Below are 144,179 nucleotides of genomic sequence, written 5' to 3'. Positions count from 1 at the left end.
AACTGGTGTGGCGTATTAACATCGCCACTGGGGAGACAAAGGCGGCCGGCCGTGAGTGGTGAGGGAGGGACAGTGGTGAGGGAGGAAGAGTGGTGAGGGAGGGAGAGTGCTGAGGGAGGGAGAGTGCTGAGGGAGGGAGAGTGGTGAGGGAGGGACTCACCCTCAAAACGAGTAACTGGTGTGGCGTATTAACATCGCCACTGGGGAGACAAAGGCGGCCCGCCGTGAGTGGTGAGGGAGGGACAGTGGTGAGGGAGGAAGAGTGGTGAGGGAGGGAGAGTGCTGAGGGAGGGAGAGTGCTGAGGGAGGGAGAGTGGTGAGGGAGGGACTCAGCCTCAAAACGAGTAACTGGTGTGGCGTATTAACATCGCCACTGGGGAGACAAAGGCGGCCGGCCGTGGTGGATACAAGTCCCGGGCGAAGCCGGGTAGTACAGCTAGTAGAGGTGTAATGTTCTTGAAGGAGACGGAGACTTCTTAGAGGCCACACGCTTTTATTCACCAAATACTTGCTACACCTAACACAAGGGGTATATGGTCCCCTTACCCGTTATCCTGATGAGCTACAGACTCCGGACTTGCTGGCTATCTTCCCTGCTAGCCTAGCGTCCTCCGGCTGGGACCTCTGGTCGCTCGAGACCTTCGCCCTCACAAGGGCGGGAAGGCTGGAAGGGTTCTATCCAGGACCTATCTCCCCTGATCACTGGTTACTCTGAGCTCCAGCCCTGACAAGGGCTGGAGGGCTTGGTCCAGGGTCCTAGCTGTCTTCAGCCGACTTGGGTCTTCATGTAGCAGAATTTCCCCGGAGCTCTCAGCGCTCCGGCTTTTATACCTGTTCGTGGCCGGGTTAACCAATCCCCGGCCACCTCTTGGACCCCTCCGATTGGTTATTCCCAATCTGGCGTTTGGATCCTACTTCACCCCATTTGACCCTACTGTTTGATTGAGTGGGAAAACCTTTGAGCGGGAAAACCTTGTTTACCAAATGCTCCCTCACAGCTTGCGAATAGCGAGTAGTTATCACCACTACATCACCCCCCCCCCTCTGTACAGGAAGCAGCCGTCTCGCAACAGTAACAACAACAACCCACAATAATTTACCCCAACCCGCTTGTACAAATGAACACTGTGGGACCTGCACGCCCGCACCCCGCACGGAATGCCAGGGCCCTGAGAGGAGGGGCGGTGTGTATGCGTCGGATCAGGTCTCACGAGAACCTGGGACACTTCGAGCGAGTCCGTGTGGCAGGTCCATCGGAAGAGTTCAGCGTTCCCTGCGGAGGGCCGGGAGGGGCCAGACGGTGGGCGTCTGGCACATCCCGAGAGGCTGGGGATCGAGCCCGTGAGCCGTCCTCCTGCAGGCCAGGCGGTCGGGCAGCGCCCTGATCCTCCGGTGAGGCCACCCTCGGTGGACTCACACCTGCAACATCCGAAGGAGCGGCAGGAGAGTGCGGAGCAACCCCAGGATCAAGAGAACTCTCCCCCGGCATGCCGGACACATCACGCGAACGGCCCCTGCGAGATGAAGATATGTGAGTGCGCGGTGCGACATAGGGTTTCAGGCGCGAAGGGTGAACTTACCACGAGCGCCGTCCGCACGCGACCCTAACACACTGGTCCCGAACGACCCGAACAATGTCCACCGGACCTCGCCAGGGTCTTAGCAACTTAGACGACGTTGACAGTGGTACCTGGGGACAGTGCAGCCACGCCTTATCCCCTATGGACCATTTGTGTACCGAAACCCGGCGATCATACAGACGCTCATTTGCCCGTTTCCTCACCCCGGAATTTTCCTGCGCGGCCACCCACGCCTCGACCAACTTCCGAATGTTAAATTGAACGTGGTCGGACAGTTTTGAGCGTGACGCAGCAGCCTTGACCCGCAATTGCGCCTCCATGGGGGGGTCTACTTCCCTGCCGTACATTAAGTAGAAGGGCGAATAGCCCGTGGCCGCATGAGGTGCCAAACGATATGCGGCCAGAACCCCAGGTATACGCAGGTCCCAATCCAACTGTGCCTCATCCACCTGATGGCACAACATCGAAGTAATAGTACGGTGCAGACGCTCGACCATACCATCGGTCTGCGGATGGTAGGGGGACGTTCGCACCTTCTGCGTACCCAGAAGGTCACAGACCTCCCGCAGAAGGTTAGACGAGAAGTTTTTTCCCTGATCGGTCAGCAGCCGTTCCGGGGCGCCCTTATCCAGAACATAGCCCTGGAGGAACGCCTCCGCAATGGCCGCCGCCGACTGGTTGGGGAGGGGCCAGGCCATAGGCTAACGGGTGAAATACTCAACCCCAACCAGTAGGTACTTATTACCCTGAGCGGTGACAGGAAAAGGACCCAGAATGTCAAGTGCCACCAGCTCGTTGACCCAGGACACCCGAATCGACTGAAGGGGCGGGCAGGCCGCCCTAGCCGGGTGTTTCCGCCGCGCACACTGCGTACAACTATTTAAGTGGTCGGCGCCATCGCAGTGTGGCGAGCGTTTTGTGAATGCCCAAATGCAGGATGCGTTCGTACGCCGCCCACACGGCCCTGCCCCGCAGAGCGGTGGGGACGACGATTTTATAGTGCCGCGAGCTGGCGTCCCATGACATGAGGAGACCATTACGCAACACAACAGTTCCAATACCCTCCTGGCAATTTCCAGCACGCTCAGCACGACGGCGTAACCTAAGGAGGGAAACGTCCTCCATCTGAAACCGTCTCCATTCATCCAGGGGCAGGTCGAGCAGCGAGTCGCGAGCGACCAACTCCTGCGAGTCAACAATGGGGGCAGGCTCCTCGTCGACCACCCCTGCCGCTGCCGCAATGGGAGAAGCCGATGTAGACACCGTGGCCAACTTGCATCTCCCAGAACCCATAAAACACGCACAACCATCACTCAGAGGAAGGCGCGATAGGCCATCAGCGTTTGAATGTCGCGTGCCCTTCCGGTAGGTTACCGTGAACGTGTAGTCCTGTAAGACCTCGAGCCATCGTGACAACTGGCCAGATGGCTGGTCTATTTTTAGAGCATACTGCAATGCCGCATGATCGGAACAAACTGTAAAATACCTGCCATACAAGTACGGACGATATTGTTGTATAAACACGACAATAGCGAGCAGTTCCCGGCGAGTAACGCAATAACGTTGTTCCGCCGGAGACAGCACCCTACTCCCGTAGGCAACGACGCGTTCGACCCCGTCCACGACCTGCGAGAGCACTGCTCCAATGCCGGTATTGCTGGCGTCAGTGTCCAGGATAAAAGGCAATGTGAAATCAGGGTAGCACAAGGGAGGGGCCCTGACGAGGGCATCGCGAAGCGCCTTGAACGCCCCGTCCTCTGGATCCCCCCAATGGAACTTGGCCCCCTTAGCTGTTAAAGCATGGAGAGGTTTCGCGATTGTTGCAAACCCCTCAACAAACCGGCGGTAATAGGACGCGAAGCCTATAAAGCTGTGGACTTCCCCTACAGACGTGGGTGTTGGCCACGTCCTTACACAATCAGTTTTGGTGGGGTCGGTGGCTATGCCCTTACGACTGACAATGTGTCCGAGGTACCGCACAGATTCCCGCAGTAGGAAACACTTCTGAGGCTTGAATTTTAGGTTAGCGGTCCGCATCCTAACAAACACAGCGCTCAATCTCTCCAAATGTTCCTCAAACGTGCGGCTGAAAATAATTACGTCATCCTGAGTCCCACTGCAGCCCAGCGAGGTCCAGCTTCATCAATCTCTAGAACGTCGCCGGAGCCGAGTGCAATCCCATGGGTAACCGATTAAATTGATAAAGGCCCTGTGGCGTACGGAACGCGGTCTTCAGTTTAGATGCCTCATCCAAGGGCAGTTGCCAAAATCCAGACAAAAGGTCCAAGGTGGAAAAGTACCGCGCCCCCGCCAAGGCATCGAGTGACTCATCCATGCGAGGAAGCGGATACGCGTCCGCCAGCAAAATTTTGTTAAGTTTCTGAAAAGCCACACAAAATCTCAAACTGCCATCATGCTTCTTCACGAGCACAATCGGTGCACCCCATGGGCTGTTGGAGGGAGCCACAATGTCCGCGGCAAGCATGTCGTTCACTGCCAACCGGACATGTTCTTTCTCTGTCGGGCTCAACCGAAATGGATTTTGCCGAATGGGAGTGGAATCACCTGTATAAATGTGGTGTTTCAATAGATTAGTACACCCGACATCAAATTTGTGCTTACTAAAAACATCGGGGAATTCACGGAGTAACATACGCAATTTAAATCGCTGGGACTCGGAAAGATTTTCAGCCCCTGAACAGAGAGAATCCATCCCACCCTCATCGGTATCAGACTGCTTCCCGGACCCTGACGTATCATCTACATGAGCCACGATGCAGTCAATGTGGAGTGGCAACGATGCATGGGCAATCACAGCCCCCTGGTGCATGACCTTTGTCCGCAACCCTGCATTCAACACCTGAATGAAGGGTTGTCCCTCAGCATGCACAAGTGTTTGTGCTCCCACCAGCTCCAACCCCCGTACGGCCGTATTGGAAGGCACCAGCAAAATACCAGATATAGTTTCCCCCCCGAGCGGTTTCCGTAACCGAAGCGGAATTAACATTTGCGCGCCCGGCGGAATTCGCACGGTCTGGGACGTCATAGCCGGAACAGTCGCACAAGTCGTGCGTAGCCCGATGGGCGAAGGCAGGAACGACATCCGGTGGCCCGAAGGGAGCTCAATGCAGCCCTTGTCGATTAAAATTTTAATGGGCATTTTGCCAAGGAAGTCCATACCCAATAAACAGGGAACGGCAAGGGTCTCAGAAACCAAAATGGGACCCGTTCATTTAATATCGCCAATACAAATTTGTGCCGTTATTTGCCTAATAATTCCCAAGGAACCGCCATTCGCTGCAAAGCAAGGGACGGAAACTGGTGCGAGCGCCTGACACTTCTGGGGCAGCACATTGTATATGAGGTCCGAAATTATAGTAGCTGAAGCGCCCGTATCAACCAACAATCGAAAATCAACCCCCTCGATGGCGCCGATAATAACCGAAGAGTCCGTAGCCGCGGCGACAACCCTGTGGGCCAACTCTGACCACTGAACTGGTCGGAGTGGCTGCCGAACGTCAACCCCATCTCGGCTCTGACCACTCAAGCCAACGCGACGGAGTGGTGCACGGAAACGCGGTGTATGAGATGAGGGCAGGGACCGGATGCGTGAGGTGTCGTGACATGCCTGCGGTTCTTGTGGAGCAGCAGGCGAGCGGGCTGACGATGGCGGGTGACCCGGAGCACGGCGTCGAGGAGCTGTGCAGCCCGATGCCAGGTGACCCTGTCGGCCGCAATTGTAGCATGTGACACGGCCCCATGCCCGCGGGGAGTCGTGTCTCCGCCGGGGCTCCCCCTGGTGAGGCCGGTCGGCTGCTCTCCAGCTTGCGGCATGCTGCGATGCGAAGGCCTGGTTGTCCAGGACCTCGTCTTCACGCACAGCCACGCGCGTAGCACACGCCGCCACCTGCCCGTCTCGCTGGAGGAGCAGCTCCGTATGTAAATACTGGGCAGCGCCCAGTGAGGAGAGATTCGCCTCGTCCTTGACGTGAACGGCGATCCGCAACTCCCAAGCCAGCAGCAGCATCTTCTCCAGCACAATGGAGTCAAGGCCACATCGTCCATTCGAGGATAGGCCGCTTGAGCCAGCGCCATCAGCGCACTCTGGTAGGTGAGGGGTGTCTCGTCAGCCTCCCTCCTCCGACTCGCGAAGCGATGCCTGGTTTCTGATGGAAGCCCGTACACTAAGGCCATCCGATCGAGGGCATCTTGTAGCGTGGAGCGAGCCTTCCGTGGGATGAGGAGGAACGTGGCCAGAGCGACGTCGTCCAGTGCTGAAGGCAAGGCTCGGAGAGCGATGTCCGCAGTCCACCCTGCTGTCTCCGCATTTGCCACAAATCGTCGGGCAAACGCTGCCCAGTCTCCACCTTTAACCGTGAAAACTTGTAGAGACGGCAAGCGCTGTTGCAGTCCAGGAATATAGTCTCCCCCCGAGGCGAGCTGCAGCCCGAGTGTGGCGTTTGTAGCGCCGTCAAATGATAAAATGTCCTGCAGCAGCGGCGGCCCCATCTCTGCAGACGTGACAGCCTTGCGTAGGAGACCTTCAGGACCGGAAGTGACGCGTGACCCCTGGTCCACGTGACTTCCGGGGCAGCTGACATTATTTCCTGTGGAAGTGTTGAAATCCCCGGCGGAAGTGACGTCGCTCCCGGCTGCAGCACTTCCGGCGGGAGTGACGTATCCCCGGGTGGAGATGACGTCAACACTCTGCGCGGGAATCCCGTGTTTTTCGGCGGACTCGGCCCCCAATCTCTGGCCTGGTCCTCCCCTCGCCACCCCCGCTCCTCCCAGCGTGAGCTCATCGAGGATGGAGGCAGCGGCGTGCAGGAGATCGGCCAGCCGAGCGTGGGCCGACTGGATCGCCCATCCCGGCGATGGTGGAGTCCCTGATGGGCCCGGAGAATGCGAGCCAGGCGCTGGGGACCCGTCCCCCGGAAATGGCGCTCCCGCCTCTTGATCAGCGTCGGCATCGACCTCCTTGTCTGAGGCCCTGGTGAGTGCCTTCTGTCTGGTCTCCATGTAGGCGAAGTTCTTGGCCGCTTCTGACACCAATGTAATGCTCTTGAAGGAGACGGAGACTTCTTAGAGGCCACACGCTTTTATTCCACAAATCTTGCTACACCTAACACAAGGGGTATATGGTCCCCTTACCCGTTATCCTGACGAGCTACAGACTCCGTACTTGCCGGCTATCTTCCCCGTAGCCTAGCGTCCTCCGGCTGGGACCTAGGGGAGGCACACTGACCCGCCGCTGGCCCGGCGGGTCCCCGACCTCTGGTCGCTCGAGACCTTCGCCCTCACAAGGGCAGGAAGGCTGGGAGCCAGGGTCCTATCCAGGACCCATCTCCCCTGACCACTGGTTACTCTGAGCCCCAGCCCTGACAAGGGCTGGAGGGCTTGGTCCAGGGTCCGTGTAGCAGAACTTCCCTAGCTGTCTTCAGCCGACTTGGGTCGTCCGGAGCTCTCAGCACTCCGGCTTTTATACCTGTTCGTGGCCGGGTTAACCAATCCCCGGCCACCTCTTGGACCCCTCCGATTGGTTATTCCCAATCTGGCGTTTGGATCTTACTTCACCCCATTTGACCCTACTGTTTGATTGAGCGGGAAAACCTTTGAGCGGGATAACCTTGTTTACCAAATGCTCCCTCACAGCTTGCGAATAGCGAGTAGTTATCACCACTACAGAGGCATAGATGTGGTGACTACGCTTCTGCGCTCTTGCGCAAAGTGGAGGGGGGGGGATGACAGAGTCAACGTACATTATGCATGTGCATTATGCGAGATCTCCGTATATATAATGGTTGTAGCATCTCTTGTAATCTCTCATTTACTTGATACAGCTATCGTGCTGTGACGGTTCCACCTGAAGACGGAAGCTTGTGTTGCCTCCGAAATGTCGTGATTTTTATTTTTATTTTTATTTTACTTTTATTAATTTTATTTTTTTACCTACGTGACTTTACCGAAAAAACCCTAAGAATATGAATCCTTGCAGTCACGAAAGCTTCAAATCTATAAGTACGGCATAAGTTCGCTGTGCGACGGCGGGGGGAGGCCGAGACGCCCCTCGCTTTCCACAGCGTGCTCATGGCCCTGGCGCAAGCTGCCTACCCGATAATGGATGCGAACAGCTTGGATTCCTTGATCCTTGAGCGGTTGTTGGGACTGGTGCGGGACCTCAAAGTCACTATTCCAGCCACCGCGGATGACGGACTGTCTTCACTACAAATCGCGCGGTGCCTACAAACTCACCTTAACATGTAACGGCGGGTGGAGGTGGTGGTGTGCACTGGATCGCTCGCAAAAATGGAGGCATTGTTGTATATGTCGGGTCTTGAAAAATTTATAAAACAAGAATACAATTTTGCTGAAAATAAAAAATGTGTAATTATTCAGATTTATGCTAATGTGTGTAATGATGCACTATTTAATGCTACCTAAGGAGGTGTAATTGTATTAAGTTATGCAGATGTATGCGATTATGCTAATGTGGGCAGTTATGAAAATTCGGCTCAGCCTCGTTGTCTCGGGTAGTATCTATCGGGATGATACAATGAATTGTATAAAGTTATATAAGTGTGATGTAATTATGCTGATTAAGCTCGGCTTCGTTGTCTAGGGTTGTATTATGAATCAGGATAATACAATTATTCTCGCTTTAACATTTACTGATTATGTATTAGTGTTTTTTTGTCAGGTCTCCAAATTAAAATCTAACCGCAGGATACAGTTCTCATAATTAAGATTATTATGCATGAACTCAGGAAGGCATCACTCAGACACTTCTGTGTTAAGCAAATTTAATCTCTAAACAAAAACATAACACTCTAATATGGGAACTCTTATGCTTTGAATTGTCAACACAGTACTCTTGGAGATGTTCTCCTCATTGACCCGTACATTTAACACTCAATGATCACGTTTGTTAAATTGGGCAACAGAACAATCGGTTAATTCCTCAACGTAAAAGCGAGCATACACGGCGATAGGAAAACGTCCTTCAAAATAAATGTGACGATATTCATACGAACGGCAATAAAGAAACATGTCCCAAAGGCAAAAGTAGACCTCAATGAATTCATTGGTACGATTATGAAATTAACCAAATGTCTTGGAACAATGGTGTGCGGCAGTGTGCCTGTTTCAGCAAATGCTTATCAATTGGCTAAAGCTTCAATCAATTCGCGAGCAAGATTCTGTGATCAAAAGTAAGATTTCAACACAATAGTCTCCCTGTGAGTGTGTGGATTCGTAACTTAGGTTTCTAAACTTTTAGTTTCATCAATTCATTCATTGGTACAGTTATGCAATTAACAAAAAGAACAACTAAAATACTTCTAAACGACCGTATCCACGTAACTCAATGGGCAGCAATGTTCTTCATGATCAGCTAATAGTTGACGCACTCTTATAAAACTGGTCAACAAAAACTAATTCTGGCCTGGACTTTTGCAGCTGTTTTAGACTAATTTCAGGGTGCTGATTCCAAATCTGATCTCAAATTTGCTCTATTACATCTCATTTTCAATTAACTCTGTCACTTAAGATTGCAAGTTGTTGCGAGTCAGTGACTGATTTAGTGTTAAAATATGGTGCTGTATTTTTAGGATAGTGTGTTTATAATATCATTGTATGTAGAAATCCACATTTATTTAATATTTTTCTTCTGCAAGGGCGTGATCTAAAAATGGCTACAACATCCGAAAATGCAGTAATGACCCAGATATCTTCTGCTACATCTGTGGCAGCTTCACTTTGCAGGATCAAAGGCGCAACATCAATACCTTTGTCAAGAAGGTTTATCTTGCCTACTTTAAAGTACGACTTAAAAACCAAGACAAAAATTGGGCTCCTCACAAAGTGTGTAAAACCTGTGTTGAAACTTTGCGATAATGGTCTAAAGGAAATAATGCTAAGCTGAAGTTCGGTGTGCCAATGGTTTGGAGAGAACCTACAAACCATTTGGAAAACTGCTACTTCTGCTTTGTTAATGTAAAAGGTTTCAATAAGAAAAACAAACAACACTTACAATACCCAGATATCACATCTGCCAGTCGATCAGGTGAGGAGTATGAGGAAATACCTGTGCCTGTATTTACTGAGCTACCAGATATTGATGTTGAATCCCTCAGTTTACTTGCTTCTACAGATGATGATGATGCTCAGATCGAATATACGCCATCTGATGCAGATTGTGATAACATATCTCTGTTTAGTTAGCCTGAATTGAAGGATCTTGTAAGAGATTTGTATTTGCCAAAGCAGTCTGCTGAATTGTTGGCTTCCAGGCTGCAAGAGAAAGGACTACTCATACCTGGCACTAGTGTCTCCTTTTATCGTAACAGAGAAGCAGCACTGCGAAAGTACTTCCATTCAGATGGTCAACTTGTTTATTGAAATGATGTTGAAGGGCTTCTTCTCAATATGGGACTGCCCGCATATGATTCAAGTGAATGACTTTTTTTGACAGTAGTAAAAGGAGTTTGAAATGTGTGTTACTTCACAACAGAAATATGTATGGTTTCATCCCAATAGGACACTCTGTAAAAATGAATGAAGAGTAAGCCAACATCAAGATTCTAGATTTGAAGCTTTCGTGACTGCAAGGAATCATCTTCTTAGGTTTTTTCGGTAAAGTCACGTAGAAAGTAAAATAAAATAAAAACAAAAATCACGACGTTTCGGAGGCAACACAAGTCTCCGTCATCAGGTGGGACCGTCACAGCCAGATTAGCTGTATCAAGTGAGGCAATGATTCAAGATGTAATCCCTTAAAAGCGAGTTGAGGGGGGAGGGAGAGGGAGGGGGGAGCTCATCAGACTATGGTAGCCAATGAAAGGAACGTAACAGTACTCTCTTCATTGTTCAGCCAGCATTGGTATAAACATGGGCATTTTCGTTCTTTTGTCTATCATGTGTATCAGACCCCCCCCTCCCCCTCTCTGTCCATTGTGTTGGCGTGTGCAGTAATTGGCCGCTTGCGCACAAGCGCTTCCACGTCCGTCGCCCACCCTTTTGGCCTCGCCCCCCCGCCCCCCCTCCCTCCCGATACGTTCCATTCATTGGCTACCATAGTCTGATGAGCTCCCTCTAAGTTTGTACTCATCATCATTTTCGTTCTTTTGTCTATCATGTGTATTAGACCTCCCCTCCTCCTCTCTGCCCAATTGTGTTGGCGGTTGCAGTGGCTGGCCGCTTGCACACAATCGCTCCATTGTGTTGGCGTGTGCAGTAATTGGCCGCTTGCGCACAAGCGCTTCCACGTCCATCGCCCACCCTTTTGGCCTCGCCCCCCCTCCCTCCCGATACGTTCCTTTCATTGGCTACCATAGTCTGATGAGCTCCCCCCTCCCTCTCCCTCCCCCCTCAACTCGCTTTTAAGGGATTACATCTTGAATCATTGCCTCACTTGATACAGCTAATCTGGCTGTGACGGTCCCACCTGATGACGGAGACTTGTGTTGCCTCCGAAACGTCGTGATTTTTGTTTTTATTTTATTTTACTTTCTACGTGACTTTACCGAAAAAACCTAAGAAGAACATCAAGATTGTTCTGGATATATTGGAATACCATGTTCATTAATGGCTAATTTGTGTTGATTTGAAAATGGTTAATTTTCTGCTGGGTCAGCAAGGAGGTCACACCAAATACCCTTGTTCCCTGTGCTAATGGGACAGTAGGGCTACATTAGAACACTGGGTTAAAAAGAACTGGCCACCAAGAATCAGTTTGACGCCTGGTGACAAGAACATAAAAAATGAGCCTCTGGTTGATAGGAATAACATTGTATTTCCCTCACTGTACATAAAACTTGGGTTAATGAAGCAAATCGTCAAAGCTCTTGATCACACTGGAGACTGCTTCAGCTATATATGTTCAACCTTTTCAAGTCTTAGTGCCGAGAAGAAAAAGGCAGGAAATTTGCTGTTTTTATTGAAAATGCAATATTCCATATCTCAAAAACCTGATGTGATAGACAAAAACTGATGCCAGATTTGGAATCAGCACCCCAAAATTCCCTTAGAACCGTTGGAATACCTTATGCTAGAAAAAGTGTGTTGACCAGTGTAATTAGTCCCGATATAAATTTCGATTTAAAGCTTTCGTGACTGCAGGGATTCATCTTCTTGGTTCTTTCGATAAAGTCACGTAGAAGGGAAGTAATACAATAATAAAAAATAAAACATAATAAAACAATTCTCACGACGTTTCGGCCACAACGCAAGCAGCCGTCCTCAGGTGAAGAAACAGGTCTGTCGGGAAGACAGCGTCTGAATGACACGCCCCAGGCTTGGAGCGTCTATTTAAGCTAGGTTTGAGCGGGAAGGTGCGCCTTAACAAAATAATTTGCATATCAATAGGAAAAAAGCATATTTATGGGAAATGCAGATATGGGATTAGTACTACTTGTGAAGTGCGTATGAGGTGGGAAGGGGGTTTAAAGTCATTATGCCCGTGCATTATGCAGGATAAGCAGAATCAAAGGGAGGGGGTAAGAGTAGCATTAATGAAGTGAGGGAATGTTAATAGTATGTAGCTGCAGTAACTCAACCACCACGTAAACAACTAAAGCAATAACTACATTGTATCATCAGTATACTAAATATATTCTCCAATAAGCTGATCTATTAACAGTAAGTAATACATTATAATTCTATGTCGCAAAAATATAATATGCTTCCAGCTAAACTTTATTCTCTTACATCACACGGGTCTACCCCCTGCTATATACTGCCATAGACAAACCCAACATTAAATGATATACTGTATTACTATACACCACCCTATACCTTGTACATTGTAATATTACACTATGTATTATTCTACCCCCCCTACTGTATATCACACTGCTGTATATTCACTATACAATTACGATACTATATATCACTTTATACATTGTATTAAACATTACAATTTTATACTATTTATTATTATACAATCTGCTATGCACTATACCATTGACCGTCGCGTGAAAGATTCTAAGAGGAAGCAACGAAATATGTCAATGGGAGAGTGGTGGTTGGAGGCTTGCAGCAGAGCAAAGAATCCATTCCCTGCGGAGAATACAAGATATACAGTCAATGGCAGTGAGTGGACTGCGGTATGAAGGTCACCGTAAACGTGAACACAATCAGTTAAGATCCGAAATGGTTTATTACGTCCTTCCAATGATTTCTGAGCCAGAATCCATCTTCTCGATTGAAATTGTCTCTGTGTTTGTATATGTGGATCGCCTCATGAACGAATCTCTCATGGTAGCCAGATGGCTTGCAGAGAACCTCTGTCTTGGATAAGTCAATATCATGTGAGCCCACTGAATTGTAACAGTGATCTGCCACGGCTGAGGTGTTTGTCCTACCGTGTTTCAAGTCTGCTTTATGTTCACGGATGCAGTCAGAGATATGTCGTTTGGTTTCTCCAATGTAACTGCTACCACAGAGGCAACCTAGTTTGTAGACGCCAGGGCACTGTATGTCTGGAACCACGTCTTTTACAGACGGGACCAGATCACGGATTTTATGTACTGTGTTGAATCGGACCTGGATCTTGTGTTTTATCAGGATTTTGGAGATCTGTTTTGTGACCCCAGCAATGTAGGGTAAGGTGATGATTTTGAAAGGCTCCTCAACAGGATCCTTCTTGATGGTAGGAGTGATGGCTTTGCGGATTGTATAGTCGGAGTAACCATTAGCCTTAATAGCTTGGTGTACGTGGTTGAGTTCACTGGCAATGTGTTCCTGGTTGGAGATGCATTGGGCTCTATGGTATATCGGTTCGGGTTGTAGATAGTGTGAACCATGTTGTATGGAACAACGGTTGGCCACGAGGTAATAGCCAGTGGTCAGCGCTGGGTCACCATATGATCGCCGCAGCGGCAGCTTCGTCGGCTGTTGTTGCACGGTAGAAGGTGTGGAGGTACGGATATTGATTGATACTGGTGCATCCGCAACCATGATTTCGGAAATTATTTTATTATATCCTCCCACCCTCTACGTGTTCGCTGCGTCCCGTTACGGTTCCGTGTTTCGCAGCAAATGGGGGGTCTCTGGGCATTATCGGTCAGGTTGCAGCGGAAGTGTGAATTGGTGGCATCCGCATGACAGGGACCGTAGTCGTCACAAGATCTCTTGCTGTACCCTGCCTATTTGGCACGGATTTCCTAGGTAAGATGCCCGTTAAAACAGTCATTGATCAGTGCTGTATTGAGTTAGCATCAAGCTGGCAGATGGCGATCCTGTCCTCCTCTACACAGTTTTTCACAGGTTATGCCACCATCCAAGCCCTAGCGACCAGAACTGATAAAATTCCCTCCGGGATTCAAATGTTAGTTCCCTGCGACTGCGTAAGCAGCTGGGGCGGGAGGCGACCGCTTATCGAATATTATTAGTCCCCTCGATAAAGGTGACTTTGGTAGAAGCGCAGACCTTGGTCGTGAGGGAACAAGAACCTTTTATTCTAAATGCAGGCATAGAAACTTCCGTTGTCCAGGTGGGCACAGTTCTTGCACATGCATCGCCCGCGAGTTGCGGGGGTGGGGAGTTGAATGCGGGGCGAGTGGAGGCAGCCGTAGAACAGAGAGTGGGGCGCAATGACTTATGGGTGGACATGCATTGTTCTGAGAGCCCCGAGTTATCGGATGACCAGCGAGGCAGGCTGAGCGCGCTCCTCTTATAATTTTCAGACGTTTTAAGCAAAGGGAAGTATAACATTGGTCACACATCCCTTTTGCAGCATCATATTAATACGGGGAGTGCTGCCCCATTCACCAAATCCCCTATAGGTTAACCCCCAAGGAGAAAGATCAGGTGTGAGTCGTGGTCGACGAGATGTTGGCCGCTGACATTATCTCCCCATCGAATAGTCCGTGGGGTGCCCCCATAGTACTTGTGAAAAAAACAGGACTGAAGTCTACGGTTGTGCGTTGATTTTCGCAAGCTAAACAAAGTGTCAGTTGCCGACGCGTACCCACTCCCTAGGATGGATGATTCCTTGGATGGTCTTACTGGGCGCGTTTTTTTCCCACTCTCGATTTATTGTCCTGATTATGGAAGCTACAGTTGGATGACGATTCTAGGCCTAAAACGGGATTCCGTACACCACAAGGGTTATTCAAATTTAATCGGCTTTCAATGGGACTCCACTCAGCCCCGGCTACATTCCAATGTCTTATGGAGCTGGTGTTGGCTGGGCTCCAATGAGATGCTCGTCTAATTTCCCTTGATGATGTCATTGTTTTCGGGTGTACTTTTGATGGACACTTAGACAGGTTGCATGCCGTTTTCCTAAAAATGCTTGTGGCAAACCTCAAATTCAAGCCACAAAAATGTAATCTTTTTCAACGATCGGTGCGATACCTCGGCCACGTGGTCAGTGAGCCAGGGATATCGACGGACCCAGAAAAGACTGCTTATGTTCGCATCTGCCTGACGCCTCGATCGGTGGGCGACGTGCGAAGTTTAATTGGGTTCACATCCTATTGTAATAAAAGTCGTGGAAGCGACTTCTAGAATCAGGGTCTTTATTTATCTTTAGTTCACAACACTCCTCATATAAATTCCACTCCTGTCTAACTCCTTCGTGCTGCTAACAGACAGCATGAGAGGGAAAGAGAGAGACTCGTGCTGCCACGTGGCAGGCCTGGACCCCCGCTCCAGCGTGGCCTCACCCTTCGTTCGTTCCAGATTTGACCACGTGTTGCCCATCTCCACCCCTTTTAATACCCAGGTCACGTGGTACCTTTCCACCAGTCCTGGTTAACCTCCATGGAATCTTCCAGAGTCCATTGTACGATCCCAGGACCACGCCCCTGACTCGTCCCCCCATTGGCTGTGGCTAAAGCCAGCAGATCCACTACTCCCAGATGTCACCTTCCCATTACGTCAGGGCCACGCCCCTAGACCCCTCCCCATTGGCTATGGGCCAGGACCGCTAGAGCCAATCATCGTAACGAGGTGTGATCAATCAACCACCCACTTATACCCTCACATTACACTATTATTAACACCTTGTGCCGGGGTTCATTACCATTGCAAAGCCACTCCATGCTCTGTTCTCCAAAGGTCAAAAATTTTGACAGGAAAAAGAGGCCGCGTCCATTGTGCTACGTGACAGCCTAGTGAACGCCCCACCCCTCCATTACCCCAATTTTTCCCTATCCTTCATCCTAGACACGGATGCGAGCAACACTGGGATTGGTGCTTTGTTGTCTTAAGTGGTAAACGACAAGGAGTGTGTGGATAACCTATGGGAGTCGGGTATTGTCTCCAACCAAGCAGCGCTACTGTGTAACGCACCGGGAACTGCTGGCTCTCGTCCATTTCATCCATCCATACCATCGGCAGTTCGTGGTGCGCTCGAACCATGCTGCTTTACAATACGCGTTGCAGGTTGAGCAACCGTCAGGCCAGCTCTCCAGGTGGTTGGAGGTCCTTCAGGACTACTCCTTCAGTGGTGTGTGCAGAAAGGGAACTCGCCACGTTAACGCCGACGCTTTGTCGTGGCTCCCATCGAGCGACCGCTGTTCATGCCTTACGGGGTCGGGCCAGTGTAAGCCCCCTAACGGGGGTTTGACCCCCACTGTTGTGGCGTCTGCGGGCGTTTCCCTTCCCACCACAATGGTACGATGCGATAAAACAATTGGCCTCACCCACGCGGAATACGGTCGACTCCAAATGGAAGATTCCTCCCTGCTCAAATTGAGGTGCCACGTTGGAAAACGAGAGTGGAAAGAGTTGGCGCTGGGAATCCCTGATGTTTATGAAGGGGGGCCTGCTCATGTAGTGGGATGGGGAATTGCACGAGTATAACATTGTGCCCACTAGTTTACGTGGTAGGATTGTTTGGGCCATGTATGCCCGGGTGATGCATCCGGGAGACCGTAAAACGCTTTCTGCCATCCAAGTAATTTTTTTCTGGCCTGGGATGGCGGACGATGTTTATAATATTTTGAAAGGGTGCACTGAGTTCCCGGCGAAGGTAGATCACCCTCCGTTGAAGTCCATCAGTGTGTCTCGTGTGAACGAGTTGGTTGCGCTTATCATTCCCAAACGGTTGGGATGGTCGAAAGGCAACACAGGACCCTGACTTCTATGTTGTGCAAGTTAACGTTGACCAGTCCGACTGGGACTTACACGTGCCGGGTGTTCTGGCTGCTTACAGATTGGCTCCCCACGCTTCCACCGGGTTCTCCCCATTTTTCCTTATGTATGGCAGGGAACAAGACCCCCTATAGACCATCAATTTGACTCGGAGCTGCGTGTTAAAAACATTACTGATCCTATGCGCCTCACTCTTAAACGGCTATCTGAGGCATGGGAAGCGTCCCGGGGTAATTTGGCATTGCGGCAGGCTGTTAACTAGTGGATGCCGGGTGACAGAGCTTGGCTCCGCTGCCCCCAGGTGCCGGTGGGTACGTCACCCAAATTACACAAACCATGGCAGGGCCTGGTGGAGATCGTGGAAGTTTTGAGCCCTCAGTATGTTCGTATCCAGTTCGGTCGCAGACGGTGGTTTGTTTATCCGGCTTGTTCAAAGCCGTTTGTTTCAATGCACGATGCCCCCTCATCTACACTAACCAAGGGCTGGGTGTCTGGCGAGTTCGACGAGCTGGGGCACATGTCCGGTGGGCCCGATCCTCAGGGGAGTTATGTTATTCCGTCCACAGACTCCAAGCAAGTAACACCCCCGGTGCTGCCGATTTTGCCTGCCTCAGATGGACCAGAGAACAGAGCAACTGTCCGCCTCCCATCCTCCGCTCGGCGTTGTAGTCCCCCGGGAGGGGCCGTGCCCGTCAGGCCATTTTCAGGATCCTTCCAGCACCTCCAGGGAGCTCATGCCCTCCTCGCCTGGGGGCCCCGGCTGCAAGGATTCATTCAAAAACTGCCCGGTTCAAGTGACCTCCTTCCACCATACATGTTCCTGTGTCGTTTCGCTGTTTGTCGCACTCCAGGGTCACTAGAGTAATTGGATGAACCTGGCCCTTCTTGCAGAGGTCGAAATCGGGTACCCGATACCCGTACCCTACCCGATATCTGGCTACCCGTACCCTGCCGGGTACAGGTACAGGTACCCGTTTGCGACCCGGGTGCGGCCGGGTACGGGTATGGGTAGCCACACGTGACTCACCCCAACCAATGAGTGAGAAGGCCGTGAGTCACTGGTGAGTAACCGTTTGTTACTCATTTCCCAACGTCTTGTCTCCACCCGCGCCTGCAACATGGCTTCATCCTCCTCCTCTTTGCGTTCGCCGATCGACCCTATTGCCAATCCAATTGACTGGACTTCGTTGGAGTCGGTCAAAAACAGTCTCCAGAAGGCCATCAGGAAGGAGAAGGCAGAGGGCATCGACGCCAGTCTATGCAGGTTCTGCCTTGAGACAACCTCGGGCAAGTCGTCGTCGGATGTTTGGACGAAGTTCGCTTTCGTTCGGCTGACCGACGTGGCGAATGTTGACGGCAATGGTGTAATTTTTGAATGCAACAGCTTCGCTGGCTGTCTTGATTGTCTGGTGGTCTACGCGTACCAGACAAGCAATGTAACAACAACACTCAAGAAGCACATGCGCAGATCGGAAACGTCATCGAGTGCAGTCAGTCAAGCGGGTTCTCTCCGTTCCTTCCTGCACAAGACACCTGCCCGCCTAGGAGACAAGGACAAAGTCAAGATGTCCCTCGCGTTCTTCTGTGCCAAGGACACTCAACCATTCAGCATTGTCGAGGATGCCGGCTTCCACAAACTCATTGCCGACCTGATCGACATTGACGTCAGCCTGATGCGCCCTCCGGATTTGGATGACCTGCTACCTGTTCCGAACACAGTCAAGAATCATGTGGAGCAAGGAGCTGAACGCATTCATGCTGCGATTCGCCAGATCGTTCAGACCCATGTCGATGACAGCCTGCACATGGCGGCCACGACCGACCTGTGGAAGGACACTCTGAAGAAGCGATGCTTTATGTCCGTCACTGTCCACTACATTGACGACTCGTTCCTGCTGCATGCCCGGACGCTGCAATGCAAAGTGTTCTATGCGGAACGGCACACGGCGGTGGCGATCAAGGCGGTGCTGATTCAATGTCTCGAATCCTACCAGATCCTGGACCCGGCAAAATGCTTTGTCGTTTCAGACAATGGCTCCAACATGTCCGCCGAGAACGGTGTTCGCTCGTTCTACGGCTGGGGGCCGTGCGCCGACCACAAGCTGACCACCGTGCTGACCACCGTTCTGTCTAAGACCATGGAGACCATCAACAAGGTTAAATCACTGTCGTTATACCGAGACTACGACTGCCCTGAGGACCTATTCGACCTAATCGACGACTGCAAGGCGTTGGTCGCCTACTTCAAGCAGGCAAACCTGTAGTGTAAGCTGACCAAGACTTTGAAGCAGGAGAATGCCACGCGTTGGAATTCACTGCTGACCTGTCTGAACAGCGTCCTGGAGTCGTACGACGAGGTAGTGACGACGCTGTGTGAGCAGAAACAGCTTCAGAAGATAGGCCACATCAACAAGCAAAACCTGAGGGACCTGGTGGAATTCCTCGAACCGTTCCACATTGCAACGCTCAGGCTAGAGGTGTTAAAGTCGCCCACGATCCACACAGTCATCTACGAGAGGCACGTGTTGTCGCAGCATCTTGCCGTCCGGCAGAGCGACTCGGACGACATTGCGGCCATCAAGATGCTGCTGAATCAGACGCAGGACTCCAAGTGGAATTTGGAGCCCATGGTCATTGTCGCCGCCCTCCTGGACCCCGGCCTGCAGAAGCGACTGGCCAAGTTCGGCGTCACCCCTGGCCAAGAACAAGCAGCGATCAGACAGCTGAAAGCCATGATGATTTTGATCGGGAAATCACAAGCTGACCGTGCAGACGACGAGGACGAGCGTCCGGTGAAGCGTCCCAGGTCCTCACGCACCATCGACCTGACCAAAGCGGCGAGCTCTAGTTGTTACTCTGACGAAGAGGACCGGGGCGCTCAAGCCCATAATGCTGCGTTGAATCTGGAGGATGGGGTCGATCGGGAGCTGGCCGCCTACCGCGAAATCAAACTGTCCAAGGCAGAGAAGAAGTGGCTCGACACGAATGATGGCATTTTGACATCGTGGCGAACGCACAGTACGTCTCTGCACGCGAAGATTGCTGCTCAGCTACCGATGATGGCTCAAGTGGCACGGTCGGTGCTCTGCATTCCTGCTTCCAGCTCTATAGCTGAGTGCAACTTTTCCGCGGTCAGCAACACCTTCTCCAAGCGACGCACAATGCTTTCGCCATCGGCATTTGACCATCTCATGGTCATTCAGTCCAACCTGGACCTGTACTAGAGCTATTCATCCCAAAACAGTCAATAATAAAAGGACTCTGACCATTATTGACTGCCAGACACCGCCTAAGCTAGATCGTGTGCTGGGTAGTCGGCCGGGTCAGTCGGCCGGGTATAGGATTTCATGAAGATAACCGGGTACGGGTATGGATACCCGCTGGAGGCAATGGCTGGGCGGGTACGGGTGTGGGTAAAGAATCAAAACCCGTTTGCGACCTCTGCCTTCTTGTACTCGGGGGTGCAGACACACACAGGTGTCGGGACGTGGGCTTTTTATTGGGAGGGGTAACCGGGCTTATGTACATTGCCGTTTTTTTTGCTCTTTCACTGTGTTGTTGTTAGCTCCCTTCCCCTTTTCTCTCTCCTGCACATTGTATATTCTGTATTTATTCTCGGCCAATGGTTATTTATTGTCGTTATGTTGTTGGAGGCATACTCGTGTTAAGTTGTTATTGTTGACAGCTGAAACGGCTGTATTTTAAGAGGAGGGGGGTGATGTAACGGCATAAATGGGCCGTTCTACGGCGACAGTGGGTGTACTATACACAAGGGCTCACTAGAGGGCAGATTCCGGATGTCACGGTGGTCGGGTCAGGACATGACAGTCAGGGTGAACCCGTGAGAGCACGTGACCGGACGAGGGGGCACGGAGGCCCCTAGAAAGGGGTGAGCGGGTCACGTGATGTGGACCCAGGCTCTTCGTAAAGGATCGAGAAGGGGGATTGATCAGGAGCGGAGCCCAGTCACGCCACAGGAAATATAAGCCTAGCCCCGAGAGGGAGTGTGGCTGTTCAACCCAGGAAAGAAGTCGTCTTCTTCGGTCTTCGCTCTTCAGTCTCCGTACGCGACGACAAGACGGCGTGTCGGCTGATTCTGGTTAAACCATACAGGGATTCCGTTCCAAGTGGTTAGGTGGTTATGAACGGTGGCCACCACCTTATGTAGTTAACCTGTAATGTACATACTCGCTTGGAATGTACATAGTTAACCGTGGAACGTTGAGTAGTGTTTGGTTGTGTTAGAAAATAATTGTGTTGCCTCCCAGTCTTGGTGTGTGCCTGATTAGAACCCACTACATTACGAACGAAACAGTTAGACTTCTCCACAAATCTGGCTGATGCCTGATGAAGCTAGTTGTAATGGCTGGCGAAAAGTCGTACTCAGATTATCAATGTTGTGGCTTGACTCTCCCACACACCGGTGTGCTGTACTAGTGACGAATTGGCAAGTTCTGTTAACATGACAACCGTTACTTGTTGGCTGTCAGGTAGTGGTGGGTTTTAATGACACATTTCTATATTTACACAATCTAACCAAAAATAACTATTATGCATATTGGTCACGAAAGCCTACATGTTATAAAAGCCCGGCACTCCGTTTGTCCATCAACAAAATAATAACAGGCTTTCTGAAGACCTGAATCAAAAAGTTATAGAAGTGGGGGTCAAAAGTTGATTGAAAGGTTTCCAAATGTTGTCGAGACCAATTTATTTATTTATTTTGCAGGCATATATACTTACACACCCTACATACAATATAAGTAGTATCGAGAGACTCTACAGTCATATCTACTGACTCTACAGTCGTCTCTACTGACTACAGTAATATATACTGCCTATTGTAGTACATGCACACTGGGATGGGGGGGAGGAGAAGAGGACATCACACTGTTCAGGATTTATTTCAGCATGATTGTGCAGCAGTAACTGTGCTTGATGTTTTTGCCATTTTTTATGCGAAGAACCTCCCTCCCGTTGCCGATCAGACAGCTTGTTTGTGCTAGGGGCAAGTGCCAGTTGGCGTTTCCATGCATGTGCAGATGCGTGCTTTGTCACTTGCTCAAAGTTATCATTACGGTCAGCGTACATTGTTAGTGTGATTTTATTAGTATGCACTGGACCAAGGGGAAAACAAAAAGCGAGTTTTCGTCAGGGGCTTAGTTTGTTGTATCTGTGTGTTGAGGAGTGGAGTGCTGACATCAGGTCACCTTCGCCTCGGGGGAATGCCGTCAGGGTAAAGTGACGTCATGCCCCCCAGGGTATTTGAGGGGAGACCCGTGACGTGGACGGGGTGTTCGCCGGGAATCGAGAGAGTGAGTGTTAGGGGAGTAGGGGGCTCCTGGATAGAGGGTAGAGAGCCAGGCTAAAGGGCTACTTTACCCGGCTGGCTGAGTAGGATTAACCGTCGGTCAGTGCTGTGGGAAGAGCCCGATAGCCTTGTGGGGTGTAGGGAACTCCCAGTACCCTTCCCCTAGAGAGATTAGTTAAGAACCCTTGTGTTAACTCCTTCCCCCGAGTTAGGCGTAAGCCTTAAATAAACAGTTTGGAGTCAGCCCCTACACGACCGGCTTCAGCGTCCTTTTCTACCATGCAACAACTGGTGTTAGAAGTGGCTTCTGTAAGCGCTGAGATGTCAAAATCAGGTGCGAGATGGAAGACCATGCCTGGCGTACTCAATTGGAGCTGCTCCAGCAGTCAGTGGCTCAGCTCACCGTCGCGCTGGCGGAGGTGGGAGCGCGTACATACGTCGCGGGCGGGGGGACGCACGATCGGCGTGATTTGGCCGACGTCGCGCTTCCCACCGCGACTCCGGCTCCCGCCACTTTCGCTCTGGCTGCGCCGGAGCAGGGCGCCGCCATTTTTTCCGTGACCCTGCCGGCGGGCGCCATTGCTTATGCGCGAGCTCGCCACGGGCCAAGCCAGTGGAGGCGGCTGTGGCCGCCGACGCTGGTCGGGGGGTGGCGCTGCCGCTGCCTGCCAAGGCCGCCGGGGCACCACGTTTGGACGCGGGGGCTGCGGCCGCGTTGACGCTGGCGACCGCCGCTACAGGTGGGTGTGCGTCGGGGGGAGGGGCGGCTCACCTGTGTCGGCTGCACCCTGTCGAGCCATTTGTGGCTACGGGTGGGGACTGGGCGGACTTCCAGGCCCAGTTCGTGGTGGCCTACCAGTCGGTGCACTGGCCGGAGGAGGAGGCCCTATTAGCGCTGCTCACCTGCTTCGACCCTAGGGCCTTGCAGACCTTGTTGGGCATTTCACCAGCGCTAAAGTCCACGCTGCGGTCCCCCTTTGCTCACATGGTTGCGGTCTATGAACCACCATCTGCGGCGCGACTCAAGTTCACGGTGCGCCGGCGGGAGGAGGGGGAGTCTCCTTTTGCTTTTTACTGCTCCCTCCTTGCGCTGGTTCAAGCCGCATACCCTGACATGGAGGGGGCTGCGATGGACTCCCTGGCGTTAGACAGACTGCTGGATCTCACAGAGGAGTTAGAAGTCGCTCTGTCCATCAGGGCAGAGTCCGAGATTACATCGTTGGCCGTCCCCCAGAACATTCAAGTCCAACTGGCGCTGCGGTGTCCTCGGGTGATGGCGCGTGTGCAGGTGCTCCAGCACTGGCGGAGGTGGTGGCAGGCCGGGAAGAAGAGGCTCTCGCGGCAGCGGCTCCTTCCCGTTCGCAAGTCCGGGGGCGGGTCACTTGCTTCCGTTGAGGCCAGCTGGGCCAATTCGAGAGGGGGTTTAACAACGCCCCCGGGGCCTACACCAAGGCCACTCTTCCCGCAGACGTCCCTCCAGTGGCGGGAACTCCCGGGCACCAGGCAAGTCGCGACGCATCCATCGCATGGCCGCTCCCTTCACGTCAGGCATCTCACGGGATTAGGGTCCATCTTCATGGGCCCATCTCTGGGGAGTCTGACTCGTGGGTCGCGGGAGTGCGGTCGACGACTGGCTGGCCCAGATGGACTCGCCAGTGGCAGGCCCTCGTGCATCGCGTGGTGGCCGCTGCTGCCGGGTCCTCGGCCGTGCCGGGGCGCGTGCAGGGGGTCGAGGTACGGATCCTGGAGGATATGGGGGCATCCGCCACCTTGGTGTCCGAGGCCGTTTTTCGATTGCTGCCGCGCAGGGTGGGGCCATTGCAGCCGGTTCAGGGGGCGTGCGTGGTTGCAAACGGTAGCAGCCTGGGTATTTTGGGCCATGTTATGGCATCTGTGGCGATCGGAGAGATCGCCACAGATGCGTTGCTCCAAGGCTTTGGCGGTGCCATGTTTATTGGGCACAGATTTTTTGCCCAGAATGCCCGTTCGGATCCTGGTCGACCAGGGGTGCGTTGAAATGCCATTGGGGAACCAACTGCATTTCCTCCAGTCCCCCTCTGTGATGGCTCCCTTGGCCGTTAGTGTTCGCGCGCTGACCACAAAATCCGTGACGGTCTCACCCGGGTTACAGATCCTGCTTCCCCTGAGGCTGCGCGGCCCGCTGATGTTGGAGTCCCCGGAGACAGGCATCCTCCTGTTTCCCTCTAATTATTTTTCAAGGTTCGACGGGCTGGTGGGTGCTTTCACTGCAGTGGCGGCGGGCCAGGATCTTTTTTTGCAGGTCCTAAATTCGAGGCCCACGCCAATTGCGGTCCCTGTTGGTGCGGTGTTGGCTCATGCCACCCCAGGTCCTCCTTCCGACGTCCGGAGGCCGCCGGGAGGGGTGGTAGCGGGTGTGCTGCCCGCTGGGAGGGCCGAAGCATCGTGGATTGATGCGTTGTGCACCGAAAACACCTCGTTGTCCTCCCAGGAGCGCCAGCAGCTCCGCGACCTCGTTGTCAGGTTCGCCGATGTGTTCAGCCAGGGTAAATTCGATTTGGGACGTACCACTCTTCTTGAAGACCATATTGACACGGGCGACTCTGCCCCTATTCGGCTGAATTCACACCGCTTTAGCCCAGCGGAAAAAGATCATGTCCGCTCCGCAGTTGACGACATGTTGGCGGCGGACATTATCTCCCCTTCCACTAGCCCCTGGGGAGCCCCCATTATGCTAGTCAAGAAACGGGATGGGAGTCTCCGATTCTGCGTCGACTTCCGTAAGTTAAACAAGGTTTCGTTGGCCGATGCGTACCCTTTTCCTCGCATGGACTATTCCCTCGACGCCCTCTCGGGTGCACGGTTCTTTTCAACCCTTAATTTGCTTTCGAGCTTCTGGAAGTTGCCACTGGATGAGGCCTCCAAACCCAAAACCACGTTCCGCACAGCCCAAGGGCTGTTTCAATTCAATCGGCTTCCTATGGGTCTTCATTCAGCCCCAGCCACCTTTCAGTTCCTCATGGAATTGGTCCTGGCAGGGCTGCAGTGGGAGTCTTGCTTAATTTACTTGGACGACGTGAACGTTTTCGGTCGTACGTTTGACGAACACTTTCTGCGGTTGGAGGCAGTGTTCGCCAAAGTGTGCGCCGCAGGCTTGAAATTCAAACCCCAGAAATGCCATCTGCTGCAACCATCGGTGAACTATTTGGGCCACATTGTGAGTGCATCAGGTGTGGCCACGGATCCGGAAAAGACTGCTTGTGTCCGGATGTGGCCGACTCCTACATTTGTCGCTGAGGTGCATAGCTTTGTGGGCTTCGCATCGTACTATCGCCGATTTGTCCGCAATTTTGCGACCATTGCGAAGCCACTGCACGCACTCTCTGCCAAAGGACAGAAATTTCGCTGGGGGGAAGAGGAGGAGGCTGCTTTTGCGGCACTTCGTACAGCCTTGGTCGACGCGCCGCCTCTGGGGTACCCGGATTTCTCCCGGCCATTCCTCCTCGACATCGACGCCAGCGACACGGGCATCGGGGCTGTCCTGGCTCAGGTTGTCGACGGGATGGAACGGGTGGTGGCCTATGGTAGCCGCGTTTTGTCCCCCCTGAGCAGCGGTACTGCGTGACCAGGAGAGAGCTGCTGGCCATTGTCTTCTTCGTCCAATTATACAGGCCATATTTGTACAGTCGCTGGTTTACCGTCCGGACCGACCATGCAGCCCTGCAATATTCCCTCCGAATTGACCAGCCCTCGGGTCAGCTGTCCCGCTGGCTCAAGGTGCTCGAGGAGTACCCCTTTGATGTCATCCATAGGAAGGGGACTCTGCATGGGAATGCGGATGGCCTTTTCAGGCGGGCCCCGGAGGGTGAGTGCGCCTGCACCCTGGGTTCCAACCGCTGTAAGGCCCCAGCGGATACCGCGGTCCAGTTGTTCCCATCGGCCGAAGCGGCACCCGCGCCGGGGGTGGCGTTGCCTGTCGATTTTGACCTGGGGCTCCCCCGGGAGATATGGTCCCAGATGCAGATGGAGGATTCCTCTCTGCTGAGGCTGCGACGCCGTGTTGGGACTAAGGCCCAGAGCTCGGCTCTGTTGGCTGCCCCGGAGATCGCCATTCATGACGGCCTCCTCATGCGTTGGGATGCTCAGTTGGAACGGTATTGCGTGGTGTTGCCCATTGGCTTGCGAGGTGACCTGGGCCATTTACGAAAAACGTATGCACCTCGGCTACCACAAGACCCCGTTGACCCTTAAGCGGGACTACTATTGGCCGGGTGTGGAAGATGTGGTGCTTATTTTGAAGGGTTGCCACGACTGTGCGCGGAGGAAGGCCCCAGTTGGTCAGGATCGGGCCCCGCTGCAGTCCATCCGGGTTTCTCGTGTAAATGAGCTTGTGGCGCTCGATATCTTAGGGCCCTTCCCTGCATCCCAATGGGGACACAAATACCTCCTGGTGGGGGTGGAATACCTCACACGTCGGCCCATGGCGTGGCCCCTGGTGGACTAATCGGCCTCGTCCATCACGGAGGAATTTGCACAAGGGTATATTCTTAATAAGGGGGTGCCAGAATGACTATTAACTGATCAAGGGCGGAATTTTTCTTCACGATTACTCAAGGAGGTCTGTGACCTCCTTGGGAAGAAGAAGGTCTGCACCTCGCCTTACCATCCCCAGTCCGACGGGATGGTAGAACGGTTGAACCGTACGCTCACGTCTATGTTGTGCCATCACGTGAGCACGTCCCAATCGGACTGGGACCTGTTCATCCCAGGGGTACTGGCCGCGTACAGGATGGCCCCACATGCCTTGACAAGGTTCTCCCCATTTTACTTCATGTATGGGAGAGAACCCGAGCCCCCGGTGTTGGTCCAACTGGACCCCGGGGCAGGCAAGAAGGGTTCCTCCATTCCCCTTCCGATGAAGGTCGCGCTTGATCACCTGTGCGAAGCACATCAGGCGGCCTTGGAGAACTCCACCAGCCGCCAGGCGGCCGCTGAGTGCTTGCCTAAACATCAGGCAAGGGGTCGGTCATGGGAGGCGGGGCAGTTGGCGTGGCTGCACTGTCCTCAGATGCCAGTGGGCACCTCCCCTAAATTACATCGTCCGTGGTAGGGCCCAGTTGAGGTGGTTGGTGTCCACCGGCCTCAGTGTGTCCGGATCCGGCTGGGCCGGCGCCACTGGACCGTCCACCCATCGCGGCTCAAGGGGGTCATTCCGCCCGCCTTCCTTAATTCATCCCCAATTCCGGGACGGCCGGCGGTGGCGCGTCCAATGGGCCGGGTCCTGGGGGTCGGGGGGATGTCACTGTTGCCTTGCCCTCCTGTATGCCCCCAGAGCTACCGCCGTTGATGCCGCCGACGGCGGACCCGCCGGGGGAGGTCCTTGTGGAGGCCCAGTCTCCATCCGGACCACCACCGGTTACCAGGATGGACGCCGCAGGGAGCAGTGGGCGGCTGTTGGAGGCACCTGTTGCGCCGCCGCCAAAGGAATCGCCTACGGTGCCTTGCCCTGGCCACGTACCATCTGGCCCGCCACCTCCAGGGGCTGACGCCAAGCGCGGGGACGGCCCAGCAGCGGCACGTGCTCGCGGGGCAGGTGCATACGCTGTCGGTCGTCATCAGGGCCGCTCATAGGGTTTTTTTTTTTACGGGGGTGGGGGGTGATGTTGAGGAGTGGAGTGCTGACGTCAGGTCACACTCGCCTCAGGGGAATGCTGTCAGGGTACTGTGACGTCATGCCCCCCGGGGTATTTGAGTGGAGACCCGTGACGTGGACGGGGTCTTCGCCGGGAATCGAGAGCGTGAGTGTTAGGGGAGTAGGAGGCTCCAGGATAGAGGGTAGAAAGCCACGCTAAAGGGCTACTTTACCCGGCTGGCAGAGTTGGATGAACCCTCGGTCAGTGTTGTGGGAAGAGCCCGATAGCCTGGTGGGGTGTAGGGAACTCCCAGTACCCTTCCCCTGGGGAGATTAGTTAAGAACCCTTATGTTAACCTCTTCCCCCGAGTTAGGCATACGTGACTTTACCGAAAGAACCAAGAAGATGAATCCCTGCAGTCATGAAAGCTTTAAATCGAAATTTAGGCGTAAGCCTTAAATAAACAGTTTGGCGTCAGCCCCTACACGACCGGCTTCAGCGTCATTTTCTACCACGCAACATGTGTACTTTGTTGAAACGTAAACCCAACAGTTTGTCAGTTAAGGATAGGCGTACGCAGACAGGCAGACGAAAAAATCATGTTCATTAAGTATGAAAAGACAACATAATTAGCGTTGTGGAGAAAATATTTCCTTTATATTTCAGTGTTTTCCCTTGCATATACTATATTCGTGATTTCGAAGACAAAAATGAGTTGGGGGATATGGTTCCTAAGCTACAAACAATACCTTGGACTCTATCACATGAACAACAGGAGTCACGTAAATTTTCTGCACAGGTTACTGTCAAACAAACGTTCGACTAGTTAGGACATTCCATATTTGACCATTTTATACCAAATTAGCGGGAAGTACCCGGCTTTGCCCGGGTGAAAAATATATTTCAAAACTCTAAAAAACCTTATATATACATACACAGATACTAAGCTATTGTGAAAGCCCGGTGAGACGTTTGTCCATTTCTCCACCAACAACATTATAAGAGGATTGCACAAGTCCAACAAGTTATAGAAAGTGGGGGGCAAATAGTTGATCTAAAAGGTTTATGAAAATTGTCGACCCACCCCCCCTCAAAAAATATATTTACCCCCACTTAGGTATATATACCTACATTCTCTATATACAAAAGAGTAAGTAGTATCTATTGACTCTGTAGTTGTATCACCTGACTGTACAGTAGTATCTACTGAGGCAGTACTAGCAACTGACTGTTTAGTAGTATTTACTGACTGTAGTAACTACTGACCGAAGTAGTATCTACTGGCCCTACAGTAGTATGTACCGACTCTATAGTAGTAACAACTAACTCTATAGTAGTATGTGCTGACTCTATATTAGTATCCACTGACTATAGTAGTAACTACTAACTCTATAACAGTATCTACTGACTGTATAGTAGTATCTACTGACTATAGCAGTAGTAGCTACTGACCGTAGTAGTATCTACTGACTGTGTAGTAGTATTTACCGACTGTAGCAGTATTTACTGACCGTAGTGGTATATACTGACTGTTTTGGTATCAACTAACTCTATATATCATGATCTACCAACTGGATAGCAGTATCTACTATAAGTACAGCAGTGCATACTGACTGTGGTGGGACCTGCTATGATTACAGCAGTGCATATTGTGGTGGTTCCTGCTTTCACTACAGCAGTGCATACTGACTGTGGTGGTACCTGCTATGACTACAGCAGTGCATATCTACTTTTGGTGGGACCTACTTTCCCTAGACCAGTGCATACTGACTGTGGTGGTACCTGCTATCACTGCAGCAGTGCATACTGACTGTGGTGGTACCTGCTATGATTACAGCAGTGCAAACTGCCATGGTGGTACCTGATATGATTACAGCAGTGCATACTGCTGTGGTGGTACCTGCTATGATTACAGCAGTGCATACTGAGTATGGTGATATCCTACTTTCACTACAGCATTGCATGCTGACTGTGGTGGTATCCTGCTTTCACTACAGCAGTGCAAGCTGACTGTGGTGGTATCCTGCTATGACTACAGCAGTGCATACTGACTGTGGTGGTACCTGCTTCACTACAGCATTGCATGCTGACTGTGGTGGTATCCTGCTATGATTACAGCATTGCATGCTGACCGTGGCAGTATCCTGCTGAGACTACAGCATTGCATGCTGACTGTGGTGGTATCCTGCTATGACTACAGCATTGCATGCCGACTGTGGTGGTATCCTGCTTTCACTATAGCATTGCATGCTGACTGTGGTGGTATCCTTTCACTATAGCATTGCATGCTGAATGTGGTGGTATTCTGCTATGACCACAGCAGTGCCTACTGACTGTGGTGGTATCCTGCTATGACTACAGCATTGCATGCTGACTGTGGTGGTATCCTGCTATGACGACAGCAGTGCATATCTACTTTTGGTGGGACCTACTTTCCCTAGACCAGTGCATACTGACTGTGGTGGTACCTGCTATCACTACAGCAGTGCATACTGACTGTGGTGGTACCTGCTATGATTACAGCAGTGCAAACTGCCATGGTGGTACCTGATATGATTACAGCAGTGCATACTGAGTATGGTGATATCCTGCTTTCACTACAGCATTGCATGCTGACTGTGGTGGTATCCTGCTTTCACTATAGCAGTGCAAGCTGACTGTGGTGGTATCCTGCTATGACTACAGCATTGCATGCTGACTGTGGTGGTATCCTGCTATGATTACAGCTTTGCATGCTGACCGTGGCAGTATCCTACTGAGACTACAGCATTGCATGCTGACTGTGGTGGTATCCTGCTATGACTACAGCATTGCATGCTGACTGTGGTGGTATCCTGCTTTCACTATAGCATTGCATGCTGACTGTGGTGGTATCCTTTCACTATAGCATTGCATGCTGAATGTGGTGGTATTCTGCTATGACCACAGCAGTGCCTACTGACTGTGGTGGTATCCTGCTATGACTACAGCATTGCATGCTGACTGTGGTGGTATCCTGCTATGACGACAGTATTGCATGCAGACTGTGGTGGTATCGTGCTTTCACTACAGCAGTTTATACCGACTATGGTGGTTCCTATGATTACAGCTTACACTACAGTAGTACATGCTGACTCTGTCTATCTTATATATGTGTAATGCTGGACTTCATGCGACAGCTTCTTGCTTTTCCGTTGTCACTTTATTTCGCTAATACCATACAATTCAACATCGTTCCAGCATGCTCTCCGCTCACTCGCCGCGTTCCGCCGGCCTCGCTCGCTCCACTTCTCCATCTACGTCGACTCTCCTCTCCGCTTCCCTGTCACAGTTCAGCCGCCCTCCCGCAGCTTCTCCGCCACACTCCATCCGCTTTCTATCGGCTTCTCCGTCACACTCCAGCCACTTCTGTCGGCTTCTCCATCACACTCCAGCGCTACGCTCTGCGTCCCTCACTCCACTGCTACCCTATACTTCTCTCGCTCCACTGCTACCTTATACTTCTCTCGTTCCACTGCTACATTATAATTCTCTCGCTCCACTGCTACCCTATACTTTCCTTGCTCCACTGCTTCGGCTCCGACCATCTTCATCCACTCCCAGGCGCAAACTCCCCTCAGCTCCCAACACCCCTGTATTTATGCCTGACCCAATTAACTCCCAATTAATTAGTTGGCGACCCCCTCGCCGCCCCTCGCTCCTAGCCCCCGCCGCCACCTGTCTCTTTTTCCATACTTCGCGGCACCAGTCCACGACAACAACAACCACAACCACCAGCCAATCATGGTCCTGTGTCCTTAATTGCCCCTAACCCATCTCTGGCCAACCCCTTCGAGCCCTGGCAACAACGCTCATCCTCATATGCACCTACTGTACTCTACGCGCACGTGCTCACAATCTGCCGTGTGTGGCGCGTGTTTAAACCACTACATATGAAAGAGAAATTTGTGAATGTGTCTGTTCAAGATGTTTAGCATACTTGCCGACATGCAACCAACTTATATTATCATACACTCACTCACACAACTACTGACCCATTCACTCATCATACACTAATTCCCTCATCATACACTCACTCATCATACGCTGACTCACTCATCATTCGCTGACTCACACATCATACACTCACTCACACAACCACTGATCCATTCACTCATCATACACTAATTCACTCATCATGAGGACTCACTCACACATCATACACTTGTAATGTGAGGTTACACCTGGATGATAAATGGGTTACACCTGGATGATGATGGGCTTTGCCGGCCTCAGCCCACAACCAATGAGGAGTCGAGCCAGGGGCGTGGCCCTGATGTAATGCGAAGGTTACACCGGAGGATGATGATTGGCTCTGCTGGCTTCAGCCTGCAACCAATGGGGAGTCGAGTTAGGGGCGTGGCCCTGGGTCCATACAGTGGGCTCTGGAAAGTTCCAGGGATGTGGCTGAGGATTGGCTGCGGGGCATCACGTGGGCCAGGGATTAAACGGGGCGGAGATGGACAGCACGTGGTCAGAGCTTGGAGGAACGAAGGTGGAAGCCACGCTGGTGCCGTGGTCTGGAGCCTGCCACGTGGCGGGCCGTGGCAGTCTCTCTCTCCCTCCCTCTCACACTGCCAACAGCGTGAAGGAGCCATAGAGGAACGGATTTGTGAGAGCTGTGGAATAAACTTAATAAAGAATTTTGAATTCCCGACGTTGTCTCAACGAGGTTTATTACACTCACTCACACAACCAATGACCCATTCATTCATTCATCATACTCACTCATCATACGCTGATTCACTTATCATACACTAATTCACTCATCATACACTCACTCACACATCATACTACTCGCACTACCATGGACTCACTTACACATCATACACTGGGAGTGTCATGCTGCCAGCTATGGCTGCAAGTTTGGTCGTACATGTTATATATATCGTTTGTTAAATGATGACAGTTCCTATGATTACTGTTGTTACATTGTTTTTATAGATTTATTTTGGTGATTTAGAAAACATATGGTTAATCTATCTTATGGTTATTGTTTGACTTTCGTTGTAATACTTTTTTTGTTAAGATTTGCTGGTTTATCCAGGATGTTTCTGTTGCGCGTCGTCGCTTCAAGACGATTCTAAAGAAATCTACAACCTTCGTTTCCCTTGAGCGATTTAAAGAAAAGATTATTGGCGCACTCGGGTTTTATTGTATGAGTTATCTTTTCATTTGTATGTTGTTTTTAAGTTTTCAGACATTTTAAAATATATTTTTCCTGCTAGTAGCAGTATATATCGAATCGAAAGCACAAAGTACTCACCTAACAAAGAGGCCTAGTCCCATGCAGAGCCCCCGGCCGCGCCGAGATTGCCCAGCCGGCCGAGGCTGGGGGCTGGGCCGCTACCCCCCCCCTGCACTACAAAAATCCTGTCTAGGCACTATAATACAGGTAGGAACAATGTTCCACACTGCCCACCAGGGATTATTTGGCTGTCTGTCTGCCTGACTGTCGTGCATAAATAAATATATAACATTAACAGCTCTTTGATTGGTGGAGACCTACTGCCGGGTACGGAGAGGGGAGGTGCCTAAGGGAGGAGGGTCAGGGGAGGGGCCTAAGGATATGGGGGGGGGGGGTGCTCAGGGGAGGGGCCTAAGGGAAGGGGGGGTCAGGGGAGGGGCCTAAGGGAGGGGGGCGATAGTTAAGGGGGCTGTCTGCCTGGCTACCTAAAGTCAAGTTATCTTTTATACAGGTAGGAACAACAGGTTCCACACTGCCCAACAGGGATTTTTTGTCTGTCTGTCTGTCGTGCATATTATTCGCTGCGTTAACTCTCCCATGCCACTCGAGGGCATCTTGGTGCCAGTCCTTTCCCACCCCACCACCTCTGTGCTCTCTCCCTCCCCCGCCGATGCTGCTTCAATCAATGGCGAATAGGCTTCAACGTAAATATTAAGAGTCTTCTATTAAGAGTCTTCAAGGCGGTACGTGACTCCACAGACATTTTCTTTATCACTAAAAGCACCATGAGTATATTGATCAGCTTTTCTCTCGTATCTCTTGACACAGAGTAAGCTGCCTATGCACATATAATATCTTATTGTAAGTTAGGGTACTTGCGAAGCATACTCAGTGTTTTGTATCTCCTGCACTTTTATTATCGATTTCTACCGTTTGCTTATGGAATATTGTATTGATTCCTTAGTCATCGAATCTATAATTTTCTACTTTTTGAGTGCTTGATCAAACTACTTGGCGCATGGGACGCATTTTTACAGACGCATGTTGAAATGTCATTGTTCAGATCATTATAGATACAATATAAACAATATAATAAACGTACATCACTTTGTCAAGCCACTGCTAGATGAAGGCCTAACCACGCCATGTCAGTCATTGAGCTTGTTTTGACCATACTTCACTCCGGTCATTGTGGGTGTGGTGAACATTGGTAATGGTTTTTTTAATAGGCTTTTGTGCATGCAATTATCGTAAAACCCTAAAAAATTCAATGAACATCCCTAACTGGGCATGTGTGCATGCTGGCAATGGCTGCCTGTGGCCATGTTTACGATTAAACTGGAGTCCCCCCCCACTCCCAGCACACTTTCCAGTGATTACATTGTGATTGATTTACAGTCATGATTTCATTATTTCTATTTCATTTTGACCATCTCTATTTTAATTCATAGTCATTTTTTGGTTACTTTACTTTATCCTCAATGCAACATTGCGAAAATGCAATTTGAGTTTTCATTAGGCTTGGGCAAGACACGTCGTGGCTAAAAGGGATAATAGCAAGTGGACAGAACTTGGGATGGAATGTCAACCGAAGGAGAAAACACGCCTGAGAGAATAACCACCAGAGATGAAGCAATGAGATCATCTCATGCGCATGAGGAATGGTGACAATATTGGGGAAAATATTGGGGAACCTTTTCTCCCAGCAGTCGATTGAGCATGGCTGATGATGATGATGAACATTGGCATGTAATGTACATGCATTTTAAATAATCAAATCTCACGTGCATTGTTTATTTGTCAGGAGCAAAATCAATTTCAGTTGATGAATATATTTTACGTGCCTACTCAACGCTTTGGGTAGTTGCTAGATTTGTGGGTAAGACACGAGGTTGCCATTTATTAATTTGAAAAAAATAGGTTTGGCATTTATTAATTATCAATAATTCTGACATGACACATACATCGTGAGTGTGAAAAAGGATAATTGACAGTATTTGATTATTATGCAGGTATAATTGACAGTATTTGAATATTATAGAGGGAGGAACAACAGGTTCCACACTGCCCACCAGGGATTATTTGGCTGTCTGTCGTGCATATTTGTCTGTCATGCACTCTGCGCAGTTCAGTGACTGTGACTGTCTTGGCATATTGCAGTTTGCCTGACTGCAAAAGTTTTCTGGCGCGATCGCCGACGTTCAGTGCAACCATCGGCGGTGTGGAGATAGTGGGGATGTTCGCATCCATCGGCGACGTCTGGCCACAGTACAGCGGCGGGGGCACAATAAAGGACGAGACGCCTGAAGAGCGTGCTGCCCGATTGATGGGCGCGCGTCTCGTTGGCTGCCCGATGTGCCGCGCCCCAGACGCCCGAAGAGTGTGCTGCCCGACTGGAGCGCGCACACGTCGCGAAGGCTGAGAAGCGACGCGTCAGCGTCGAAACTGAGGACGCCATGCTGGCGTCTCTGGCTGAGACCGCTCTCGCTGAGCAGGACCCTAGTGAGGAGATCGTCAGGTTCCTGGCGAAGTCGCAAAATTTTGCGATGGATCCGCGTCTGGCGCTGCTGTACTTCCACCTGTGCGCAAACCATCCCGACGCCTTTGTCTTCAACGATGAGAGCCTGCGTGGGCCTAACGGACCCGCGACGCCTGCCCGCTGCCCCAGGGGCAGAGTTTTGCCACCATGTGGAAGTCGTTCGTCAAGGACCTGAACGCCGGCCAGCTGGTGGACTTGATTTTCAATGTCATCGGCGGCGACAGTTTGCGCCTCGTCATCATCAACGAGGTCAGCATGATGCGGGCTGCCTTCCTCGTGCTGTTGGACCAGCATCTGCGCTCAATGTACAATCCACGCGTGGTTTTCGGGGGCATCTCCATCCTCCTGGTGGGCGACTTCATACAGCTGCCGGTTACATGCGGGCGCGATTTATATCGCGTCATGTACGACGCCGTGTCGTCGGAAGACCTGATGGCGCGCTCCCTATTCGAGCGATTCCATGTATTCGAGATGACTGAGCAGCTCCGGGCCGCTGGCTGTCCGGATCATTGCCGGCGCCTCCAGGGGATGCGGGCGCTACTGCGGCATTACCCGACGGGGACCAGCTGGACGGATGCCGACTGCACCTTCCGCCCCATCACCGACGACATAATCGATGGCCTGACGGAACCGATTACCAAGACCGAGATCGCCGCAGATCCGGCCTGGCTCACGGAATCCATGTGCCTGACGACAAGCAATCGCAATCGGGCCGACATCAATGCTGCACGTGCTGTACACGTCGCCATCGCCACGGGTCGACACATTCTGCGGTGGCGTCGGCGCCTTAAGCGCCACGTTCCTGTCTCGCTGCAGTCACTGCTCTACCAGGAGAAAGACAATCCCGAGCTGTTCGGGTACTTCGTCGCTGGCTGCCCTGCCCAGATCCTCGACAATGGCAATAGCAACGTCGTCTACAATGTCGCGAATGGCACGCCCTGCACGCTGGTATCCGTCGCGTGGGACAATGCGGACGAACGCCGCGCCACCATCGCCGCCATACGTGCTCAAAGCGACAGCGGCGACGATGGCGTCCGCCGTGTCATTGACGTGCCGATGCCGTCTGACCATATCATCGTCTCCGTGCATGGGGTCGATGTGGCCGCATGGCCGCGTCATCTCAACGTCGCCCCGCGCGATGCTGACGGTGGTGTCGGCGCGGTCCACATCCCGATCGGACTGATCAAACGCAAGCCGAAGACGATCCGGATCGGCAAGTCACGGTCGCCTACGAGATGCACGCGGTCGACCTGTCATTCGCAATTACCACATGTAAATGCCAGGGCGCGACGTTTGCGTACATCATCGCCCTGCTGGAGCCAAGTCGCGCCAGCCCGAATCTGTCATTCAAGTTGCTGTACGTGATGTTCAGCCGCGTACGGCAGGCGTGTCGATTTCGTTGTTTTCCTTTGGCGCTCTCGTTCCGGAAGGCGCACCTCAAGACGTTGCGGCCAAATATACATTCGACGAAATGGCGAATGGACATTGCCAAAAACGGCATGTGGCAAAAACCTGCGGGACCACAGGCTCGCAAGCCACTCGTCCCGCGCGGGAAACGGTCGCGGCCGGAGGAGCCAAAGCCGCAAGAGTCTGCTGTGGTGGTGAAGCGGCGGAGGTTCAAACCAAGCCCGCCTCCGCCCGATCCGCTTATCCTGCGCGGAAAACGGTCGTGGCCAGAGGAGCCAGCTCCGACGCCGCAAGAGTCTGCTGTGGCGGTGAAGCGGCGACCAAGCCCGCCTCTGCCCAGCGTCACTCCACGTTGTCCGCCCCCTGTCTCGGTCGAACACGTTGTCTTCATTCCGGGGTACGGAAGGCTGTTCCCGAACTACTTCCGCTGCTTACAACCTGGCCAGTGGTTGAACGACACCATCATCAACCTGTTCGGGCAGTTCTACTGCCTGTCGCGAGCGGCATACGTCCACCTGTTCAACACGTTCCTGTACACAAAGTTCTTGGCGGGCCATCTCGACGACTTGAATTGCGTCTTCGATGGCGTGTCTTCCAGGCCGGTGTGGATCATACCGATCCACGACCAGTCGCACTGGCAGATCTTGGTCATCGTCAACGCCACGTGCCCACCAAGGTCGACTGCCATGCTGTTAGACTCAATGGCTGCGTGCGGGCAGTCGCGCAACGCCAAAAACATCGCGGCCTTCGCCAGCACGGTGGTGGACCGGGTCGTGCGCGCCGAATTGGTGAGCACGCCGGTGGCGATCACCACCGTGGCAATCACCACGGTGCTTGTGCCGCAGCAACCGAACGGCTACGACTGTGGCGTCTACACCCTGCTCAACATCTGGCACCTGGTGCGTCATTACAACATCGTGGCCGTTCAAGGACCAGGTCAGGTGGATTGACGCGCGTGGTACACGCAGGAGGCGGCGTCACAGCACATGCGCGACCTGCTGCAACAGCTACATGAACTTAAAGACCTACACCAATAAATCAACAATCATCATCTGATGCAATAGTAACAGCTACAACTTCCAACACGACTACGGTATCCAACACGGATCGCACGAATGCACTGTCCAACCAAGTTCCTACCTGCCCACTCCGAAGGAACGTGTTTTTAGTATCTTACGACCCTACAATGGTAAGTACACACATTGAGGTGGGGGGGAAGAGAAGAGGACATGACACTGTGATGAATTTACCTCAGCGTTGCGTGCATTTTTTTGCATTTTGAACGCGGAGAAATCCCCCCCATCCGATGCCGCGCGGGTTTCCAGGGGCAACCCCCCTGCAGCTTGGGCGGCAAAAGTAAATAAATAAAGATAAATCGCACAAAAACGCGATTTTAACCACTTTAAAGGTTTAAAGGTGACAGATGGGAAAACGGAATGGCCTATTCCCGCTGTGGGGCTCAGGTCAAACAGCCCGGCAATTTTTTTCCACGTTAACCCCACCGTCCAAGCGCCAAATCCCTTGCGAGCGTACGCAGACAGAGGGACAAAGAATGACATTCATAGGTAAGATGGAATATGTAGCAAAATCTCTATCACGTACTTTACCATCCGGAATGCTTTATTAACCGGCATCTGTAAAACAGCAAAATAAATATTCCTTCAAGTATAAAAAAAAATTCTGGCATCTTGCAGCTTGCTTCACGACGTTGCTGAGTGGTGGCGCTAATAGAGTTGCAATTGCAATAATCTGCAATACACCATTATGATCGTGTTTTGGGCTGCCTAACCTAATTGTTTCACTGTACTTGTGTAATAAAGGACTCTGCAGGCAATGTAGGTCTCCGTTTGTCCTTTATTTGGGTTCTTGTCTCGCACCCCGCAATGTCCGCGTTCTGGACCCGTGCCTCCTCTGTCGTGCGCTCCACACACCTACAGCCACACCGCTGTTCCGTGTGCTCTGCATACTCTGCAGCCACACCGCTGCTCCGTGTGCCCTGCACACTCTGCAGCCACACCGCTGCTCCGTGTGCCCCGCACACGCTCCTGTCTCCTCACTCCCCACTAGCTCCACACACTTCGCTAGCTACTGCTATTCCACGTACACCGCTGGCCGACTGTGCCGGGACTCCGACCACGTGGCAAATGGCGCCACTTCGTCCGCCACCACCCAGCGTGGCTCTCCCCTATTTCCACTCTCCCCGACTCCCAGATCTCTTCCGGCTCTCGCCCTATATCCTCCCTCTCACGTGACCCTGACTCCTCCTTCACGTGCTGCCCCTATCTCCGCCCCTCATCACCCTTCCTCACCCCGACTCCCATTGGAGCCGAGGTGAGCAGTGGTTCCTCCCACTCTCTCCGTCGACCAGGCTCCGTCTCCCAATACCCTGGCCCGTGTGAGTGACACGGAGGCAGCAGCCACCCTGTCCTTGCTCGCATTACACTTGTAATACAGTACTGCACTACTGTACACTAATCTAAACAGCACCATTGCTTCTCTACAATAAACTTAGAATGCTATATAAATGACTGGTGAGTACCTCTATAAAAGAGTAAATTATTTTAATATCATAGTTAAAATGTATGTTTAATTTATTCATTCAAAAATGATTTTTATACTTCAGAAATTTGCTGAAACATTAAGTATACCTTTCAGATAACTGGTAAATTTGATGAACTAGCACCCTCGATTCCCCATGGATGCTGGATAAGAGCTTTTGCTGTATATGCTCAATCAGATCATACATGTGTAAAATTATAACTCAAAATTATCAAGAGACATCGCCAACATTGAACTATTGCATTGAAATATACTGCTTCACATTATAGCACATTTACTTTACGATTTAAAGCTTTCATGACTGCAGGGATTCATCTTCTTGGTTCTTTCGGTAAAGTCATGTAGAAGGGAAGTAATAAAATAATAAAAATAAAACATAATAAAATAATTCTCACGACGTTTCGGCCACAACACAAGCAGCCGTCCTCAGGTGAAGACCAGGTCTGTCAAGGCGACAGCGTCTAAAAGAAAACACCATCACGCTTGGAGCATCTATTTAAGCTGGGTTGGAAGGGGGGGGGAATGCGCATTGACAAAATAATCTGCATATCAAGAGGAATTTAGCATATTTATGGGAAATGCATGAATGCGATTAGTGCTATTTGTAAAATGCTAATCCTGCATAATGCCCATGCATTATGCAGGATTAGCAGCATCAAAAGGAGTTTTGATGTGGTTTCCTTATTCACCAAAGTTCCTGTACCTGACACCATCACAATCATTGAAGACTTGGTTCATCAAGGACTGAATGCTGGGGTACCCACCCCCCCTGGTGAGACACTGCTTAACCAATACATACTTCACCTGGAATGGAACTTTCTACAAGCAAACTGAGGGCACCCCAATGCCCCCCCCCCCCCCTATCTACGGTTGTAGCCAACGTCTTCATGGATAAATTTGAGACTGACGCCATCCAGACTGCCACTCTACGCCCGACCTTATGGAAGAGGTACGTAGATGACACTTTTGTTATCTGGCCACATGGCCGGTCTGCTCTCGACCAATTTCTCGACCACATCAATTCCATACACCCAGCCATCAGATTCACCATGGAAGTCGAAAAAATGGCAAGCTACCCTTTTTGGATGTCCTTATTAAAAGGAGACCTGATGGTTCAATGAGCCACTCTGTCTACAGGAAAGCCACCCATACGGATGCTTACCTAAAACCGGATTCCCACCACCATCCATCCCAGAAGAATTCCCTCATCAAGTCTCTATACCATAGGGCCCAATGCATTTCCGACCAGGAACACATTGCCAGTGAACTCAAACACGTACGCCAAGCTCTTAAAGCTAATGGTTACTCTGACTACACAATCCGCAAAGCCATCACTCCAACCATCAAGAAAGATCCTGTTGAGGAGCCTTTCAAGACCATCACCTTACCCTACATTGCTGGGGTCACAAAAAAGATCTCCAAAATCCTGATTAAACACAAGATCCAGGTCCGATTCAACACCGTACATAAAATCCGTGATCTGGTCCCGTCTGTAAAAGATGTGGTTCCAGACATACAGTACCCTGGCGTTTACAAACTAAGTTGCCTCTGTGGTAGCAGTTACATTGGAGAAACCAAACGACATGTCTCGGACCGCATCCGTGAACATAAAGTAGACTTGAACCACGGTAGGACTAACACCTCAGCTGTGGCAAATCACTGTTACAATTCAGTGGGCTCACATTACATTGACTTCTCCAAGACAAAGGTTCTTTGCAAGCCATCTGGCTACCATGAGAGATTCGTTCATGAGGCGATCCACATATACAAACACAGAGACAATTTCAACCGAGAAGATGGATTCCGGCTTAGCAATCATTGGAAGGACGTAATTAACCATTTCGGATCTTAACGGATTGTGTCCACATTTACCGTGACTTTCAGACCGCGTTCCACTCACTGACATTGACTATATATCTTGTATTCTCCGCAGGGAATGGATTCTTTGCTCCGTTCATGCGACGGTCAATGGTATAGTGCATAGCATATTGTATAATAATAAATAGTATTGAAGTGTAATGTTTAATACAATGTATAAGGTAATATATAGTATCGAAATTGTATAGTGAATATACAGCAGGGTGGTATGCAGTTGGGTAGGTAGAATAATACATAGTGTAATATTACACTATGTATTATTCTAAGACATAGGGTAGTGTATAGTAATACAGTATACAATTTAATACTATGTAGTTTATACTTTAGCGTTTTACGTTGTTGTTTAGTGACTGCAGCTACATACTATTAACATTCCTTCCCTTTATTAATGCTACCCCTATCCCCCTCCCTTTGATGCTGCTAATCCTGCATACTGCATGAGCATTATGCAGGATTAGCATTTCACAAATAGCACTAATCGCATTCCTGCATTTCATATAAATATGCTAAATTCCTCTTGATATGCAGATTATTTTGTCAATGCGCATTTCTTCCCGCCCTTCCAACCCAGCTTAAATAGACGCTCCAAGCGTGATGGTGTTTTCTATTAGACGCTGTCGCCTCGACAGACCTGGTCTTCACCTGAGGACGGCTGCTTGTGTTGTGGCCGAAACGTCGTGAGAATTATTTTATGTTTTATTTTTATTATTTTATTACTTTCCTTCTACGTGACTTTACCGAAAGAACCAAGAAGAAGCACATTTACTGTACACTGATCTCTGAATGGATGCCTACACCTGCATGCATTCGTAGAATGAGAGATGCCAAATGATAGCACGGTTGATATTTGTTTAAAGAGGTTCACAGTTCATAGCTGTCGGCAGCCCTCATGATTACTGCAGCAATATTGACCAAAAATACGCACCATCTGCTTAACAGTAGTCAAAATTTGTCAGAGTCAAAAGATTAGCCACAAATTACCCAACTGGGGTTACACATCAATCATTGCTCCACCCTACTGGCAGACTCATGTCCACGTGCAGGTCGGTACTGAGTTACCTTGTACCACAAAGGGACAGCTGCGACTTGGGCTAGCCGTCGAGCGATTGAGATTAAATGATCCAAGCCGCTTTAAGTTGCTGAAGCATTTCACCTTTGATTAGCAAGATTGGCTACATACAGTGAGAAAGAAATAAAACATTTATGCAAGCGCAAATTATTAATCTAAATATTATTATAACACGTTGAATGCTGTGGAGCTTTTTTGTCTCCAGCTCCTGCTTGCAGATCAACCCAACCTCTAAGTCCACACATGCTGGCCACGCCTACTCTGCATCTTCCAACAAGTCCACCTCAACAAACTGCTTGGTTTCATTTCACTCAGTCCACAGCCTCCTCCAGCTTCACCCTGCCTCTATTGACTACTTGGAGGTTAAACACTTTTAATGGGAAAGGCAAAAATCTGGCTGTCGCTTGTAATGACTGGCGAAACCTTGTACTCAGATTGTAAATGTTGTGGTTTGGCTCTCAAAGACATAGGTGTGCTGTACTAGTGACAAATTGGCATGTTCTGTTTACGTGACAACATTTACAAGTTGGCTGTGTCGGGTGGCGGTGGGTTTTAACGACAAATGTATATATTTACACGATCTAACTCCAAAAACCTCTATTACGGGAAAGGCCTGTTAATTAAATGGAACTTCTTTATCTTAAGCTCAATGATACACATCAACTTGGTCTCCATTTGACTCAATATTACCTAAAAAATCCACCCACACCTCCACATCCACAAATTGCTGGGCATTGCCTCGCTCTGCCTCAGAGTCCACAGCCTCCTCCAGCTTAATGCTGCCTCGATCGACGTGAAGGTCGGATTTTGGAGTAAAATCTTCATGCTCACATTTCACCATCACTTCTTCACTCTTTACCGTCACTTCACTTTTCACCTTTGCTGATTCAAATTTCATTTTCGCTTCTTGACATTTCATCTTCACTCCTGGCCACGTTTCATATTTCAAATGTGTTTCAGGTTCTTGTTTCATGAGGGATGGGCTCATTGCAGCACTTTGACTTCCACACGCCGATTTCAGATTAATTTCCTGATGAATGGTTTGATGCTTGTTTCGATCCCCTAACTGTCGAAAACCCTTCCCATACACAGTGCACTTGAAGGGTGTTTCTCCTGTGTGTATTCTCTGGTGTGTTTTAAGATATGATGAAAGTGCAAACGCCTTCCCACACACAGTGCACTTGAAGGGCGTTTCTCCTGTGTGTATGCTCTGGTGTGTTTTAAGATATGATGAACGTGCAAACGCCTTCCCACACACAGTGCACTTGAAGGGCGTTTCTCCTGTGTGTATGCTCTGGTGTGTTTTAAGATTTGATGAACGTGTAAACGCCTTCCCACACACAGTGCACTTGAAGGGCTTTTCTCCTGTGTGTATTCTCTGGTGTATTTTAAGATGTGATGAATCTGCAAACGCCTTCCTACACACAGTGCACTTGAAGGGTCTTTCTCCTGTGTGTATGCTCTGGTGTGTTTTAAGATGTGATGGACGTGAAAATGCCTTCCCACACACAGTGCACTTGAAGGGTGTGTCTCCTGTGTGTATTCTCTGGTGTATTTTAAGATATGATGATTGTGTAAAGGTCTTCACACACACAGTGCACTTGAAGGGTGTTTCTCCTGTGTGACTTATCTGGTGTATTTTAAGATGTGATGACATTGCAAATGCCTTTCCACACACAGTGCACTTGAAGGGTGTTTCTCCTGTGTGTATTCTCTGGTGTCTTTTAAGACTTGATGAATGTACAAACGCTTTCCCACACATAGTGCAATTGAAGGGTGTTTCTCCTGTGTGTATTATCTGGTGTTTTTTAAGACTTGATGACTCTGAAAACGCCTTCCCACACGCAGTGCACTTGAAGGGTTTCTCTCCCGTGTGTGTTCTCTGGTGGGACTGAAGATTTGATGGATATACAAACGCCTTCCCACACACAGTGCACTTGAATGGTTTCTCTCCCGCTGATTGTCTTCGCTCCATTTGACCAATTCTGTACAGCAATGCGGCAGAGGATCTAGCAGCTGCAGACAGAAAACAGTAAAATCCACACAATGTAAGTCAGCATAGAAGCATAGAAATGTATATATATATAGTCACACGTAATATTCACATATTACATAGACAAGAACACTCAAACATTAACGAGAAAAAAAAACCCAATTCATCACACAGGCTGTTTTAAGGCACTTGCTACTATTTACGATCAGCTCTTGGCCTGACATAGTAGGCAAGTGGTCAGTATAATGCCTGGAGGCCCTAGTATATTTAATATCAATGATAACCCATAACTCTACGTACAGAATTTCGGTTCTATATGGCTACTGAAGAAATGTTAACTATTGCAAAAGTCTGATGAAAATAGCAAATGGTGTTAAAAATGAAACTCTTTGCAATGGGCAGAAACATTCTAAAATGGACAAATTAGTGTTCAATCACAACTTGGAAGTCCGAAGCCAGGCTCAGATTTGCTTGAATGCTCAGATGGACAGATGTAATTTGAGCTTTAAGTGCTGTATTTTCCATGCTTATGAAACGTTCCATGTGTCCGGGACTGTACAAGAGAAGGTTCCAGAAGGCGCGCGTTGTGACGAATGGAAAAAGGTGACCGGAAGGCACTGTAAGCATTATTCAATTAAGGACACACATGTTATAGTAAAGTGGGGGTGGGGGGGGCGAGCGAGTATATAAGGAGGAGCGAGGCCCACGGTCGGGGTGCTTACTCGGGGACTAATTGACGACCAGAGGTGGACGACATTGGGGCCAACTGGAAACCATCGGGGTTGACTGTTCAGTTAACAACTTGGTGGAAACCATGGGGGCTGAAGATAGCCATAGCAATTACGTGTGTGGCAGTCATTACACTTGGACTCTATATACGTTCAGAGAAATAAAGCTCTCCTCCCCTGAAAATGGATGTCTCCAATGAGCTTCTTTACACGTGTGTAGTGACATCGCGGATGTCACTATGGGGTGTCGGCCCTAGAGAGGCACGGCGTGCGATGTACTTACATCGCGGACATCACGTATGAAGCGACATTCGTCGCGGTCACTGGGTAAAGCCGGCTCTCGCGAGGCACGACGTTTCGATGTATTGCCATCGCAGACACCTCGTACATGTGGGTGTAGTACCAGCCCTAGAGGGGCTTGGTGAGCGCTGAGTGGCACCACGCTCGGCATGCAGTGCTGTCTCCTATAGGAGGGGGTGTGAGAGTGCCGGCCATGAATGGGGTTATTAAAGGCCATGGCACTCGAGTTGACCCTGGAAGGCACGTGACAGGTAAGATCACCAGAGGGGCCTAAAGTGGGGGCTAGGGGTGGTGACATGTCAGGACGAGATCCTGCTCGAACAGTGGGGATATAAACCGGGTCCCCAGAGGGACCAGAGTTCATGCGTTGCTGTTGTTATCCTTAAGATCTACATTCTACGTCCGAGAAGAGTCACCAACACATGGACCGGGACCCAAGCCGGGGTCCTGTCCATTGTAACCAATCCCAGTGTGATTAGTGTAGTTAGCCTGGTGGTCCACCACCATAGGCTGTTATCTGCTAAAGGGGCAGTTACCACTTTGTGTTGGTATCAATAAATGTGTTGCCTCCAAAGGGTACGTCTGTGACTCAGTTGAATCCACTACACATGTAATAAAAAACCCTATTGCTTTTACTAAACCTAGGTGTTTAATATGGTCAATATACTTTACAGCAAATAACAACTTTACACTCTCACGCACTGGAACGGTGAAGAAGGTGGTGTTGTGGCAAGAACCATGCCTGGCTGCCTTCATCTGCTCAGTACAGATGCTATAATGCTTCACCAAGTACTTAACCTAGGAACACATCAACTCAGCAGAGGCCTACAATAAGTTAAGCTATCACTTGTCAATCATGTCTGCTGTCAGCAATAATTCAACTCTGAATCTTCTTGGTTCTTTCGGTAAAGTCACGTAGAAGGGGAAGTAATAAAATAATAAAAATAAAACATAATAAAATAATATAAAATAATTCTCACGACGTTTCGGCCACAACGCAAGCAGCCGTCCTCAGGTGAAGAATGAAACACCACCAAGCTTGGAGCGTATATTTAAGCTGGTTTGGAGGGGGGGTGGGAAGAAGAGTGCCTTGACAAACCAGCTTAAATATACGCTCCAAGCTTGGTGGTGTTTCATTCTTCACCTGAGGACGGCTGCTTGCGTTGTAGCCGAAACGTCGTGAGAATTATTTTAAATTATTTTATTATGTTTTATTTTTATTATTTTATTACTTCCCCTTCTACGTGACTTTACCGAAAGAACCAAGAAGATGAATCCCTGCAGTCACGAAAGCTTTAAATCGAAATTCAACTCTGAATGTTGGCTCCATAATGCAGTGGACGAACAAATGTGTCTCCGCTCCCCATTTAGATACACTCTTACATACAGATATGTTTCACATGTGTCATTAACAGATTATATAAAGAAAACAGCCACCATTCACCATTATATGGTAGTAACATCATCACAGTGATCATGCCATGATAGGTGCGAATTGAGGCCATGTAAGTGTGGAGCACTTGCCAGTAGGTCATGGAAATGATCCAGGTGTCAAGGGATGACTGAGATGACTGGCAGATGCACCACCTGTGCTACCCACTGTGCCAACTTGCTGTATTTTAGCCACCCAGCGCTCCATCCATTCATGTGTCACTCCTCTGACCTCACTGTTGCAGGATGAATGCCTCCAACTACCCTGCAACATCCTTCACGGGCCTCCTCCACAGAGGCCGATCTTCACACTCCTGGTACCAGTCATGGGCAAATCCGATCACCTCCACGTCTTACAATCTCTTCTCGAGCCCATTCCCTACCCGTTTAGTCCCTCGCATCTGAACTAACTTACGCTGCTTGAGCACGCAGTTTCTGAGCATGCGGGATTCATGACCAACGATTGCAGCTTCGCCTGCCAAAGAGGCTCACTGATTATATTTTGTACGGATATCTCAGGGATTTGTAAGCTTCGAAAACCATCAAATCTGGTACAATAGAGGATGAATCATAGGCAGGCCAACCTTAATTGTATAAGCCAACACAAATGGTTCTTTAAAGGAGTCCATATTTCACATCCACAGAGAAAGGGGTCATAGCGGTGGGCAAGAAGATTCAGTGATTTATATGGAGCAACGGTCGAAGCAGCTTCCTCACCATGTTAGACATTAAAGAATGCTGCTTGACTAACTTGAATTGAGACTTTATCTGCCAAACCAGAGCTGGTCGTGAACACATTAACCAAATATGGGAGCTCCTCCACCACCTGTAGAACTGCCTGATTACTCATTAAGAGGCGAGCAGGCGGAATGTTGGATGACATGAAATACCCAGGCAGGTGCTGTATTTTTTGGAACATATGTAAGGCTCCTCCTTATAATGAAATTTTTCAGGTACAGAACAAGAGTCCCTAACTCCATCGCATTGAGTAGCCAATACCAGATCATCAGCATACATAACATGGTTGACCAGCAGGAAACAATCTCTTAACTTTCACCAGCCATCGATTAGCCTCTCATTGTAACTGTACCAAATGCATTTTGTAGGGCCATTGTGAGGTTATCAAAACTATGTGTATATTGAAGATGCTATCTTAATGTACACAGTCCACGGGTCATGGAAGGGTTAGGTTCCCGAGAACGATCCGTAACCCGAATTTCCCATGCCGGAAACTGAACAATTTTCCCCCAAAATCAAGACGAAATCCCATAGCCGGAAAGAGTTGTCCAGCCCCTACCCAATTACTCGTACTGTATCGCGCTATAGTTCATTTTCTGTCGCGACCTGTATCGTATTGCTGTACATACGTTCTGCACTTCCGATGATTCTTTCATTTCATCGAATATCTACCCTAACACTACCCATAATTAAACTAATGCAAGAAAAACTTATCCAAATATTTATGAACACCATGAGACATTCTAATATTAATTGTTAAGAGAAAACAGTCACTTCCGAATATTCATTTACCAGGCATAGACTAGGCCGAGACCTCTCCGAGTGCTGTTGGCTGAAACCATAAGCAATCGAAGTGTAATTGTGTTAAATAAAGTACATAACGTAAATAACTTATGAAATAAACTTCAAATCAAAACCATAAAGAAAAACATGGGAAAAACAAGATAGTTCTAAGCACAGAAAACCAAAATTACGGAATGCTACAAAAGAAAAATAATTAGGCAATGCTACAAAACAATTCCATTGACCTTAATCTTTTCCAGTCATTATTGCAATGCAATTAAGGGTGATATTACACTGAAAGTTACGAGACGATGTGACAGATATAGTATACGCACGGTAACAATGTAACAGCATGACTGAGGGTACAAAGCGACTATACACCACCGCCTTGGGGAAGATGCTGCCTGCCTTATGCCTTGCTCCGCGGTATTCATCCACAACCTCACCGCGCTGGACTATTTGCGCTTAAGTAACTAAAGCAAAAATCCCCGCATTTTGATTTTTTTTACATGATTTATGGGAGCATGTCCATGAGGTTGGATTTCCGTAAGTCGGGTCTTCCGCTACCCGGGGACATACCGTAATGTATGTGGCCAGAGGGAATTCCTGTCACACGCCAACTTGAACAGGAAACGGCTCCGAATCCTTGTCACACAGCATTTGCCGGGTCTGCCCAAAATAATAAAAATCCATAACGAATGTGAGCAGAGGGGCAGGGATATCGAAAACAAGGAACAACCCAAAGCCGAAGCCTCTTCATGGTACTTAGGCCTTGACAACATCAAAAAACGTGCCAAGAAAGTCAAAACAGTCATATTCAATACTTAAGCCTTACCGAAACCAAGGGGTTAGATAAACGGCAACCAAAAATACACATCACAATTGAAATAAGTACTGTACAGCATGCCAACTAGACTAAAACAAAACAATTGAAATAAACAAAGATAAACTCTATAGAAAAAAAACATTCCATGAGAATAAATAGGATTCTAATTACTGACTACTCTGCTAACAATGATGACGATGTGTGTGCGCGAGTGGAGAGTGGTAGTACTTCGGTTAGCGTGCTGCGCTATGAACCCAGCGACCCGAGTACAATTTCCACTAATGCCCAAAACCATGACGATTACCTGAATTGGCCCTGGGCCTTCCCAGGTCGACTCAGCCTCAAATAAGTACCTGGTGTGTTGTGTAAACATCGCCACTGGGGAGACAAAGGCGGCCGGAAATGGTTCTGGTAACCTACCCCTTTGTGTGCCGTGCCAACCTTCAAAGGTGCTACTTTCCCTAACAGTCTGTTAAGACTAAATGCTTGCATGGCAAAGGTTGAGGTGCCACCGATTTCCTCGCATTCCTCATCCACCCCGCCCTCCTTCCCAGAAGTCTTCCCAGGAAAGAGTAAATTGTTATTTATTGTTATTTTCTTTGAACCTATCTACGTGACTTTACCGGAAGACCCAATAATATGTAAATTGGTATGCAAAGAGGTTGCCCGAGATAGGTCTAAACCGCAAAAAATAAACCCATGACATTCAAGGGTCTACTGTATGACATTTGCACAGAACTGTCCTGGACTGAAACTACAATTGGGCTTTGCAAGCTTCTTCTCTGCAGGTCTGGCAAGCTGAATATTCATTATCTGGAAATCAATGTGGTCAAACGTTAGCTCTTCGTCCAATCCAGCAGAGATCATCGTTTAGTCAATGTTGTAATAATGTTCTGTATTGCAACCTGTGTAATATCACCACCCTCCCTCAGGACGTTTCTTTTGAAGTCCATTATGCCCGGCACTAAAACTGCTCTTAGACTGTGGGTTGCCCAAGCTGTGCAAATGTCACCAATCACAATATTCAGGGTTCACACTTTGTCACCAGATGGTGCACCAGCCAACCACTGACAGTGTGGTTACTTCCTGGAATATTTAAGGCATAGAAAAAGCAACAAATACATATACACAAACACACACATTAAAATACACAAACCCATGTGTTAGCTATCCAGAACGTTAACACACTCCCAAAACACGCTCTACAAAACCAGCAATACTTATAGAAGCTAAAAATGCAAATAAAAAACAAGGTTCAGTGTTAACTTACACTTGCAGTCAAATAAAATGCATCAACACACATGAGCATATTCCAATGTGCGCACACAGTTACCCACAACAAAGACCCCCAATATAGCCTTAACAATAAGTTCAGGAGTGGGTGTATGGCCAGCACCACACCCGACCGCTTTTGTTTCCCCAGTGGCGATGTTTACACACTGCACCAGGCACTCATTTGAGGCTGAGTCGATCTAGGGAGGCCCAAGTCTGGTTCAGATAGTCACTGGTGTTGGTGGCGGTGAGTGGGAATCGAACTCGTGTTGCCTAGTTCATAGCGCAGCACGCTATAGGTTACATTACCGCACGCAACAACAGCCGCCATTTGCACACGAAGTGAGCTCTACCAGTATGTGTGCAAGGGAACCCGCACCGACCGACTGCAGAAGCTACCGGTCAAACTGCCTCCTCTCCCAGTTCCAGAGAAGGTTTTGCCCACGCATTGCAAATGTCAGCAATCACAATATTCCGGGTTCACCACTCTGGTAAAATGTAGCGGCCACTCTGGTTCGTAAAACAATCAGAGATATATTTAAGTCCATCTTTAAAACTCACCTCTGTAAACTGGTCTTCATCCCCCCTAGTTTTGCCGTTTACTTGAGCGGGTGAGTGATTGGTCACAGAATGGGTGAGTAGTTGACTGAGTAGGCAGTGAGTGGGTCTTCCAGTGAGTGAGTGAGTGATTGAGTTAATGGGTAAATGAAGCTTGAGTTCTGGCTGTTTACCCTGCAGGATGTGTATATTTCGTACTTTTGATACACGGCATAGATTGGTGGGATCCACGGATGAAATGCAGCACTTTACAAATGTAAATTATAATTGTATTATAAATATTACAGGCATATTATACACACCACCATGCACCATATGCTTCCATAAAGATGTTAAAGTACATTTTTCTCGCGTTATTTTTCATGAGTAGGCCATTGTGTACTGGCGTCATGGTTGAAATGTATGATGATACAACTATTTTTATGAAAGAAGAAAAGGCTTTTCGGCAATAAGACAGATGTTAAGATCAGAATCTTTAAAATCAGAATCTGTCTTCTGGAGGAATGTCACAGATATATCCAGTCGAGGCGGCTCAGAAAGTTACAAAAAGAAACATATTTGGCTATGTACGGTGTGAAAGGAGCTCAACTAACATACAAAAAACGATAGGAGTGCAAAATAGATGAAAGGTAAGCAATTCACGAAAAATAAATAGAAATGAATAAAGTACATAGTTCAATTTGCAAAGAGATTCCTATTGCAAGGTAGCATTAAGTCTGCATTAACCACACATTCTTGTGGTATAATTTAACACAAACATCAATCTGTATCAACCACATGATATTTTTTTATTTACAAGGCTATTATTTCCATAGATTTGCTCTTTATTTGACTTGCTATTAAACCATTGGACAATCTGAAAAATCTGCGACGTGCATCTGATTGTCTATGTGAGTCTGTGGGTCTGTGTGCTAGTCTAGGGGTTCCTGCATGACTGATTGTCTGTTAAGTTTCCCAGATTTCACTGCCCAAAAGTTTGGAACCACGTATCGTCTTTTGGCATCTCAATTCTGCCATTTATAACCTCGTTTAAACTGACTAATACTCACTCAAGTTTGAGTGGGAATGTAATTTTACAACAGAACTGCTATTAAGTTGGTTTTGTAAACCTGTAATTTTGGAATGCGTTGATGTCTGCCCGCCAAGTCGCCCTTACAAAATTAGCGTCTAAGCTCAATAGGTGTTACTCGTGAAATTCACTTCTGATTGCGAGTTAGTGGGTGGGTGAGTGCGAGGAAGGTCGAGTAAGGGAGTGTGATTAGGTGACTGTTCTTGTGTGGGCGAGTGAATGGATGAGTGAGTGGGAGAGTGGATGGATGAGTGAGTGAGTGAGCGAGCGAGTTATAGAGTGGGAGGGTGTATAAAGAGATGAGTGAGTGGACGGATGAGTGGGCTAGTGATTGAGCTTAATTATTAAATACTTTGATGTCTGCCGGCTGAGTCGCCCTTGAAAATAAGCTTCTTAGTTCAATGGACTTCACTTGGGAAATAAACTTTTTCTGACTCTGAAATAAACTTCTGGACTGGTATCGTCCAAATATTGCAATGCTGAACAAATGCCTCCAGTTTACTCAATCGGGAATACGCGAATAAGCATCGCCCCTCCCCCCGAGACTGCCAAACCAACTCGGCAGGACGCTCCTGAACTGAAGTAAAGAGACTCGATGTGATAAAGCACTCGAGTGTGCACCACGCTGGCGAAATTTTCACGACATCGCGCGGTATACAGGAGGTCGTGGGTTGGATCCCGACGCTGACGCGTGTTTATTTGAAGTTTGCGTGTCTCTCTTTCTGCGTGGATTTGAAATCCGCTTTTCCCCTCCAATTTTAGAAACATGAGTTTAGAGTATTTGGCTGCTGTAAATGTCCACACAAGCCACTTCGTTGTCGGCAGGTCGCTCCTGAAAGATATATATATCTCAAAATGAGAAATATAAAACATTTTTTTTAAGTAGTCAGCCAGGTGAGGACAAATACAAATAAACAAAACTTAAAGCAAATACAATCAGGCGATGGCAGGAGGCAAGGCCAGCATGGCTAGGCCACACTTTGTAACGTTCCACCCTGGACATCGATTCCACACTCGCTGCTACACTCAATTGATAACCTGAGGAGAACAATAGAAGAAGCGAGGCTGCACCTAAATAAACAAAAACAACCACCACCAAAAACCACGACCACCATCACGACGTGAACTTCTCACCTCGGATCTCGGTTGAGTGGCGAGCAGCGCGAAATCGCGCGGCGGGGGAGATGACATGACGTCACTAGCGAGTTTACCCCTTCCCACTGAATAAATTATGTTAATGAACCAAGCCCTGACATTGAGTGATTGGGCATGGCTACTGAACCGGACACAATGAACTCGCGGCAGATTTAATGCTTATATGCCATTTATTAAGCAGGCCCTTATGGGGAGTGATTGCGCGTGGCTTTGCTTGATTTTTATTCATTTTACTGGTGACATGACGTTACTAGCGAGGTACACACCCCTTGGCGTCTCGCGATGATGACGTCACGTGGAGTGGTAAAGTGAGAGGGCGAGCACCGTGAGGAGTGGGATTAGAGTTTAAGTTTATTTAGATTCCTTTTAAATGTCTTCCTCTGTTGCACAGGTATCCCTTGGGTGGGTAAGATCAGCTACAACAAGAACGTGAGCATTATTGCGTGTGTGTACACTGTGTGTGACACCACTATCCTCATAAGCATCAACATCATCGGAGCCATCATCATCCTAAGTGTAGGGCTTGAGTTAGCGCGCCACGCATCCCCCGCCTCTGTTGCTATGTAGGAAAGCACAGTACAGTGGGGTGAAGTGAGGTAATGCTTGTTGTTGTGGTCTTGGGCGAAGTGGGTCGTTGGGTGTTGAGACACTCACCCTTACTATTCACCACTCACCCTCACCACTCACCCTCAACATCAACACTCACCATCACCACAAATCCTAACCACTCACCCTCACTACTCACCACTCATCCTCACCAATCACACCCTCAACAATCACCACTCACCCTCACCACTCACCATCACTACTCACCCTCACCACTCATCCTCACCAATCACACCCTCACTGCTCACCCTCAACACTCACCCTCACCACTCAACCTCACTAATCACCACTCACAACCGCCACGCACCCTCCCCACTCACACTCAACACTCATCCTCACCAATCAAACCCTCACCAATCACCACTCACCCTCACCACTCACTACTCACCCTCACCACTCACCCTCACCACTCTCCCTCACCATTCTCCCTCACCATTCTCCCTCACCACTCTCCCTCACCATTCACCAGTCACGCTCACTACTCACCATAACCACTCACCACTCACCCTCACTACTCACCCTCACCACTCACCCTCCATCATTCACCCTCAAAACTAACCACTCTCACCACTCAGCACTCACCACTCATGCTCACCACACACCCCTCACCGCTCACCACTCACCATCACCCTGACCACTCACCACTCATCCTCACCAATCACCACTCACTGCTCACCCTCACCACTCACCCTCACCACTCACGCTCACCCTCACCACTCACCCTCACCACTCACTACTCACCCTCACCACTCACCCTCACCATTCACCCTCACCATTCACCAGTCACGCTCACCACTCACGCTCACTACTCACCATAACCACTCACCCTCACTACTCACCCTCACCACTCACCCTCCATCATTCACCCTCAAAACTAACCACTCTCACCACTCAGCACTCACCACTCATGCTCACCACACACCCCTCACCGCTCACCCATCACAACTCACAACTGCCACTCACCCTCACCACTCACCCTCACCGCTCACCACTCACCCTGACCACTCACCACTCATCCTCACCAATCACACCCTCACTGCTCACCCTCATCACTTATGCTCACCCTCACTAATCACCACTCACCCACCCCACTCACCCTTACTACTCACCACTCACCCTCACCATCTCCACTCACCCTCACCACTCACCGTCACAACCACCACTCACCCTCACCACTCAACCTCACCCTCACTACTCACCATTCATCTTGACCAATCACCACTGACCAATCACCACTCACCACTCTCCACTAACCCTCACCACTCAACCTCACCACTCACCCTCAAAACTAACCACTCTCTCACCACTCAGCACTCACCCTCACCACTCATGCTCACCACTCACCCCTCACCGCTCACCACTCACCCATCACAACTCACAACTGCCACTCACCCTCACCACTCATGCTCACCACTCAGCACTCACCGCTCACAACTGCCACTCACCCTCACCACTCACCCTTACAACAACCACTCACCTTCACCGCTCACCACTCACCCTCACCACTTACCACTCACCCTCACCACTCACTACTCACCCTCACCACTCACCCTCACCACTCTCCCTCACCATTCTCCCTCACCACTCTCCCTCACCATTCACCAGTCACGCTCACTACTCACCATAACCACTCACCCTCACTACTCACCCTCACCACTCACCCTCCATCATTCACCCTCAAAACTAACCACTCTCACCACTCAGCACTCACCACTCATGCTCACCACACACCCCTCACCGCTCACCACTCACCATCACCCTGACCACTCACCACTCATCCTCACCAATCACCACTCACTGCTCACCCTCACCACTCACCCTCACCACTCACGCTCACGCTCACCCTCACCACTCACCCTCACCACTCACTACTCACCCTCACCACTCACCCTCACCATTCACCCTCACCACTCTCCCTCACCATTCACCAGTCACGCTCACCACTCACGCTCACTACTCACCATAACCACTCACCCTCACTACTCACCCTCACCACTCACCCTCCATCATTCACCCTCAAAACTAACCACTCTCACCACTCAGCACTCACCACTCATGCTCACCACACACCCCTCACCGCTCACCACTCACCCATCACAACTCACAACTGCCACTCACCCTCACCACTCACCCTCACCGCTCACCACTCACCCTGACCACTCACCACTCATCCTCACCAATCACACCCTCACTGCTCACCCTCATCACTTATGCTCACCCTCACTAATCACCACTCACCCACCCCACTCACCCTTACTACTCACCACTCACCCTCACCATCTCCACTCACCCTCACCACTCACCGTCACAACCACCACTCACCCTCACCACTCAACCTCACCCTCACTACTCACCATTCATCTTGACCAATCACCACTGACCAATCACCACTCACCACTCTCCACTAACCCTCACCACTCAACCTCACCACTCACCCTCAAAACTAACCACTCTCTCACCACTCAGCACTCACCCATCACAACTCACAACTGCCACTCACCCTCACCACTCACGCTCACCACTCAGCACTCACCGCTCACAACTGCCACTCACCCTCACCACTCACCCTTACAACAACCACTCACCTTCACCGCTCACCACTCACCCTGACCACTCACCACTCATCCTCACCAATCACACCCTTACCCTCACTGCTTACCCTCACCACTCACGATCACCACTCACCCCTCTCTAATCACCACTCACAACCGCCACTCACCCTCACCACTCACCCTCACGACTCACCCTCACTACTCACCACTCATCCTCACCAATCACACCCTCAACAATCACCACTCACCGCTCACCACTCACTACTGACCCTCACTACTCACCACTCATCCTCACCAATCACACCCTCACCAATCACCCTCACTGCTCACCCTCACCACTCAACCTCACCACTCACCCCTCACTAATCACCACTCACAACCGCCACTCACCCTCCCCACTCACCCTCACTACTCACCACTCATCCTCACCAATCACACCCTCACCAATCACCACTCACCCTCACCACTTACCCTCACCACTCACTACTCACCCTCACCATTCACCCTCACCACTCTCCCTCACCATTCAACAGTCACGCTCACCACTCACCCTAACCACTCACCACTCACCCTTACTACTCACCCTCACCACTCACCCTCACCACTCACCCTCATCATTCACCCTCAAAACTAACCACTCTCCCCACTCAGCACTCTCCCTCACCATTCTCCCTCACCACTCTCCCTCACCACTCACCAGTCACGCTCACCACTCACGCTCACCACTCACGCTCACTACTCACCCTAACCACTCACCACTCACCCTCAACACTCACCCTCACCGCTCACCACTCACCATCACCCTGACCACTCACCACTCATCCTCACCAATCACCACTCACTGCTCACCCTCACCACTCACCCTCACCACTCACCACTCACGCTCACCCTCACCACTCACCCTCACCACTCACTACTCACCCTCACCACTCACCCTCAACATTCACCCTCACCACTCTCCCTCACCATTCACCAGTCACGCTCACCACTCACGCTCACTACTCACCATAACCACTCACCCTCTCTACTCACCCTCACCACTCACCCTCCATCATTCACCCTCAAAACTAACCACTCTCACCACTCAGCACTCACCACTCATGCTCACCACACACCCCTCACCGCTCACCACTCACCCATCACAACTCACAACTGCCACTCACCCTCACCACTCACCCTCACCGCTCACCACTCACCCTGACCACTCACCACTCATCCTCACCAATCACACCCTCACTGCTCACCCTCATCACTTATGCTCACCCTCACCACTCACCCCTCACTAATCACCACTCACCCACCCCACTCACCCTTACTACTCACCACTCACCCTCACCATCTCCACTCACCCTCACCACTCACCGTCACAACCACCACTCACCCTCACCACTCAACCTCACCCTCACTACTCACCATTCATCTTGACCAATCACCACTGACCAATCACCACTCACCACTCTCCACTAACCCTCACCACTCAACCTCACCACTCACCCTCAAAACTAACCACTCTCTCACCACTCAGCACTCACCCTCACCACTCATGCTCACCACTCACCGCTCACCACTCACCCATCACAACTCACAACTGCCACTCACCCTCACCACTCACGCTCACCACTCAGCACTCACCGCTCACAACTGCCACTCACCCTCACCACTCACCCTTACAACAACCACTCACCTTCACCGCTCACCACTCACCCTGACCACTCATCCTCACCAATCACACCCTTACCCTCACTGCTTACCCTCACCACTCACGATCACCACTCACCCCTCTCTAATCACCACTCACAACCGCCACTCACCCTCACCACTCACCCTCAACACTCACCCTCACAACTCACCCTCACTACTCACCACTCATCCTCACCAATCACACCCTCAACAATCACCACTAACCGCTCACCACTCACTACTGACCCTCACTACTCACCACTCATCCTCACCAATCACACCCTCACCAATCACCCTCACTGCTCACCCTCACCACTCACCCCTCACTAATCACCACTCACAACCGCCACTCACCCTCCCCACTCATCCTCACCAATCATACCCTCACCAATCACCACTCACCCTCACCACTTACCCTCACCACTCACTACTCACCCTCACCATTCACCCTCACCACTCTCCCTCACCATTCAACAGTCACGCTCACCACTCACCCTAACCACTCACCACTCACCCTTACTACTCACCCTCACCACTCACCCTCATCATTCACCCTCAAAACTAACCACTCTCCCCACTTAGCACTCTCCCTCACCATTCTCCCTCACCACTCTCCCTCACCACTCACCAGTCACGCTCACCACTCACGCTCACTACTCACCCTAACCACTCACCACTCACCCTCAACACTCACCCTCACCGCTCACCACTCACCATCACCCTGACCACTCGCCACTCATCCTCACCAATCACCACTCACTGCTCACCCTCACCACTCACCACTCATGCTCACCCTCACCACTCACCCTCACTACTCACCCTCACCACTCACCCTCACCATTCACCCTCACCACTCTCCCTCACCATTCACCAGTCACGCTCACCACTCACGCTCACTACTCACCATAACCACTCACCACTCACCCTCACCACTCACCCTCCATCATTCACCCTCAAAACTAACCACTCTCACCACTCAGCACTCACCACTCATGCTCACCACTCACCCCTCACCGCTCACCACTCACCCATCACAACTCACAACTGCCACTCACCCTCACCACTCACCCTCACCGCTCACCACTCACCCTGACTACTCACCACTCATCCTCACCAATCACACCCTCACTGCTCACCCTCATCACTTATGCTCACCCTCATCACTTATGCTCACCCTCACCACTCACCCCTCACTAATCACCACTCACCCACCCCACTCACCCTCACCATCTCCACTCACCCTCACCACTCATCCTCACCACTCACCGTCACAACCACCACTCACCCTCACCACTCAACCTCACCCTCACTACTCACCATTCATCTTGACCAATCACCACTGACCAATCACCACTCACCACTCTCCACTAACCCTCACCACTCAACCTCACCACTCACCCTCAAAACTAACCACTCTCTCACCACTCAGCACTCACCCTCACCACTCATGCTCACCACTCACCCCTCACCACTCACCCATCACAACTCACAACTGCCACTCACCCTCACCACTCACGCTCACCACTCAGCACTCACCGCTCACAACTGCCACTCACCCTCACCACTCACCCTTACAACAACCACTCACCTTCACCACTCATCCTCACCAATCACACCCTTACCCTCACTGCTTACCCTCACCACTCACGATCACCACTCACCCCTCTCTAATCACCACTCACAACCGCCACTCACCCTCACCACTCACCCTCAACACTCACCCTCACGACTCACCCTCACTACTCACCACTCATCCTCACCAATCACACCCTCAACAATCACCACTCACCGCTCACCACTCACTACTCACCCTCACCACTCACCCTCACCATTCACCCTCACCACTCTCCCTCACCATTCACCAGTCACGCTCACCACTCACGCTCACTACTCACCATAACCACTCACCACTCACCCTCACCACTCACCCTCCATCATTCACCCTCAAAACTAACCACTCTCACCACTCAGCACTCACCACTCATGCTCACCACTCACCCCTCACCGCTCACCACTCACCCATCACAACTCACAACTGCCACTCACCCTCACCACTCACCCTCACCGCTCACCACTCACCCTGACTACTCACCACTCATCCTCACCAATCACACCCTCACTGCTCACCCTCATCACTTATGCTCACCCTCATCACTTATGCTCACCCTCACCACTCACCCCTCACTAATCACCACTCACCCACCCCACTCACCCTCATCATCTCCACTCACCCTCACCACTCATCCTCACCACTCACCGTCACAACCACCACTCACCCTCACCACTCAACCTCACCCTCACTACTCACCATTCATCTTGACCAATCACCACTGACCAATCACCACTCACCACTCTCCACTAACCCTCACCACTCAACCTCACCACTCACCCTCAAAACTAACCACTCTCTCACCACTCAGCACTCACCCTCACCACTCATGCTCACCACTCACCCCTCACCGCTCACCACTCACCCATCACAACTCACAACTGCCACTCACCCTCACCACTCACGCTCACCACTCAGCACTCACCGCTCACAACTGCCACTCACCCTCACCACTCACCCTTACAACAACCACTCACCTTCACCACTCATCCTCACCAATCACACCCTTACCCTCACTGCTTACCCTCACCACTCACGATCACCACTCACCCCTCTCTAATCACCACTCACAACCGCCACTCACCCTCACCACTCACCCTCAACACTCACCCTCACGACTCACCCTCACCACTCATCCTCACCAATCACACCCTCAACAATCACCACTCACCGCTCACCACTCACTACTGACCCTCACTACTCACCACTCATCCTCACCAATCACACCCTCACCAATCACCCTCACTGCTCACCCTCACCACTCAACCTCACCACTCACCCCTCACTAATCACCACTCACAACCGCCACTCACCCTCCCCACTCACCCTCACTACTCACCACTCATCCTCACCAATCACACCCTCACCAATCACCACTCACCCTCACCACTTACCCTCACCACTCACCCTCACCATTCACCCTCACCACTCTCCCTCACCATTCAACAGTCACGCTCACCACTCACCCTAACCACTCACCCTCACTACTCACCCTCACCACTCACCCTCATCATTCACCCTCAAAACTAACCACTCTCCCCACTCAGCACTCTCCCTCACCATTCTCCCTCACCACTCTCCCTCACCACTCACCAGTCACACTCACCACTCACGCTCACTACTCACCCTAACCACTCACCACTCACCCTCAACACTCACACTCACCGCTCACCACTCACCATCACCCTGACCACTCACCACTCATCCTCACCAATCACCACTCACTGCTCACCCTCACCACTCACCCTCACCACTCACTACTCACCCTCACCACTCACCCTCACCATTCACCCTCACCACTCTCCCTCACCATTCACCAGTCACGCTCACCACTCACGCTCACTACTCACCATAACCACTCACCACTCACTACTCACCCTCACCACTCACCCATCACAACTCACAACTGCCACTCACCCTCACCCTGACCACTCACCACTCATCCTCACCAATCATACCCTCACTGCTCACCCTCATCACTTATTCTCACCTTCACCACTCACCCCTCACTAATCACCACTCATCCACCCCACTCACCCTTACTACTCACCACTCACCCTCTCCACTCACCCTCACCACTCACCGTCACAACCACCACTCACCCTCACCACTCAACCTCACCCTCACTACTCACCATTCATCTTGACCAATCACCACTGACCAATCACCACTCACCACTCTCCACTAACCCTCACCACTCAACCTCACCACTCACCCTCAAAACTAACCACTCTCTCACCACTCACCCTCACCACTCATGCTCACCACTCACCCCTCACCGCTCACCACTCACCCATCACAACTCACAACTGCCACTCACCCTCACCACTCACGCTCACCACTCAGCACTCACCGCTCACAACTGCCACTCACCCTCACCACTCACCCTTACAACAACCACTCATCCTCACCAATCACACCGTTACCCTCACTGCTTACCCTCACCACTCACGATCACCACTCACCCCTCTCTAATCACCACTCACAACCGCCACTCACCCTCACCACTCACCCTCAACACTCACCCTCACGACTCACCCTCACTACTCACCACTCATCCTCACCAATCACACCCTCAACAATCACCACTCACCACTCACTACTGACCCTCACTACTCACCACTCATCCTCACCAATCACACCCTCACCAATCACCCTCACTGCTCACCCTCACCACTCAACCTCACCACTCAACCTCACCACTCACCCCTCACTAATCACCACTCACAACCGCCACTCACCCTCCCCACTCACCCTCACTACTCACCACTCATCCTCACCAATCACACCCTCACCAATCACCACTCACCCTCACCATTCACCCTCACCACTCTCCCTCACCATTCAACAGTCACGCTCACCACTCACCCTAACCACTCACCCTCACTACTCACCCTCACCACTCACCCTCATCATTCACCCTCAAAACTAACCACTCTCCCCACTCAGCACTCTCCCTCACCATTCTGCCTCACCACTCTCCCTCACCACTCACCAGTCACACTCACCACTCACGCTCACTACTCACCCTAACCACTCACCACTCACCCTCAACACTCACGCTCACCACTCACCATCACCACTCACTGCTCACCCTCACCACTCACCCTCACCACTCACTACTCACCCTCACCATTCACCCTCACCACTCTCCCTCACCATTCACCAGTCACGCTCACCACTCACGCTCACTACTCACCATAACCACTCACTACTCACCCTCACCACTCACAACTCACAACTGCCACTCACCCTCACCGCTCACCACTCACCCTGACCACTCACCACTCATCCTCACCAATCATACCCTCACTGCTCACCCTCATCACTTATTTTCACCCTCACCACTCACCCCTCACTAATCACCCCTCACTAATCACCACTCATCCACCCCACTCACCCTTACTACTCACCACTCACCCTCACCATCTCCACTCACCCTCACCACTCACCGTCACAACCACCACTCACCCTCACCACTCAACCTCACTACTCACCATTCATCTTGACCAATCACCACTGACCAATCACCACTCACCACTCTCCACTAACCCTCACCACTCAACCTCACCATTCACCCTCAAAACTAACCACTCTCTCACCACTCAGCACTCACCCTTACCACTCATGCTCACCACTCACCCCTCACCGCTCACCACTCACCCATCACAACTCACAACTGCCACTCACCCTCACCACTCACGCTCACTACTCAGCACTCACCGCTCACAACTGCCACTCACCCTCACCACTCACCCTTACAACAACCACTCACCTTCACCGCTCACCACTCATCCTCACCAATCACACCCTTACCCTCACTGCTTACCCTCACCACTCACGATCACCACTCACCCCTCTCTAATCACCACTCACAACCGCCACTCACCCTCACCACTCACCCTCAACACTCACCCTCACTACTCACCACTCATCCTCACCAATCACACCCTCAACAATCACCACTCACCGCTCACCACTCACTACTGACCCTCACTACTCACCACTCATCCTCACCAATCACACCCTCACCAATCACCACTCACCCTCACCACTTACCACTCACCCTCACCACTCACTACTCACCCTCACCACTCACCCTCACCATTCACCCTCACCACTCTCCCTCACCATTCAACAGTCACGCTCACCACTCACCACTCACCCTCACTACTCACCCTCACCACTCACCCTCAAAACTAACCACTCTCCCCACTCAGCACTCACCCTCACCATTCATGCTCACCACTCACCCCTCACCGCTCACCACTCACCCATCACAACTCACAACTGCCACTCACCCTCACCACTCACCCTCACCACTCACCCTGACCACTCACCACTCATCCTCACCAATCACACCCTCACTGCTCACCCTCATCACTTATGCTCACCCTCACCACTCATCCTCACCAATCACACCACTCACCACTTACCCTCACTACTCACCATTCACCCTCACCACTTACCCTCACCACTCACCAGTCACGCTCACCACTCACGCTCACTACTCACCCTAACCACTCACCACTCACCCTCAACACTCACCCTCACCGCTCACCCTCACCCTGACTACTCACCACTCATCCTCACCAATCACCACTCACCCTCACTGCTCACCCTCACCATTCACCACTCAGGCTCACCACTCACAACCGCCACTCACCCTCACCACTCACCCTCAACATCAACACTCACCATCACCACTCACCCTCACCACTCACCCTCACCACTCACCCTCACCACTCACTCTCACCACACCCTCAGCACTCACCCTCCCCACTCACCCTCACCACACACCCTCACCACTCACGCTCACCAGAGAATCGATTCTTCTTGGCGCGGTCGGGTTTAAACTTAATTACACAGTTGTATTTTAAATGTATTTTTCCCCCGGGCAACGCTGGGTATATCGAGTTTATAGCTCAAAGTCCTCGCCTGACACGTGTGGGGTGTCGAGGCCTAGTACCGTGCAGAGCCTCCGGCCTCGCCTAGATTTCCCACCCGCCTCACTTCCCCCACCTCTGGGAAGGTCCGGATCCCTCCACCACGTGACCCGCCAGGCACCCCCTTGGGGCCCCCAGCCTTCGTACAGGCCAACACAGTAGTGACCGTTCTGTCACTACATCACCCCCCCCCTGTATAAACACACAGCCGTCCCCGGCTGTAACACAACTGTGAAACATCGAAAAGGTGTGCCTCCGAACCAGCAACATCAATAAATGACCGGCGACCGATAAGAAATACAATCACGTAATATATACAGAATCGACGAGGGTAAGAGGGAACCGCATAGAAAACGGGGAATTAACAACAAATATACATGAAAACTGGCTAACCCACTTACGCTCCAGCACAGCCCCCCCCCCCGTTAGAATCACGCATGCAATGACAGTCACCCGTTAGCACCCCCCCCGCCTTTCCGACGTGGCGTCACAACCAGTAGCACGCATCGGCCATATCGGGGGGGGGAATTTCCATGTTACCACCCCACCGCCTTTCCGACGCGGCGTCACAACCAGTAGCACACGTCGGGCCATATCGGGGGGGGAATTTCCATGTTACCACCCCACCGCCTTTCCGACGCGGCGTCACAACCAGCAGCACGCGTCGGCCATATCGGTGGGATTTTAACCCAGTCTCTCTCCAAGACTCGCATCGCAGCATATAGCTGTACCGACCGAGCTGAGACGACCCAGTCTCTCTCCAAGACTCGCATCGCAGCATATAGCTGTACCGACCGAGCTGAGATGACCCAGTCTCTCTCCAAGACTCGCATCGCAGCATATAGCTGTACCGACCAAGCTGAGACGACCCATCGTTCACTCACTGCACAACATGCACCCTAACTGAGGGATACAGTCTCAACGTAACAGGACAACTCCACCTGAACCTTACGAATCTCCAGCCCACTGTTTCAACGCGCCTCGGAGGGTCTCAACCTCCGAGCCGTCAGGTCAAGCTGTCAGCCATAGCATGACGGGACCACACTCTCCGAGCCATGTGAGCGCACAGCCCACTAGGCTAGACAAGCCACGGAGTGTCTCGATCTCCGGGCTGTCAGGTCAAGCCGTCAGCCATTGCATGACGGGACCACACTCTCCGAGCCCTGTGAGCGCACAGCCCACTAGGCTAGACATACCACAGAGTGTCTCGATCTCCGGGCTGTCAGGTCAAGCCGTCAGACACAGCATGACGGGACCACACTCTCCGAGCCATGTGAGCGCACAGCCCACTAGGTTAGACAAGCCACGGAGTGTCTCAATCTCCGGGCTGTCAGGTCAAGCCGTCAGACACAGCATGACGGGACCACACTCTCCGGGCCCTGTGAGCGCACAGCCCACTAGGCTAGACATACCACGGAGTGTTTCAATCTCCGGGCTGTCAGGTCAAGCCGTCAGACACAGCATGACGGGACCACACTCTCCGAGCCATGTGAGCACACAGCCCACTAGGCTAGACATACCACGGAGTGTTTCAATCTCTGGGCTGTCAGGTCAAGCCATCAGCCATAGCATGACGGGACCACAACGTTCATGTTAGACACGCAACACTCACTGGGCCATCCTGGTCAGGACCTGCGCCCCAAGATAGGTGACAGCCAGCAGCACAATTCCAAATCCCTGGCAGCATGTCACCATCGCAATTTAACACCATCACAACACATACAATTTGAATTATGATCCCCCACAGAACTGATCCAATGCCGAACAGGTACGCACAATTTGTGACGATACCGAATATTCAATGGTCACAACAATACACCTCACATCCCGTATCCGTACACATCATCTCCGAGACTCGCATTGCAGCATGCAGCTGTACCAACCGAGTGGAGAGAGCAACGCAATTTGACGGCAATTAACGGAAACGCACCCCCGATCCATATAGAACACAAGGAGCATTCCCGCACAAAAGACATCATCTGTGCAACAACGGACAGGAACCAACCAGTGAGTTTGAAACAAACCGAACCTGTCATTTCAAAATCCCCTTCAACATTAACCATGGGACTCAGGGCATTCGAATTTTGAGAGCAAAAAAAAAACTAGACACAAACGTCAAAAATCGCCGAATTGATTAATACAGTATATGCAGTATACGAAGTTCGTACAGTCAATCATTTGGCGCAATGCTCCATCCAGTCCCCACATGGCAACACACACAATCAATACTCCAGACAATCCGTACATAGTAAATAATCACAAGCAAGTACCCAACAGTCCCTACACTGTTAACAATTTCAAGCAAAGCTCCATACGGTCTGTACATTGGCAACAATGACGATCAAAGTTTCTGACAGTTACAAGTGACAATCACGAGCGAACTCCATACAGTATACACAATAACAATGGCGATTTCGCAACAAAACGATGTAACAACACGAGTCGTTAACACGGCAACCTACAGCATATCAACGGAGCTTGGGACACCAACAACGAATTAATCATTAACTACACCCAGAAGATACCGATCTCGACGCCGTATTTAACAACACTGTTACAAGCAGAAACCCGCATGGTCGCCGCGTCACTTTATCACGCACACAACCGGACGAACACGCTCCGCAAACCAGCGAGTTAAAAAAAACACACGCGATCGCAACCCGGCACACGCAAGATGGGTGAAGATATTATTATTTTTATTGGGGCCGTGTGCTTGTCATGTCACGACTCGCCTGGCGACTGTGAATAGCGAAGGGCGGCAAGGTGGAGCACTGGGACGGCCCGAAGAATCTTTCATGGTGAACACGGCCTGCTCTTGCGAACCCATCCACCTCTCGCGCTTGAGCAGAAGACTGGAACTCCCCCTCTGCAGGTGTTGATGTCGGCGGGAGCGGCATTTCGGCAGCAGGAGCGGCGTTTTGGCGGGAACCGCAACCCGAGCAGCCGCCGAGTTGGCGGGAGCTGCGTTTTGGCGGGAACCGCGACCCGACCAGCCCTCGAGTTGGCGGGAGCGGCGTTTTGGCGGGAACCGCAACCCGAGCAGCCGCCGAGTTGGCGGGAGCTGCGTTTTGGCGGGAACCGCGACCCGACCAGCCCTCGAGTTGGCGGGAGCGGCGTTTTGGCGGGAACCACACCCCGACCAGCCGCCGAAACGGCGGGCCCACTGCGTGGCCCGCACGCCCGGGCCTCCCCCGCCAGCCCCCGCAGCGACGATGGTGTCCTCTCCCGGCGGCTCCGTCGCTCCGTTCCCGATGGCGGCGAAGCAGCAGTGCGATGCCAGTCCCGCCGCTCCGCGTGCAGCGCCATCTCTCTCTCTCTGTCACCGGGGCTGCCATCCCCGGGGCTGTCCGAAGGATGGTCGTCACACCGTCCCCGTTGTACGAAGGCGTCCAGGTGAGTTGTATATTTGTTTTTCATGTGCCCATTTTACTTCCCTAGGATAACACCTAGCAATATTTATTTTACCCCACTTCTGACACCAAATGTAGTAGGTTCGAATTAGGTGCACACACACGCAGCTTGGAGGCAACACTATTTATTAAACGGTAAGTAATATAACACTGTACATGAGGTGGTGACCACCTTCCTCAACTCACTAACACTCTGGAACACGACACAGACTGGACCAGGCAGGCAACGGCCTGCCTGGCCCAGGACGACGACTCGGGACTTGACGACCGAAAATGTCTTCACCTTGGAGTACAGTACAACCGCCTCGCTCTGCGTTCACATCACGCTTATATCTGGTTTGGCGTGGCTGGCTCCGCCCCGGCGTGGCTGGCTCTCTTCAGGCCACGCCTCCCTTCCCAGGACACGCCTCACTTCCCCCACCTCTGGGAAGGTCCGGATCCCTCCACCACGTGACCCGCCAGGCACCCCCTTGGGGCCCCCAGCCTTCGTACAGGCCAACACAGTAGTGACCGTTCTGTCACTACACTTGAAATAATTTGCTAAAACATTAAGTATACCTTTCAGATAACCGGTAAATTTGATGAACTGGCATCCTCGATTCCCCATAGATGGTGGATAACAGCTTTTGCTGTATATGCTCTAAATCAGATCATACGTGTTAAAAATTATCACTAAATTATCAAGAGACACATTGCCAAAATTGCACTATTGCATTAAAATATACTGCATCACATTACAGCAGATTTACTGTACTCTGTTCTCTGAATGGATGCCTACACCTGCATGCATTCGTAGAATGAGAGAAACCAAGTGATAGCACGGTTGATATTTGTTTAAAGAGGTTCACAGTTCGTTGTGGGTTTTAACGACAAATTTATATATTTATGCGATCTAACTAAAAAAAACTTTATCATGCGAAAGGCCCATGAATGAAATGGAACTTTTTTTATCCTAAGCTCAATGATAAACATCTACTTGGTCTCCATTTGACTCAGTATTGCCTAAAAAATCCACCCACACCTCCACATCCACAAATTGCTGGGAGTTGCCTCGCTCTGCCTCAGAGTCCACAGTCTCCTCCAGCTTAAAGCTGCCTCGATCGACGTGAAGGTCGGATTTTGGAGTTGAATCTTCATCCTCACATTTTACTAACACTTCTTCACTCTTGACCGTTACTTCACTTTTCACCTTCGCCAATTCAAATTTCATTTTCACTTCTTGACATTTCACCTTCACTCCTGGCCACGTTTCGTATCTCAAATGTTTTTCTGATTCTTGTTTCATGAGGGATGAACTCATTGCAACACTTTGACTTCCACAAGCCGATTTCAGATTAATTTCCTGATTAATGGTTTGATGCTTGTTTCGATCCCCTAACTGTCGAAAACCCTTCCCATACACAGTGCACTTGAAGGGTTCTTCTCCTGTGTGTGTTTGCTGGTGTTTTATAAGATACGATAACCGTGAAAATTCCTTCTCACATGCAGTGCACTTGAATGGCTTCTCTCCTGTGTGTATTCGCTGGTGTATATTAAGATTTGATGAACGTGCAAACGCCTTCCCACACAAAGTGCACTTGAAGGGCGTTTCTCCTGTGTGTATTCTCTGGTGTCTTTTAAGATGTGATGAATGTGCAAATGCCTTCCTACACACAGTGCATTTGAAGGGTCTTTCTCCTGTGTGTGTTCTATGGTGTGTTTTAAGATGTGATGAACGTGCAAACACCTTCCCACACATAGTGCACTTGAAGGGTGTTTCTCCTGTGTGTATTCTTTGGTGTATTTTAAGAAGTGGTGAATGTGCAAATGCCTTCCCACACACAAGGCACTTGAAGGGTCTTTCTCCTGTGTGTATTCTCTGGTGTATTTTAAGATGTGATGAACGTGCAAACACCTTCCCACACACAGTGCACTTGAAGGGTGTTTCTCCTGTGTGTATTCTCTGGTGTATTTTAAGATGTGATGACTCTGCAAATGCCTTCCCACACACAGTGCACTTTAAGGGTTCTTCTCCTGTGTGTGTTTGCTGGTGTTTTTTAAGACATGATGACCATGAAAATTCCTTCTCACATGCAGTGCACTTGAATGGTTTCTCTCCTGTGTGTGTTCTCTGGTGCATTTTAAGATATGATGAACGTGCAAACGCCTTCCCACACACAGTGCACTTGAAGGGCGTTTCGCCTGTGTGTGTTCTCTGGTGTATTTTAAGATATGATGAACGTGCAAACGCCTTCCCACACACAGTGCACTTGAAGGGCGTTTCTCCTGTGTGTATTGTCTGGTGTCTATAAAAATGTGATGAAAGTGCAAACGCCTTCTCACACACAGTGCACTTGAAGGGCATTTCTCCTGTGTGTATTCTCTGGTGTGTTTTAAGATGTGATAAATCTGCAAACGCCTTCCTACACACAGTGCACTTGAAGGGTCTTTCTCCTGTGTGTATTCTCTGGTGTATTTTAAGATGTGATGAACATGCAAACACCTTCCCACATACAGTGCAATTGAAGGGTGTTTCTCCTGTGTGTATTCTCTGGTGTGTTTTAAGATATGATGAACGTGCAAACGCCTTCCCACACACAGTGCACTTGAAGGGCGTTTCTCCTGTGTGTATTCTCTGGTGTGTTTTAAGATGTGATGAACGTGCAAACGCCTTCCCACACACAGTGCACTTGAAGGGCGTTTCTCCTGTGTGTATTCTCTGGTGTGTTTTAAGATGTGATGAATATGCAAACGCCTTCCCACACACAGTGCACTTGAAGGGTCTTTCTCCTGTGTGTATTCTCTGGTGTGTTTTAAGATGCGATGCACGTGCAAACACATTCCCACACACAGTGCACTTGAAGGGTGTTTCTCCTGTGTGTATTCTCTGGTGAGTTTTAAGATTTGGTGAATGTGCAAATGCCTTCCCACACACAGTGCACTTGAAGGGTGTTTCTCCTGTGTGTATTCTCTGGTGTCTTTTAAGATTTGATGACTGTGTAAAGGCCTTCTCACACACAGTGCACATGAAGGGTGTTTCTCCTGTGTGACTTCTCTGGTGTATTATAAGATGTGATGACATTGCAAATGCCTTCCCACACACAGTGCACTTGAAGGGTGTTTCTCCTGTGTGTATTCTCTGGTGTCTTTTAAGATTTGATGATTGTGCAAAGACCTTCACACACACAGTGCACTTGAATGGTTTCTCTCCTGCTGATTGTCTTCGCTCCATCTGACCAATTCTGTACAGCAAAGTGGCAGAGGAACTGGCAGCTGCAGACAGAAAACAGTAATATCCACACATTGTATGTCAGCATAGAAGCATAGAAATGTATATATATAGTCACATGTGATTTTTTTACTTAAAACTTTCGTGACTGCAGGAATTCATATTCTTTGGTTCTTTCGGTAAAGTCACGTAGATATAACAATATAAATAAAGTGAATAAAAATATCACGACGTTTCGATCGCAACTCAAGCGGTTGTCATCAGGCAGAGGAGTTAGCCTCTAAAAGCAAAATGTTCATAAAGGTTTGGGGATATTGCATATATATACAGTCACACATGATATTCACGTATTACATAGACAAGAACACTCAAACATTAACGAGAAATAAAAAAATCACCCCCAATGCAACACACAGGCTGTTTTAAGGCACTATCTACAATTGACGATCAGCTCTTGGCCTAGCATAGCAAGCAAGTGGTCAGTATAATGCCTGGAGGCGCTAGTACAGTAAAACCTTGGATTGCGAGTAACTTGGTCTGCAAGTGTTTTGCAAGATGAGCAAAAATTTTAAATAAAAATTAAGTTTATAAACGAGCGAGGTCTTGCAATACGAGTAGTATGTATACGCTTTGTCTGCCGAGCGTCACGTGATCACAACTGATATACGAGTGGTTTGATATACGAGTGCTTTGGATTACAAACACGTTTCCGGAACGAATTATGCTCGCAATCCAAGGTTTTACTGTATATTTAATATCAATGATAACCGTAAGTCTACCTACAGAATTTCGGTTGTATCTGGCTACTGAAGAAATGTTAACTATTGAAAAGTCTGATAAAAAGAGCAAATGGTGTTAAAAATAAAACTATTCGCATTGGGCAGAAATATTATAAAATGGACAAATTAATGTTCAATTGCAACTTGGAAGTCCGAAGCCAGGCTCAAATTTGCTTGAATACTCGGATGGACAGATGTAATTTCAGGTTCATGTGCTATGTTTTCCATGTTTATGAAACGTTCCATGTGTCGGGGCCTGTACAAAGGAAGGTTCTAAAAGGCGTGCATTGTGATGATTGGAAACAGGTGACCAGAAGGCACTGTAAGAATTATTCAATTCAGGACACACATGTTATAGTAAAGTGGGGGGGGCATTGTCTGATAGGGGCGGGGCCGAGCGAGTATATAAAGTGGAGTGAGGCCCGCGGTCGGGGAGCTTACTAATTGACGACCAGAGGTGGATGACATTGGGGCCAACTGTGGAAACCATCGGGGTTGACTGTTCAGGTATCAACTTGGTGGAAACCATCGGGGCTGAAGATAGCCATAGAAATTACGAGTGTGAAAGTCGTTACACTTGGACTGTATATATACGTCATGGGACCTCCTTTGCCAGTACCAAAATATAAGAATAGGTTTTTCCCCTTTTTTTTTGGCAACAAAATTGAAACCTTTTTCTGAGGTCATAGCTGTGGGCAAGAGCAACGGTCCAGGCAGCTTCCTCACCATGTTAGACAGTTTAATTAAAGAATTCTGCTCGACTAATTTGAATTGAGACTTTAGCTGCTAAACCAGACCTGTTCGTGAACACATTAACCAAATATGGGAGCTCCTCCACCACCTGTAGAACTGCCTGGTTACTCAATAAGAGGCGAGCAGGCGGAATCTTGGATGACATGAATACACAGGCAGGTGCTTTATTTTTTTGGAACATATGTAAGGCTGCCCCTCATGATGAAATTATCCAGGTACAGAACAAGAGTCCCGAACTCCATCGCATTTAGTAGCCATGATCAGATCATGAGCATACATAACATGCTTGACCAGCAGGAAACGATCCCTTAAATATAACCAGCCATCGATTAGCCTCTCATTGTAACTGTACCAAATGCATTTTTGTAGGGCCATTGTGAGGTTCTCAAAACTATGTAAGTATTGAAGATGCTATCTTAATGTACAGACAGTCCCCGGGTTATCGAAGGGTTAGGTTCCCGGGAACGCTCCGTAACCAAAAATCAAGACGAAATCCCATAGCAGGAAATAGTTGTGCCGCCTTGTTGTATATATAGGCCTTTTTCCAAAATTTATATTAAGAATACAGTGATACCTCGGTTCACGAACGCTTCTGTTCACGAACAACTCGGTTCAGGAACAGAAAAGTTCATAAAAATATGCTCCGGTTCACGAACTCCGCTTCGGTTCACGAACAGGAGCCGCGGCCATTTTAATGCTATTTCCAGGCTGTCACATGGTCGTGACTTCCTATAGGAAGATCGTGGAGAGAAGAAGAGACACAGAAAGAAGTACTGTGAGTACTATGAAGACACTTTCAGTGACTTTTTGCTTTTTTGGTGTGCTTTTTAGCACATACAGTACTGTACTGTACTACTGTACTGTACTGTACAATACTGTACTTACTGTATTGTACAGTTCACCCGTTTGAGTGCTTACTGAAGTCATCTCAAGCAAGGTTAGTGTTCTCTTTATACATTACTATACTGTACAGTACTAATGTGTATTGTAATTTGTTTCATATTTTTGTGCTTCAAAAACCAAAAAAAAAGGTCAGAATGGATTAACCGGATTTACATTGAACCCTATGGGAAAATGTGCCTCAGTTCACGACCAATTCGGTTCGCGACCAGAGTCAGTTCACGAATTAAGTTCGTGAACCAAGGTATCACTGTAATTGTGCCAATATTTTTTGTAATAATAATCGATAAAAAATGAAACAAACACCCTCAACCCCGCTACCTCCCACAAGCCACACCAAGCATCTGGAGGTCATAAAGAGCCATTCAATAATAAACTCCAGGGCAAAGAGAGGGGTTAACGGCGATCTGGGAAATCTCCACATTGTCAAAGGACCGCATGACATGACCTCCACGGACGTTTTGGACAGTTCACAAACAAATATCCAGATTCACTGGCACAGACGCAGAGCACAGGGCAAACGGACATTACAAGTAGAGTTTTTTTTTAATACGGTAAAAGTTTGAAGCTTGGCTATAACAATAAGTCGACATTATAGACTGCAGTATTACTTATTTTATTTCTTATTGTATCTTTCTATCTACATGACTTTACCAAGAGAACCAAGTAATATGAATTCCGGTAGTCAAGAAAGCGTTTGTGGAAACTTAGATACATCTCCAACCTCAGGATATCAAAATATAACTCAAGAATAAAAAGCACGTATCCCTGGATACAGACAGGGAGCAAAGGTTAATAAAACCCTTGAAATACCGGAGATGACAACTAATGGTACATTAGAAATCTTGGTTAAATATAAACCAAATAATAATCATGAGGTATTAGACCTAGGGTAACTCAAAACAGATACAACGAAAATAGGTCAAACATACAAGACCAAATAATATGTATTCCATGGAATCAACAATGACACAACACATTATAGCAATAAACGTATGAAGGGTGTCTCTCCTCGAGATAGCAAACACCACGAAGGCAGAGGGGGGGAATGCAAACAAAAACAAGGTGATCGAAAGCAGCCAGGCAAATTTCAAAAGGGGGGGGGGGGCAACCAGGCGGCTGCGGCCACGGGAGGAGAACGAGACAGAGGGCATGTTTTTTTTCTCTCGCAAGAGACGCGCAGAGAGGGGAGAGAATTTCACATATAAGCAAAGACACTGATTAGTACTGTGAGGGGCAGGCTCCGGGGCATGGCCTCGAGATTAACCATAGGTGTCGTGTCTCGCAGAGAAGAGGGGCGAGGTGTTGCTAGGTGCTGAGTTCGGCATGGACCGACAGAATATCGCTGAAAGTTGTATTCTACATTTATCCTGATATCCTGATGTCTTGAGTCAAGGATTGTGATAAGTTGTATTGTACTAAGCTATCAGAGTTGTGTAAGAGGTGTGCGAATACAATTTACAAGTTTTGAGAGTGAGTGACCCAGCCAGCGACGAGCAGCTCACAGCAGGAGCCCTCTTGGAGGATGGGCGGAGAGCACGGAAGTTGAGCAACGACGAGGCGAAGCCCTGAAGGAAGGGTGGGAGAGGCACCACTGAATGCCCGCGCGAAGTTGTCAGCTGCACGATCAAGGAGAGAGCAAGAGAGAAAGAGTGACGAGCAACGACAAGCAATCATCCTGGAGAAAGGGCGGAAAGCACCAAGCATCGACCAAGCCAGCATCGCAGAGGACCAGCTGCAGCGGACGAGCTGCGAGCGCAATTGTGCATCGCCAGAGAGCTCGGAGTAGAAGAGAGCTCTCAACCAGCGCAACCAGCTCCACCGAGCGCGATCGAGCACCTTCCAAGACAAGCGTCATGCCGACTCAGCTCATCCAGCAGTGAAAGGAGCCTGCAGCTGCTGCCGAGCGAGAGAGAGCGAGAGCGCCATGTGTATGACACGCCCACACACACGACTCATCGCTCAGCAGGGAACAAACTAATTTTTGGTACAAGAAACGCCCAACCTCGGTGTCTGCTTAACGCAAAGAGGAGACAATCCACCCACGCACACATAACGGGACTAATAAGAGTACTCCAAAAGTTCTCCTTGTGTTTCACCCATTGAGTTACGTGGATATGGTCGTTGAGAAGTATTTTAGTCATTATTTTTGTTAATTGCCTAACTGTACGAATCTACACACTCAGGGTTATTATTGTGTTAAACTCTTTCTTTTGATCACAGAATCTTGCCCGCAAATTTATTGAAGCCTTAGCCAATTGATAAGCATTTGCTGAAGCAGGCACACTGCTGCACACCATTGTTCCAAGACATTTCGTTAATTGCATAATCTTACCAATGAATTCATTGAGGTCTACTTTTGCTTTCGGGACATGTTTCTTTATTGCTATTTGCATAAATATTGTCACATTAATTTTTAAGGACTTTTTCCCATCGCCGTGAATGCTCGCTTTACCCTGAGGAATTAACCAATTGTTCTGTTACCCAGTTTAACAAACGTAATCATTGAGGGTTAAATGTACGGATCAATGAGGAGTACCGTGTTGACATTCCTAGCATGAAAGTTCGCATATTAGAGTGTTTTTGTTTAGAGTTTAAAGTTGCTTAACACAGAAGAGTCTGAGTGGTGCCTTCCTAAGTTCATGCATAATAATCTTAATTATAAGAACTGTATCCTGCGGTGATATCTGAATCTTGAGACCTGACATAAACACACTAAGACATAATCAGTAAAAGTTAAAGCAAGAATCATTGTATTATCCCGATTGATAATAAAACCCTAGAGAACGAAGCCGAGCTTAATCGGCATACTTATATCACACTTGCAGAGCTTCATACAATTCATTGCATTATCCCGATTGATAATACAACCCTAGACAACACTGCCTAGCCTAATTATCATAATTGCATACATTAGCATAATTGCATACACTTGTATAACTTAATATAATTACACCCACAATTAGCATATACAAATTTTCATAATTACACAACTTAGCCTAATTTCAGGTAATTACACGTTTTAAATTTTTCATTTAATTTTTTATTATCTTTATTAATTTTTCAAGACCCGACATATACAACACGCCCCTACCCAATTACTTATTCATTTTCTCTCAGTACTGTATCGCGCTATAGTACGTTTTCTATCGCGACCTGTATCGTATTTCTGTACATACGTTCTGCACTTCATATGATTATTTCATTTAATAGAATATCTACCCTAACACTACCCATAATTAAACTAATAAAATATATACTTATCCAATTATTTATGAACACCATGAGACATTAATATTAATTGATAACAGAAAAGTCACTTCCGAATATTCATTTACCGGGCAATAGACGAGGCCTAGAACTCTCCGATCGCTGTTGGCTGAGACCATAAGCAATCGAAAGTGTAATTGTGTTAAATAATTTGATTATCTATGATTTTTATTTAATTTTCTATCTACGTGACTTTACCGAAAGAACCAAGAATATGAATTCCTGCGGTCACGAAAGTTAAGTCCAAATTTAAATTAAGTACATAATGTAAATAACTATTGAAATAAACTTCCAATGAAAACCATAAAGAGAAACAAGGGAAAAACAAGATAGTTCTAAGCACAGAAAACCAAGATTACATAATGGTCCAAAAGAATAAGAATTAGGTAATGCTACAAAAAATTTAATTTACCTTAATCTTTTCCAGTCATTATTGCAATTATGAGTGACGTTACACTGAAAGCTACGAGACGATGTAGCGGGTACAATATATGCACGGTAACACTGTAACAGCATGACTGAGAGTGCAGAGCGGCGACACACCACCGCCTTGGGGAAGATGCTGCCTGCCTTATGCCTCGCTCCGCGGTATTCATCCACAACCTCACCGCGCTGGACTACTTGCGCTTAACTAAAGCAAAAATAACCGCATGTTGATTTTTTTTACATGATTTATGGGAGCATGTCCATAAGGTTGGATTTCCATAAGTCGGGTCTTCCGCTACCCGGGGACTTACCGTAATGTATGTGGCCAGAGGGAATTCCTGTCACACGCCAACTTGAACAGGAAACGGCTCCGAATCCTTGTCACGCAGCTTTTTCTGGGCCTGCCCAAAATCATGAAAATCCTTAATGAATGTGAGCAAAGGGGCAGGGATATCGAAAACAAGGGACGACCAAAAGCCGAAACTTTTTCATGGTATTTAGGCCTTGATTACATAAAGAAAGCAGAGGTCTAGTTTCTGAAAAAAAAATAGATAAATCTGTGCTGTAGCAGATGAACAGAAAATACAGGAGACCTTTGAATATCGTGGAGGTTATGTTTTGGGAATGTGCCGAGAAAGCCAAAATGGTGATATTCACTATGTAGTGAGTCCAACTGAGTCACAGACATTGTCTTGGGAGGAACACTTTATTTCACCAACTCAACATAACATAACACAACCTACACTTGGGTGTTGAATGCCCATCTAGCCACGCTATGGCAGAACTAGACATGGTTCGCTTTCGCGGCCCGGACCACAAGCTGGGTCGCATATCTGCATTTCCCATAAATATGCTAAATTCCTATTGATATGCAAATTATTTTGTCAAGACGCTCTTCGCCCCTCCATCCCAGCATGAATAGTCGCTCCAAGCCTGGAGCGTGCCATTCAGACTCTGTCTACTTGACAGACCTGTTCTCCACCTGAAGACGGCTGCTTGCGTTGTGGTCATTGCAACTCCACGAGGTGAGATCTTGCATGGAGCCCCAGGTCGAGGGAGATTGACAGTTCTTTTGTGTTTATTCCATTTGTGAATAATCGCACCAACTGTTGTCACCTTCTCACCAAGCTGCTTGGCGATGGTCTTGTAGCCCATTCCAGCCCTGTGTAGGTCTACAATCTTGTCCCTGACATCCTTGGAGAGCTGGTCTTGGCCATAGTGGAGAGTTTGGAATCTGATTGATTGATTGATTGCTTCTGTGAACAGGTATCTTTTATACAGGTAACAAGCTGAGATTAGCAGCACTCCCTTTAAGAGTGTGCTCCTAATCTCAGCTCGTTACCTGTGTAGTGGTGATACGCGCTGGGGGTATACGTCGTGTGCCAGCGAGTATGTACGTGTGTGTGTGCGGTGACGCGCGCTGACAGGGAGGAGCAGGCGTCAGCGCGCGGGTGGGGGTAGTGCTGTTGATTGGCTGTGTGCCGGTGACGCGCTGAGAGGGAGTGACCGGGTGGCAGCGCGGTGTGATTGGGCGATGAGTGGAAACACGCGCTGGGCGGAAACGGATCGTAGAGATAGCGCGTGGTGATTTGGTAACTGAGGAGCGGTGCCGACGTTGAGGTCCGCATCCGCTCCGTCTCCCGGGAGGAAGAGATATATAAGGTGATGCACAGAGGAGTAGAGGGCAGAAGTGGAACCATCTAGGAATGAAGACGAAGGTGCAGAGATAGAGCCCGGAGAGGAGAGCAGTGGAGAGTAATGTATAAGGTGTAGCCAGAGAGAGAGGAAGGTCTACACGAGCCGAGTAATGTATAGTGTGTAGCCAGAGAGAGAGTGGAAGGTCTACACGAGCCGAGTAATGCATACGGTGTAGCCAGAGAGAGTGTAAGGTCTACACGAGCCGAGTAATGCATACGGTGTAGCCAGAGAGAGTGTAAGGTCTACCCGAGCCGAGTAATGCATACGGTGTAGCCAGAGAGAGTGTAAGGTCTACACGAGCCGAGTAATGCATACGGTGTAGCCAGAGAGAGTGTAAGGTCTACACGAGATAGGTACTGAAGAGTGTGTAGCCGGAGATGTAAGGTCTACACGAGACGGGTACTGAAGAGTGTGTAGCCAGATGTGTAAAGTCTACACGAGACGAGTGAAGAGTGTAGCAGAGGCGCAGAGTCTACACGGGACGAGAGAAGAGTGTAGCCGAGGCGCGGAGTCTACACGAGGCACAGAGAGCCAGCAGCACAGAATCTACGAGAGTCGAGAGAAGCGTAGGGCGGAGAGAAGAGGTCACGAGTTGTACCGTTGTATGGTGACCGCATTGTGAAGAAGAGAGGCCACACGTTGTATCGTTTCAAGTCAAGATTTAATAAAAGTGTGTTCCCGTCAAAGGAGTTTCCTGCCGTCATTTCCAATACTTCATCTGGCGTCAGAAGTGAAACGGGCTTCCAAGCATGGAGACAAGGAAGACCCGTAGGACCCACGGGATTGACCGCGAGGAAAACCTGGACGACTCGGGGCCGCTGGTGGCGGGGGGTGAGGAGGAAGACTTGCCCACGCTACAGGATCCGTCGACGGCGCCGGGCGAGCGACCGGGGACCGAGGCCGTGCTTCGTGAGGCGCACTCCCGACTGGCGGAGCTGCTGCTCGCCGCCGCGTCCATCTTGGCGGAGATCAGCTCGCAGGGAGGAGCGGGGACGGTGGGGGACATTTTACAAGGTCGCCCCGCAGATTCCCGCCAAAACGAATGGGGGATTCCCGCCATTGCGCCTGGGCCTACTTTTGGCGGGAACGGCGAGCGCCACGTGGTGGTGGGTTCCCAAGCGCGCGCATCGACGTCATCAGCGCGCGAGGGGGTCCGCCATTTTACGTCTGCTGCTGGAGCCGCCATCTTACACACCGACGGAGAGGCGGAGAGGAACCACGAGGCGGATGACTTCATTTTTCAGCAGCGTCTGCCCACGTTGTCAGCCTTCAAGGCGGAAGGCGGAGACTGGGGCCAATTTCAGCGAAGGTTTTTGGCGCATCAAGAGATGTCAGCGTGGTCCGATGCTACGGCGCTGCGGGCGTTGCCTGCCATGCTGGACGACGACGCGCTCGCGGCCTTCAGGTCTGCACGGAAGTCGGACCGCTCCACGCTGAAGGATGCGCTGGGTCTGTTGGCCAGGGTCTACGGACCTCCCTCGGCGTGCCGCCATCATTTCTACGCAAGACGGAAAGCGGCCACGGAGACCGCGCTGGCCTATCGCACGGCGTTGCTGGCTCTTGCCGATGCTGCGTTCCCTCGGATGGACGAGGAGGGCCAAGACGCGATGGTTTTGGAGCAGCTGCTTAAGTTGGCGCAGGACCTGGGGGTCCCTATCAACACAGCTGACGAGATTGATATTTCTTCTTTGAGAGTCGCCACGAGTATTCAAGCGCACGAGGCCCTACAACGGAAACAAGGAGTTGTTTGCAACGCTGCTGTCGTCGCAGCTCCGGGTTCGGTGGTCACCGAACCCCAAGTCGTCAGCCCACGAGAGGAGGCGTTCGCCGCGGGACGACCAGGGGACTGGAGGCCGGGGGCTCGGTCGCCTCTGCGATCGGGCCGAAAGTCGGAGCAACCGAGATCTACTCCGACCCTCGTCACGTGCTATAACTGCGGCCTCCGGGGCCACGTGGCGTCCGGGTGCCGCGCTCCGCGTCAGCGCGCCATGGGAGCTCGGCTGGACGACGACCGAGAGCCCAAGTCATCTCTACAATCCCCGGCAAGTCGCGGCACCTCACACGCTCGGCCTGTATATTCGGCACACATGGGACGCCGCGTTGCGGCGGAGGAGGGCCGGTTAAGGTTCGGGGATTCGGTTCGGCGAGGGGGGTTCGGCCGGGACCAGGGAGATATTGAATGGGCGGAATTGGGGCATAGAATTGTGGCTGCTTCGGCGGGTTCGTCCGTTGTTACGGGATCTATTGATGGGGTCGAGATTAGGGTGTTAGTGGACACGGGGGCATCAGCAACTATTATATCGGACCTCATTTATAATATTCTCCCAGTCCAATGTCGTCCGCTGCTTCCAGTGGATGTGCCATTTTACGCCGCTAATGGGGGATCGTTGGGCATTATCGGTCAGATTAGGGCGTCCATTTGCATTGGAGATATCAAATTGTCGGGACCCGTTTTCGTTTCGTCTTCTTTGGCGGTTCCGTGTCTTTTGGGCACTGATTTTTTGGCTAAAATGCCCATTAAAATTCTTATCGATCAACGATGCATTGAACTGCCATCGGGTCGCCGGATTGCATTTTTGACGAGCCCTACTGACATTCGGACGGCGTGCGCTACGATACAAGCGGTGGCGACACAGACCGTGCATGTGCCCCCGGGTTCACAGATGTTGATTCCCCTCCGGTTGCGGAAACCATGGGTGAGGGAGGCTTCGGAACAAAGTATGCTTTTGGGTCCTTCTAACAAGGCTGTCGGGGGTCTTGATTTATCGGTGGCTCACACTTTGGTGCGGGCTGACAGGGATCCGTTTGTGATGGTTTTGAACGCGGGGTCGCGGCCAGCTGTCATTCAACAGGGTACCGTGCTGGCACACGCGGCGCGGGTCCCTGTGGATGATGGGTTGGTTGCGCAGGTGGGCTCGAGCCCCGCGCGGAACGTTGAGCCAAGGGAAGACCTTGAGTGGGTCCATTCGCTATGCGCCGCCTCGGACGATTTGTCGGCGGTGCAGTTGGGTGCGCTGCGCGAGTTGCTCATAGAATTCTCTGATGTGTTCAGTAAACATAAGTATGACATTGGGTGCACGGATTTGTTGCACCACCACATTGAAACGGGCGATGCGGCGCCGGTCAGGCTAAATCCCTTCCGACTGAGTCCCGCGGAGAAGGAACATGTTCTTTCGGCTGTTAACGAAATGCTAGAAGCCGATATTATTTCGCCCTCCTCCAGCCCGTGGGGAGCGCCTATTGTGCTGGTTAAGAAGCAGGACGGGTCCCTGCGATTCTGCGTTGATTTCCGTCGCCTGAATAAGATCTCTGTGGCTGACGCGTATCCGCTCCCCAGGATGGATGAGTCCCTCGATGCATTGTCTGGTGCGCGATATTTTTCGACTCTTGATTTATTATCGGGGTTTTGGCAGTTGCCGCTCGACGAAGAGTCGAAACCTAAGACAGCATTTCGGACTCCAGGGGGGCTGTTCCAGTTTAACCGGTTACCCATGGGACTTCACTCCTCTCCAGCGACGTTTCAGCGACTTATGGAGTTGGTTTTGTCGGGCTTGCAGTGGGATACATGCTTGATTTATATGGACGATGTCATTGTTTTCAGTAGAACATTTGAAGAACACCTCCAGCGATTGAGAGGGGTGTTCTTGCGAATGCGATCGGCTAAACTGAAATTTAAACCGGCCAAATGTCACCTCCTTCGTAAGTCGGTTAGATACTTGGGTCACATTGTCGATTCTTCGGGGATCTCCACCGATCCCGCGAAGACGGATTGTGTCGGTTCTTGGCCGACACCTACGTCCGTTTCCGACGTGCGTAGTTTCATCGGGTTTGCTTCTTATTACCGGCGGTTCGTTGAGCACTTCGCCACTATTGCAAAACCCTTGCACGCTCTAACGGCGAAGGGAGTGAAGTTCAAATGGGGACCGGAGGAGGAAGCCGCGTTTCGCTCCCTCCGGGACGCCTTGGTTATCCCGATTTTGCGAGTCCCTTTTTGCTGGACACGGATGCTAGCAACACGGGCATTGGGGGGGTGCTATCCCAAGTCGTCGGGGGTGTCGAAAGAGTTGTCGCCTACGGTAGTAGGGTGTTGTCTCCGGCGGAGCAGCGCTACTGCGTCACCCGTCGCGAGCTGCTTGCCATTGTCTTTTTTGTGCAGCAGTTTAGACCATATCTCTATGGTCGTCACTTTACGGTCCGAACGGACCACGCGGCGCTACAGTATTCATTGAGGGTCGCCCAACCCTCGGGCCAGTTGTCGCGGTGGTTGGAAGTCCTCCAGGACTATCAGTTTACGACTACGTACCGTAAGGGGTTGCGACACACAAATGCCGATTGCCTGTCGCGGTTGTTGCCTTGTAATGAATGCGCGTGTTTGTCGGGATCGGCGCGCTGTAAACCGACGCTTGCGGGAGAGATGGGGGCACTGGCTGCGACAGCGGGCGCACCAATCGTGGATGATTCCACTGCCTCTCAGGGTCGGGACTCGCTGCTCTCGTTGTCGCTCAGCGAATGGGGCCGTCTCCAGATGGCGGACAGCTCGCTGCTAGCATTGCGCCGCAAGGTGGGGGGTCCCGAGGGGGACCAGGAGCGCACCGGCTCCTATGTACTTAAGCAGGGCATGTTATTGAGATGGGACAGTTTGTCCCGGCGGAACGCACTCGTGGTGCCTTCCGCTGTAAGGGGGAGGGTTGTCTTGGCGGCACACGAACGCCTCTTGCATTTGGGAGTTAACAAGACGCTTGCCCTGCTTCAGCGTGACTATTACTGGCCGGGAATGGGATGTGATGTGGTAAATATTCTAAAGGGGTGCGTTGAGTGCGCCAGACGTAAACCACCGCCCGTGGCAGCTAATCCACCGCTGCAATCTATTCAGGTCTCGCGCACTAACGAGCTCGTTGCACTCGATATTTTGGGGCCCTTTCCAGTCACGCCAAGAGGGAACAAATACTTGTTAGTGGGGGTCGAATACTTTACCCGGTGGCCTATGGCGTGGCCTCTCGTTAACCAGTCGGCAGCGGCTGTGACGGACGCCTTCGTCCAGGGCTATGTCCTGGACAAGGGGGCTCCCGAACGCCTGCTGACCGACCAAGGTAAAAAATTTTCGAGTAAATTGTTGCAAGAGGTGTGCGATCTGTTGGGTACCAAGAAAGTGCGTACCTCCCCGTACCACCCGCAGACAGACGGGATGGTGGAGAGACTTCACAAAACTTTGACTTCCATGCTGTGCCAGCAGGTGTGTGAGGCACATGTAGATTGGGACCTGCAGGTCCCGGGGGTCCTTGCCGCGTATAGGATGGCCCCACATGCAGCTACGGGGTTTTCCCCATTCTATTTGATGTACGGTCGGGAAGCTGACCCGCCAATGGAGACGCAACTTGGCCTGTCCGCTCCACGAACTAATTCTAAATTGGCAGAACATATTAAGTTTAATATTCACAAGCTGACAGAGGCGAGGGAAGCCGCACGGCTTAATTCGCGGGCTCGCCAAATTGCTAATGAACGGCTGCGGGCACGGAAGGTGTCCATGCACGAATGGAAACCAGGTGACAGGGCCTGGCTGCATTGCCCTCAGGCACCCTTGGCTACGTCGCCTAAATTGTTGAGACCGTGGAGGGGACCCGTGGAGGTCGTGCGCGTTGCACGGCCCCAGTGCGTTCAGATAAAGTGGGGAAAGCGCCGTTGGTACGTTCACCCCTCCCGACTGAAACCGTTCTCGCCTCCATATGGCCTCCCCTTGTGTCGTGATGGCCGAGCGTGTGACGTGACCGGCGACCCACAGGGGGAAATGTCTCTGCCTGATCCACACGTATTTTCGCCTGATCTGCTCCCAGGTGTCTCGGAACTGACAGCTGCCGACCACCGGCGGCCGGATCTCCGCGGCGGGGCCAGCCCTTTCAGGCCCGTTCCGCGCCGTCTGGAGCAGCCGGAACCGCTGGACGGTCGTCAGTGTCCCGCCCCATACGACGGACCAGCCAGACGGACTCGCGCCAGGTCGTGCTACTTTGCATGACCCGCCTCGTGAGGAGTCGGGGCTGTTGGAGCGCCTCGTCACTGCGTGTAGTCGCAGGGACGCTGGGCGCGTTCGTTTTCGGGAATTCGCTTGTATTGTGTTGTTGTTGACTTTTCTTGTGTTCGTTGTCAATTTGTACATAGTTGTTGTTGTTGTTGTTGTGTTACGGGGCACACTGGGGGGGTTACGGGGTTTTTTTGTTTTGGTTGTCGTCTTATCGTTGCGGTTGGTTGTTGTTAGCAGCCGGGCCGGCTGCGAGCTATGTGGGAGGGGGTGATGTAGTGGTGATACGCGCTGGGGGTATACGTCGTGTGCCAGCGCGTATGTACGTGTGTGTGTGCGGTGACGCGCGCTGACAGGGAGGAGCAGGCGTCAGCGCGCGGGTGGGGGTAGTGCTGTTGATTGGCTGTGTGCCGGTGACGCGCTGAGAGGGAGTGACCGGGTGGCAGCGCGGTGTGATTGGGCGATGAGTGGAAACACGCGCTGGGCGGAAACGGATCGTAGAGATAGCGCGTGGTGATTGGGTAACTGAGGAGCAGTGCCGACGTTGAGGTCCGCATCCGCTCCGTCTCCCGGGAGGAAGAGATATATAAGGTGATGCACAGAGGAGTAGAAGGCAGAAGTGGAACCATCTAGGAATGAAGACGAAGGTGCAGAGATAGAGCCCGGAGAGGAGAGCAGTGGAGAGTAATGTATAAGGTGTAGCCAGAGAGAGAGGAAGGTCTACACGAGCCGAGTAATGTATAGTGTGTAGCCAGAGAGAGAGTGGAAGGTCTACACGAGCCGAGTAATGCATACGATGTAGCCAGAGAGAGTGTAAGGTCTACACGAGCCGAGTAATGCATACGGTGTAGCCAGAGAGAGTGTAAGGTCTACCCGAGCCGAGTAATGCATACGGTGTAGCCAGAGAGAGTGTAAGGTCTACACGAGCCGAGTAATGCATACGGTGTAGCCAGAGAGAGTGTAAGGTCTACACGAGATAGGTACTGAAGAGTGTGTAGCCGGAGATGTAAGGTCTACACGAGACGGGTACTGAAGAGTGTGTAGCCAGATGTGTAAAGTCTACACGAGACGAGTGAAGAGTGTAGCAGAGGCGTAAAGTCTACACGAGACGAGTGAAGAGTGTAGCAGAGGCGCAGAGTCTACACGGGACGAGAGAAGAGTGTAGCCGAGGCGCGGAGTCTACACGAGGCACAGAGAGCCAGCAGCACAGAATCTACGAGAGTCGAGAGAAGCGTAGGGCGGAGAGAAGAGGTCACGAGTTGTACCGTTGTATGGTGACCGCATTGTGAAGAAGAGAGGCCACGCGTTGTATCGTTACAAGTCAAGATTTAATAAAAGAAGTGTGTTCCCGTCAAGGAGTTTCCTGCCGTCATTTCCAATACTTCACCTGTATAAAAGACACCTGGGAGCCAGAAATTTTTCTGATTGAGAGGTCAAATACTTTTTTCCCTCATTAAAATGCAAATCAATTTATAACATTTTTGACATGCGTTTTTCTGGATTTTGTTGTTGTTATTCTGTCTCTCACTGTTCAAATAAACCTACCATTAAAATTATAGACTGATAATTTCTTTGTCAGTGGGCAAACGTACAAAATCAGCAGGGGATCAAATACTTTTTTCCCCTCACTGTACATGGCAAAGGTTGAGGTGCCACCGATTTCCTCGCATTCCTCACCCACCCCGCGCTCCTTCCCAGAACAGTATAGCCACGAAAGTGCAAATTGGTATGCAAAGAGGTTGCCCGTTATAGGTGAAACTGCAAAAAATAAACCCGTGATATTCAAGGGTCGACTGTATGACATTTGCACAAAACTGCCCTGGCCAGAAAATCACAACTGGGCTTTGCAAGCTTCTTCTCTGCAGGTCTGTCAGGCTGAATATTTATTATCTGGCAATCAGTGTGGTCGAACGTTAGATCTTCATCCAATCCAGCAGAAATCATCGTTTAGTCCATGTTGTTGTAATAATATTCCGTATTTCAACCTGTGTAAAATCACCACCCTTCCTCAGCTCCTTTCTTTGAAAGTCCATTATTCCCGGCACTAAAACTGCTCTTAGACTCTGGGTTGCCCAAGCCGTGCAGATGTCACCAATCACAATATTCTGGGTTCACACTGTCACAAGATGGTGCACCGGCCAACCACTGACAGAGTGTGGTGACTTCCTGGAATATTAAAGGCATAGCAAAAGCAACAAATACAACAGCAACAACCGCTATTCGCCACTAAGTGGTGGTGACGTCACCACAACGCTTATGCCAGGCTATGCGCACGTTGAGGCCACGTGAAGTGTCGAACGCCCGTTGGCACGAGGTCACGGGACAGATCCAGGTGCCACGGGTCGATTGACCAAGATGACTGGCTGAAGCACCACCTGTGCCCCCTACTGTGCCAACTTGCTGTACTTTAGCCACCCGGCGCTCCGCTCGTTGTTGTGAGCGTCCCTCCTCCGCCCTCCGTTGTTGTTGGAAGGCGACTGCCTCCAACTGCCAAGTAGCGTCCTTCATGAGCCTCCTCCACAGAGGCCGATCTTGACACTGCTGGTACCAGTCATCGGCAAGTCCACTCAGCTCCACATCCTTCTGTACCACATTACTCCATCTCTTCTCTAGCCCGTACAGCGCCCGTTTAGCCCACTCGATCTGGCCAAACAAAAGCTGTTTAGACATGCGGTGGCTGGGCATGCGGGCTACATGACCCAGCCAACGCAGCCTTGCCTGATGGAGGAGCTTACCAATGGGACTTTGTCCAGCTCTTTCAAGGATTTGTGAGCTCCTCACACAATCCAGCCTGGTTAAACCCAGGATGGATCGTAGGCAGGCCAGCCTAAATGTTTCTGACCGGTGAAAATGTTTCATTAGGGGGGTCCACGTTTCACAAGCATAGAGAAGGGAAGGAATGACTGTGGTCGAGAAGACCCGAAGCTTCGTGCGGAGCGACAGACCAGGTAACTTCCACACAGCGTTAGGCAACCGATGAAAAGATAATGCCGCTCGACTGATTCGGAATGAGACCTCTGCTGTTAAACCGGAGCCAGTCATGAGCACACTGCCCAGGTATGGGAAACTCTCCACTCTCTCCACAACTGCCCCATCACCGATTGGGAGTTGTGGGGGTGGAATGCCCGATGGTACAAAATACCCAGGCAGGTGCTTCGTTTTGGTGGGGTTGATGGTAAAGCCCCACCTCTTAGTGGCACACTCCAGTTTCAGCAGCAGTGCCTCAAACTCCTCCTCTGAGTGAGCTGTGATTACCAGGTTGTCGGCATACATAACGTGGTTGACCAATAGGGAGCCATCCCTTGACCGCACCCGGGCATCAATCAGCCTCCCATTGTATCTTTACCAGATGAAAAATCCTCCGTTACAGCTATTGAAGGCTTCACGAACCAGGTCGTCGAAATAGATGTTAAATAATGTGGGAGCCAGAGGACATCTCTGTCACACTACAAGGTGTACAGGGAGTGACTCCGACTCTCGGCCACGTAGCTTTACCCGGGCTCGTTCACCATCATGAAGGTCCTTAATGATCGTGAGCAGCGGGTCAGGGACTCTGAAAGCACGAAGAACAACCCATAGCCCAGGCCTACTGATGGTATCAAAGGCCTTGGCCAGGTCAATAAAGCAGAGATGTAGGTCTTATGTTCTTTCTGGAGGAGCGCTGAGGGTAAGGAGTCAGTCTCCTGGCTCCATCAAATTGGGTTTGGCCAGGAGACGTCATAAGACGCCTGTCCCTCCGGGTCTCGCACCCGTCCAGAGCCTCCATTTGGCCACTGTGGTGGTTACAAACACCATGAAGGGAAAGGCCAATCTAAATTGTCCTTCCCCCCAAGGCACTGCCTACCACAGCGTTGCCATCCGGTACCACGAGAAGGTAGGGGGTTGTTTTTTGCTGGACCAACAAATGCATATACACAAACACAAACATTAAAATACACAAACCTGTGTTAGCTACCCAGCACGTTAACACACTCCCAAAACACGCTCTACAAAAGCAGTAATACTAAAAGAGGCTAAAAATGCAAATAAAAAAACAAGGTTAAGTGTTAACTTACACTCGCAGTCAAATAAAATGCAATAACACACATGACCATATTCCATTGCACACACATACACACAGTTACCCGCAAAGAACCACCATTTAGCCTTTACAAAAAGTTCAGGAGTGGGTGTATGGCCAGCACCACACCCGACCGCTTTTGTTTCCCCAGTGGCGATGTTTATACACTGCACAAGGTACTCATTTGAGGCTGAGTCGATCAATGGAGTACCAAGTCTGGTTCAGATAGTCACTGGTGTTGGTGGCAGTGAGTGGAAATCGAACTCATGTTGCCTGGTTCGTAGCGCAGCAGGCTATTGGTTACATTTCCGCACACAACAGCCACCATTCGCCACGAAGTGAGCTCTACCAGTATGAGTGCAAAGGAACATACACCGACTGACTGCAGAAGCTACTGGTCAAATTGCCTCCTCTCCCAGTTCCAGAGAAGATTTTGCCCACACATTGCAAATGTCACCAATCACAATATTCTGGGTTCAACACTCTGGTGAAATGTAGTGGCCACTGATTAGTAAGACAATCAGAGTTGTTAGATATATTTAAGTCTGTCTTTAAAACTCACCTCTGTAAACTGATCTTCATACCCCGCCTAGTTTTGCCGTTTACCAGAGCGAGTGGGTGAGTGATTGGGTTACTGAGTGGGTGAGTAGGTGACTGATTGAGTAGGGAGTGAGTGAGTGGGTCATACAGTGAGTGAGTGACTGAGTTAGTGGGTAAATTATGTTTTACCCGCCCTTGAGTTTTGGCTGTTTACCCTGGACCTGGAGGATGTGTATGTTTCGTACTTTTGATACACGGCACAAGATTTTTATTTTATTATATCCCTTCTACGTGACTTACCAAAAGAACCAAGAATATGAATCCCTGCAGTCACGAAAGCTTTAAAACAAAATCTTAACACCTGTTTTGGAGAAAACCTATTCTCTCAACAGAATTGCTATTAAGTTGGTTTTGTTAACCTGTATTTTTGGAATGCGTTGATGTCTGCCCGCCAAGTCGCCCTTAAAAAATAGCGTGTTACTCGTGAAATTCACTTCTGATAGTGAGTGGGCCAGTGAGTGTGGGTGAGTGGGAGGGCGAGTGAGAAGGCGAGTGGGAGAGTGAATGAGCGAGTGGATGGATGAGTGGATGGATGAGTGGATGGATGAGTGGATGGATGAGTGGATGGATGAGTGGATGGATGAGTGGATGGATGAGTGGATGGATGAGTGGATGGATGAGTGGATGGATGAGTGGATGGATGAGTGGATGGATGAGTGGATGGATGAGTGGATGGATGAGTGGATGGATGAGTGGATGGATGAGTGGATGGATGAGTGGATGGATGAGTGGATGGATGAGTGGATGGATGAGTGGATGGATGAGTGGATGGATGAGTGGATGGATGAGTGGATGGATGAGTGGATGGATGAGTGGATGGATGAGTGGATGGATGAGTGGATGGATGAGTGGATGGATGAGTGGATGGATGAGTGGATGGATGAGTGGATGGATGAGTGGATGGATGAGTGGATGGATGAGTGAGCGAGTTATAGAGTGGGTGGGAGAGTGGATGAGTGAGTGGACGGATGAGTGAGTGGGCCAGTGAGCTTAATAATTAAATGCTTTCATGTCTGCCGGTTGAGTCGCCCTTGATAATAAATAAGCTCCTTAGTTCAATGGACTTCAATGGGGAAATAAACTTCTGGACTGGTATCGTCCAAATATTGCAATGCTGAACAAATGCCTCCCAGGTTACTCAATCGGGAATACGCGAATAAGCATCGCCCCTCCCCCCGACTGCCAAACAAACTCGGCAGGACGCTCCTGAACTGAAGTAAAGACTCAGTGTGATAAAGCACTCGAGTGTGCACCACGCTGACGAGATTTTCACTACATCGCCCGGTATACAGGAGGTCGTGGGTTGGATCCCGACGCTGACGCGTGTATATTTGGAGTTTGCGTGTCTCTCTTTCTGCGTGGTCGTTTAGAGCATTTGGCTGCTGTAAATTTCCACACGATGACAAGCCACTTCATTGTGGGCAGGTCACTTCTGAAAGAGATATATAGCTCAAAATAGTAGCATTATTTTTTAAGAACATGCTTTTAAAGTAATCAGCCAGGTGAGGACAAATACAAATTAACAAAAATTTAAGAAAATACAATCAGGCGATGGCAGGAGGCAAGGCCAGCATGGCTAGGCCACACTTTGTAATGTTCCAACCTGTACATCGATTACATTACTCGCTGCTCCACTCAACTGATATCCCGAGAACAATAGAAGAAGCGAGACTGCACCGAAGTAAACAAAAACAACCACCACCAAAAACCACGACCACCACCACGATATGAACTTCTCACCTCGGATCTCAGTTGAGTGGCAAGCAGCGTTCCAGGATCTCGTGACGTCACGCGGATTCGCGCGGTGGAGATGACATGACGTCACTAACGAGTTTACCCCCTCCCGCTGAATGAATCAGGCCCTGACATTGAGTAAATGGGCGTGACTGGCTACTGACTGCTGAACCGGACATAATGAACTCGCGACAGATTTCATGGATAAATGACATGTTTGAAGCAGGCCCTTATTGGGAGTGATTGCGCGTGGCTTTGCCTAATTTATATTTTACTAGTTACATGACGTCACTAGCAAGATACACACCCCCTAGCGTCTCGCGACGATGACGTCACATGGTATGGAGTGGTAAAGTGAGAGAGTGAGCAGGGTGAGGACAGAGGCGTAGCTCGGATATTTTGCGCCCGGGGACCAACTATTAAATTGCCCCCCCCCCCCCCTTTAATCACATTTTCCTATTACATCGAATAAGGAATAACAATTTAAATTTTAATGAAACATTGTATTTAAAGAAGCAAATTTATAGAAATTATATTACATGGCTCACTCAGTCACTGTCGTAGACTGGTTGACAGTCTACAAAATATTATTTTTTCTTGATTTCACTGTCGCAAACTGGTCAATCTAGTAGTCAAAATCTGTTTTTTCCAATGTTTCTCTTTCAACGCTAAGAAGAGCAAGATCGCTGAGACGATCTTGTCCCATTGAAGCACGCAAATACGACAAAATAAGTTTCAATTTTCTGAACGACCACTCACAGCTTGCAATTGAAACTGCCATTGTTAATGAAATTTGCAGTGAAATTCGCAAATTCGGAAATATGTCGTCTCCATAAAACACAATAAAACTAAGAAGATCCAAAGGAGTTTCTGGTAGAACTTCATTCCGGTTACTGAGCAGCATTTTGCAATCTCCAATTTCTGTGAAAAGTTCGTGGCCATTGATGTCGGTGTCATAGAAATTTCCAAAATATGTGCAATTTCGACGAATTGCATCGACATCTGTGTCGGATAGAATAGTTTTGACGTCCAGCAGAAATCCAAATTTCGTGTTCAGGTCTTATAGTCGTAAAAACCGTGTTGACATCTCCTGTCGAAGTCGATAAAAAACGCTCTTCATAACGCGCACAATTTGTTCTTCTGCTGAAAGTCCTGCATTTCTTGCCAGTTCTCCTGGCATCTTCCGACGTCGCCTAATTCTTCTGTCCACATCGATCCCCCAGGCTGTGCATCTTATTTTGGCGTTTTCTACAGCAACTTGGCTCAAATCATCACGAAGCTTGACAAATTCATGCTCCAAAGATTCAAGATCAGTTGCTGCTTCCTTGAAATTCATAATAGGATCCTGTAAGCGCTTCTGAACAAGATCAATTTTTCCAAGAATGACATGTAATGCCAGAAATGTAATAAAACTATGAAGTTAAAATTTAATACGCATGCCTGTAACTTGTCTGCATCACTTCTGGTTTCAGGCGTCATAGTTACGTCCTCCGATAATTTGTCTAGCAGCCATACTAGTTCATCCAGTTCTTCAGATAGCTTTAACAGCTTCTGATTGTGTACTCCAGCGTGTTTCAGACTCCCGCTTTACTGTGATGAGCACAGCTTTTTTTAACTCTTCCCAACGAATTGTTGAACGAGAGAAAAACAAATATATACTTTCAACTGTTCCAAAAAATGTGACGACAAGTGGATCCTGTTTAGCTGAGTGTACTCCTGCTAAGTTTAAGCTGTGGTTGTCACAGTTGACAAACAATGCTCTGTAATTTTTGTCACATATTCGTTGTTGAAGGCCGGATATATGCCCAGTCATCACAGCAGCATTGTCATAACATTGTGCCCGACATTCGGCTAGAGGTATGTTGTCAGATTTCAGTCTCTCGACGATGACTCTTTTTAGGCTTGCTGCATCTTTTGCATGTATCTCGATATAATCTAAAAATTATCATTTGATATTTCAATTTAAAGCTTTCGTGACTGCAGGGATTCATCTTCTTGGTTCTTTTGGTAAAGTCACGTAGAAGGGAAGTAATGAAATAATAAAAATAAAACATAATAAAATATTTCTCACGTTTCGGCCACAACGCAAGCAGCCGTCCTCGTGCTGTACGTGTTTTGCTAATATGTAGTACTAATCACATTCCTGCATTTCCCATAAATATGCTAAACTCCTCTTGATATGCAAATTCCTTTGTCAAGGCGCCCAGCTTATATATATATGCTCCAAGCTCGTGTGCTGTTTCATTCAGACGCTGTCGCCTCGACAGACCTGGTTTTCACCTGAGGACGGCTGCTTGCGTTGTGGCCGAAACGTCGTGAGAATAATTTGATTATGTTTTATTTTTATTATTTTATTACTTCCCTTCTACGTGACTTTACCGAAAGAACCAAGAAGATATTATTTGATAGTTACTTTTTTAGTTTGAAAATCCACATCCACAAATCTTATGACCTGAGAAAGCTGTTCCCGATGTCCTAGATCAGGAGTTGAGTCAAGCAAGATACCGTAGTACTTGTTTTTCCTGATATCACTCAACAATTGGTTCTTTACAGTCGACGCAAGTATGTGGATAAATTCATTCTGGATTTCCGGTGACAAATAAGAAACTGATCCCGGATTTTCTCCTGCGTGCTGTACGTGTTTTGCTAACAATGGGTCATACTGCAACGAGTTTGATCAGTATGACCAACATTTGTATCCTCATCCGCATTCAAATTTTCCTCATGGCCACGTAGTGCAAAATTTGTGAAACCAGAAACTTTATATAGGTGAGTATCCTTTGCAATATATCTCGCCAACGTTGTTTTTCCAAATGAATCTGAGCTTGAACCACTACGTCAATTCCAGTACCATCAATTATCCTTCGTTCGGCTTCCTTCCGTGCGGTGGCTAGGATTGTTTTCATGAGAATTTAGTTTTTCTGGCTTTCTCCACTTGTTGAAACCGTTTGTTAACTCAAACGAAGCTTGTGAGTTTGAACTCGATGATGTAAATAATAGACAGAAACAGTAAGCAGCTTTATTGATTGGTGAATATAATAGCCACGAACGATGCACTTCCTCTCCGTTCGCTAGTCGGCGTTTAAACCATGCTGATGTAATTGAACGTTCTCTGGATACTGATGATAGATTGTCTCTATGCTGAAAAAGCAAGGATCCGAGAGTAATCATTTCATTGTGAAGAGGTTGTGATATTTTCGATAGCTTTGTCGTTTTATCAAATTCTAAGTAGCCAACATCGTGAAACCTTAGTACAACAGGAACAGCATCATAATGAGTATTATCAGCGTCTCTATCAGAAGATTCTTCTATCTCGTCTTCCCCGTTACTGTCAACAAGTTCATCATCATGTCGTAGTTTCCACCACCAAAAAACAGGCCAGTGACTAAGGCTGAAAGACTGCGCCTGTTTGTTGTTTGGGACAATCTTCCATGTAAGTTCTTAATAGGCGGGCGTACCAAAATGTAATTACATGACATGTAGGCTGTGTGTGGCAGGATATATAAACTTTTAGGTTGAGGTGTAGATTTGTGCAGTATTTTCAGGCTGCCGCGCCCGCCGCAATAAGTTCTAATGTAACGTTGTAAGCCTCCTTTTGGCGCCCCTTTACCTTGGCGCCCGGGGACACGTGTACCCCCCTGCCCCCCCTAGCTACGCCTCTGGTGAGGACTGGGATTAGATTTTGACTTAAAACTTTCGTGACTGCAGGAATTCACACAGAGTTATTATTACTATAATTATACAGGGTGGCCCAAAAGTGCGGACCCATAGGGTTTTTAGACAGGATGGCCCACAGGTCAGGACAAACAGGATTATTATACAAGATGCCCCAAAAGTTAGGACACAGAGATATTATTATAATGTGTGGCCCAAAAGGAAGGGCACACAGGATTGTTATGCAGGATGGCACAACAGAAAATACACACGGGATTATTATACAGGGTGGCCCAAAAGTCAGGACACATAACGTTATTATGATACAGTTTGGTCAAATCGTCATGGCACATAAGGTTATTATTATACCCGGCGTTGTCCGGGCGAAAAAGACACACACAGACATCGACCAACACACACAAACACATCAACTTACACACACACATATGGACTCAAATACACATCAACTAACACACACATCTACTTATACACGCACACATAGCGACTGACACACACAACAACCGCTATTCGCCACTAAGTGGCAGTAACATCACCACGACGCTTGTGCCAGGCCATGTGCACCCTGAGGCCACGTGAAGTGTCGAAAGCCCGCTGGCAGGTCACGGGGCAGACCCAGGTGCCACGGGTCGACTGAGATGACCGAGATGACTGGCTGATGCACCACTTGTGCCCCCTACTGTGCCAACTTGCTGTGCTTTAGCCACCCGGCGCACCGCTCGTTGTTGTGAGCGTCCCTCCTCCGCCCTCCGTTGTTGTTGGAAGGCGACTGCCTCCAACTGCCAAGTAGCGTCCTTCACGAGCCTCCTCCACAGAGGCCGATCTTGACACCGCTGGTACCAGTCATCGGCAAGTCCACTCAGCTCCACGTCCTTCTGTACCACATCACTCCATCTCTTCTCTAGCCCGTACAGCGCCCGTTTAGCCCACTCGATCCGGCCGAACAAAAGCTGTTTAGGCATGCGGTGGCTGGACATGACCCAACCAACACAGCCTTGCCTGCTGGAGGAGCTCACAGTAGTATCTACTGACTTAAAACATTCCTGACTGGAGGAATTCATATTCCATGATTCTTTCGGTGAAGCCACATAGATAGAAAAAAATATAATAAAGTAATGAAAATAAAGGGAATAAAAATGTCATGACATTTCGATCGCAACACAAGCAGTCATCAGGATGGCTTCATGAAGGAATTCGTTCATGAAGCCATCCATATATACAGACACAGAGACAATTTCAACCGAGAGGAAGGTTATAGACTCAGCAATCATTGGAAAGATATCATCAACCACTTTGGGTCTTGACTTGATTTGTTTTCTTGTCCACCTCCACCGTCAGCAGTGTGGGTGTGTGGAGCGAGGTGCAGTGCTTTGATTGGTGTAGACCGCCTGCTAGTGTCAGGGCACTCTCCTACATTAACATTATCTGCCCCACCAATCTCTAAACCGTTATAAACAACTCTTTGATTGATGTAGACCGACTGCTGGTGTCGGAGCTGTCTCCTACAATAACATTAGCTGCCCCGCCCATCTCTAAATCTTTATAAAACAGCTCTTTTGATTGATGTAGACCAGGGGTCCTCAAACTACGGCCAGCGGGCCACATGCAGCCCGCCGAGGACATTTATCCGGCCCATGATCACTAATTGGGCTGCGCTTGTGAGCACTAATTGGGCTGCGCTGGTGAGCACTCATTGGGCTGCGGTGGTGGGCACTGATTGAGCTGCGGCGGTGGGCACTGATTGAGCTGCGGCGGTGGGCACTCATTGGGCTGCGCTGGTGAATGGTTCAATGGGCCAATTGACTGGACTTGCCCCCCAGGCCTAAGGCTGCCAGCCATCCCCTGGCTGCGCTTGACTGGCTCTCCCTCCCTCAGCTCCCTCACTTGCCCCTCGGCTCCACTCCCAGTGATATTCCTGTGTGCTGGGGATGTAGATCCCCAGCACACGCACCGCTGAGTAAATGATAGAGGGGTAATAACAGAGTGATCTCTGATCTCTGGAGGGGCTGCCTGCTGTTTTCCCGTCCTGGTCAGTGACAGACAGCCGAGGAGTAGGAAACCCAATTTAAATGACAGTAAGTGCATTTATATTCTGATTGCTATTCAGTTGTATGAGGTTATATGTTGTATGTTGTGTAAGCCCCGGTTAATACTGTTGCGATCTCTGAGCAGTGCGAGTTCAGCCATATGCTTGTATGGCTGAACTTGCATTAGATTCGGAAGAAAAAAGGCACATGTGCCTTCTTTTTTCCTGCAGTGGAATCGGATCGCATGGGTCTTCTCCCCCATGCGATCAGATTCCTATGCGAGTTCGCAGATCGCACTGCGATCTGTGAACAAAACTGCAGGTGTAATTGACTTTTTAATGGCACCCGCACCAGTGTGAGCCTGGGGTAAAAGCGGAGTTCCCCCAGTCAGACTGCATTGATGGGCAGTGCAGTCTGTATGTCTCTGTGTGGGCAAAGTTATTGCTGGTATATTGTTTTTGTAGCGCTGTATATATTGGTATTTTACTAATAGCAATTTTGACTCCCTAGAAAACAATGATGTCAAGAAAGAGAAAAATTGACTCGGAGTGTAGGATATTCAAAGAACAGTGGACTTATGATTACTTTTTCATGCAGTACAAGGAAAGAGCTGTGTGTTTGATATGCCAGAATATAGTGTCTGTGTTCAAAGAATACAATTTACGTCGACACTATGAAACTCAACATAAAGATAAATATGATTGTTTGGTCGGAGAAGTGAGAAAAGATAAAATATTAAAACTGAAATATACATTAACTCAGCAAAATACTTTTGTGAAGCAGAAGCAGCTAAATATTTCATCACTGCGAGCAAGTTTTCAAGTTGCCAAGCTAATAGCGTGCACTGGCAGACCATTCGTGGAGGGAGAATTTGTTAAAGAATGCCTTCTTTCTGTTGCCAAAGAGATGTGTCCAAAGAAGGCCGATTTATTTAGTACAGTGAGTATTTCAGGACCTACAATTACACGGAGGATTGAAGAAATGGGAGACAATTTGCATCAGCATTTGCAAAACTCCACAAAAAAACTTTCCTATTTTTCCTTGGCACTCGACGAAAGCAATGATGTTCGTGATTCTGCACAACTTCTAATTTTTATTCGTGGGACGAATGACTATTTCGAAGTCACAGAAGAGCTTTCTGCACTGCAAAGCATCAAAGGAACAACTACAGGAGAGGATATCTATGAAAAGGTTTGCCAAACTGTGAATGGTTTGGAGCTGAACTGGGCTAAACTAGCCAGTGTGACAACTGATGGTGCTCCTAGCATGGTGGGGTCTAAGAAAGGAGTAATTGCTCGCATTAACCAAGAGATGGACAAACATAACCATTCTCATCCAATAGCCATACACTGCCTCATCCACCAACAAGCGCTGTGTAGTAAATCACTGAAGTGGGACTCTGTTATGAAAATGGTGGTATCTTGTGTTAACTTCATTAGAGCTCATGCAGTAAACCACAGACAATTTCAGGAATTTCTGTCTGAGCTAAATGTTGACTATGAAGATATTCTGTACCACACAGAAGTCCGTTGGCTGAGTCGAGGGAGAGTTTTGAAACGTTTCTATGACTTACTTCCACAGATTACAGCTTTTCTGATTTCAAAAAACAAATTAGTACCAGAGCTCAATGATGCAGAATGGAAATGGCACCTTGCCTTTCTGACAGATGTAACAGAGCTACTCAACAGTTTCAATATGCAACTTCAAGGAAAGGGGAAGCTCATCTGTGATATGCAATCACATGTCAAAGCATTTGAAATAAAATTAGGCCTCCTCATCAAACAAGTGAAGGAGGAAAACTTCTGCCATCTCCCCACAACTCAAAATCTGTTAGCGGAAAAACCATTGGTTGCATTCCCAAACAAAACATGTGTGGATTCACTGGAAAAATTGCAAAAGGAGTTCCAATTTAGATTTAAAGAGCTTCATCTCCATGAACAGGACATACAGCTTTTCTGTAACCCATTTTCTATTGACATTGAAAATGTGGATACAATTTACCAAATGCAACTGGCTGAACTGCAGAATTGTGACTCTGAAAGACGCATTCAAGTCAAGCAGCCTTCATAATTTCTATGCATCTCTCCCCTCTGAGACATATCCTCATCTCAAGAACCATGCACTCAAAATAGCAACCATCTTTGGCAGCACTTATGTCTGTGAACAGACTTTTTCCAGAATGAAACATTTGAAATCTCCAACCAGATCTAGACTAACGGATGCACACTTGCATCACTTGTTACGACTAGCAGTGACAAATATGGAACCGGACATTGACCATCTCATTAGCCAAAAGCAGGCCCATAGTTCCCATTGAAATACTGGCAAGTTTGTTGATTTAACTTTACTTGTTGTTCATTTTAAATATTGTATTTGTTCCCGTTTTGTTTCTTCACTTCAAAATAAGATATATGCAGTGTGCATAGGAATTTGTTCATAGTTTTTTTTAACTATAGTCTGGCCCTCCAACGGTCTGAGGGACAGTGAACTGGCCCCCTGTTTAAAAAGTTTGAGGACCCCTGATGTAGACCGACTGCCGGTGTCGGAGTCCTCTCCTACATTAACATTAGATGCCCCGTCCATCTCTAAACCTTTGTAAACAGCTTTCCCTCAGAGGCTAACCTCCCTGTTCTTGATGACGACCGCGTGTCGCGATCAAAACGTCGTGATATTTTTATTCACTTTATTTGTCTCATTTTATTGTTATTTTTTCTATCTACGTGACTTTACTGAAAGAACCATAGAATATCTACCGACACTATAGTAGTATCTACCAGAGGTGTGGACTCGAGTCATGCGACTTGGACTCGAGTCAGACTCGAGTCATGAATTTGATGACTTCAGACTCGACTCGACAAAATGTACAAAGACTTGCAACTCGACTTGGACTTTAACATCAATGACTCGTGACTTCACTTGGACTTGCGCCTTTTGACTCGAGAAGACTTGCTACTTCCCATGAAAACTGGGGGAAAAAATGTTCACACGGCCGCGCCGCTCTCAGTTTATCTGCATCTGTGAAAAAAATGTGCACCACCTGTATCCATGCAGAGAGCACGCGCGCTGCCTGCACGACATCCAATCACTGTAGTCCCACGTTGTTTTGATTGGACAGCATCTAAGCAGGCACATTGCAAGACAACCAATGAAGCGCAACAAGCAACAACGCGCCAGTTGGCAAAATGATACCGAAGATAGTTTCGTTTGGCTATAAAAATTACGATGTAGTCGACAAAAAACGAGTTGCAATTTGCAAAACATGCGGGTCGAAGATTACAGACGGTGCTGCCACAACGTCTAACTTTGTTCGACACCTGAAGTTGCACAAAGAAAGGTAAGTTTTGAACGAATGCTAAGCACCTTATCGGATGTACCGTAACTTACTAGCTGCTGCATATTTACTGTATCAACGAGACAGTAAACGCACGTCTCCCTTGCTGGTTAATGCTTACAAAAATAGGGATTTTTGAACCCCGATTATATGAGGTACATGAGTGTAGCACACTCAGATGGAAAACCTCTTCAACATCATGTCAACGTCCGTTTTAAAGTATCATTTCTACCTTGCTGCTAGACGGATAAACACAAATGTATAGCTCAGTCTCTCCAACACACATGAGACAAAAACAGGCCTTCCAGTTTTACTCTTTCAATCGTTCAGTTTCAGAGTGGCTGGTGTGCTGCCTCATTGAGGTCGTTTATGTAATTTTGGTTAATCACAACTAAGCTGAACTGTCGCTGAAGACATAAACTATCACAATTAAACAATGAATGAGGCAGCAGTAGACCTGCAATTGCTGTGTGATGCAGCAAGGCACCATGGAATCTGGTGTGCAGGAGAGAGTGAACTATAAAGCAGGGGTTCCCAAACTTTACCATGACAAGGCCCCCCATATACCAGTAGATTCCAGCCAAGGCCCCCCTGACATGGGCCGTGCCACACTCTTTTTTTCTGTGCACCTCCTTTCACAACTCGATGGAGTTGGTGCATCCCTAAACCCATCCAAGTACAACAGGAAACATAGTAAGACATATACACTGTGAAGAGGAAAATGATGACACAGTCACAGAAGATCCACCATTAGCCTTCCCTTTTCATATCATGCCCAAACAGCAGGCAGCGCATGGACATAGCGTGCTACCGTAGTCTAGGTCTGTGAGGCAGCGCACCACTGGGATATATACAGTATATAATAAAATAATAACGATTATAGTAGTAATATTCAGAGATGCAATAGATTATTATAGTGCAGTTCTTAACTAATGGGGATATTGTTTAGCTTATTTTTGGTTTAATTTGGTTTATTTTACTTATTTAATTTATTCAATTATTTTGTTTTGCTATACTTTTCATGCCAACTTGCCATGGCCCCCCTAGCACCCCCTCGCGGCACCCAGGGGTCCCCGTCCCCACTTTGAAAACCACTGCTATAAAGCATATGACTTCAGTTTCTTGAGGGAAAGGGCTTTCTTATGACTTTTGAAGCAGTGAAAATATTCTTAATATTGCATACACTGAAACTGAAATGTATTATCGTATACCGTAGTGTACAATAGACAATGAATATTAACACAACAACATTGATATGAGTAAAGAGTAGTTTCAAATACAACATGTGTGGCTATAAGGGATTTTCTGACATCTGTTTCATATTCTTTTCTGTTACAGGTATGAAGAATACCAGATGAACAAAAGCATCGTAGATGAACCACAACAGCCTTCAATCTCACAATTCCTGGACACTCGTGTAGGGCGTTACAGCATGAGCCACCCACAGCAGAAGGCCATCTCCAATGCGATACTGTCTGACTTGATTATTGATTGCAATTTTCCTCTATCTATTGTGGAAAATAAGAGCTTTCGTCACTTTCTGGCTGTGCTGGACAGCAAGTATACCCCAGTCTGTCGCCGAACGCTGACCACAAAAACAGAGAGCCTTGCTGAGGAGAGACGTTCAAAGTTAAAAACTCAATTGAGCAACACTGACCATGTTTCAGTCACTGTGGACATTTGGTCTGATCGAAAGATGAGGGGATTCCTTGGTGTCACTGTGCACTGGATGGAGAGAGATGCAGAGAGGGTACAGCTAAAGACAAATCTCTTGGCCTGCAACCGCTTCAAAGGCTCTCACACAGCGGAGCGCATCTGTGACCAATTTGAGGCAATATGTGATGAATACAACATCAAAGCTAAATTGGACTATATCATTAGTGACAATGCTGCTAACATGCGCAAGGCATTTACGGTCTGCTTCCCCAGCGAACAGGAGGAAGATGATGATGCTGGAGATAATGTTGATGATCCTGAGCTATGGCATGACTTAACCCTAGAAGACCAGCAAACCGTCGATGCTGCTATGGCAAAGAAACAGCGCCTGCAGTGTTTTGCACACACATTGCACCTGATGGTGGGAGACGGTTTGAAAGAAACAAAAGCGGCATGTCCTTCCAAGTTATCAAAACTTAGCTCCCTGCTCCACACAAGCACAACGTTTAAAGACATATTCGATGGTGAATTTGGGGAGCACAGAGGCATCCCTGCTGCAGTGAGCACGAGGTGGAATTCTACACTGCGGCAGGTGAAAGCAGTCCTTCATTGTGATCAGCAAAAGCTCTGCGCAGTTCTTGAGAAGGCCGGGCATAAAGAACTGTCATTCACACTACGAGAGTGGAATCTGCTGAAGGAGTTGGTGGACATCTTGAAACCGTTCGGAGAAGCAACTGATTTGACACAGGGGGAGAAAGTCATTACAATCAGTGCAGTTGTTCCATCCGTCTTGTCCCTCAATCACTATCTTGAGAAGCTGAAGCCTCAAGTTCGTTTCCTGAGCGGCCTGGTCAGAGGTCTGCAGGCATCCCTGGAAAAAAACATTTCTTGGGATCTTCATTAATGTGAAAATGGCCCAGTCTCAAGAAGGGATCACTGCCCCCTTTTCAGACAGTCTACCTGAAAGCAGCTGCCTTGGATCCAGCCTTTTGTCTGCTGTGGATTGAGCCCCATGTGCTGGTCAACCGTGACATCAAGGCAGAGGTGGCACAACGAGTTAAAGGTAAATCTTATTGACTTGCAATGCAACTTAAATGCAACGTAAAATAATTTGATCTTAATCTGATCTAGGATCTAATGTGATATTAATCTGACTTTAACAATAATAACAATTTTCAGTCTTGCACAGTATCATCAACATCAGTAATGGTAATAAGAGCTCTTTTGTTTCTGCTGTTGTGACACGTTTTTTTAGAATTGATCCTGAAAGATGCTGCAGAGACGGAGCAACCTGTGCCTGTGCCGGTGCCTACTGAAGAACTAGAGGACATGGAAGGAGAAGGGCTGTTTGCTGCATACCATAAGAGGCAGAAAAGGGATGTTGGGACCCCACCAGCAGTACAGCTAAGTCACTACATTGACATGGCAGAAGGACAGAATGCCCTTTTGTTCTGGGCACTGAACAGTAAGACTCTTCCTTCACTCTTTCAAGTAGCCATCCGAGTCTTGGCAGTGCCTGCTTCTAGTGCTCCAGTGGAGCGAGTTTTCAGCCATGGTGGCATCATTCTGCGTCCCCATCGTGCACAAATGACTGACAGACTTTTGGCCAATTTGATCTTTTGCAAATGCAATGCAGTGTAGGGGCCTCCCTCCACCTGTCCACAGCACGCATGCGCACACACACTCACTCTCTGCTCATCACCTGTCCACACAGCTCTCTCTCTCTCATACACACCAGTCTCTATGGAGGCATTCCAATTATATTATCAGGTTGGTCCAGTTTTTCAGAAGTGATCATTTTGAGGAGTGAGGATTTTATTGATGACATGTTTAAAAAAGTTTAGGCTAAAAGAACCCATGTCTATTTGAAAGTTAAACTGTTTTGCAATATGAGGTCAATGCAATACAGGACTGAAGCTGCTGTGCATTGTTCTAGTGCAATATGCTGTTGAAATAAGAGCATTTTTTGTGAAAATTAAATTTTCTGTTTTTTACTGTGTTTGATTAATGTCATTGTATAAAAAGAGGTTTAAATAAATACAAATCTTACAGACATACATGATTTGTATAAATTTTATTTCTGTGGTAAGAGGACTTGAAATGACGCGAAACTAAAATGGTAGGACTTTGGACTCGACTTGAGACTTGCAGGCTTTGACTTCTGACTCGACTTGGGACTTGCCTCATCTTTGACTCGACTCGGGACTCGAGAGCAAAGACTTGAGACTTACTTGTGACTTGCATAACAATGACTTTGTCCCACCTCTGGACTATCTACTCACTCTCGTAGCATATACTGACTATTGTAGTAAATGCAAATTGAGGTGGGGGGGGACATCACACTGTTCAGGATTTACCTCAGCTGTGTGCTTGTGCAGCAGTCACTGATTTTTTTTTTTGCCTTTTTTAACGCGGAGAACCTCCCTCCCATCGCCATTCAAAAAGCTTGTTTGCGTTGCTACGGGCAACAGTGAGGTGGCGTTTCTATGCATGCGCAGATGCAAAGCACACGCTCAAAGTTATCATTATGATCAGTGTACATTGTTACAAGGTGTGATCTTATTAGTTTACATTGGACCAAGAGCAAAACCAAATAGCGGTTTTCGTGGAGGGGCTTAGTTTGTTGGTGTACTTTGTTAAAACATAAACCCTACAGTTTGTCAGTTGAAAGCGTTACGAGGATAGGCATAGCAGACACAGGCAGACAAAAAAATCAGGTTTATAGGTCAGATAACACAACATAATTAGTGTTGTGGAGAAAATCTCCTTTATGTAACATTTCAGTGTTTTCCCTTCTATTCGTAATTTAGAAGACAATGAGTTGGGCGATATGGTTCCTAAGCTACAAAAATGCTTTTGACCCTGCATCACATGAACAACAGCAATCAATTAAATGTTCCGCACAGGTTACGATCAAAACAAAAGTTCGTCTATTTAGGACTTTCCATTTTTGACCGTTAAATACCAAATGGTACTTACAGCAAAATCTCTGCTATCACGTACTTTACCATCCGGAATGCTCTATCAACCGGCATCTGTCAAGCTGAAAAATAAATATTACTTCACGTATCGAGAAAAATTCTGCAATCTTGCAGCGTGCTTTATGACGTTGCCGAGTGGTAGCACTAAATGGAATCGCAAATGTAATCTGCAATCGGCCATTGTGATCGTGTTGTGGGCTGCCTAACCTAATTGTTTCACTGGACTTGTACATACAATACTGCACTACTGTACACTGTAATCTAAACAGCACCACTGCTTCTCAACTATGAACTTAAAATGCTGTACAAATGACTGGCGAGTGCCTCTGTAAAATAGTAAATTATTTTTATTATCAGTAAAAATGTATGCTTAATTTCTTCATAAAAAAACATGTTTTCACATTTGAGAATTTTGCTGAACCATAAAGTATACCTCTCAGACAACTGGCACATTTGATGAACTGGCACCCTCGATTCCCCATGGATGCTGGATAAGATATTTTGCTGTATATGCTCAAAATCAGATCATACGTGTTAAAATTATAACTCTAAATGATCAAGAGACACATCGCCAACATTCAATTATTGCATTGAAATAAACTGCATCACATTACAGCGCATTTACTGTACACTGATCTCTCAATGGATGCCTACACCTGCATGCATTCTTAGAATGCGAGAAGCCAAGTGATAGCACGGTTGATATTAGTTATAAGTATAACCCGTAAAAACAAAGTTTTTCACTATAAATCCTGTATATACGTGGCAGCGAACTTAATATAAAGGATTTAAAAATATATTCGCCTGTGGAGGACGCGGGGATCGATCCCGCGACCTTTGGCATGGGAAGCAAGGGCGCTACCAACTGCGCTACTCCGCCACGGCCTGTGGAGGGGTTACGTACGCTCTGGGCTCTTATACTGTGACGTTCAGCCAAAGCCAAGAATGAGTTATATTTGAATATATGTAAAATAATTTTTTTTTGCCTAAAAAGTGTACAATTTTGGGATTTTTTTTTCACGAACATTAATTGTCTGGCACAACGAGTCTGTGTGGAGAATGTCAGCTCGATTGGATCACGGGAAGTGGGTTAAAAAACGACCGAAAGAATTGCACGGTCGTAAGCAAGCACGCAAGCAAGCAAGCATGCGAACTTAATATAAAGGATTTAAAAATAAGTTCACAGTTCACATCTGTCCGGCAGCCCTCATGATTACTGCAGCAATATTGACCAAAAATATGCACCATCTGCTTAACAGTGGATGTTCAACATTCATGGTGTCAGGGTCAAAATTTGCCAGATTCGAAAGATTAGCCACAAACGACCCAACTGGGGTTACACATCAATCATCGCTCCACCCTACTGGCAGACTCATGTCCACGTGCAGGTCGGTACTGAGTCACCTTCTACCACAAAGGGACAGCTGCCGCTTGGGCGAGCCGTCGAACGATTGAGATGAAATATGATATAAGCCGCTTGCAGTTGCTGAAGCATTTCACCTTTGATTTGCAAGATTGGCTACGTACAGTGAGAAAGAAATAACACATTTATGCTAGTGTAGTGGTGGTATTGACGTGCGCCGACTGTGACAGTGATGGATCACGGGGCGGCGCGGGGTGCGGGGTTTGGCACGCGTTGTGGGCGTGGTGTGGACGCGCGCGCCAGGAGTGACAGATGACGGGGCGGCGCGGCGTGAGTGGTGAGGCACGATGAGATGTGGGAAAAGAGGATCGTAGCCAGCGCCCGGCGATTGGTCGAATAAGTGGGTGCTCGCAGCGACGTCCGCAGGTGGGGTATAAAGGGGGACGCGCGAGAGCACTCGGGGAGAGTTACCCAGTTGAAGACCCGAAGACGGAGCTGAAGACCTAGTGCCACGAGACCCCTAGTCCCGCCGTCCTTGTGGGGACCGGGGCCCTGTGTGGCTCGGAGGCGAGGCTGTGGGACCCGGGGTCCGACGCCCCCGTGGGTCGGGCTGGGGACCCACAGTCGAGACGGATACCCCGGGCAGGGAGTGTCCCGCCCGAGTAGCTCAGGGGCGTTAGTCGCCGAGTAGCTAAGTGGATGTTGGTCATCCGAGTAGCTCAGTGGCGTTAGTCGCCGAGTAGCTAAGTGGGTGTTTGTCACCCGAGATACTAAGTGGATGTTGGTCATCCGAGTAGCTCAGTGGGCGTTAGTCGCCAAGTAGCTAAGTGGGTGTTTGTCACCCGAGATACTAAGTGGGTGTTTGTCACCCGAGATACTAAGTGGGTGTTTGTCACCCGAGATACAAAGTAGGTGTTAGTCACCTGTGAACGAGTTTGATAAAATAAAGAGTGTGTTACCCGTGAAGTCGTCTCCCGCCGAGTTACTACACTACAACTGGCGTCAGAAGTGAACCTGTCTTCAAGAAGTATGGACACAAGGAAGACTACCCGTACCCACGAGCGAGGTCGGGACGACGACGGCGTACCGGGGACACCAACCTCGGGAGGAGAGGACGAGGAGTGGCCGCCGATGCAGCACCTCGGGGTGATGGCCGACGCTCTGCTTGCCTCCGACACCAGCCTCCAAGACGCACACTCCCGGTTGGCGGAGTTGCTGCTCGCCGCCGCTGCAATCTTGGCCGAGATCTCCGTTCCAGCGGGCGAGAAAACGGCTGCGGGGTTGGAGGAAGGAGCGAGGCTGGCGGGATCCCGCCAAAAGGCGCTTCGCGCCAAAAGTCTGGAAGTTCCCGCCGTTTTTGAGGGGCCGCCATTGATTGGCGGGAAACACGGACGCCACGTGGCCGGACACCTCCGCGCAGCGCAGCCCACGTCATCAGCGCGCGCCGGAGCTCTCCATTTTGCGCCTGACAACCGAGCCGACATTTTAGACAACTACAGCGGAGCGCGGGAAAATCTCTCCGACGTCGACGACGATCGGGTCCTCCAGCAAAGATTGCCCGCGCTGTCGGCGTTCAAGGCGGATGGGGGCGACTGGGGAGCCTTCCAACGAAGGTTCCTCGCTCATCAGGAGATGTCGGGGTGGTCCGACACCACTGCCCTGCGTGCGTTGCCAGCGATGCTTGACGACGACGCGCTTGCAGCCTTCACATCTGCTGCAAGGTCGTCCCGCTCTACGCTCCAGGCCGCACTACACCTGATGGCGAAGGTGTTCGGGCCGCCCTCCACGTGTCGCCACCAGTTCTACGATCGGCGGAAGGTGGCTGGAGAAACGACGCTCGCCTATCGCACGGCACTACTCGCCTTGGCGGATGCAGCTTTTCCCCGCATGGATAAAGAGGGGAAGGACGCCATGGTGACGGAGCAGCTGCTGGTGTTGGCCCACGAGTTGGGGGTCCCCATCAATGTGGCGGACGAGATGGATATCTGCTCCCTGGCGATCGCCACGAGCATTCACGCGTACGAGGTCCTCAAACGCAGGCCGGGGGTCGTCTGCAATTTGGCGGGGAACGCGGTACTGGCAGCCACGATCGCCGAACCTCAGCCAGCTGCGGTGCAGTTGCAGGCCTTCGCTGCATCGCGTCCGGGGGAGTGGAGAACGGGAGGTCGTTCGCCCACACGTTCGCCCCGCAAGCTGGAGCAACCGAAACCTACGACGTCCGTCGTCTGCTACAACTGCGGCCTTCGGGGTCACGTCGCAGCCGGGTGCCGGGCCCCGCGTCAGCGCGCCACAGGACCACGTCGGGACGACGACCAGGGCCACAAGTCATCCCAACAAAACCCGGCAAGTCGCGGCACCTCACACGTTCGGTCCACAAACACGGCACATTCGGGTCGCCGCTTGGCGGTGGGGGGTTCGCGGCTGGGTGCCGGGGGTTCATTTCGGCGAGGGGGGTCCGTACGCGGCCCGCAAGCAGTCGAGTGGTCCGAATTGGCCCACAGGATCGTGGTTGCGTCGGCCGGGTCGTCCGTGGTAACGGGCTTCATTGACGGGGTTGAGGTCCGGGTGCTGGTTGACACGGGTGCGTCGGCCACCATCATCTCGGACCTTATTTATAACATTCTTCCCGTCCAAAGTAGACCCCTTCTGCCAGTAGACGTGCCATTTAATGCGGCGAATGGGGGATCCCTGGGGATCATCGGCCAGATTCGGGCGACTATTTGCATTGGTGACATCAAATTGGCGGGCCCTATTTTTGTATCATCATCGCTGGCCGTTCCCTGTTTGCTAGGTACGGACTTTTTGTCCAAAATGCCCATCAAAATTCTCATAGATCAGGCCTGCATTGAGCTTCCGTCAGGTCGGCGGCTTGCGTTCTTGACGAGCCCTACCAAAATACGCACGGTTTGTGCGACGGTGCAGGCGCTGGCAACTCAGACTGTAAGGGTGCCCCCGGGATCGAAAATGTTGGTACCCCGTCGGTTGAGGAAGCCACTCGAGGTGGGCGCGGTGGCACAGGGGGGGCCGTTGGGGCCGTCTAACAGGGCCAGAAGGGGCCTCGACTTAGCGGTTGCTCAAACCATGGTGAGAGGGGACAGTGAGCCGTTCGTAAGGGTCCTGAATACGGGGTCGCGGCCGGCCGAAATTGTGCAGGGAACGGTGCTGGCTCACGCCGCGCCGCTACCCGTTGAGGAACGGCTCGTGTCTCAAGCGGATTTCACTGTCGAGTCGCATCCTCCAAGTGATGAGGGGACAGAGTGGTTGGACTCGTTGTGTGCCGGTTCTGCTAACTTGTCCAAAGTGCAATTGGGAGTCGACGCTCCCACGGGGAGGGATTCGCTGTTGTCATTGCCCCTCATTGAGTGGGGCCGTCTCCAAATGTCCGAAAGCTCCCTACTTACGCTACGTCGAAGAGTTGGCGCTCCCGAGGTAGGGGATGCGCGGGTCGGTTCCTGGGTGTGCAGACAGGGCCTTTTGATGAAGTGGGACAACATGTCCCGGGGTCAAGTGCTCGTTGTGCCTGTTGCTATGCGGGGTAAGGTCGTTCTGGCAGCTCATGAACGGCTCATGCATCTGGGTTTTCAAAAAACGCTCGCCCTAATCCAGCGAGACTATTATTGGCCGGGGATGGGTAACGACGTGGCGAACATTCTTAAGGGATGCGTAGGGTGCGCCGAAAGAAAACCGCCACCATTGGCAGCTAATCCACTGCTGCAATCCATTCAAGTTTCGCGCACAAACGAATTGGTTGCGTTGGACATCTTGGGGCCCTTTCCTGCTACACCGAGGGGAAATAGGTTCCTGCTGGTTGGCGTAGAATACTTCACCCGATGGCCCATGGCATGGCCACTCGCCAACCAGTCGGCTGCAGCGGTGGCGGACGCCTTCGTCCAGGGTTATGTTTTGGACAAGGGCGCCCCCGAACGCTTGCTGACGGATCAAGGAAATAATTTTTCGAGCGGTTTGTTGCGCGAGGTGTGCGACCTGTTGGGTACAATGAAAGTGCGTACTTCCCCCTACCACCCGCAGACTGACGGGATGGTTGAGCGTCTGAACAGGACGATTACGTCTATGTTGTGCCAACAGGTCTGCGACGATCAGGTTGATTGGGACTTACAGGTGCCGGGGGTACTCGCGGCCTATCGAATGGCCCCTCATGCGGCGACGGGGTTTTCCCCATTTTTTCTTATGTATGGGCGGGAGGCCGATCCGGCCATGGACGTCCAACTGGGGATTTCCCAGCCACGTGCAAAATCTAAATTGGCAGACCACATCAAATTTAATATCGCAAAATTGACTGAAGCACAGGAGGCGGCGAGGTAGAATTCGCGGTCGCGGCAAATTGCGAACGAGAGATTGCATGAGCGGAGGGTGCATACGCATGATTGGAAACCAGGCGATAAGGCCTGGCTGCATTGTCCACATGCACCGTTGGCTACGTCCCCCAAGTTGTTGAGACCTTGGAGGGGACCGGTGGAAATTGTGCGGGTTGCACGACCCCAGAGTATACAGATTAAATGGGAAAAACGCCGTTGGTACGTGCACCCCTCCCGACTGAAGCCCTATACGGCACCGTGTGACCCCGTTCTGTGCCGTAACGACCGGGCGTGTGATGTGACCGTCGACTCGGGGAGGGAGGTGTCGCAGGCTGCTCCTCACGTGTTTCCACCTGACCCACCCCCAGGTGCCTCGGGCTTGACGGCTGCTAACCGTCGGGAGCCTGAACCCCGCGGCACGCACGGGTCCTCGGTGCCTGGCCGATGTCTTTCTGAACCGCTGGCACCACCGGACGTTCAACCGCGTCTGGTGCCGTACGACGGACCGGCAAGGCGGACTCGGGCTAGGGCACAACAATTTTCATGAAGACGTTTTTTTCTCAACACCGAGCCCGCCCGGTGTTCCCCTCTGCCGGGGTAATGTCCCGTTGTAGGGACGCTCGGAAAAAGAAGGGGACACTGCACGAGTCGAAAGAAAAAAATTTTTTTCCATTTATTTTCCTTTTTGCATACACATTGCTATTGTCACTCGCCGGTTTGTATATATTGTTCTATTGTCGCGGTGGCATTGGTTGAGGGTTGCGGATGGTAGTGTTCGCGTCGTGTTGTGTTGTTAGGTTAGTTGTTGTTCTTGTTGTTGTGTTGTGTTACGGGGCACACAGGGGGGTTTGTATATTTTTATAGCAGCCGGGGCGGCTGCGAGCTATGTGGTAGGGGGTGATGTAGTGGTGGTATTGACGTGCGCCGACTGTGACAGTGATGGATCACGGGGCGGCGCGGGGTGCGGGGTTGGGCACGCGTTGTGGGCGTGGTGTGGACGCGCGCGCCGGGAGTGACAGATGACGGGGCGGCGCGGCGTGAGTGGTGAGGCACGATGAGATGTGGGAAAAGAGGATCGTAGCCAGCGCCCGGCAATTGGTCGAATAAGTGGGTGCTCGCAGCGACGTCCGCAGGTGGGGTATAAAGGGGGACGCGCGAGAGCACTCGGGGAGAGTTACCCAGTTGAAGACCCGAAGACGGAGCTGAAGACCTAGTGCCACGAGACCCCTAGTCCCGCCGTCCTTGTGGGGACCGGGGCCCTGTGTGGCTCGGAGGCGAGGCTGTGGGACCCGGGGTCCGACGCCCCCGTGGGTCGGGCTGGGGACCCACAGTCGAGACGGATACCCCGGGCAGGGAGTGTCCCGCCCGAGTAGCTCAGGGGCGTTAGTCGCCGAGTAGCTAAGTGGATGTTGGTCATCCGAGTAGCTCAGTGGCGTTAGTCGCCGAGTAGCTAAGTGGGTGTTTGTCACCCGAGATACTAAGTGGATGTTGGTCATCCGAGTAGCTCAGTGGGCGTTAGTCGCCAAGTAGCTAAGTGGGTGTTTGTCACCCGAGATACTAAGTGGGTGTTTGTCACCCGAGATACTAAGTGGGTGTTTGTCACCCGAGATACAAAGTAGGTGTTAGTCACCTGTGAACGAGTTTGATAAAATAAAGAGTGTGTTACCCGTGAAGTCGTCTCCCGCCGAGTTACTACACTACACTAGCGCCAATTATTAATATAAATATTATAACACGTTGAATGCTGTGGATCTTTTATGTTTCCCGCTCCTGCTTACAGATCTACCCAACCTCCAAAACCACACATGCTGGCCGTTCCGACTCTGCATCCTCCAAAAAGTCCACCTCCACAAACTGCTGGATTTCATTTCACTCTCTCTCAGTCCGCAGCCTCCTCCAGCTTCAGGCTGCCTCTATTGACCACTTGGAGGTTAAAACCTTGCAATGGGAAAGGCACAAATCTGGCTGTCGCCTGATGAAGCTCGCTGTAATGACTGCGAAACATCATACTCCGATTGTAAATGTTGTGGCTTGGCTCTCCAACACACCGGTGTGCTGTACTAGTGACAAATTGGCATGTTCTGTTTACGTGACAACCCTTACTAGTTTGGCTGTGTCGGGTGGTGGCGGGTTTTAACGACACATTTATATATTTACACGATCTAACCCAAAAAACCTCTATTATGGGAAAGGCCTTTGAATGGAATGGAACTTCTTTATACTAAGCTCAATGATACACATCGACTTGGTCTCCATTTGACTCAGTATTGTCTAAAAAATCCACCCACACCTCCACATCCACAAATTTCTGGGAGTTGCCTCGCTCTGCCTCAGAGTCCCTAGTCTCCTCCAGCTTCACGCTGTCTCCATCGACGTGAAGGTCAGATTTTGGAGTTGAATCTTCATCCTCACATTTCACTATCACTTCTTCACTCTTTACCGTCACTTCACTTTTCACCTTCACCGATTCAAATTTCATTTTCACTTCTTGACATTTCGCCTTCAATCCTGGCCACGTTTCATATCTCAAATCTTTTTCTGGTTCTTGTTTCATGAGGGATGGACTCATTGCAGCACTTTGACTTTCACAAGCCGATTTCAGATTAATTTTCTGATGAATGGTTTGATGCTTGTTTCGATCCCCTAACTGTTGAAAACCCTTCCCCCCATATACAGTGAACTTTAAGGGTTTTTCTCCTGTGTGCGTTCTCTGGTGTCTTTTAAGAGGTGATGAATCTGCAAACGCCTTCCCACACACAGTACACTTGAAGCGTTTTTCTCCTGTGTGTATTCTCTGGTGTCTTTTAAGAGGTGAGGAATCTGCAAACGCCTTCCCACACACAGTGCACTTGAAGGGTTTCTCTCCCGTGTGTGTTCTCTGGTGGCCCTGAAGATTTGATGACCGTGCAAATGCCTTCCCACACGCAGTGCACTTGAAGGGTTTCTCTCCCGTGTGTGTTCTCTGGTGGACCTGAAGATTTGATGAATCTGCAAACGCCTTCCCACACACAGTGCACTTGAAGGGTTTCTCTCCCGTGTGTGTTTTCTGGTGTGTTTTAAGATGGGATGACTTTGCAAAGGCCTTCCCACAAACAGTGCACTTAAAGGGTGTCTCTCCTGTGTGACTTCTCTGGTGTATTTTGAGATGTGATGATTCTGCAAATGCCTTCCCACACACAGTGCACTTGAAGGGTTTCTCTCCCGTGTGTGTTCTCTGGTGGCCCTGAAGAATTGATGACCGTGCAAATGCTTTTCCACACAAAGTACACTTGAAGGGTTTTTCTCCTGTGTGTGTAGTCTGGTGTTCTTTAAGATTTGATGACTGTGAAAAGGCCAACCCACACACAATGCACTTGAAGGGTGTTTCTCCTGTGTGTATTCTCTGGTGTCTTTTAAGAGGTGATGAATCTGCAAACGCCTTCCCACACACAGTGCACTTGAAGGGTTTCTCTCCCGTGTGTGTTCTCTGGTGGCCCTGAAGATTTGATAACCGTGGAAATGCTTTCCCACACGCAGTGCACTTGAACGGTTTCTCTCCCGTGTGTGTTCTCTGGTGGACCTGAAGATGTGATGGATATGCAAACGCCTTCCCACACACAGTGCACTTGAATGGTTTCTCTCCCGCTGATTGTCTTCGCTCCATCTGACCAATTCTGTACAGCAAAGTGGCAGAGGAACTGGCAGCTGCAGACAGAAAACAGTAAGACCCACGCAATGTATGTCAGCATAGAAGCATAGAAATACATATATATATACACAGTCACACGTGATATTCACATATTACATAGACAAGAACACTCAAACATTAACGAGATATAAAAAAAGAATCATCCTCAAATGTATCACACAGGCTGTTTTACGGCACTTGCTACTATTGACGACCATCTGTTGGCCTGGTATAGCAAGGCAAGTGGTCAGTATAATGCCTGGAGGCCCAAGCATATTTAATATCAATGATAACCCATAACTCTATGTACAGAATGTCGGTTGTATCTGGCTACTGAAGAAATGTTAACTATTGCAAAAGTCTCATAAAAATAGCGAATAGTGTTAAAAATAAAACAATTCACATTAGGAAGAAATATTATAAAATGGACAAATTAATGTTCAATCACAACTTGGAAGTCCGAAGCCAGGCTCAGATTTGCTTGAATGCTTGGATGGACAGATGTAATTTCAGCTTCATGTGCTGTGTTTTCTATGCTTATGAAACATTCCATGTGTCGGGGACTGTACAAGAGAAGGTTCTAGAAGGCGCGCCTTGTGATGATTGGAAACAGGTGACCGGAAGGCACTGTAACAATTATTCAATTAAGGACACACATGTTATAGTAAAGTGGGGGGGGGGGGGGGGCGAGTATATAAGGGGGAGCGAGGCCCGCGGTCGGGGCGCTTACTCGGGGACTGATTCACGACCAGAGGTGGACGACGTTGGGGCCAACTGTGGAAACCATCGGGGTTGAAGATAGCCATAGCGATTGCGAGGGTGGCAGTCGTTACACTTGGACTGTATATACGTTCGGAAAACTAAAGCTCTACTCCCCTGAAAATGTATGTCTCCAAGGAGCTTATTTACACATGTAATAGAAAACCCCCATTTCTTTGATTAAACCTAGGTGTATAATATGGTCAATATACTTTACAGCAACAAAAAAAAACTTTACACTCTCCTGCACTGGAACAGTGAAGGTGGTGGTGTTGTGGCTAGAACCATGCCTGCCTGCCTGCCTGCCTTCATCTGCTCAGTACAGATGCTTATACTCTTCACCAAGTACTAACCTAGGAACAATTAACCCAGCAGAGGCCTACAATAAGTTAAGCTATCACTTGTCAATCATGTCTGCTGTCAGCAATAATACAACTGTGAATGTTGGCTCCATAATGCAGTGGACGAACAAATGTGCCTCCGCTCCCCATGTAGATACACTCTTACATACAGATATGTTTCACATGGATCATTGACAGATTATATAAAGAAAACAGCTACCAATCACCACTAATTGGTAGTAACATCATTACAGTGGTCATGCCATGATAGGTGCGAATTGAGGCCATGTAAGTGTGGAGCACTTGCAAGGAGGTCATGGGAATGATCCAGGTATCAAGGGATGACTGAGATGACTGACAGATGCATCACCTGTGTTACCAACTGTGCCAACTTGCTGCATTGATGTGTCACTCCTCTGACCTCCTCCGCAGAGATCGACCAACGAATGCAGCCTCGCCTGCCAAAGAGGCTCACTGATTATATTCTGTACGCATATCTCAGGGATTTGTAAGCTTCGAATACCATCAAGTCTGGCTCAATAGAGGATGAATCATAGGCAGGCAAGCCTTAATTGTATAAGACAGCACAGATGCTTCTTTAAAGGAGTCCACATTTCACATCCACAGAGAAAGGGGTCATAGCTGTGGGCAAGAAGATTCAGCGATTTGTATGGAGCAACGGTCCAGGCTGCTTCCTCACCATGTTAGACAGTCTAATTAAAGAATGCTGCTTGACTAATTTGAATTGAGACTTTAGCTGCCAAACCAGAGCTGGTCGTGAACACATTAACCAAGTATGGGAGCTCCTCCACCACCTGTAGAACTGCCTGATTACTCATAAAGAGGTGAGTAGGCGGAATGTTGGATGCCATGATATACCCAGGCAGGTGCTTTCTTTTTTTGGAACATATGTAAGGCTCCTCCTCATGATGAAATTATCCAGGTACAGAAGTCCCTAACTCCATCCCTTAACTGTAACCAGCCATCGATTAGCCTCTCATTGTAACTGCACCAAATGGGTTTTTGTAGGGCTATTGTGAGGTTCTCAAAACGATGCAACTATTAAAGATGCTACAGTCATACCTCGGTATGCGACCGCTTTGGAATACATCAAATTTGGTATACGTCGTGTTTTTATGAGAGAAAAAATGTCTTGGGATATGTCGTCTTGCTTGGGATACGACGCACTTGCTAGAACTTGTATGGGTCGGGATGAGTCACCGCGTACCCGTGTGAAACAAAGCGCCGCTCCTCAGTCTGCCTGTACAGTAGTTTTAATTGAAGGGGACTCTCCTTCCAAAAAATATCATCTCCTCCTCCTCCCCTTCCTCACCACCATCCTCGTAGACTATCAACTCCTCTCAGCAAGGTAAAGTGACATTAAAATTAATTTTTATTGAAATTTATTTATGCATTTATTTTAATTTATGTATGCATTTTAGTAATAAGTAGTGTCTAAATAATTTAATACAACCCCATTAATGTATAATATGCTCTTTAAAAAAAAAATCTTATACTCTGGAACGGATTATTTCCTTTCCCTTTATTTCTTATGGGAAAAATTCGTTTGGTATACGTCATTTTCGGTACAAGTCCTACCTTCTGGAACGAATTAACGACGTATACTGAGGTACCACTGTATCTTAATGTACAAACAGTCCCCGGGTTATGGAAGGGTTAGGTTCCTGGGAACGATCTGTAACCCCAATTTCCTATGTCGGACACTACGCAATTTGCCCCCAAAATCCAGACGAAATCCCATAGCCGGAAATATTTGTGTTGTACCGCCCCTACCCAATTACTCGTTCGTTTTCTCTCAGTACTGTATCGCGCTATAGTCAATTTTCTATCACGACCTGTATCGTATTGCTCTACATACGTTCTGCACTTCCTATGATTCTTTCATTTAATCGAATATCTACCCTAACACTACCCATAATTAAACTAATGGAATATATACTTATCCAATTATTTATGAACACCATGAGACATTCTAATATTAATTATTAACAGAAAACAGTCACTTCCGACTATTCGTTTACCATGCAATAGGCTAGGCCTAGACCTCTCTGATCGCTGTTGGTTTAGACCATAAGCAATCCAAGTGTAATGTTTAAATACAGTACACAATGTAAATAACTTATTAAATAAACTTCAAATTAAAACTATAAAGAGAAACATGGGAAAGACAAGATAGTTCTAAGCACAGAAAACCGAAATTACGTAATGCTACAAAAGAAAAATAATTAGGCAATGCTACAAAAGAAAAATAATTAGGCAATGCTACAAAACAATTCCATTTACCGTAATCTTTTCCAGTTATTATTCCAATGCAATTAAGGGTGATATTACACTGAAAGTTACAAGACGATGTGGCGAGTACAACATACTCACGGTAACAATGTAACAGCATGACTGAGAGTGCAGAGCGGCTATACACCACCGTTTTGGGGAAGATGCTGCCTGCCTTACGCCTCGCTCCACAGTATTCATCTACAACCTCAAAACGCTGGACTACTTACGCTTAAGTAACCAAGGCAAACATTTTCGCATGTTGAATTTTTATACATGATTTATGGGAGCATTTCCGTAAGGTTGGAATTCCGTAAGTCGGGTCTTCCGCTACCCGGGGACTTACCGTGATGTATGTGGCCAGAGGGACTTCCTCTCACACGCCAACTTGAACAGGAAACGGTTCCGAATCCTTGTCACGCAGCATGTGCCGGGCCTGCCCAAAATCATAAAAATCCTTAACAAATGTGAGCAGAGGGGCACGGATATCGTAAACAATGAACAACCAAAAGCTGGAGCCTCTTCATGGTACGTAGACCTTGATGACATCAAGAAAACAGAGGTCTAGCTTTTGAAAGAAAAAATCGATAACATCTGTGCTGTAGCAAAGAACAGAAAATACAGGAGACCTTTGGATATCGCAGGGGTTGCGTTCTTGGAACATGCCGAGAAAGCCAAAACAGCGATATTCAATACTTAAGCCTTACTGAAAGAACGGGGTTAGGTAAACGGCAACCAAAATACACATCACAATTGAAATAAGTACTATACAGCATGCCAACTAAACTAAAAACAAAACAATTTAAATAAACAAGTAGAAACTGTATTGAATAAAACATTCCAAGACAATAAATAGGATTATAAATACTGAATAAATACTCTACTTACAATGATGACAATGTGTATGCGTGAGTGGAGAGTGGTAAGTGCTTCGGGATAGCGTGCTGCGCTATGAACCCAGCGACCCGAGTTCAATTTCCGCTCACGCCCAAAAACATGACGATCATCTGAATTGGCCATGGGCCTTCCCAGCCTCAAATAAGTATCTGGTGTGTTGTGTAAACACAGCCACTGGGGAGAAAAAGGAGGCCGGGAATGATGCTGGTAACCTACCCCTTTGTGTACCGTGCCAACCTTTATAGGTGCTACTTGCCCTAACAGTCTGTTAAGGCTAAATGCTTGCATGGCAAAAGTTGAGGTGCCAGCGATTTCCTCACGTTCCTCACCCACCCCGCCCTCCTTCCCAGAACAGTATACTCACAAAAGTGTAAATTGGTATGCAAAGAGGTTGCCCGTGATAGGTCAAAACCGCAAAAAATAAACCCGTGGTATTCATGGGTCTACTGTATGACATTTGCGCATTATTGCCCTGGCCTGAAACTGCTTTGGGGCTTTGCAAGCTTCTTCTCTGCAGGTCTGGCAAGCTGAATATTCATTATCTGGCAATCAGTGTGGACGAACGTTAGATCTTCGTCCAATCCAGAAGAGATCATCGTTTAGTCTACGTTGTTTCTATAATTTTCCATAATGCAACCTGTGTAAAATCACCACCCTCCCTCAGCACCTTCCTTTGGAAGTCAATTATGCCTGGCACTAAAACTGCTCTTAGACTCTGGGTTACCCAAGCTGTGCAAATGTCACCAATCACAATATTCTGGGTTTAAACTTTGTCACCAGAATTTTGCACCATCGAACAATTGACAGTGTGGTTACTTACTGGAATATTTGAGGCATAGCAAAAGCAACAAATATATATACACACAAACACACGTTAAAATACACAAACCCGTGTGTTAGCTACCCAGCTCGTTAACACACTCCCAAAACACGCTCTACAAAACGGTAATACTAACAGAGGCTAAACATGCAAATAAAAAAAACAAGGTACAGTGTTAACTTACACTCGCAGTCAAATAAAATACATTAACACACATGAGCATATTCCAATGCACACACATACACACAGTTACCCGCAACAAAGACCCCCAATATAGCCTTAACAATAAGGTCAGGAGTGGGTGTATGGCCAGCACCACACCCGACCGCTTTTGTTTCTCCAGTGGCTATGTTTATACACTGCACCAGGCACTCATTTGAGGCTGAGTCGATCTAGGGAGGCCCAAGTCTGGTTCAGATAGTCACTGGTGTTGGTGGCGGTGAGTGGGAAATGAACTCGTGTTGCCTGGTTCGTAGCGCAGCGCGCTATGGGGTTACATTATCGCACACAACAGCTGCCATTCGCCATCGCCACGAAGTGAGCTCTACGCCGCACAGCTTTACTCACTTTGTAAGCCCTTATAAGCAGTTGCATTTGGAGGCTTGCCCCCTCTTTTCTCTCCGCCTAATGAAGACCGCTTGTGTTGCGATCGAAACATCGTGGTTTTTAGCTTTTAATTTATTTTTAAATTTTATTTTTATTTTTCTATCTACGTGACTTTACTGAAAGAACCAAGAATATGAGCTCTACCAGTATGAGTGCAAAGGAACCCACACCGACTGCAGAAGCTACTAGTCAAACTGCCTCCTTTCGATTTAAAGCTTTCGTGACTGCAGGGATTCATCTTCTTGGTTCTTTCGGTAAAGTCACGTAGAAGGGAAGTAATAAAATAATAAAAATATAACATAATAAAACAATTCTCACGACGTTTCGGCCACAACGCAAGCAGCCGTCCTCAGGCGAAGAATGAGAACATTATCAAGCTAGGAGCTTATATAGGTGTAGCGAGGAGGAGCGCCTTAACAAAAGAATGTGCATATGAAGAGGAATTTAGCATACCAATGGGCAATGCATAGGAGGTGGGCGGAGGGGTTTCAAAGTCCCATTATGCCCATGCATTATGCAGGATCAACAGCACCACGGGGGGGCGCAAGGAACAGCGTTAATAAAGGAAAGGAATGTTAGTGATATGTAGCTGCATTTGCCAAACAACCACGTAGAAAACCAAAGTGAAAACTACATAAAAAACTAAAATATAAACTGATACTTACTATACTCTACAATAAGCTGAGTTACTAACAACAAATAATAAATTACAATTCTACGTCGTAAGAAGTATATAATATACTTCCATCTAAACTTTATTCTCTTAGCATATACAGTACTATATACTGCCATAGATAAACCCAACATTAAATTATATACTGTATTGCTGTAAACCACCCTATACTTTATACATTTTAATATAACACTATGTATTATTCAACTCACCCTAATGTGTATCGAAATGGTTTATTACGTCCTTCCAATGATTGCTAAGTCTGAATCCATCTTCTCGGTTAAAATTGTCTCTGTGTTTGTATATGTGGATCGCCTCATGAACGAATCTCTCATGATAGCCAGATGGCTTGCAGAGAACCTCCGTCTTGGAGAAGTCAATGTCATGTGAGCCCACTGAGTTGTAACAGTGGTCTGCCACGGCTGAGGTGTTTGTCCTACCGTGTTTTAGATCAGCTTTATGTTCACGAATGCGGTCTGAGACGTGTCGTTTGGTTTCCCCAATGTAACTGCTACCACAGAGGCAACTTAGTTTGTAGACGCCAGGGTACTGTATGTCTGGAATCACATCTTTTACAGACGGTACCAGATCACGGATTTTACGTACTGTGTTGAATCGGACCTGGATCTTGTGTTTAATCAGGATTTTGGAGATCTTTTTTGTGACCCCAGCAATGTAGGGTAAGGTGATGGTCTTGAAAGGCTCCTCAACAGGATCTTTCTTGATGGTTGGAGTGATGGCTTTGCGGATTGTGTAGTCGGAGTAACCATTAGCTTTAAGAGCTTGGCGTACGTGTTTGAGTTCACTGGAAATGTGTTCATGGTCGGAGATGCATTGGGCTCTATGATATAGAGTCTTGATGAGGGAATTCTTCTGGGATGGATGGTGGTGGGAATCCGGTTTTAGATAAGCATCCGTGTGGGTGGCTTTCCTGTAGACAGAGTGGCTCATTGAACCATCAGGTCTCCTTTTGATTAGGACATCCAAAAAGGGTAGCTTGCCATCATTTTCGACTTCCATGGTGAATCTGATGGCTGGGTGTATGGAATTGATGTGGTCGAGAAATTGGTCTAGAGCAGGCCGGCCATGTGGCCAGATGACAAAAGTGTCGTCTACGTATCTCTTCCATAAGGTCGGGCGTAGAGTGGCAGTCTGGACAGCGTCCGTCTCAAATTTCTCCATGAAGATGTTGGCTACAACCGGAGATAGGGGGGAGCCCATTGGGGTGCCCTCAATTTGCTTGTAGAAGGTTCCATTCCAGGTGAAGTATGTATTGGTTAAGCAGTGTCTCACCAGGGGGGGTACCCCAGCATTTAGTCCTTGATGAACCAAGTCTTCAATGATTGCGATGGTGTCAGGCACAGGCACCTTGGTGAACAAGGAAACCACATCAAAACTGACAAGCAGGTCGTCTGGGGACAGGGAAATCCCCTTGATTGTCGATACCAGGTCAGTAGAGTTTAGTACTGCAGAGGTGGTTTTTCCAGTGAAAGGCCGTAGGATTTCGGACAAAAAACGAGCCAGTTTGTAAGTGGGGGAGTTGATAGTAGAGACAATGGGACGAAGAGGTGTATCTTCTTTATGTATCTTTGGCAAGCCGTACAATCTTGGTGGCCTGGCCACATGGCCGGCCTGCTCTAGACCAATTTCTCGACCACATCAATTCCATACACCCAGCCATCAGATTCACCATGGAAGTCGAAAATGATGGCAAGCTACCCTTTTTGGATGTCCTAATCAAAAGGAGACCTGATGGTTCAATGAGCCACTCTGTCTACAGGAAAGCCACCCACACGGATGCTTATCTAAAACCGGATTCCCACCACCATCCATCCCAGAAGAATTCCCTCATCAAGACTCTATATCATAGAGCCCAATGCATCTCCGACCATGAACACATTTCCAGTGAACTCAAACACGTACGCCAAGCTCTTAAAGCTAATGGTTACTCCGACTACACAATCCGCAAAGCCATCACTCCAACCATCAAGAAAGATCCTGTTGAGGAGCCTTTCAAGACCATCACCTTACCCTACATTGCTGGGGTCACAAAAAAGATCTCCAAAATCCTGATTAAACACAAGATCCAGGTCCGATTCAACACAGTACGTAAAATCCGTGATCTGGTACCGTCTGTAAAAGATGTGATTCCAGACATACAGTACCCTGGCGTCTACAAACTAAGTTGCCTCTGTGGTAGCAGTTACATTGGGGAAACCAAACGACACGTCTCAGACCGCATTCGTGAACATAAAGCTGATCTAAAACACGGTAGGACAAACACCTCAGCCGTGGCAGACCACTGTTACAACTCAGTGGGCTCACATGACATTGACTTCTCCAAGACGGAGGTTCTCTGCAAGCCATCTGGCTATCATGAGAGATTCGTTCATGAGGCGATCCACATATACAAACACAGAGACAATTTTAACCGAGAAGATGGATTCAGGCTTAGCAATCATTGGAAGGACGTAATAAACCATTTCGATACACATTAGGGTGAGTTGAATAATACATAGTGTTATATTAAAATGTATAAAGTATAGGGTGGTTTACAGCAATACAGTATATAATTTAATGTTGGGTTTATCTATGGCAGTATATAGTACTGTATATGCTAAGAGAATAAAGTTTAGATGGAAGTATATTATATACTTCTTACGACGTAGAATTGTAATTTATTATTTGTTGTTAGTAACTCAGCTTATTGTAGAGTATAGTAAGTATCAGTTTATATTTTAGTTTTTTATGTAGTTTTCACTTTGGTTTTCTACGTGGTTGTTTGGCAAATGCAGCTACATATCACTAACATTCCTTTCCTTTATTAACGCTGTTCCTTGCGCCCCCCCGTGGTGCTGTTGATCCTGCATAATGCATGGGCATAATGGGACTTTGAAACCCCTCCGCCCACCTCCTATGCATTGCCCATTGGTATGCTAAATTCCTCTTCATATGCACATTCTTTTGTTAAGGCGCTCCTCCTCGCTACACCTATATAAGCTCCTAGCTTGATAATGTTCTCATTCTTCGCCTGAGGACGGCTGCTTGCGTTGTGGCCGAAACGTCGTGAGAATTGTTTTATTATGTTATATTTTTATTATTTTATTACTTCCCTTCTACGTGACTTTACCGAAAGAACCAAGAAGATAAACTGCCTCCTCTCCCAGTTCCAGATAAGGTTTTGCCCACGAATTGCAAATGTCACCAATCACAATATTCCGGGTTCACCACTCTGGTAAAATGTAGCAGCCACTCTGATTAGTAAGACAATCAGAGTTGTTAGATATATTTAAGTCTGTCTTTAAAACTCACCTCTATAAACTGGTCTTCATCCCCGGCCTAGTTTCGCCGTTTACCTAAGCGAGTGGGTGAGTGATTGGGTCACCGAGTGGGTGAGGTGATTGATTGAGTAGGGAGTGAGTGGGTCATCCAGTGAGTGAGTGATTGAGTTAGTGGGTGTGTATATTTCGTACTTTTGATACACAGCACGGATTGGTGGGGTCCACGGATGAAATGCAGCACTTTACAAATGTAAATTATAATTGTATTACGAATATTGCAGGCATATTATACACACCAACACGCACAATATGCTTCCATATAGATGTTCAAGTATTTTTTCTAGCGTTATTTTTCATAAGTAGGCCATTGTGTACTGGCGTCATGGTTGAAATGTATGATGATAGAACTATTTTGATTAAAGAAGAAAAGGCTTTAACCTTTTCGGCAATAAGATAGACATTAAGATCAGAATCTTTAAAATGAGAATCTGTCTTCTGGAGGAATGTAACAGATGTCCAGTCGGGGCGGGTCAGAAAGTTACAAAAACAAACATCGTTGGCTACGTACGGTGTGAAAGAAGTTCAACATACAAAAAACGATAGGAGTGCAAAATAGATGAAAGGTAATTCACGAAAAATAAATAGAAATGAATAAAGTACATAGTCCAATTTGCAAACAGATATCTATTGAAAGGCAGCATTAAGTCTGCATTAACCAAACATTGTTGTGATATATTTTAACACAAACATCAAGTCTGTATCAACCACATGATATTTTTATTTACAAGGCAATGTTTTCAGTAGATTTGCTCTTTATTTGACTTGTTATTAAACCATTGGACAATCCCGAAAAATATGCGACGTGCATCCAATTGTCTATGCGATTCTTTGGGTCTCTGTGCAATTCTTTAGGTCTCTGTGCGATTCTTTGGGTCTCTGTGCGAGTCCAGGGGTTCCTGTATGACAGGGACATGCGGTCAGCGGAGGCAGGGGAGGCACAGCCTTACCAGTCATACTCCCAATGAAAATAGCTGTAACGAAAAGTTAAAAATAATAAAATAAAAACTACGAATTTTCCACTGATCTGTTATCTCATTTCTGTACGATTCCAATAATTTTTATAGTCAAAATCGCCAAATTTGCGGAGCTCCGCTGCAAATACAGGGAGAGAGGTGAGGCAGCGACGAGCTCAGCCTCCCCTCTGATTGCGCAACCCCTCAGAAACTGGATGGAGCGCGGGCAATAAGCTCGTGCCTGTTACTATTTCTCTGTAATGATTGGAATCAAACAGAAATTACATTTGTCACACAGATCAGTGGAAAAATCTTCATTTTTTTCCTAACAGCTACTGTATTTTCATTGGAGTATGACAGGTGGGTCTCTGCCTCCCCTGACCGCACGTCCCTGCTGTATGACTGATTGTCTTAACCGTCTCCCAGATGTTTCTGCCCAAAGGTTTGGAACCACGTATCGTCTTTTGGCATCTCAATTCTGCTATTTATAACCTCACTAGCTTTACTGCCCCAGCTTCACCCGGGACTTAATTTACCACGCCCGGCCGCCTTTGTCTCTCCAGTGGCGATGTTCACACACCACACCAGTTAATTGTTTGAGGTAGAGTGGACCTAGGGGAGGCCCAGGACCGGTTCAAATAATCGTCTGTGGTGGTGGCCGTGAGCGGGAATCGAACTCGGGTCGACGGGTTCGTAGCGCAGCGTGCTAACCCATACACTGCAATGCGTTACAGTTCCACATGCGCGGGTCACATGCCAGATTTGACGTCTCAGCTCACTTGCTGTGCAAAAAATATATGCATTATTGAGCTCCCCCCCCCCCCCCCCCCAAAAGTGTATTCAATGGACTTCAATGGGGAAATAAACTTCTGGACTGGTATCGTTCAAATATTGCAATGCTGAACAAATGCCTCCAGTTTACTCAATCAGGAATACGCGAATAAGCATCGCCCCTCCTCCCGACTGCCAAGCCAACTCGGCAGGACGCTCCTGAACTGAAGTAAAGAGACTCCGTGTGATAAAGCACTCGAGTGGGCACCACGCTGGCGAGATTTTCACGACATCGCCCGGTATACAGGAGGTCGTGGGTTGGATCCCGACGCTGACGCGTGTTTATTTGGAGTTTGCGTGTCTCTCTTTCTGCGTGGTCGCGTGGATTTGAACTCCAAATTTAGAAGCACGAGTTTAGAGCATTTGAAAGCAATAAATTTCCACACGATGACAAGCCACTTTGTTGTGGGCAGGTCGCTTCTGAAAGATATATAGCTAAAAATAGAAATATTAAAACAAAACATGGTTTTAAAGTAATCAGCCAGGTGAGGACAAATAAAAATTAACAAAAATCAAAGCAAATACAATCAGGCGATGGCAGGAGGCAAGGCCAGCATGGCTAGGCCACACTTTGTAATGTTCCAACCTGGACATCGATTCCATTCTCGCTGTTACACTCAATTGATATCCCGAGGAGAACAATAGAAGAAGCGAGGCTGTACCTCAATAAACAAAAACCACCACCAAAAACCACGACCACCACCACGATTTGAACTTCTCACCTCTGATCTCAGTTGAGTGGCGAGCAGCTTTCCGGGACTTCGTGACGTCACGCCGATTCGCGCGGTGGAGATGACATGACGTCACTAGCGAGTTTACCCCCTCCCACTGAATAAATTATATTATTGGTTCTTTAGGTAAAGTCACGTAGAAGGGAAATAATAAAATAGTACAAATATACAACAATAAAAAATGAATGTAATTTTTTCATAATAAAGTAAAAAAAGTATAAAACAATACATTATTGTATTACTTCCCTTCTACGTGACTTTACCGAAAGAACCAAGAATATGAATCCCTGCAGTCACGAAAACTTGAAATCAAAATTTGAATAAATTATGTTAATGAGACAGCACCTGACATTGAGTGATTGGGCGTGGCTGCTGAACCGGACACAATGAACTCGCGACATATTTAGTGGGTAAATTACAATCTTGATTTGAAGCTTTCGTGACTGCAGGAATCCATACTCTTTAGTTATTTCGATAAAGTCACGTAGGTATAAAATATAATAAATCACGATGTTTCGGGCGCAACACAAGTGTCCGTCATCAGGTGGGAAAGCATTGTCTGCTGCTGAGGCAGACTGTTTTAAAAGGTTTGAAATTGGTGTAGCCCAAGGGTCATAAAGAAGTGGCCGGGGCTAGTGATGTTAATGTAAGAAATTAGCATGTAACTGTAAGATAGGAGGAGAGCAGCCTCCTCGACGAGGGCACGGAAGTGGCTATGTTAATGTGAGAGATTAGCATGACGTTAATGTGAGAAATTAGCATGTAACTGTAAGATAGGAGGAGAGCGGCCTCCTCGACGAGGGAGTGCAACCCAACGGGTGCAATCCAAAGGGCATGTGAGTATGAGAGTGCAATCCAAAGGACATGTGAGCATGTGAGCATGAGAGATCTAAGAGAGAGGCATAGAGAGAGAGACACAGAGAGTCGGAAATAACAGCTGACATAGGCAGGTAGGATGGAAATATCACAGTCAGTAAAGACTTTACCTGGTTAATAACGGGGTCATTCTATGTAACGTGAGTCCCCGACGACCGACGCTCCAAGACCCCCCGAACCAACCCCGCATGGTTAGCTCTTCCCGCCAGACAACCCCGATCGCTCTGCATCCATCCCTCTTATTCTCCCGAGCGTGGCCTCGCTCCGCCTCCAGCCACGCCCCTTCCTCGGTCTCTTTCGACGGAACCGGAGCCAGCGTCACATGTCCTCCGGGCCCCCGTTTCCGGGCCCCCTTCCCCACTCAGTGTCGGCACGTCCCCTCTCTCTCTCTGCGACGGGGCCTTGCTCTGTCGGGCCTGCTTCCCCGCCACATCTCCGTCGGCCCCATCGAGAGGTACGTGCGCACTCATTCACCAGTTGTGGTTGTGGTCGGCTTATACGCCATAGAGACGCTATTTACGTCTCTACACATGTAACATAATTGTCAGAGTAATGTTTGTTTGCATGTTCACCACAAGAACGTTTAGTTAATGCAGACTTGATTCCTTGTAAAAGGTGTTGGTGGCCGTGACGGGGCTTTGCTCGGTTCGTAGCGCAGCATGCGAACCACTGCACCACCGCTCCTCACTCGCCCACCACTCACCACTGATGCAACCATCACAAACGCATTTGAACATCAGTATCTGCACCGCATCAAAGACACAGACCCCACTGTTATAGCCTCATCAGGCTTTTGGGGAGCAAGTGTTGTTAGGGGCTATCCATAAATGACGTCACGCACCTGGGGGGGGGGGGTGGTCAGACATTTGTGACGATGTGTGACGAGAGGGGGGGTTTGAGAAATGTGACATCACATCAAAATGCGCAACTTTAAATAAATATAAACACGTTCTACATCATTACATATTTTAATAAATGTTTTCTTCTACAACATCAGAGTGCAGCGGCACATTAAAATGACGCACTACAATGACAATAGTTTAAAGCGATTTGAAGCATGTTTTTTTTGGGGGGGGGGGGGTGGGGCAGAGCTTTGTGACGTCATACTTGAGGGGGGTCTGACTTTTTGTGACGCCGTGTGACGATGGGGGGGGGGGGGGTCAGAAATCGTCCAAAATCGCGTGACGTCATTTATGAACGGCCCCTGAGCAAGTAGCAGTACCGATGAAGTCGTTAATTGGTGTCGGTGGCCGTGAGCAGGAATCTCTGTGCCGGGTTCGTAGTGCAGGGCACTATAACCACTGCGCTGCTGCTCCCCCCCACACCCAATCATTCCGCTGATATCCTTTGCCCCAACCACCACTGCCGCCGCCATCAACGTTGGCACGCTTGTCCTACTTGACAGGGACATGGCCTTGCTCAGTCTCATCGCCTGGAACTGTGCTTAGAAAACGCAGATGTCGGTTAAAGTAAACACTAGAAAAAATAATCGATAAGCGTGGAGTTTGTAACGTGTTCGTCTATCGCAGTGGTTGACAGATTATGGATCCGCAGCGCTCCTCCAGGAGAGTAAAGCCACTTCAACATTTACAACGTGAGTGCTGTGACGTGTCGCTGGTGATTAAAACAATCGGCTTCATCGGACGATTTGCCAGAATTACCCTCACTAATTGGTTTTGTCTTGTGTTTTCAGGTTAACGACACATTATTAATGCGATCTTACCCAAGGATAAAATCATTTACAAACTTTATCATCAATAATTTTGGTTGTAAAAGCCCTCGTGTTTAAATTACTATTATCAACCGTTTATATTTATAGCCTGTCTATGTGCTTCACTAAACTCTAATTCCTTGGTGTCTACTTCCTTAACTGGGATAACCCTCGAGGGCAGTGGCTCTCAGAGTGCGGTCCGTGACGCTCCTCCAGGTGGTCTTGTTGTATATGTAATAAAGGACTCTTTCACAGTGTCGATCTCCGTTGTCCTTTATTTGGGTTTGTGTAAATCTCGCTCCCACGGCGTCCTCGCTCAGGCCCGTGTCTCCTCCGTCGATCACTCCACAGCCACAATGCTGCTCCGCTCTGCAGCCACACTGCTGCTCCGCTCTGCAGCCACCCGGCTGCTCTGCTCTGCAGCCACACTGCTGCTCCACTCCTCCTCACCCACGGCCAGCCTTCCACAGCCCGCTAGCCCCTCTACGCCCGGACCCCGATGGCCGACGGTGCCGAGATCTCCCAACATGTGGCGATCGCGCCACTCTCCCAGTACTGCCCAGCGTGGCCTCCTCCCGTTTCACTCTGTCTTAACTCCCCGATCCCTTCCGGTTCCTCTCCCTAAATCCTCTCCCCCACGTGACCCTAACTCCTCCCTCTCCTCACGTGACCCAGACTCCGCCCCCCTCAATCCTTGCTCGCATTACACGACCCCCCCCCCCCCCCCTGATGAAAAACCCAGCCGTCCCCGGCTGCAACAGAACAAAATAATGCGAGCAACTTTCAACCATCGAGCATCACCGGACAACGGAGACTATAACAAGACGATAACAAAGAACAACAAGAACAAGAACAACAATCAACGAAAGGAAAGGGATTTGGAACGCGTGCGGGTTGCCGGCCTGTCCTGAACGGGCGGCGGCCCCCCTACAGACTGAGAACGCGACGGGGTTTTAGAAGCGACGGGATTATAACCGCCCACCGCTGTTGGAGGCCCGTCAACGCCAAGGTCCCGTTCCCCAGAGAGACGCGAGTCTGAGGTCTCCCGCAATCTTGTCTGTGGTGGGGTTGGAGGGGCAGCGGGGTCAAGTGTCCCCGTCGCCGTGGTAGGCCCACCCAGAGCAGTCTTCGATGTATCCGCCTGTGTCACGGCCGGTTCGTCTGTCCTGGATGGTCCTTTCGCGTCACGTCCGTGGCAGAGGCCTACTGCTGGGGCGGCCCCGAGATGCGAGCCCAACAATCCCTGGTGAAGTGGCCCTTACGGCCGCAGCGGAAACACTCCACGTCGTTTCGGCGCGCAGCACCACCTCTGTCCCGACGCTCCCGCGTCGGCGGCCCGGAGCGCACCCCCGCTCCCCCTCGAGCAGGCCATTGGGCGGACGCGGCCGTCAGCTCCTGCGGATCCCTGTCGTCAGGAACATAGACGGCCTTCTTGGGGTCCCACCCTGTAGCACCGCCTTCGACGATGGGGCCCCCCGTCCAAGCCGACACCTGTTTCCACCGTCGCAGGTTAAACTGGGCATCCAAGCACTTAGCCGCAGCACGGGACATCAACTTATCATGGCCGCACACTGGCATGGGGATCCCCAAGTCTCTAGATAATTCCAGCATCTTGCCCAATATGAGGGGTTCCAACAAATCAGGCTCTATCTCAGGATATGCAGCCATAGCCAGTTCCAGAACGGCGCCTCGGAATGCCACCGGCGATTCTTCCGGCGCCCGTTGCCGCTGTACAAATCTGCGATGAGCATCGTCTGGAGGCTCGTACGCATCCGCCATTTCCTCAAAGACCCCCTGTAGCATCCTCTTCTTTTCGGCCTTGATGGAACGGAAGAACCTGACGGACTCGTCGTCGAGAAGTGTTGGCAGGACTTCTAGGGCCTCCGCGTCCGTCCATTTGGCGGATCGTACCGTTGCTTGAAACCGGCAGGCGAACGCACTCCAATCCCCGCCGATGGAGAATTCTTTAACAGTTGTTAGATGACGGCTGCGGGTCCTTGCTTCGCTGTCCTCCATTGGTGGCGACTCGTGCAGCAGGGATAAGATGGCGTCACTCTGCAACGTGTTCAAAATGGCGGCTCCCCGCGGTGGAGGGCGTAAGATGGCGGCTTCCCGCCGTTCTTCGTCGGCCACGCCCAAGATGGCGGCTTCGTGCCGCGTGGTGGAGAGGGCTGACGGCGTAGGCAAGGCCCCGGTCCACTGTTCCCCGCTGGGCCTCCCTGAAGTCGTCGCCGGCGTCACGAGGTCGCACAGCTGCATCAACACCGCCTTCAGTGCCTCCAGTTGGGCCGCCACTTGTCGCCATCCTTCGTCGGCGTCCACCTGCGCGGATGGACCCACCGAATCGGCAATGTCCTGCACCCCCGGACCGTCGCTCGTCCCTGCGTCGCTCCCTCCCTTCATTGTCGGTAGCGCCACCGCTGGAGGAAGGTCGTCGTCCGAAGATGTTGCAGAAGATGGTGCAGGGACGTTCTTTCTTCTGAGCTGTTTTGACATGCCGTTTCACTTCTGACACCAGTGTAATAAAGGACTCTTTCACAGTGTCGATCTCCGTTGTCCTTTATTTGGGTTCGTATAAATCTCGCTCCCACGGCGTCCTCGCTCAGGCCTGGGTCTCTTCCGTCGATCACTCCACAGCCACACTGCTGCTCCACTCTGCAGCCACACTGCTGCTCCGCTCTGCAGCCACCCGGCTGCTCCGCTCTGCAGCCACACTGCTGCTCCACTCCTCCTCGCCCACGGCCAGCCTTCCACAGCCCGCTAGCCCCTCTACGCCCGGACCCCGATGGCCGACGGTGCCGAGGTCTCCCAACACGTGGCGATCGCGCCACTCTCCCAGTACTGCCCAGCGTGGCCTCCTCCCGTTTCACTCCGTCTTAACTCCCCGATCCCTTCCGGTTCCTCTCCCTAACTCCTATCCCCCACGTGACCCTAACTCCTCCCTCTCCTCACGTGACCTAGACTCCGCCCCACTCAATCCTTGCTCGCATTACATATATATAGGTCTTTTTCCAAAATTTATATTAGGAATAATTCTTCCAATTTTTTTTAATAATTGATCGGGGCGAGCATGGGACATGAAAGAGTGAGACGCCCCCCCCCCCCACAGCAGCTGCCCTTTCACACCGACCAAGCAACGGAGATAAGCCATAAAAGGTAATAAATCAAAAAACAAAAGAGAAGGGGGAGGGGGTTTTGCTAATGAGATTCTGGAAAATCTCAACAGGACTTCAAAAGGCCCCCCTCAAAACAATGCAGACAGCAGGCGCCACGATATTTAAAAATAAAAATTCGTTTCCCTTAATACAACGGTTAAAAGTTCAGAACTTAGCGACAAAGATTAAGTCGATATCATAGTCTGCCAACACACTCACCCAGATTAAAAACCAGACTGCAGTCACATTGGTGGCCTTGATTTATTAATTACCTTATTTTACTCCCATTCACCTCACATATTGTTTCTTGTTGTATCTTGCTATCTACGTGACCTTACCAAAAACCAAGGAATATGAATTCCAGCAGTCAAGAAAGCTTAAGTGAAAACTTAGTTACATCTAACCTCAGGACATCAAAATATAACTCGAGTAAAACAGCACAAATCTCTGGAAACAGACAGACAACAAAGATTAATAAAACCCTAGGAATATACGTGGTAATAACAATGATAAATCACAAATCTTTAAAAAACATAAACCAAATAATAATTATGAAGTATTAGACCAAGGGTCATCAAGGAGGGATGAGGCGAAATAGGCCAATCACACATAACCAAGATAAAATGCATCTCATAGAGAGAGAGCCTCCCAACCACCTTTGTCTCCCAGCAGCACGTGATAGAAATTTGCTTACGCATGCAGAGGACATCTTTCCTTAAAAACAATAATCAGACACTACGATGGAAGTACTGTTAACACTACATAAAACATACTTTGAGTCACTTACAAAATCATAACTAGAAAAGTGGTACGGTATCAAGCTATAAGAGGTAAAATTATATTTTTTTACTTCCAAATGGTACAACAGAGAAACAACTTCAAAAGCCACAACACCCCTCTTTGTGAGAGGCAAAGAATGTCACACCCAGCCGTGGGGAAAGAGGGGGAGAATGCAACCGAAGAGGGGGACCCCCCCCCCTCCTTTCAGATTAATTATTGCAAAGGGTTGGAGGACTGAAAGGACACACGTGGGGGCAATATAGAGCAGCTGTTTCCATTGATGGCGGGATGGCTTGAGGAAGGCGACAGGAACCAGGCTTTGATTAAACTTATATTACTTGAATAAAATGAGAACACACACACACACAAGTACCCTGGACAAACAGCTGTTGCTACAGGCTGAGAGCGAAATCAAAGTAAGTTCCGGTCCTTTGTGAGAAGGCGAGCCAAGGGGAGAGATTTTCACATAAAAACAGAGACACTACCCATACATTGATGCTACTACAAGGGACAGAAGAGCTACGACCAGTGAGCAGACTCCGGGGCATGGCCTCGAGTTCAACAATGGGTGGTGTCTCACAGAGAAGAAGGGCGAGGTGATATGCTCGGTGCTGAGATCGGCATGGACCGACGGAGTATCGCTGAAAGTTGTATTCTACAGTTCTCCTGATGTTTTGAGTCGCTTGCAAAGTCAAGGATTGCGATAAGTTGTATTGTATTAATCTTTCACAGTTGTTTAAGAGGGTGCAAATACAATTTACAAGTTTTGAGAGTGAGTCCCAGCTCCCGAGAGGAGCTGCAGCTCGAGTTGAACTGACAAGCAACGTCAAGCAATCAACCTCGAGAAAGGGCGGAAAGCGCCAAGCGTCGACCAAGCCAGCATCACAGAGAACCAGCTGCACGCACAATCGTGCTCTACCAGAGAGCACGGAGCAGGAGAGAGCTCGCAGCAGTGCCACCGAGCGCCACCGAGCAAGGGTGTCAGCTGCCAGTGGACAAGCGACGAGCGTTGTGCCGACTCAGCACATCCAGCAGGGGAAAGAGCCTGATCAGCCGCCCGTGAGGAAGAGGAGAGCGCCGTGAGCTGCGGGCGCTATCTGACAATGGCATCATCGCACACCGCCGACGGCGAGCGTTGTGCTGACTCCCTTCCTCCAGCAGTGGACAAAAACTGTTGCTGCCTCAAAGCGAGAGAGAGCAAGGAAGCTTAAATTTCGATTTAAAGCTTTCGTGACTGCAAGGATTCATCTTCTTGGTTCTTTCGGTAAAGTCACGTAGAAGGGAAATAATAATAAAATAATAATAAAAACATAATAAAATTATTCTCACGACGTTTTGGCCACAACGCAAGCAGCCGTCCTCAGGTGAAGAACAGGTCTGTCGGGAAGACAGCGTCTGAATGAAACACCCCAGGCTTGGAGCGTATATTTAAGCTGGGTTGGAGGTGGAAGAGCGCCTTGACAAAATAATTTGCATATCAAGATTAATTTAGCATATTTATGGGAAATGCAGATATGGTTTTAGTACTCCTTGTGAAATGCGTAGGAGGTGGGCGGGGGGTTTCAAAGTCATATTATGCACGTGCATTATGCAGGATTAGCAGCATTAAAGGGAGGGGATAGGGGTAGCATTAATAAAGGGAAGGAATGTTAATAGTATGTAGCTGCAGTAACTAAACCACCACGTAAACAACTAAAGTATAAACTACATAGTATCATCAGTATACTAAATATACTCTCCAATAAGCTGAGCTACAGTAAGTAATACATTACAATTCTATGTCGCAAAAAATATAATATGCTTCCAGCTAAACTTTTTTCTCTTACATCACACGGGTATACCCCGTACTATATACTGCCATGGACAAACCCAACATTAAATTATATACTGTATTACTCTACACCACCCTATACCTTGTACATTGTAATATTACACTATGTATTATTCTACCCACCCTACTGTATATAACACTGCTGTATATTCACTATACAATTACGATACTATATATTACCTTATGCATTGTATTAAACATTACAATTTTATACTATTTATTATTATACAATCTGCTATACACTATACCGTTGACCGTCGCGTGAAAGATACTGTAAGGAAGCAACGAAATATGTCAATGGGAAAGTGGTGATGGGAGACTTGCAGCGGAGCAAATAATCCATTCCCTGTGGAGAATACAAGATATATAGTCAATGCCAGTGAGTGGACTGCAGTCTGAAAGTCACCGTAAACGTGAACACAATCAGTTAAGATCCGAAATGGTTTATTACGTCCTTCCAATGATTGCTAAGCCGGAATCCATCTTCTCGGTTGAAATTGTCTCTGTGTTTGTATATATGGATCGCCTCATGGACGAATCTCTCATCAGAATCAGAATCAGAAATCAGAATCAGAAACGGTTTTAATCGCCATGTAAGTTTGCACAGACAAGGAATTCACCATGGCAGGACGGTGCATACATTTAACAAGTAGGAATCTTAACTTATGTAAAAGGTATACACTCTAACTATACTAACGTTACAAAGTATAAGTAATAGTAAAGGGCTAAAATCTTTAAAATTATGAATAAGTAGACCTTATAAAATGCGAAATGTAAAATGTTAATTAGCCATATTAAACAATCTTAAAATACAAAAATACAAATTATATTACACGTTGTAAGTATGGAAAGGTGTATTTATGTAGATAAAATGTTATAGTAAGTGTAACAGTCATTTTAAGTGTAAAAGTCATTTTAAGCCCTTGGCCTTGTTGAGGAGGCCAACAGCGGATGGGAAAAAACTGTTTTTATGACGTGAGGTTTTGGTCTTGATGGACCGCAGCCTTCTGCCGGAGGGGAGTAGCTGGAACAGAGAGTATCCAGGGTGCAAGGAATCGTCCGCAATCTTCCTCGCTTGCCTCAGGGTCCTCAAAGTGTGCAGGTCCTCAAGGGTTGGTAGATTACAGCCAATCACCTTCTCAGCAGTGCGGATGATACGCTGCAGTCTGCTCTTGTCCTTGGCAGTGGCAGCAGCGTACCAGACGGTGATGGAGGAGGTCAGGATGGACTCAATGATGGCTGTATAGAAGCACACCATCATTGTCTTTGGCAGATTAAATTTCTTCAGCTGCCGTAGGAAGTACATCCTCTGTTGAGCTCTCTTGATAAGGGAGCTGATGTTCAGTTCCCACTTGAGGTCCTGAGAAAGAATAGTGCCCAGGAAGCGGAAGGACTCAACATTGGTGACTGGGGAGTCGCACAGGGTGATGGGGGTGAGTGGGGCTGTATTCTTCCTAAAGTCCACAACCATCTCCACGGTCTTAAGAGCATTAAGCTCCAGGTTGTTCTGGCTACACCAGGTCACCAGGTTGTCAGCTTCCCTCCTATAGTTAGACTCATCCCCATCAGAGATTAGCCCAATGAGGGTGGTGTCGTCCGCAAACTTCAAGAGTTTGACGGACTGGTGACTGGAAGTGCAGCTGTTGGTGTACAGGGTGAATAGCAGTGGGGAAAAGACGCAGCCCTGAGGAGATCCGGTGCTGATTGACCTGGAGGCAGAAACTTGTGATCCCAGCTTGACGCACTGCTTCCTGTCAGACATGAAGTCCGTGATCCATCTGCAGGTGGAGTCTGGCACGTTCAGCAGGGAGAGCTTGTCCTGAAGCAGGCTAGGAATGATGGTGTTAAAAGCCGAGCTAAAGTCCACAAACAGGATCCTGGCGTAGGATGCTGTGGAGTCCAGATGCTGTAGGGTGAAGTGGAGGGCCATGTTAACTGCGTCATCCACAGACCTGTTGGCTCTGTAGGCAAACTGAAGGGGGTCCAGTAGAGGGTCTGTGATGGCTTTGAGGTGTGCCAGGACCAGGCGCTCCAAAATACTTCATTACCACGGAGATAAGGGCGATGGGTCTGTAATCATTTAATCCTGTTGGCCTTGGCTTTTTGGGCACTGGAATGATGATGGAGGACTTGAGACAGGCTGGTACATGTCATGTCTCCATGGAGGTGGTAAAGATGTTGGTGAACAGATGGCTTGCAGAGAACCTCTGTCTTGGAGAAGTCAATGCCATGTGAGCCCACTGAATTGTAACAGTGATCTGCCACGGCTGAGGTGTTTGTCCTACCGTATTTCAGGTCTGCTTTATGTTCACGGATGCGGTCCGAGACATGTCGTTTGGTTTCTCCAATGTAACTGCTACCACAGAGGCAACTTAGTTTGTAGACGCCAGGGTACTGTATGTCTGGAACCACATCTTTTACAGAGGGAACCAGATCACGGATTTTATGTACTGTGTTGAATCGGACCTGGATCTTGTGTTTAATCAGGATTTTGGAGATCTTTTTTGTGACCCCAGCAATGTAGGGTAAGGTGATGGATTTTAAAGGCTCCTCAACAGGATCCTTCTTGATGGTTGGAGTGATGGCTTTGCGGATTGTGTAGTCCGTAGTTTATACTTTAGTTTTTTACGTGGTGGTTTAGTTACTGCAGCTAAATACTATTAACATTCCTTCCCTTTATTAATGCTACCCCTATCCCCTCCCTATGATGCTGCTAATCCTGCATAATGCACGGGCATAATATGACCTTGAAACCCCCCGCCCACCTCCTACGCATTTCACAAGTAGTACTAATCCCATATCTGCATTTCCCATAAATATGCTAAATTCCTCTTGATATGCAAATTATTTTGTCAAGGCGCTCGTCCCCCTCGAACCCAGCTTAAATATATGCTCCAAGCCTGGGGTGTTTCATTCAGATGCTGTCTTCCCGACATACCTGCTCTTCACCTGAGGACGGCTGCTTGCGTTGTGACCAAAACGTCGTGAGAATTTTTTTTATTATGTTTATTTATGTATTTTATTATTTCCCTTCTATGTGACTTTACCGAAAGAACCAAGAAGAAAAAAGAGCAAGGAAGTTGTTCGTATGACCCTCCCCCACACTCACACACTCATGACGCATCGCCCGGCGTCTGCTTAACACAACAGAGTTGAACAAGAAGACAAACCACCACTCACACATGAAACACATACCCGGACTAATAAAGACTAATGATAAGAATGCGTCAACTATTAGCTGATAACGAAGAACATTGCTGCCCATTGAGTTACGTGGATACGGTCGTTTAGAAGTATTTTAGTCGTTATTTTTAAATTGAATTGCATAAAATGTTACCAATGAATTCATCGATGAAAACTAAACGTTTTGTAACCTACATTACGAACCTACACACTCACAAGGAGAATATTGTGTAAAATCTTTCTTTTGATCACAGAATCTTGCCAGCGAATTTAATAAAGCCTTAACCAATTGATAAGCATCTGCTGAAGCAGGCACACTGCCGCACACCATTGTTCCAAGACAATTCGTTAAATGCATAATCTTACCGATTAATTCATTGACGCATACTTTGCCTTCAGGATATGTTTCTTTATTGCCGTTCGTATGAATATCGTCGCATGCATGTGTAGAGGACTTGGGGACGACTCACTCGGAGATGGAGGTGAGTTAAGGGCTTTCGCCATAAGTTTATTAAGGGATCGGGATTACAGGGGGGTGAATCACTTCCCAGGGGTTAGGGGTCCCGGACTATCTCCCACTGGGTCCTGACACAGCCGGCTGCCCTGTGCTGTCTCCTCTGCACCGGCTGTGGGATCAGCCAACACGGCCGACCGAGGAGCACAGCCACGTCCAGCCCTGACGCTGTGCTAACCCCTCTTCCTACTCTCTTGCCCTTCGCTCCCCGTTCCACCCCTACTCTGACCCTACTCTCCAGCTACGATCCGCTTATGTCACGGGGTCCCCCTTTTATACTTGAGGAGCTGTGTCGTCATGTGCGCCGTCCAGAGCGCATGACCCCACGTCCCGTGACGCCATCGCACCAGACAGCACACATGATGCCATTACCCCCTTCTACTCCTCTACATCACCCCCCCCCCCCGTGAAAAAAACAGCCGACCCAGCTGCAACCACCACGCAAGTGGGGGATTCAACCCCGCCCCGAAGGCCGAACAACCAAAACGCCTGTGCCTGAGGGCAAACCCGGCTGCTAGAACAAACTCAACCTTAAGGCAGCACGGCCCCTCAGGCACAACAGAAACAACAACCACAACAAAACAAAACAAAAAGAGCCCGAAGGCCTCATCCACCGAATAGCGCTGAACGGGCGCCAGGGGCTGGGCTTGCTGAACGGCCACCAGGGCCATCAGTGGAGCCGCATCCTCCTCGAGTGGGTATGCGCCACCAGCCCGCTACCCCGTGCGACATCCGCCACCCGTGCAGGTGTGGCCTCCGGTGACCGAGGGGTCTCTGTCGGCCTCACTCGGGAGGGGCCTGGGGGCACACATACTGGCCAGACGTCACCTCTGTCAACGAGACCCGGCTGGTCAGGCACGCTGGACGCATCACCAGCCGGCCGCTCCGGAGTTGGGGGTGGATCCCCCAGGGTAGATGGAACATAACATTTGAGCCAGGACGGGTGCACTATCCACCGCCGGAGACCGAACCGAATCCGGACGCATTGCGGCCAGCGGACCTCCACGACCTCCATGGGGCCCTGCCAAGGGCAATGCAATTTGGCCGATGTGCCAACGGGGACCTGGGGACAATGCAGCCACGCTTTTTGGCCTGCTACGCATGGAAGGTCAGCTGCCTGGTGTTTTGCCAGCCGCTCATTAGCCGCCTGCCGGCTGGCGGAATTCTCTGCAGCAGCCTGTCGCGCTTCGCGCAGCCGGTCAAGCGTGCCTTTCAAAGGGACCGGCACCGCCGACCCCTTCCTGGAGGAGCCAACGTCCATTTGGACGTGCACCGGGGGTTTCGGTTCCCTACCGTACATCAAATAAAAGGGCGAAAATCCCGTGGAGGCATGAGGGGCCAACCGACATGCCGCCAAGACCCCCGAGATGAACAGGTCCCAGTCTGACTGGGATGTGTTCACCTGGTGGCACAGCATGGGCGTAAGGGTGCGGTTCAAGCGCTCTACCATCCCGTTTGACTGGGAGTGGTAGGGCGAGGTACAGATTTTCTTGGTGCCAAGGAGGTCACACACCTCCTTGAGCAATCTAGACGAGAAATTCTGCCCCTGGTCAGTCAACAATTGTTCCGGCGCGCCCTTGTCAAACACGTACCCCTGGACGAAGGCCTCGGTGATAGAAGAGGCCAACTGATCGACCAAAGGCCATGCCATGGGCCAACGTGTGAGGTACTCAATGCCCACCAAGAGGTATTTGTGGCCCCGTTGGGATGCAGGGAACGGCCCCAAAATGTCGAGCGCCACGAGCTCATTAACGTGAGAGACCCGGATGGACTGCAGCGGGGCCCGGTCTTGGACAACTGGGGCCTTTCTCTGCGCGTAATCATAGCAACCCTTCAAAATCACTGCCACGTCACCCTCCACACCCGGCCAGTAATAGTCCCGCTTAAGGGTCAATAAGGTTTTGCGGTAGCCAAGGTGCATAAGCCTCTCGTGAATGGCTCAGGTAAATTTAACCACGTAGGCTATTGGGCACAACCACACAATAGCGTTCCAATTGGGCATGCCAACGCATGAGGAGTCCGTCATGCACGGCGATCACCGGGGCAGCCGACGAAGCCGAGCTCCGGGCCTGACGCCCGACGCGGTGTCGTAGCTTTAGCAGAAAGGAATCCTCCATCTGCAAGCTGGACCATACCTCCCGAGGGAGTCCCAGGCTGAAATCCGCGGGCAATGCCGCACTTGGAGGGGTGGCCGCCTCGGCCGACGCGACCAACTGGGCCGCGACGCCCCCTGGGCCCTTGAAACGGCTAGAGCCCAGGGCGCAAGCACACCCATCGCCTGCCGGCAATCGGGATAAACCATCCGCATTTCCATGCTGTGTCCCCTTCCTGTGGATTACGTCAAAGGGGTAATCCTGGAGCACCTCGAGCCAGTGGGACAGCTGACCCGAGGGCTGACTAATCCTCAGGGAATATTGCAGGGCTGCGTGGTCGGTTCGGACCGTAAACCACCTACCGTACAGATAGGGCCAATACAACTGAACAAAAAAAACTATGGCCAAAAGCTCCCTCCGGGTCACACAATATCGCTGTTCCGTCGGGGACAGAACGTGACTGCCATAGGCTACCACCCTCTCAACCCCATCGACCACCTGGGCCAGGACAGCCCCAATGCCCCTGTCGCTGGCATCAGTGTCGAGCAGGAAGGGTTTCGAAAAATCCGGGTACCCCAAGGGCAGCGCATCCACCAAGGCCGTGCGAATCGCCGCAAAAGCCGCCTCTTCCTCCGCGCCCCAGTGAAACCTTTGGCCTTTGGCGGAAAGGGCATGCAGTGGCTTCCCAATTGTCGCAAAATCGCGGACAAACTGGCGATAGTACGATGCGAAGCCGACGAAGCTACGCACCTCTGTGACAGATGTGGGAGTTGGCCACGTCCGGACAAAAGCCGTTTTATCCGGGTCCGTGGCGACACCTGACGCGCTAACAATGTGTCCCAAATACTTCGCCGATGGTTGTAGTAAGTGGCATTTCTGGGGTTAAAATTTTAAGCCAGCAGCACGCACTTTGACGAACACCGCCTCAAGGTGTTGCAAGTGCTCGCCAAACGTACCGCCAAAAACAATAACGTCGTCCAAGTAGATTAGACAAGACTCCCACTGCAGCACCGCCAAGACCATCTCCATGAGACGCTGGAAGGTGACCGGGGCCGAATGGAGACCAATAGGAAGCCGATTGAACTCGAACAACCCCTGGGGTGTGCAGAACGCTGTCTTGGGTCTAGAGGCCTCATCCAGTGGCAATTTCCAGAAGCCGGAGAGCAAATCTAGAGTCGAAAAGAACCGCGCGCCCAAGAGGGCATCCAGGGAATCATCCATGCGAGGCAATGTATACGCATCAGCCAACGAGATCTTGTTCAATCTACGGAAATCGACGCAGAACCGGAGACTCCCGTCCCCGTTTCTTGACTACCACAATGGGGGCACCCCAAGGGCTAGTAGATGGGGAGATGATGTCCGCCGCCAACATTTCGTCGACAGCTGAGAGGACATGATCTTTTTCCACCAGGCTAAAGTGGTGGGAATTAAGTCGAATAGGGGCCGAGTCGCCCATGTCTATGTGGTGGTCCAAAAGAGTAGTGCGATCCAGATCAAACTTACTTTGGCTAAACACATCGGTGAACCGCTCGATGAGGTCGGTGAGTTGCCGACGTTCCCCGGAGGACAACGAGGCATTCTCGTCACACAACATGGCGATCCACGATGCGTCGGGGTCCCCCGTGCGCATCATGCCCGCCACGACCCCTCCATCCGGAGCAGTGCTCTCGGGTGAAGGAGCCGGGGTCGCGTGCGCCAGGACGTTGCCGGCCGGGACTACGACCGGCGCAGGCCCCAAATTGAGGACCTGCAAAAAAAGGTCCTGGTCTCCTGACACGGCTGTCAAAGTGCCCACCAACACCTTCGTCCTTGAAAAGTAGCTCGACGGGAACAGGAGGATACCCGTCTTGGTGGAGCCCATTTCGAGCGGTCTGCGCAACCTAATGGGTCGCAGGATTTGTGACCCCGACGGTACGGTCACCGCCACTTTATTCAAGGCCCGCGCACTGGTGACCAAGAGAGACAGGACGGTAAGTGATTGATAGAAATGCAGCCGCCTCCCTGACAGCATTTCCACACAGCCCTGGTCAACGAGAATTCGAATGGGCATTCTAAACAAAAAGTCAGTCCCCAAGAGGCATGGAACAGTCAAGGTCTTGGAGACCAAAATAGGCCCGGCCAACTCAATCTCGTCAACCCGAACTGATGCTATAACGTGGCCCAAGATGCCCAAACTGCTGCCGTTCGCGCCGACACAAGCCCCACGAACCAGCCTTAACGGACCAACGCTGCGGGGTAGCAGCTCGAAAATGGCCTCTGAAATAATGGTGACAAATGCTGCCGTATCCACCAGGAGGCGAACGTGCACCCATTGCACGTATCCCGCCACGCCGAAGTCGCGGCGGTGTAATACGGAGGTGCCGCGGCTGCCGCAGCCCACCCCACCCGCACAGCGAGGTGCAGAGCCGCAGCAGTAGCAGCGGTGACCTCCAGCGACGCAGTGAGGGGCGGGGCCGCGGCGAACTGTCAATCTCCTTCGACCTGGGGCTCCATGCAAGATCTCACCACGTGGAGTTGCAATGATCATGAGAACGGTGAGGAATCAACCCAGAACTACACGGGAGGATCTTGTCAATGATCTCAAGGCAGCTGGGACCATAGTCACCAAGAAAACAGTTGGTAACACACTACGCCGTGAAGGACTGAAATCCTGCGGCGCCCACAAGGTCCCCCTGCTCAAGAAAGCACATATACATGCCCGTCTGAAGTTTTCCAATGAACATCTGAATGATTCAGAGGACAACTGGGTGAAAGTGTTGTGGTCAGATGAGACCAAAATGGAGCTCTTTGGCATCAACTCAACTCGCCGTGTTTGGAGGAGGAATGCTGCCGATGACCCCAAGAACACCATCCCCACCGTCAAACATGGAGGTGGAAACATTATGCTTTGGGGGTGTTTTTTTCGGTTAAGGGGACAGGACAACTTCACCGAATCAAAGGGACGATGGACGGGGCCATGTACCATAAAATCTTGGGTGAGAACCTCCTGCCCTCAGCCAGGGCATTGAAAATGGGTCGTGGATGGGTATACCAGCATGACAATGACCCAAAATACACGGCCAAGGCAACAAAGGAGTGGCTCAAGAAAAAGCACATTAAGGTCCTGAAGTGGCCTAGTCAGTCTCCAGATCTTAATCCCATAGGAAATCTGTGGAGGGAGCTGAAGGTTCGAGTTGCCAAACGTCAGTCTCGAAATTTTAATGACTTGGAGAAGATCTGCAAAGAGGAGTGGGACACAATCTCTTCTGATATGTGTGCAAACCTGGTGGCCAACTACAAGAAACGTCTGACCTCTGTGATTGCCAATAAGGGTTTTGCCACCAAGTACTAAGTCATGTTTTTTGCAGAGGGGTCAAATACTTATTTCCCTCATTAAAATGCAAATCAATTTATAACATTTTTGACATGCGTTTTTCTGGATT

The 144,179-nt window shown here is 49.2% G+C and overlaps 3 protein-coding genes and 1 long non-coding RNA gene across 5 annotated transcripts; 1 reads left to right on the top strand and 3 right to left on the bottom strand.

Annotated features, from left to right (window-relative positions):
* Positions 1 to 43,174: 43,174 nt before the first annotated feature.
* Positions 43,175 to 126,639, bottom strand: LOC144952715 (uncharacterized). The gene is given in 7 exon segments (XM_078883207.1): positions 43,175 to 43,400; positions 43,402 to 44,276; positions 71,083 to 71,168; positions 75,062 to 75,124; positions 77,564 to 77,653; positions 118,109 to 118,219; positions 126,606 to 126,639. Coding segments are annotated over 6 exon segments (1,296 nt in total). The 5' UTR covers positions 118,213 to 118,219; positions 126,606 to 126,639; the 3' UTR covers positions 43,175 to 43,322.
* LOC144952705 (uncharacterized) lies at positions 66,010 to 77,653 on the bottom strand. Of its 2 annotated transcripts, XM_078883185.1 has the most exons (3): positions 77,564 to 77,628; positions 75,019 to 75,124; positions 66,010 to 71,168 (listed from the first exon to the last, which is right to left on the bottom strand). In XM_078883185.1, the coding sequence occupies exon 3, from the start codon at positions 71,125 to 71,127 to the stop codon at positions 68,875 to 68,877; it is 2,253 nt and encodes a 750-aa protein (XP_078739311.1). In that variant the 5' UTR covers positions 71,128 to 71,168; positions 75,019 to 75,124; positions 77,564 to 77,628; the 3' UTR covers positions 66,010 to 68,874. The 2 variants fall into 2 exon arrangements, with proteins under 2 accessions (XP_078739311.1, XP_078739312.1); XM_078883186.1 differs by lacking the exon at positions 75,019 to 75,124 and having other exon boundaries at positions 77,564 to 77,653.
* On the top strand, positions 102,967 to 104,094 carry LOC144952721 (uncharacterized). Its single transcript, XR_013640676.1, has 2 exons — positions 102,967 to 103,106; positions 103,299 to 104,094. It is a non-coding gene; the product is annotated as an uncharacterized LOC144952721 (long non-coding RNA).
* LOC144952713 (uncharacterized) lies at positions 112,740 to 118,195 on the bottom strand. Its single transcript, XM_078883205.1, has 2 exons — positions 118,109 to 118,195; positions 112,740 to 114,387 (listed from the first exon to the last, which is right to left on the bottom strand). Exon 2 carries the CDS (start codon positions 114,344 to 114,346, stop codon positions 112,931 to 112,933), a length of 1,416 nt encoding a protein of 471 aa, XP_078739331.1. The 5' UTR covers positions 114,347 to 114,387; positions 118,109 to 118,195; the 3' UTR covers positions 112,740 to 112,930.
* Positions 126,640 to 144,179: the final 17,540 nt, after the last annotated feature.

This window comes from Lampetra fluviatilis, chromosome 69, assembly GCF_964198595.1.
Source record: "Lampetra fluviatilis chromosome 69, kcLamFluv1.1, whole genome shotgun sequence".
NCBI classification, from domain to species: domain Eukaryota; kingdom Metazoa; phylum Chordata; class Hyperoartia; order Petromyzontiformes; family Petromyzontidae; genus Lampetra; species Lampetra fluviatilis.
The sequence above is the reverse complement of the archived record's forward strand: the minus strand, read 5'-3'. Positions and strand labels throughout refer to the sequence as shown.

What these genes read in the sequence shown, in the direction of transcription:
- LOC144952713 (XM_078883205.1), bottom strand. Translation starts at nt 114,346, where the DNA reads ATGGAGCGAAGACAATCAGCGGGAGAGAAACCATTCAAGTGCACTGTG.
- LOC144952705 (XM_078883186.1), bottom strand. Translation starts at nt 71,127, where the DNA reads ATGGAGCGAAGACAATCAGCAGGAGAGAAACCATTCAAGTGCACTGTG.